Genomic DNA, 144179 nt, shown 5'->3' on the forward strand with positions numbered 1-144179 from the left:
AAGACTCCACACGGAGCTGTCACTCACCCAGACCAACAGAAAGGAGGAGATCTTTAAGATCTTACAGAACAAAGAAGCAAAAAGCGAGCAAATGACTATGACAACAGACATAGAATGAGAGATTAAGAGATGGAAATAAGAGAAAGATAAAGCTGACGAGGTAAAGCTTGTACAGAACGAATGAATGGGATGACAGATATTACTCAACTCAGATGGGATGAGTATCGAGGAAGTCGGGCAAAGGGAGGATCAAGACGAACAGGATAGAAAGGACAGGGAACGAGAAAAGAGTTTGAAAGAGGATGAGCACAAGAGAAAAAGCAGACAGAGGCGAGAACAGCTGTATCGGGAAGAACAGCAAAAGAAGGAAGAAAGATCGGAGGAACAAAGAAAGTATGACAACAGGCAGAGAATAATTTAAGAACGAGATAGACAAGAAAGGAAGAGAGAAGAGTAGGAAGCACAGAAATTAAGGGATAAAAGAATCCAGAGACCAAGGGAAGAGGAAGAGCGAAGAGCTAATGAAAGAAGAGAGTAGAAAAGACAAGAAGAGTAAAGAGTTAGATGGGACGCAAAAAAGAGAAGCGAATTAGACGAAGAAATGGAACGAAAAAGGAGACAGCGGCAACGATATTGATCCCATTCAGAAGGAGTTAATGGAACCAAGTCCAGTAATATCGTGGGGCAATATAGAGGATTTTTTTCCGTTAAAGGATGCAATGCCAGGGCCATCTAGAGTAGCCCTAGAAGAGAATTTTGACATAGGAAGCATTGGGATAGGATCGATAAGGCCTATCAAGACTTAAGAGAAGGTAGTAAATTGGGAAGCTGAGGGAAGGAAGATCGATCCTTGATCTTCCAATCAGGAAGTGAAGAAAAAGACCATTTAATCTTGAACATAGAGCCTTGTCTTTAGACAGGCTGACTTTAGATAAGGGTGAAGGGGGTGAGAGCCATACCAGTTGGGGCTAGACACGTCAGACGAGGAGCGATAAACCTTCCATGGGGAGGAGGGAGAAAGTGTATACAGTCCGAGGGATGTCTGCAGACAGACAAGGAAGTAAGATGGTCTAATCTAGAGAAATCTAAGGATAGGACGCCAGATCCTGTAGTATATCCTGGCGTCCCAGAGGACTATCGCATAGTGAGAAGGGAGAGTCACCGCCATATGTAAGCAGGCTCAGATCATTACCAGGTAGAAGGTGATCAGGAAACATTGTCCCCACTATGGATAGGCAGACAATGGGAGCTGACTGCGGATTGGGGTTCACGCAATTCCCTTTATTGGAGAAAGGAAGGGCCAGACCACAGTATATTCCTTGGCTACAGATGGATAAGGATAACATAAGATGTAAACTTAATAGTTTAACTGCGGGTGCAGGGAAATGGATCTATGAGTTTGAGAAAATGACAGGGGAAATACTTTGGCAATAGGGGACATCAAGGGTCTCCTAGCAGCCATTCTTGGGGAATGAGCTGATGACATTTAGACAAGAGCAGGTTATTCGAGTGTCAAGGCACAGAACACAGCGCATGATGGAGCGCCATTTAATAATTGTAGAGCAGATGTCTGGAGAGCTCTTAGGGTGCAGTATCCTTATCCCTAAGGGGGTGCTCTTTGTCCCCCTTCGAAGCAGTATGGCGACAAAACAGCACTGGAAAGCCAGTGATGCCAGTAGCATTATTAAAGGTAGCGCTTGAACAGCTGCACTACCCTGCGCATATAACTAGGGAAAGCCCTGCAGCAGCTATTGCGGAGGACTGGTTCGTACCAAACCTGTTAGAACACGTTGCATTTTATGTAGTAAAGTGCATCATATGTCAAAGTTTACCACTGGGAATACACTGCGAATTAATAGCGGAGTGATTCCTCGATCAAATGGTCCTTTTCAGCATTCACATATTGACTATGTGGACATGCTGCAAGTATGTAGTGGATACAGGTATAAGATAGTAGTGGTGTGTCCCTTTTCCAGGTAGATCGACGCAGGTCCTTGTACACACCCTGATGCCACTTGTGTAGCAAAGTTTTTAGTATGAGAAGTCTTTCCAAGATGGGGAGTGTGTGAGGTGCTAAGATCCGATAATGGGCCCCATTTTGTTAATGAAGTATTTGAACAGATTAGTCTATTATTGAATATTAAGCACAAGTTTTCTTCTACTTACACCCGCAACGGAACAGAATATATGAGAGGCTCAACGGTCTTCTTAAAGAGAGAATCGCTAAGCTCAAATTGACACTGAAGAAGGGATGGCTATATTGCCTACCCCTAGCCTTATATGAATTAAGGAATCAGCCTGGGTTTGACCACCACCTCACACCCCTCGACTTAGTGACAGGGAGGCAAATGAGAATGCCTCTGGCTCCTCCATCAAGGAGCAGAAGTGATGCCCAGAGACTGCACAAATGTTAGGAAATGTGTTGCATGCTTATTTGACATGTATGTATCTCTGTCATTTTAAATCAACTCAAATGCCAGGGGGGGGGTCATTCTCAGAAAAGAGTTGAAGACCATTCAGCAACCATAATTTCAGAATTAATATCTGTACCTAGACTTTTTTCTGGAGATGCAGTGCTAATTTGTAATTTCACCAGAAGTGGCATAAGCCACGCTTTGTTGGACCATGCATTATAGAAGACGTTACTCCCTCGGCAGTAAAGGTCCAAGGAAGAAGAGCTTGGATACACCTTAACGACGTGAAACAGTATGCTGGCGAGGCCGATGCACCCCTAACAGTCGGTTCAGACGCAAGACAAGGAGAAGAAGTTCAGCATGTGCAGAGCCGATCGATGACGAGGAAGAAGGAAGCTAAAGTTGCTAATTAAAGAAATGCAAGTGTGCATTTGTATTGTATTTGCATTGTAGATATGAGACTACCAAATGGTGGGGCATGAACGCCACATAACACCAACCATTGACAAACTTGTCGTAAATCAAACAGGAGCCACAGTGTTCAGGAAACTGCACCTACGTTCTGGGTATCACTGGATATGCCAAGTCCGTGAATTAAGATACATAACAACGTTTTTGTCCCATCTTAGCCTCCGGAGGTACCGCAAATTGAACTTCAGTATATACTCGGCGGCCGAGGTATTCCAGAATGAAATCCGGAGAGTGCTACGTGATTTGGCAGGCACGACCAATTTCAGGGATGACATCTTAGTCTACAGAAGGACGCCACAAGAAAACACCGCTCAGCTAGGAGCCATATTACAACGACTGGAAGAATCACATCTAACACTGCATGCCGAGAAGTGCGAGTTTGGAAAAAGCAAGCTCGCCTGCTTTGAATAAATATTCAATGCCGAAAGAGTGTCGCCCGACCCTGACAAAGTCGCAGATATTAAAGGAGCTCGAGCCCCTACATCAGCCTCAGAAGCTTCATGGGTATGGCCACGTACTGTGCTTGGTTCCTTCCAGATCTGGCCACGATCGCGGCCCCGCTATGAGAACTAACCCGGAAAGAAGTGCTGCTGTGGGAGTGGGGCAAAGAGCAAGAAAAGGCTTTTCAGCAGATCAAAGACTCACTAACAGGAAAAGAAAAGATGGCTTTTTTCAACACAGCACGGAACACCAAACTGTTGTTGGACGCCAACCCAGCAGGTTTGGGGGCTGTTCTAACTAAACAGACCCAGAAGGCACCATATTCCCCATCGCGTTCACCAACAGGGCGCTCACCAAAACTAAACGCATATTGCAAAGGAAGCTTTGGCCATACTATGGGGGTGCCTGCATTTTCAGGTGTACCTCCTTGGTCAGCCAGCCAAAATATTCACTGACCACAAACCTTTGATCCAGATATTCAAAGGATTAGCACTGCACACACCAGCCCACCTGGAAAAGTGGATACTACAACTGCAGCCATTTGTCATAGTAGTCATATACCGGGCGGTAGTAGATAACCCTGCAGACTACTTGTCCTGGCACCCACAACCAAAAACACAGCAAAAACGTGAACATGCGCAAGCGACTGAAGAACATGTGTACCATGTAGTATGTGTGCCTGCCCAAAAGCACGACCCCACCAGAAATAGTGCAAGAAATGGAGAAAGGCTTGTGCCTGCAGCGAATGAAATCAGCAATACAGCCAGGGGACTGGAAGAACTTCCTGTCAGCCATACCTCACCGCACTCCAGCAGTGCAGGAAACGCAAGGCCTTTTCGGGATTCAAAATGAATTGACCATCTCTGCTGAAGGCATTGTTCTGAAAGGACACTGCATTGTACTACCTGAAGTGCTAGAAGAACGAGCACTTAGGCTGACACATGAAGGACATCAGGGGTAATGAAAACCGAGATGTACCTAAAATCCCGAATCTGGATGCCCAACATCTAACGAAGAGTCCTAGCTCTCATTGAAGCCTGTGTAGCTTGTCAATCTTCCCAACAGCAGATAGCCCCAGAACCCATCGCCAGCACCCCCAGGAGCCAGAAAAGATGGGAGTCAATCAGTGTAGACTTTTGCACGGTGGCAAATGAGTTCTATCTACTAGTAGCTGTAGATGAATTCAGCTGTTACCCAGCGGTAGAGCCTGTGAAGTCCACAGATGCATCCTCTGTGATAACAGCCATGGAGAAAATGTTTGCAGTTCACGGCCTGCTAGGGAAGATAAAGAGTGCCAATTGCCCCCATTTACCAGTAGGGAACTGTGCAACTTTCTAGAGAGCCTCAACATACGTCACCAGAGAATCACTGCATGCTGGCACAAGCTAATGGAAATTCAAAGAGGTTTATGGGATCATTGATCAAGGTAATACAAATTGCAAAGGACCAGAGTCAGCTGTGGTTACCAGCGGAGTATCGCTTCCTACGGTCCTACCGGCAGACCCATCACATGGCCACTCGAATAAGTACCACAGCACTGATGTTTGGAGGGCCCATTCAGGCAGAACTACCACTCCACACAAATTGGGTGTTGCCAGCGATGGACATGGAACAAGTAGCGAGCACCAGGAGACCGCACAATGAGAAGCAGATTCGTGCCAATCGGGCACAGCACCGAGAGCTCCAAACAGGAGTCACTGTGGTAGTAAGATTATCAAAATACAAGTGAACGGGTCAGTACAAATAGCATACCCCTTATCGCTAATTTTCAATTCACAGCGATTGAAGTACCGCACCTGAATTGTTGTAATACTTCTTTTTAAGATTAGCAGCATATACTTGCTTAATGATTTTGGTATAGTCCTGAACACCATTAGTAACATATAAAGCAACATAGATTTGCACAATAAACAGAAGCAAGTTAAATTCCTTGCACATACATATATACAGTTAACATAGTACAGATTTAACTGTCGATATATAGAGAAATGACAGGGGTCATGTCACATGGACAAATGCAAAGGGTACATATAATTAATGACAATAAGATACAGTGGAAACATTTGTAACACTGATTTGAAAGAAAGCGTCTACACCAAAGTGTTCCGGCCTTATGCGGGGGCTATATGAGCCATTTTCTTCTTGGGGCCTTCGTCAGGACAAGGAAGACTGTCGTCTTGGTGTTCAGAAAGTGCTGTGAAAAATGAATGAGGTACAGTAAGGGAGGTGCTGAGGGCATGAATGGTAAAACGTGATTGTATCACCCTATGCGCCCTGGGAGACAGGTGAACACGGTTTACCTGTGGGAGGTTAATGGAGCCACCGGCGCAAACAAAGAGTCCAGAGACCTGCAGTGTCTCATTGCTCGTGGCCAAAATGGACGCCCATTGAGAAAGGAGGAATAGAAAGGGAGAGCTTATTGTATCCCATCTCTATTAAAAGAAGCATCGTTTGTCGTGCAGCAAGGGAAAGGAAAGCGCTTGCCTAATCATAGGTAGCCACAAGATCACAGCCGCATCATGTTGTGCAGTTGGACTGGCTCCAGGATGTCCCCTGGAAGAAGGGGCACAAAGTGAATAAATGCACACTATCGCTAGCGTTCAACGTGCTATGTCCGGTGAAAAAAAGAGAAGAAAATACCTCTGAGGCGCTAATGGCTGTGCCAGGGGTAGGAGCGTTGAAGTGCTCACAAGGAATCCTGTAATCAATCAGGATGCGCAGGGCGATGTATCACAGCTCGCGGGTGTGGTGATCTGGCGATGCAGACGCTGTTGCTATGGGCAACGAGTTATAAATAGTGGCGGCCATCTTGGAATGGTATTTCCAGTGCTCAGACTAGCATGTGGTCTATCTGTGCGCTGTGTGCAATGCAGCAATCGTGAATTAGTTACTCTTACTCCTGACTACAAATGTGTAATTATGATGTAGAAAAAAGCATGTGTGTACAGCTGTTGCAATGGTAACCGGGTCGCTAAAGGGGGGCCTATGTGATCCACAAGGATCATATAATTACTCTTGAAAGCGCAGCTAGATGGAAATAATGCATGTTTGATGCCTGTATAAAGGGGAGGAACATCTCATTGGACACTGGATCCAGAGTGTTGTAGCCCCGGAAAATCCACACATCAAAGCAGGTGGCGTTAGCAAGAAATCGGTCTATGCCCAAGAAAATGTTCACGTCTATGAATCACACCCATGGACCATTGTGTAGGCTGACCATAGCATGTTAACGGCAGCCCAGCAGACGCGAGACTGCCACCCGAAACATATCCCATTTCCGCAAGGTACCACTGACGATGTCGAAGGAGAGAGTGGCTGAAACTCCAAGGAGTGATGAGCTACAAACTTGTCGAGAGGACGTCTCGGCGGAGAAGTAGTCAGCATGGACAATACTCTGACACACAAAACCTCTGGCCCTAGTGCCCCACGAGCTGAGGAGGCTTGTGGCACTGCCCCTTTTACAGGGACGCGCACATGGCGGCGTGACATTGCACGCCGCCGCGTGCAGCATAAATAAAGGGGGCATTCCCGGACGTGGGCAGAGCGACCGGGAAGCCCGAACAGCAAGCACATGTGTGTGTGTGGTCCTTGCCAGGTTGGGGGCTTACGGCATCGCATGGGGGGTCTGGACAAACCCCCAACAGTGGCGACGGGTGGATGATGATGCCTGGGCCCGGCAGTGACGAAGTTGATCATTTTTCCCTGAAACGGAATCAACGGACATTTTGTTTCGTGCCGTGGCCGTGCATCGCACACGCGGCTGGCGGCCATTTTGTCAATGAGGCCGTGGAACTTCACTGTGCTCCGGTTTGGGCGGTGAGTGGCATCCAGGCCTAATTTTTGGACACACTGCTAGCAGACAGTTATACCTGCATTCTGATGCCCGATTTCTGATTTTTCTTCAAGATTTGGGTCTCCTACGTCGAGTGTAAGCAAGGAGAGGGGCTATAATGGCTGGGCCTGCATAGCCCAGCTCTCTTTCTTTGGCTCAATTTTTGGGAATCCTACACCCACTGGGTGCTACTGCAGCTGGGGTCAACGTGCTTCTTCATCCCCTTCATCATCAGGCTGCTGAGGCTTCTTTCTTCATCCTCTTCATCATCAGTGAGGATTGCTGCAGTGGTGGACCCTGCATTTTAGTTTCTTCTTCTGGTTCTTCGTCAGGTCCAGTTTGCTATGTGGGCGCATGAGGCGGCCTGGAGTCGGAGGCATTACACCATCATCATACTCCCCCAGGTTGGACTTTTCATTTTCCTGGGTGGGGCATCAGAACTGTGCTGTGGTGGTGGGCGATTGAGTTGCGGCCCCCAAGGTCCAAGGTGGGGGTGCCTGTGCGCTCAGGCCCATGAGTGATTCTGAAGACGGTGGGCTCCCAGCAGCCCAACAGCTCCCCCAAGACGGTGGACAAGCAGTGGCTCAACAACAAGTCCCTCTAGCTCCAGCAAGGGGTCAGGTCCCCGTGCCTTGGGTGCAGCCACAGATAGCAGCTCCACAGCAACTCCCTTAAGTTCAAGCAGGTGGGCAAGCTCCTTTGCCTCAGGCGCTGCCAGCGGTGCAGCAGATTGCTCAGCAAGGGCTTCCCATCATGGCCCAGGTACGTGCCCAGGCGGCCCTACAGCCCATCCGTGAGTTCGACGTATCGTGCCCGCCATCCAGCATTGGGCCCAGATGGAAGAGGGGGGTCAACTGCCTCGACATGTATTTTAGAGCTGCACAAGTGACAGAGGATGACAGCAGGCTAGCAACGATGCTGTATTCGGCGGGGACTTCGGTCCAAGAGATTTTTGAGGCGCATCCACCGGGAGATGGCTCCTATGACACAGCTAAGACTGCCCTCCAGGCTCATTTTCTGTCTCTCGCCAACTCGGACTATGAAAGGTTTGTGATGCTGTCGACGAAACAAAAGGAAGATGAGACGCTGGATACCTTTTATGGACACCTGCGTCGCCTCTCGCTGGCATGTGCATGGGAAGACGCAGAGGATATGATACGAACTATGCTGATCCAGGCGTGCTCCTCGGGCAAACTCAGAAGACAGGTCCTGAGGGAGCCGGGATTCATTCTCCCCCACATCCTTGAGCTGGGCCGGTGCCATGAGGTGGCGGAGGCTCGGGCAGCCAGGATGGAGGCGGGGTCCCGCTCAGTCAAGTCTGAGGAGGTGTGTGCCATGTGGCGAGGTGGCAGAGGAGTCAGAAGTCCAGGGGCAGGCCCCCGTGATAGAGCAGGAAGAGCGGGTGAATCGTGCCAGAAGTGTGGGTATGATCTTCCTCACCCAACTGAGTGTCCGGGGCGGGGGAGGACATGTGGTAGGTGCGGATTGCCTGACCATTTCTCGAGGGTGTGCAAGGTAGCCCTGCCCATAATGGTGCCGAGAGGCCGGGCCCGGTCCGGGTTCAAGCACCACAGCCACCCGCTAAATGTAGCTCAGGTGGACCAGGGTGAGGAGGATGCCCAGGTGGAGGAGGCAGAGGAGGAAGAGGAAGAGAACGTTTTCTTTGTCTCCAGCGTGGGAATCCTGAGAGGAAAGAACCAGAGACAACCGAGGTGTGTGGTGGAGGTCAAAAACTCGCCAGTCCCGGTCCTGGTAGATACGGGGGCATCGGTCAATGTGATGGCCCTGGGACATTATGATGCCATGGACTCGCCCCCCAAGCTACTAACACTGAAGGCCCGCATATTTGCGTTTGGGGGACTGGAACCGATCCCATTGGATGGGGCCTTTGTGGCGAAGGTGGAGCATGAGGGCTTGCAGATCAAAGCCCGATTCTATGTGACGCCAGTAAGCAACAACACTCTGCCGAGCTGTGCCGCCGCTGAGGCTCTTGGAATTGTTAGCTTTGCGTACTAGGTATACCTCGAGGACATCAACGACCTGCTCGAGAAGTATGCCGCTCTTTTCAACGGGATTGGGCGGATGACTGGCGACCCCGTGAGGTTGCATATTGATGAATCTGTGCAGCCCATCACCCTGAAAGACCGCAGGGTGCCGTTCCATCTCCGAGAACATGTGGACAAGGAACTGGACAACCTGGTGGACCTCCACATCATTGAGAAAGTAGAGGGCCCGACCCCCTGGGTGTCCCCGATTGTCATGGCTAGAAAGCCCAAGCAACCTGACTCTGTCCGCATTTGTGTAGATATGGGGCTGCCGAACAAGGCCATCAAGAGGGAGAGGCATCTTACCCCTACTATCGATGACATTATTGCGGAAGTGCAGGGGGCTCACTTCTTTTCCAAGCTGGACCTCCGGGCGGGCTACCATCAGGTGGTCCTCCATCCTGAATCGAGGTACATCACCACATTCACCACCCACCGGGGACTATACCGCTACAAAAGACTGAGCTTCGGAGTGTCCTCGGCAGCAGACGTCTTTCAGAATATAATCAGAGGCGCCCTCGCAGATCTGGAGGGCGTACTAAACATCAGTGATGATATCTTGGTGTTTGCAAAGACTGAGGTGGATCATCTGAGGAAGCTGGCGAGGACGTTTGAGAGACTGCAGTCACTGGGACTCACCCTTCACAGGGATAAGTGCGAATTCCTGCGCCCCTCCATTGAGGTCTTCGTATTCGTATTCAAAGAGGGAGGGGTATCGCCGGACCCCAAGAAGGTTCAGGACATTAAGGAGGCGCAGCCGCCCGAGCCAGTGTCCGATGTCAGGAGCTTCCTCGGCATGGTCATTTACTGTGGGCGGTTCATTCAAAACCTTGCCTCCAGATCTGTGTCTCTCAGGGCACTAACAAAGAAGGAATCCATCTGGCACTGGGGCCCACTTGAACAGGCGGTGTTCGAGGGCACAAAGAGTGCGCTGGCGGCTGAGGACACGATGGCTTTTTTCGATCCTGCATTGCCATCGGAGATCATCGTGGATGCCACTCCGTTTGGCCTGGGCGCCGTACTGACTCAGATAGATCGTGGCAGGGGTGTCCGGCCAGTGGCATAAGTGCGAATTCCTGCGCCCCTCCATTGAGGTCTTCATATTCGTATTCAAAGAGGGAGGGGTATCGCCGGACCCCAAGAAAGTTCAGGACATTAAGGAGGCGCAGCCGCCCGAGACAGTGTCCGATGTCAGGAGCTTCCTCGGCATGGTCACTTACTGTGGGCGGTTCATTCAAAACCTTGCCTCCAGATCTGAGTCTCTCAGGGCACTAACAAAGAAGGAATCCACCTGGCACTGGGGTGCCACTTGAACAGGCGGCGTTCGAGGGCACAAAGGGTGCGCTGGCGGCTGAGGACACGATGGCGTTTTTCGATCCTGCATTGCCATCGGAGATCATCGTGGATGCCACTCCGTTTGGCCTGGGCGCCGTACTGACTCAGATAGATCGTGACAGGGGTGTCCGGCCAGTGGCATACGCCAGCAAGGCGCTGTCCGAGACTGAGCATTGGTATTCACAGATTGAGGGCGAGGCAATGGCGGCTCTCTGGGGCTGCAGGCACTTCCAGCTCTATGTCCTGGGGTGGCCGGTGACGGTCGTGACTGAACATAAACCCCTGCTTCCTATGTTGGCAGGGTCATCATCGAAACCACTGGCGAGGATCGAGAGGTGGTTGCTCGCCCTACTGGAGTATGGAGTCACCTTGGTGTACAGACCTGGGGCCAACAACGCAACAGACTATCTCTCCCGGCACCCGGGAGTGCGTTGGGGAGTGGAATGAATATGACACCTGTTCGGAGGAGGCTGACGATCATATCCAAATGGTGGTGGAGGCGGCCACTCCCAACGCCATGCCCCTGGCAGAGCTGGAAGCGGCAGCTGCCGAAGATGAATGCTTTTGAATCCTAAAGCAGTCCGTGCAACATGGGTCGTGGAAGTCAGTGCTAGAATCTTTGGCAGGGCGGACCCAGGAAGCCAAGACCAGACTGGAGCAGCTGTGGAAGGTCAGGTAGGAACTGTCATTCTCGGCGTCAGGCCTTCTGCTCCGAGGTGACAGGATAGTAGTCCCCCAGTCGAAGGTGAAGGACGTGATCAGTCTAGCTCACCATGGACACCAGGGCACTGCGAAGACCAAGGCCAGGCTGCGGCTGAAGGTTTGGGTCCCGGAACTCGAGCGGAAGGTCGACGACTTTGCAGTGGCCCGTGTGTGGTGTCAAGCGGCATCCCCATTACAGAGGGAGCTTGCCATTGAGGCGATACCCCGGGGCACGCGACCTTGGGAGGTGGTCCATGCGGACTTTGGATCAACGACCATGGGCACCCACTTCCTGGTAATGGTCGACGAGTACTCGAGATATCCAGAAGTGGAGTTTGTGGAGTCTGTGGCGTTCGAACATGTGGTGGTCGGCGTGGAGAAAATGTTTGCGGCCCGCGGGTTCCCCCACACGTCTGCTCCGATAACGGGGCGCCATTCCAGAGTGAAACGTTCTCGGAGCTGATGGAGAGCTGCGGAGTGCAACACCAGAAGATAACCCCGTTGTGGCCCAGGGCGAATGGAGAGGTGGAAAAGCTAATGCGGACACTCAACAAGACCTTCAGGATCGCCCAAGGACAGGGACAGTCCCTCCAGAGAGCTCTTTATCAGTTTCTGCGGGTGTACCGCACCACCCCACATGCTTCCACGGGCGTGGCTCCGGCAGAGGCGTTGTTCAGGCGCTGCCTGCGGGGTCTGCTTCCCCAGGTTGGGGAGAAGGAGCCGGGGGTGACTGACAACCAAGAGGTCGAGGCGGACCGGCGGGTTAGGATTGAGCAAGGGAACTTGCGAAGGGGGCTTCGTCCGCAGAGGCTGGAGCCCGGGGACAAAGTGCTCATCCGCAATCGTCACCCCCACGGGAAACTCTCCCTCCCCTATGAGCCAGAGCCGTTGGACGTTGTGGCCATCAAGGGGTCCATGGTAGCTGCCTCTGACGGAAGGTCTGCCATCACCGTTTCTTTAAGAAGCTGGGGGATTCCAGAACTGAACCACCTCTGGAACCTGACTTGGTGGAGATACCGGACGATGGAGGAGGCCCTCCCAGCACTCCAGAATCCCCTGTCCAGGGGGCGTCGTCGGAAAGACTACCCGTGCCGCAGGTAAGCGGGAGGTACCCCCAGAGGGCTGGGCGAGGGAAACCCGTTTACCTCAGCGATTACGTGCTGGGAAAATTGTCAGATCAACCCGAGTAAGGGAACCCGGGTGGTTCATAATAAAGGGGCCAGTGGGGAAACTGTATTGATCGGTTGTGTTAATAATTTTGTGTGGTTTGCAGTGTGTTTTATTCTAGTATTTTGTTTGTCCTCCCGAAAAAGGAGGAGTGTGGCGCTGCCACTTTTGCAGGGAAGCGCACGCGGCGGCGTGACGTTGCACGCTGCCGCGTGCAGCATAAATAAAGGGGGCGTTCCCAGACACGGGCAGAGTGACCGGGTAGCCCGAACAGCAAGGACGTGTGTGTGTGTGTTGTCCTTGCCAGGTGGGGGGCTTACAGGCATTGCATGGGGGGTCTGGACAAACCCCCAACAAGGCTGATCCCCCAGAAAGAGGGCAAGGATCTCGCTATGCGCTGAGAGAACGGCCTGAGCCATTATCGCTCCTGCGAGGGTATGTACTTAATGGGGTGTACCGCCTGGGAGGGGGTGCCACCGTGAAGGTCATGTCTGGGACCCCTTATCATGCGTCACAGAACTGTAAAGTGACTATACTACCGAACTGCAGAGTTGTTCCACGTTTGTTGAATAAATGCAAGTTTAGGAGGAATGTGGTGTTGTGACCCTCCACACAGCACGTGATAGAAGGGGGAGCCTCCCCCACATGGTGGGAGGAAGGGGAGGAGATAGAAATAATAAAATATGCACGCGTACCAGAAAAGGGACAGTGCGAGTAAGCTACTCTACCAGAGTGTCTGCGTGGTTTATATGTGGCCAACCATTACGGCCGTTGATCCCTGCTCGTGTCGGAGTACACAGGTGAGGGATATCACACCACAGTTCTATTCAGCAGGCCTCAAGCATAACAAGGCACAACACACACCTTCTCAATATGAAGGCCTCAGAGCTCCCTGAAAAAAGAAATTGAATTTCTGATTATATACTCACACTGTCCCACAAATGTCATATCACTTCCAGTTATGTAACTTACTATTACATCACTTCCGGTTATGTCACTTACTATTACATCACTTCCGGTCATGTCACTTACTATGACATCACTACATGGACAAATTAGACGAGGACGGTCTGCACTTCCTTTTCGCTTGGGCCACACAAATCCTAACCCAACCTTAGGGGAAAAGGGTGTGTGATGTGTTGGTGCAATGACGCAGGGGTTTGGTACTGTTCTGGAATATTGTTTTTTATTGAACTCATATAGTGCTTTCGCAAAAGCGCTGCACAATAACGCCACTGAACAAATCAAATTATACAATAATGAAACATTTGAAAAACGAAAAGCAAGAATAAAATGCGCTTTAATACGAGAGCGGTGTAGGGCAGAGAGATCCTGCTATGGAAGGGAATTGTTTGGGAGCAGGACAGTTGGTGGCTAAGCAGTCAGAGGCTGTGTTGCGGGCTGTTACCAGGCTCGGGCTGGCTAATAGGGCAACAAGCCCATGGCCGAAGCAAAAACGCAAAATGCTTGTGTGGGGCAGTTTTTTGGGTCAAAGTGGGCCACTTTTTTTTGCCAATGTGAGCCAGTTTGATGAGTTATTTCACTATGCGGCTAATAGTTTTGACCAGTGTTCAAATATTCTTTAAAAAGTACAATTTGCATCACATTGTATCAAAGGCCTTCCTCTTGGTTACTACCCAAACAGCGTCACAAAAGGAATGAATTCCCATTTGAAACGTAGAATGGTTGCCACTTAGGCTGCATGCATGGTTCCACTCTTGATGTGATGTATCCTTCTTTGCTACTGTATGACTTACCAAACCTGTAACCATTTACTTATGTATCCTACTAAGCTTGCACTGCTAGCGGCATGCTCACTGTAACCATAAGCAAAGTAATCTTCCTGTAACTAAGACACTTTCCTGCAACAGCGCCTCGATGCCTATGGGCTGCTAGTGCGCTTTACAAATCCAAATAAATAAAATAAACTGGGGGCTACTTTTTTTATTGGTGCCCGAGACAATAGGATGCTCCAGTCTAACGCTGGCTGCTGCAGGGAGCAAGTGTATTCTAAATAAATGTCACTGCTACTCACCCAAGAGGAGACCCCACCCCGGTACTTCAAGCGGAAACAGAAAAAAGAAGAAAAGAGACCTCATGGAGAATGTTAGTTGGTCTGCTGTTTCAGAGCAAGGGACGAGAAACTGGGAGAATGGGAGTCCAGGGCCATGGACACATTTAAATATTAGAGAGAGAAAGTGAACAGGGCGACGATGCTAGAAGGAAAAGAAAACGCTTGGAAATAAGAGCTTGCAATATTGAGGCTTGAGAAAAGAGAGGCAGCAAAGTGTCCTAATACCAGAGTTGGATGACAATGTGCTCTATGTCCAATACATTATCAGTGAGTTAACTGTAAGACAGAGGAAGAGCTGACATTTAGGGTCGAAACACGTGTTGGCATCAATCAATTAAAGAGAATTGTGGTGACAAAAAACTTTGGAAGACTGTTTCTGTTTTACAGACTCACTGTTAATTTATAGGTCCTGGCGTCATCCGTTACATTTTGATTACTGCTCTGCTCTTCTTCCCAGGCCTCATGTGTACCACCTGCCCCCTTCTGGGGGTCAATCTACAACTCTGCTAATAATTTTACTTACACTATGCGAGTACATATAGCCCTCCGAGCAGGGCTATATGTAAGCACTGCAGCGAGTAGATGAAATAGAAAGGGGCCTAGAGCCGGAAAGAACGCGAACGGTCTGAGCGGGAGCCATCCTACCCAAGGGGTAACCAAGGTCTAATTTTTCTTAAACAATCTGGATTGATTGGTTTACTAAAAAGGAACAAGCTTAGGCAGCCGTACAAGGGGAAATAAGAGGCCAACACAAGATGTTGGGCTGCAAATAACTACGAGCCAGCTATGTGCCGGCAAATAGCGGGGGAATGGTTTTTGCAGCATTAACGCACCCCGTTAAGGATAAAACCAGGTAATGACAAAACCCTCACAGGGGCCAGTACCAGGCACGGTCAAGGGGTGAGCCCCAATTATTGGGAACAGACAATTCAACTATGGGAAAAGACAAACAACAACTTTTGGGGGAACCTGGACAGCCGGTAACCCATCCAGGTCATGGCGGCACGGGCCAGAGGGGGTAACCTCGGGACCCGATGCACAAAAGTACACCATAATATGGTTACTGTAATTATGATTATGTTATGACCATAACTGTGCAATAAAATCCCACAGCCTTTTATTGCCAACACTCACCCAATGCTCTTGTGTACTACCTGGGGGGAGGGGGGGGCCGCAATGGGCTTTTTTTGTCACCCAGGTTATGTTACCACTCTGCCTGCATTTGGGTCCACTGGTTTGGGACGCTGCAGGCACCTGGCGAGGCCTGGTAACCTGTGCCCCATGGCAGCCAGGCAGGGGAGAGGGGCGAGCAACAGCCCAACAAATAGGCCAGTGCTTCCCCCTCTCCCCACCACAACTACAAGCCGACGCGCAGTTGCCGACCCGGGAAGCAAAGAAGAAAGGGCGAGGTTTTAATCAACCTTGCCTTTCCTACCGCAGAGATGCGAAGCACCAGGGCCCGGAAAAACAGGAAGTAGGCAAGGAGCAATTGTTTAGGCACCATAAGGTGCAATCGTTGTTGGCATCAGCCGGCCGGGGGGACTGGCACCACCAGGGGCGTTGCTAGGGGGGGCTGAGGGGGCTATAGCCCCTGATCTTTTGGTTGTAGCCCCGGATAGAATCTCAGGAGCTACAGCCAAAAGACTAGCTAGCCCCCAGTCCCAACAGTTCCGACATCAACGTAGCCCCGGGTCTTTTCCAGACCTAGCAACTCCCCTGGGCACCACAGACCCCACACAGACACAGCAAGGACCCAGGGGAGAGCCCCTGGGTCCTATATAAGGAGCTGCTTTTGCAGCAGAAAACAGAATCAGTTTGGGTCCCTGCACGTTGACCCAAGTGAACAAATTTGTGGTCCCTGCACAGGGAACCAAAACAAAGAGTACTTTGTGTACACAGAGTCTCTCTTCATTTTCCCAGAACCCTCTGACCCTAGAAAAAGGGTGAGAAGAAAGAGAAAGAAGACAGGTCACTGTACAGTGACCACCCTGTCGTGGGACAAAGAATGGCGGCACGGGCCAGAGGGGGTAACCTCGGCAGCTGATGCCCAAAGTACAGCATATTATGGTTACTGTAATTATGATTATGTTTTGTTAAGACCAAAACTGGGAAATAAAATCTCACAGCCTTTTATTGCCATCACTTAACAAATGTTTTCACGTACTACCTGGGGGGAGGGAGGGCATGGGGCGTTTTTTGTCACCCAGATTATGTACCACTCTGCCTGTATATAGGTCCACTGGTTACCTTCTTTCCAACTTCCGACCTAGCTCTGTACTTCTATTTTGTTTCTAAACTTCCTGAAAGAGTCATACACGGTATCCTCCTCTCTCAACTCTCGCTCTCTTCTCCCTACCTTGCAATATGGTTTCGGTCCCTCACACAGAGAGTTTGCCCTTCTTCAGGACATCTACTCTCTTCTCCCCATGATAAACTTTCTTCTATACCCCTTCTTCTTCTCGACAGGTCTGCGGCCTTGGACCTATGGATCAGCCTAGCTGCTATCTACACTTCCCTCACAATTCGCCTAGGTGTCTTCTCTTCCATCTTCCTCCTCGTTCTTCTATCACCCCTCCCTGATCCTCCCATTTTGACTCCCGTCTCCTCTTTTACTTCCTCTGCATTGTTTTTAAATGTCTACATGGTGTCGCCCCCTCCAGTTTGTCTTTTTTATTCCCCTCCTCACTCTCTCCACTCCCCATTTCTACCCCCCTCCTTACTGTTCCTTACTGTTCCTCAGCCTCCCTGTGCCTCTTTGTTCCCTCTTGGCCCCTGAATATTGGAACTTCCGGCTACTATCTGCCCTTCTTCCGTTTTTCATGCTTTTCCCTTTTCGCTGTAAACCCCCGTCTTCTCTGTCCAGCTCTTGAATCATCTGTCATTTCATTTTGACGTCATTACACTCATTTGTACCGTTGGTATTGTCATCCTCTTGAAAAGTGCTTTTGGCGAAAGAGCTCAATAAATGACGTATTCAAATACCAAGGAAAATAGATGCCATCCAAGACTGTGCTGGGAACACCTTCTACCTGGCATGAGACAACGTTAATGTTCTGGCACTTACGCCCTACTGGTTACATGCAGGTTTCTGCAGCGGGTGCATTAGCCCACCGAGCTATCATATCTGCGAGGTTCCTTTACTCGACTCTTTCTTTTAATCTATAACAAATGCAGCCGAAAAAAAGGAGCCTGCCTGCTTGGAATTTGCCCCCAGTATGCCACCCCCATCCCACAATCTGTGCCTTTGTGGGACAAGGCGCCGGGGGCTTCCTAACAAAGCCCTCTTGTGGGAGGGCTGGGGCCGCCGCGAGGAATGCGGCCCGGGCAGTTGCCGTAGCTACGGAGAGGGTGTGGTCACGGGAAAGGTAGGGCAAGTGCAGTCAGCCGACAGGAATGAGATGTCAATGTGCAGCGTCTGCCTGCAACCCTCGGCGGGCCTGCATCCCCGGGGGCTGGGCTGTGAGGCAGCCTCCAGCTGGGCTACTTTCACTCTCTGACACCAACAGCCTGGGACACACAGGAAGCGGAGGGTAGCGGCGTGCCAGTGCAGTGCACATGCCACACCCCGCCCAGTACTGCTAAACAGCACAGCCGCACCGCCTGTGGGCACCTGGCGGGTGCAGATAGTGCAGCTCTGTAGCACCCGTGGGAGAGCAGCACATCAAACCTGTGTGTTATTTCCACCCGCTGGACACCAGGTACCCCCTCACCCCCTCCGCTCCTCCCAATCTTCTAGCGTTGGGTCTGTGGCACAGCACAGCAGCGCCTCTGTTACTTTCTCGCGTTTGTTTCCATGGAGTTACATCACAGCAGAACACCTGTGTGACATTTTTTTTGTTGTAATCACCCTCGTGTTACCAAGGCGTTTTTAGCTTGTGCGAAGGCCGGGCCCTCTGGGGGCAGGGCAGTGACGCGGCACAGCTGCACCCTGGCCAGTGTCACTCTACAGTCGAGTTGGAGTGTATCTGCCATCCACAGTGGCAGGGTTGGTGCCAGCTGTTCACCCCGTCGCCGCAGGTAACTCATTGGTGGTAGTGGTACCCCCACCCCTCGATTGGTGGAACAGCACAGCAGCACCATTTCGTTGCTACATGGAGTGACTCTCTTCAAGTGAAAGTGCCTGTAGGCCGGCGAGGAAGCACCTGTTTAGTTTTCAACCTCCTACACGCTGGACTAGTCTGCTTCCCTGGGCAGGCCAGTGGCACAGCACAGCGGCACCACTTGACAGCTGCAAGCGGGAGGTGCCCTGTTTTCCTCTCCAGGGAGGGCAGATCCCTGGCACGGGGCAGCCTTACCTGCGCGAGTTTCGCTCTTGCAGGAAGGAGGCCGGGTGTTCCCTGGCCCTCCTCCCCCCCTCCTCTCTGGGACAGCCCAACCTGTTCCACCGGTGCCAGTGCCCGCCTCTAGCACAGCCAGTGACTGCAGGATGCCCTGCTAGAGCCAGCGAGGATCGGAGCACCCCAGCACCGGCCAGGGCACCCCCACCCTCTAGCGCCATGAAGAAGAGCAGCTCCAAGCCCGGGACCCTAACCAGGCTCTTCGGCAAGAAACACGGAAACTCCGACAACCTCTTCGCCGACAACCCGCCCTGGATCCTCCCGCAGACCTCCAGCACAGGCGGCAAGAGCGCCCACGGTGAGTACAGAGCGGAAGGGGCGAATTGCACTGTTTCTAGGCGCTTCATCCAGGTGAAGGTCAGCAAAACTAGAGCCCTCAGAAAGCAGTTTTCGTTATACTAAAGCCAACGAGTAGCAACATAATGCCCGTGTCATTAAGTCCTCTTGTTGCCTGATCAAAGAACACCCTTTTGTGCCCAAACCCCGATCAAAATACCATTAATTGTTTTATTGGTTTCAAATGATTTCTTCTTTAACATGTTTGGTCAGCTGAGCTGTGTTTTGCCAGATCGCCCATGTTTCCCAATGTGCGTGCTGTTTCTCTCTTTGAATTTTGGGATTTGTAGTCCTAAATGTATCATGGAAAGGGGACACTTGAGAGCTCTCGCTGTGTAGGCACATCTCGTTGCTCCATGTACCGGTCATAAGTAATGAGTTCACAACCAACCGGGCAAGCCACTTTCCTTTGTGGAACTGTGCGGGCACATCCACTGGGTGAAGGAGGCGCGGGTAGTGATCTGCTGTAGATCTCGTTTAATCCTGTGCAAGCCTCTATTTACAGTATCGGTCGAGCCACCGACCGGTCCAGCCCTTAGCTTTCTTTGCACAAATCATTGGCATCAGCACTTTAGGGCCTAGTTTCTCTGCAGAAATTCAGACTACATCTCCCAGAATGCTTTAGTTTGTTGAATACATCTATATTTGTCATGTCTCTTTGTAATCCGGCTAGGCTCTTTTTGTAGAGCTTGCATTAGGATATTGTGGGCCTTAGTTGTTTGTCGCACAAAGTTCGGGTTTCTCTCTAAGGGAGCGATTATTTTCCTCAAATGTTGTTCGTTAGCTGCTATTTCATGAAATGGGTTTTGTCCAAGGGTGCTAACAGGGGTCAAACGGTGCCGCAAGCTCTAAATTCTAAAGAAGCAGAACACTGACAGGTAAAAAAAAAAAACAACCAAACTAAATAAGGGATTGGCTAGAAAAGCTATTTTATAGTTTTGCAATTATTCCCGTCAAGAGGGCTAGCTGCAAAATGGCGTATTTTCTATTTATTTAGTATTTTAAAGCGGAGACTTTTTAGAATAGAGTAATGAGAAAATGGACACTGAAAGCCCCTGAGCCTGCAGTGTTGTTGGCTAAAACGCCAGGTCTGACCGGCTGCTGGAAGGTAAGGTGTGTTATGATGTCTTTGTGCTACTCCGGTCACCACTGTAGCTGGTCACCACTGTGGCCTAGTCGAGAAATTGCCACTGTAGTTGTGCTCCTAGTCCTACCGTGACTTAGTTGAAAAATCACCACTGTAGTAGTGGTCCTAGTCCTACCGTGGCCTGGTCGAGAAATCGCCACTGTAGTAGTGGTCCTAGTCCTACCCTGGCCTGAATGAGAAATCGCCACTGTAGTAGTGATCCTAGTCCTACCGTGGCCTGAATGAGAAATCGCCACTCTAGTAGTGATCCTAGTCCTACCGTGGCCTGAATGAGAAATCGCCACTCTAGTAGTGGTCCTAGTCCTACCGTGGCCTGAATGAGAAATCGCCACTGTAGTAGTGGTCCTAGTCCTACCGTGGCCTGAATGAGAAATCGCCACTGTAGTAGTGGTCCTAGTCCTACCGTGGCCTGAATGAGAAATCGCCACTGTAGTAGTGATCCTAGTTCTACCGAGGCCTGGTCGAGAAATCGCCACTGTAGTAGTGGTCCTAGTCCTACCGTGGCCTGGTCGAGAAATCGCCACTGTAGTAGTGGTCCTAGTTCTACTGTGGCCTGGTCGAGAAATTGCCACTGTAGTAGTGGTCCTAGTCCTACCGTGGCCTGGTCGAGAAACTGACGATTGTGCCTCCACTCGGGGTGAACCAGGCCGTAGTCTGTGGTGGGATTTAGAAAAAAAGGCTAGCCGGACGATGGGAAGTGGGAAAGAGAAGCCGGAAAAGGGAACACGATGGGGCGACGTAGAGGGAAGAAGTTTGCATAAGTGGGAGCGTTTGTGTCATGATATTCACATGGTGGAAGTCTTTACTGAATTGCTGTGGAGTTTTGCATTTTGTTTGTTTACAAATGCTAGTACTAGGCCAACTAGTGTGCTTTTCTAGTGTGAGTAGCTCAGAGAATGCAACTTGGGGCAAGTCATCGGTCCCTTAATGCTGCCCTTACCTTTTGGCCAACAGCACTTTGCATCATGGGACTAGTAGGCTCATACTTGTAATTGAAAAAGAGGAATTGCATATTTCAATAGGCAAATCATTATCGGCTGAAATGCTGTATTTTTCTGTTGTTAAGTGGGTAGAAGTTTGTAACAACCGCACACTTCAAACTATGTTGAGTCTCCCACAGGCTTCAGCTCTGCTAACAACTTCCCAACCTGAACTGTTTTGAACTACAACTCCCATGATCCTTCACCATTGACTATGTTGGCTAGGGCTGGTGGGAGTTGAAGTCCAAACACACTACCTGCCACATAATGAGTATAATAAAAATGAATGCAATTCAGACTCTCTGCTCCCACCCTGTCAACTTCCATGCCTACTATTTAAGACACCAACACTGATAGGGCCTGTAGGCCCAAGGATGTGTAAACAACACCGCTACCACTCGTACACTTCTATTGGCAGTTGATGAGGTTCATGGACCTGGGTGAATATCAATTTCTGCTGGATAATTGTTGCGTTTCAACAAAACTTGAGTTTCATAAAACCATTTCTGGTATATGTTTAGTGAAGTGCCCTTCATAAATGGGATACATCCCATGCGCCAGTTCTCCTTAGACGGACAGAATTGCCTGTCTGCCATTTAAACACTGTATTTGCTAATACAGTTTTGTTGAAACGCAACAATTATCCAGCATCAATATTTGAAAGCAAGATGGATTAACAATCAACATGTTTGGAAGCAGAAACTGACATTCACACAGGTCCATGAACCTCATCAACTGCCAATAGAAGTGTATGATTTGGACCAACATCAGGCCTTGATAACGACCAGGGGTCGAAACACGTGTCGGCTGCTTTTCTTGTTGGAGAATAAAATTATCATATCGTATATGATTTGGAACATTTGTTTGATCTACTTTAACGCTCCATTAGGGAAGACTGACCTTGAGCGCGAGATACTTCCCCGAAGTTCAAATCTTATTCTAACAAAGAAACAGCTATAGTTTTCCCCAGGAGGCCATCTAAGACAAACGGAGAACAGGCATGATCTCCCAATTAATCAAAACAAATCTATGCTTTGTTTTTTTAAAATAAAAGACCAAAATATTCCTAGTAATATAACTAAGCAAGAAACCTCTATAGGTGTAGGATTTGAACACAGACCCCAACTATGTAAGCAAGACGCTTCCACGGAGTCCATGATGGCAGCACAGTTTTCTTTCACGCATGACACAGCAGACAGGTACAACATTGTTTACCTTTTAAAACCTTGTGTTAAATTCTACTGAGGTGTGTATGATACAGACCAGCATAGCTGCAGGAACTGTTTGTTGATTTTGTAGAAGTTAGGTCCTTGAAGAGGGTCAAGAGACCGAAATGCACTGGAAAACTGCGAACTGCTTGTGTCTTTAGAAATGTATATTTTTTTTCATCAAATTTTTCGGACGATGTCGAGAAGAATTTAGATGAACAAAGACTACGAACTGTTGTTATGAACCTTTTATGTAATATTTGTAAAATTATCAAATCATGCATGTTTTAATACACACTCCGCCCAACTTCCTAGCCCCTTCCACCTGGGATCCACTCCTCCACCTGGGATCCACTCCTCCACCTGGGATCCATTCTTCCACTTATATTACCCTACCTCGTAGTGCATGGGAGGCTTCTTGGTACAGGAACCACCTTATTTCATTGAAAAATCTTATTTAAAACTACATATATTTTCTAACACATAAGCGGTGCCCACTCACTACATTTCTCTCCGCTTTTATTGATGCCACATGAAGTAGAAATGCATGAGAGGATGGAATTGGGACACAAAAGCCAAGTAAAAAGCAGCACAATTCTTACCTGTGTGGGATTCAACTAATTTACATCGAATTAGCACGTTTTCACCGCCACATTCTACATCGCTGGCAAATTGCCACATGAAACCTGGATTCCTCTGCTTCAACCCATCATGTTTTTTTCAACTATCAACTTCCTGCAAGCAAGGGCTTGTGGGCCCATCTTTACATTGTTTAGGATAAATGTGCAAGTCCCATGTTGGAAGGTACTGTTACTTTAAAAGCCAGCACATGGCATGAGGCAATTTGGTAGCTCTGTTGTTTTGTCTTTGGACTTTGCACCCCTGCTACTCCTTGAGGGGAAGGTGCAGAGTTTACATAACTCTTAATCTTTTAGACCTGTAATGCATTCTCTGTGTAAATGCGTGTGCACATTGAACCCTCCAACCTTGGTTACTATTTATTTATTTATTTATCTGTATAGCACTGTTACAAGAACTTCTACAATCAACACACGCATAAATCTACCAATACATCATATTTACACAGTACATACACAATTAACTTATCACTTACACAATAGTGATTCCAATCACCAATTTCTTATCTCATTACATCTCATAATTACACATCAACGCACGAAAAATGTTTTAATTACACAATCATTTTTCAATGACAGACATTGCTAATTCATTTAAAATTCCTTCAGGATGCTTAATGACAATACTGAAAATACCTCTGTATTAATCATGGAGATATATAAAAACCCTTCTCCTTACAGAATGAGCAGAACTCTTCAGACTTTAACGAGTTAAACTCATGAACACGTGTTTGCAACGTCGTCGTACGTAGCGGGCCCATACGCGGGCATTCCGTAAGGACGTGTTTGGTAGTTTCAGGGTGAGTTATAATTTTGCACATCCTACAGAATCTGTTCTCTTTGGAAAGATTCCATGTTGCTCTGCAAACCTCCCGGGCGGCTAACTGATATGTGTGCATTTCCAAATGAAAACTGTCCACTGCTGTGTCAGGGCAGAGTAACAGATATAGTTCAGGGTTTCGATAGCGATGAACCACCTGGGCCACACATTCTGATATGAGAGGGGCACATAATTGCGATGCCAGTCCCATTTTGCCAGGCGTCTACTAAACGCTCCTTTCAGTGTGAGATGGTCTGAACACTGCTTAAAATCAGGGACCCAGGCAATAGTGACACACAATTAATTAAAGCATTTTACAAAAGGCTCTGAAACGCCGTGGGCCAACTTCTAAGCCATCACTCTCGCCTAACTTGGCCAGTAAGGGCCCACTAGGAGCTGCAATTGCCTTTAGCACCAGTGCACTCCTGCGAGTCCGCAATTGTGATTTTAAAGAGAGTAACCCTAATCCAGTCGCACATATTGATTATAGGTAGACCCAGGTAACTCCCAATACGTTTCTCCAGAAATGGGCCTCGGGACACATCTAGCCATTTCAAGTTCTTCAGAACTAGTGCTTCTAACCCATACAAAGTGTTAGTACCCCGCTAAGTGAGAACCCTGCATGTTCCCTGGCACATTTTTTTTCATCAAAGAGGTAATTTGACTTGCCCTTCTTTATTTAGTTTCAATGATATCCCCACACCCTTGGGTAGAACTGAGTCCCAAATACTTGAGACAGTGTAATCTACAGAGCCAACGTTTGCAACAATCTTGCATCTGTTTTCCTTACAGACACTAGCATTATTTTAGTGTTATTCAAATTAATCGAAAGCTGGTTACTGATTATGTGACCCCCCCACTCCCTCCACCTGATGTTTTGAACTTCAATTTCTATAAACCTTCACCATTGACTATAATGGCTAGGGCTGATGGGAGCTGAAGGCCCATACATGCGGCCCGCCACTTGATGAGTACATGTATGTGTCGCCAGAAGAGTCTGTAATTTGTTGTAATCCCAGTCGGCTACTCTGGCTTCAATCACAAAAAACTGTGAGGGCCCGCAATGATACACAAGCCATCTACCACTGCACCCCACCAGGCCGTAAAGATTGCTAGGTGCACTCTATACACCATGTCACCAGTTCTGGATGCCCCATTGTAATCATTCGGTAATTCTGTCACCTGGTTAAATGTAGGTAACCCAGGGCCACTATCCTAGAATTCCTTATCTTGCGAAATTAAAGCCCGTTGCTGGAAACCTGGCTCCTGATTAGTTGAAGGCGTCTCGGCGCCTTATACTCGAACCCAGTTCCCCAGTCCAGATCTTGTTCCCCCCGCCTTCTTTCTCTCTTGCAAACTCTTTTATAAGAGGATCCTTTGGCTGGCGTGTTCAGCTGCTTTGTAAAGTGCCTTTCTTAAAGTACAGACCGATTCTAAAACGCCCAGAAACACCTCAGGGCTGGACCACTGTGGTGACGACCACCTCAGTGAGGTTGGGGGGGGGGGGGGGAGGGAGCTGAGGGGGGTGGAGGGTTGTTGGGACGACGAAATGCATTTTAAACTGTACTGGCTGGAAAAGCAGACTTCGATTGATCCGCTTTGGACTGGGACCAACACTTATTTTTAAGCCCCATATTGGTAGGTTAACCCGAGTGCCCAGTTTGAGGAGTTTACAATGAGGGTACCGTTCAGGTATATTCAGTAGTTTCTATAATAATATACATGTTTAAAAAATAAATTAAAAAACGACTTCAAAACATGATCTTGAACCTAGCGCGCGCGTGTGTATTTTTTACTTTCATTTGGTAGTGAATTTAGTGTCCTGGTAACACAAGAGCCACCAACTATCCACTGTGCCCACGAGAGGTACCCTTTATGTTGGTGGTTTTGGCATGTGTACTTGCTCTGCCAGTGCGCACACGTCTTCAGCAGGAAGTCCCACCGCCTGATTCCTGACTTTCATGCCAGCCCACCCCACTTTCCTGCAGTGCGCCAATTCTTTGTCCCACCACTAGCTCCCAGAGGCTATGCACTCGGCTGTCCATCATCTGCCAGGGAAACCCCCTTTGAGGCACACAAAGATCAGTTCTTGTGAACCGCTATGATGAATCGGATCCCTTTAGATCAGGTTGCCGAGTAACCTTCATTGAATGTAACTATGACTCTTACTGTTTCTGCTTCACACATTATTCCTACTGTAATATTTGCTTAATTAAAACGACAACAGTAGTAGATGGTTTATTTGTTCTTTTTTTTTTCTCCATATCTTAGCTAACTTTTACAAAACAAGGTAGTGGTTGTTGTTGACCTGTCGTTGAAGTCACTTCAAACAGTGGATGGTCATTTTGGAAAACATAATTTGCACCCTGTAGAACCTAGGGTCTGCAAACTTACCCATCCACTCTAGCAAGCATAGTTGATGGCCTGGTATCCTGGGAGTCGTAGTCCAAAACGGTTAGTGTTCGCCAAATGTTGCAGACCAGTGCTGTAAACTAACTTCAGGACATTGCAGTCAGAAGTTTATTGAGCCGAGTAATCTCATGGGAGGAAAAGATCCTCAAAATACAGGGCTCAAGGCTGTGGAGCCCATGAGACCCCACTGAAATCCTAAAAATCAAAGGATATCGAAAGCCTTTCATGTTGTATAATCCTTTGGCGAAGAGTAGACCTTTGGAGCTAGACATGCCCGTCTATGGTTATGGCCACTGTATCAGAATGTTTCCAATGAACAGCGAGTGCCGTGCAGAGGGCATCTGTGTGTGCGTAGTGTATCTTTGAACAAAGGATTTCCAGAATCGCCCTGTCCCGTTGTAAAAAAAAAAAATTATGCTACTTGGAAGCCTCCCCTACAGAAAGTGGTGCGGCAGTCCTTTTACGTGCCAAAAGTAGCCATTTGGATTTATATCGAAGCAGTACAAAATAAAATAGGCCCTTTTGAATTGGTTAATTGCAACACTTGTTGCAAGGACCTAATGGCAGTACAGTTTGCCATAAGGAATTTGTGAAGCACAATGTTCACTGTTTGCACAGGTTTGTGGACCTGACCGCTGCCTAGAATATACATGTTACGCACAAACATAAGTTGATGAATATTTGCCATTTTGCATGTTTCCAGGGTTGAAGTCACCTTCCAATTTCCGTCCTCTTATGAGGATCAGTTTCGAAACGACTGGTATGGTAAATCTCAGCTTGAGCGATGATCTCATCTGGGTGGTGCCGGCGTCTGTGATCGGGTTTAGATCTGCTGGGATATGCTTGGGTTCTTCCCCACGGAAGAATTTCCCACGAAGAGTAAATTGAAGTTGAGTGCGTTGTATTTTAATAGAGGATTTTTCATGGAGTCGCTTGTCTTCAAGACAGTGTAATGATGTGTTGGGGGGTGGGGGTGAAATGGCTTATCTGGACGGGCATATCCTTCGGGTGAGGTTGAAAATGAGGTTCACGTAGCATGCAGAACTTCCCATTTCACGGCAGTGATTTCTGGCCCTGAACCAGTTGTTCTGGATGGGAGCCAGTGATGCGGTGGAAGAAGGATATAGAAGTCCCTGCCCTGGTGCACTGAAGCGTCCAAAACCAACGTGGATTTGTTTGCGCAGATCTTTCTCAGTTTACTTGGTTATGTCACAGGGTTGAGTAGCTCAACATCAGAAGCTGCTAGGCTCACAGAGAATGCCGCACTGGCAAGCCCCGGCCTAGCCCGCCTTCAATCCATGTTGCGTAACACACTTTTCATTTCTATTCTCTAACCTGGTAATAGCTATGGCTCGACTACAAAGTCACTGAAAGTAACTCAGAGAATTGTCAACCAATCAAGTCTTCTGGTCTTATTTTATTGTTTGAAGCGCAGACCTAGCTCGAGAGCAGCGGAGTGCTGTACAGAGTGTAGGTAGCCAGATTTTGGCCTGGAATCTTTAAAAAGCGCAGTACTGTGAGGTCTGTGTGTCGGTATGTTCGTCCATTGGAATTAGTCGTTGGTCAGGTGTTGTTGAAAGAACCATGTTTTGAGAGATTTACGAAATTGGAGAATTGTGGTGGCATTCCGAGCCATCACCGGGATCGAGTTTCAGAGGGTGAGGGCATGACATGAGAAGCATTGTTTGCGGGTCCTCTCTTTGCAGACGAGTTGTGAGTCATGTCGGTTGATCGATTTGCTGCATGTGTAGCGTGTTCCACCAAATACGCTGGTGTGCTACTCGCGACTGCTTTGTAGATACACACAGTTTTGAACACTATCCTGGCTTGGAGTGGAAGCCACTGTAGTTCTACCAAAGCAGAGTTTTTGTGATGCACTGACCTCAATGTGCCTGCTACACGGGAGAGACTTTGAGCAGAGTCGTAGCCAGGAGTGTCTAACAAGTGGGGCCTGAAGCTAATGTAATTGGGTGCAACGCAGTGACATTAACATCTGTAAATGCCCCCACAGAGCTGCTGAGCGGGCATTTACAGATCGTGGGTGGGCCTTGCATACTCGGGACCTGCACTCTCTATGCCTCTGCCTTTGAGTGGGATTTTAAAAGGGAGGAAGAAAATAAGTCTTGAGTTGGTGGGAGTGAAAATCCTGGTGCCACAGTATGACCCTTTAGGGAATACTGTGAAGAATCCTTACTCTGGGGGTGGTGTACTGCGGGAGGAACATATGAAAGAGACAAGGCCCAGGGTGGTGAAGAGATCCAATGGAATGGGACACATGTGTTCCTCCCGCTCCTGTAACAGAGTGTCTTTTTGGATCACCAAAACAGGTACTGGCATATTGCCATTATAATGTCCCTGACTCACATATAAGACATGTGACCCGGGGTACAAGCTATGTTAAATTGGAGCAAGTCTTGTTAACAGAAAGATCCTTTAGAATAAATACACTCCTTACTACCTAAGGTATTATATAAAAGGGTCTCGAGAAAATGCCTTAAATCCAATGTGTTCCTCTGTAACAACTAATTCTGACAGTCCATCTTTTTATTTTAATAATTTTTATTAAGGTATATAGAATACATTTGTAACGTCATAATATCCAAAACATAATGCAGTTAACCATTACATGTAATTAAGAATAATCTATGATTGGGACAGTCCATCTTTTAATGAGTTTAAGGGAAGTGAGTTTAAGGGAGGTAAATCTATCCTTAAAATTAACTCAATTGTTGGAAGAAACACCTTTGTTGAATGGATCTACAAGTCCCAGAATCCCAAAAGTACAGTGTCGAGGAAGAGGGCTAAAGAGGCAGGCTGCAGCAATAGTCAGGCAATTAAGCCTAACAGCCCACACATGAAGGAACCTGGGAGGCATAAAAGGCCCCCTCAGGTGCGGGCAATAGGAGAAGGAGCTGGAACTGTGGAATGTGAGTTGTAGTAGTGGAAGAAAGAAGGCATGAGGTTGGCAAACCAAGCAGAAGTGGGAGAATAAGAGATACGCTCGAACGTCGAGACAGCAGATTTCACCTGTTTGTTCTAAGAGGGGCTTGATCCCCAAACTCTGAAGTGCAGGTGCTGTGCAGCGGAAGGCGTGCACAGGAGCTCTTTCCCCATTTGAGTCTGATTGCAGTGGTTGCTGTGCAGATAACGTGCTGGAGAACGAGGTGAGGAGAAGTTGTCAAATAGTGGGTCTCTGGGGTGAGAGGGGCTTCAGAAACATGTGGCTGGACAGGAGACAACCTTTGCAGAGGAAGGGTGTGGGTCTCTTAAGAAGCCAGAAGCAGTTGTGGCAGAAGTCGGCAAAGCAGTGCGACCTGCAGAGTAAGCATCAAAGAAGCCAGTGAGTGAAGCACGGCTTTCGAATACCTTGGGTGAGCATTGCCGGCAACAGTATCCAGCTCCCTGTTAACTCACGTAAGAGTTAAAGAGAGTAGAAGTGGTTCGGTGAAACTGAATATCTGAACAATGGAAATGTAGCACTTGATAATACCGTGAAAGGTCTTTTACTCGTGCGATAAGCTAATGTTGCTTAAACCCATTGTTCACACTTTAAAAGACTGTTACTGCTTGAAGGAGTGGTTGCGTGTTCCAAAATTGAGAGGGAATGCTGTGAAGACCATTACCGAATACCTAACATTGATAATACAACTATTGAAACCTTTAACTTGTGAAAACTCCATCAAAGAGTGGTCATGTGCACCTAATTTTGATTCCCAAAGGAGGACTGAACTCTATCCTTCACTTTCACACATGGAAGCAATTCAATACAAGTGTTTAGACCTTAAAAGTGGTTGTGTGTGCCTAATTGTGATTACTAAGGAAAGCATGAACTCTATTCATTACTTTAACGCAGCATACCTTTCATTTCTAAGAAGTTAGTGTATAAACTTGTGGAGAATAGAACAAGCAATGCCCAATCCAAGAGTCTCCCCAAATTAATTGTTTAACCAACCTTTCTCAGAGTTGAAAAGCAATCTAACTGGACTGTAAAGTTAACAGTTCATTGGCCTAGGATAGGAATAGTGCAAGCAGTACCTGAAGCTAAGAGAGTGGCACCAAGGCTTCTAGGTAATGACCTGAGCTGATAACTGGCAGAAAGGTGCAGGTGAAGTTGTGGGAAGGGATATTGGCTGCTTTTAAAGATTATTCAGAAGTTGACACAACCTGTAATGCCAGAGATTGTGGAACACCAAGAGAAGTGACTCTTGAAGGCAAACCCAGGTTGCTATTGTGGCAGACAGATGTTTGAAGAGAGTTCTTCAAAGGAAGAGTGCCTTACCTACTTGTAGTTGTTGAAGTACTTTAAAGTATGTCTTGTTGAGGCCTGTTTAGAAGTTCAAATCACTGAAGCTGTGGCAGTAGTCCAAAGTACTGAAGCTCTGGTGGTATATCTAAGTGTCAGTAGATGCAACATTGTAGCTGTCTAAACAAAGTGAAGTACTGTGAGAGAAAGGTGACTGTTCTCATAGTGAATCAAGTAGAAGTGAAGTTGTCGAAGTAGCACCACTGAGAAGTCATCCTGACAAATATACCATCTAAAAGTGTAACCATGAACTGGATATTGCATTTCTTTTTTAACTGTGGCAAGTCTTCTTGAAGAGGTGATACAAGCATTCTGGCTGGGATTACAGTTGGTGCTATTTGGTGGAAGTGCAAATTGAATATTTCACCAAGTAGTAGATATTTGCTATCATTGCAACTTTGGTTGACAAACTTTTATATTGACTTTGAAACATCAACAACTGATTTGAGACACTTCTTTCTTTGAACTTTGGCAGAATTGACCTTGAATCCCGGAGATGGTAAATCACCCAGGACTTTAGAAGGTTATTCAGACACTGTGAATGGTGTTATGTTGTATTGTATATTTTCTTGGTGTATTTGTTGCTTAGTGCGAGGGCCAGTTATCCTGTGTTAGTGTTTCAACTGAGCTAGGGAGAGTGAGGCATTTTGATGATATTTTCTTTAATGACATGGCATGTGTTGATAAATCATCAAACAGTTGTCCACCTCACATTACTGACCCCTCACAATACCCAAGAGAAGAGTTATAACCAGTTTTTCTTCTTAAGTTAGATAAAATATAGAAGGTAATGCTAGTGAGAAAAAAAACTGCAAGACACATGGCCAAAGAGGGGAGTGCTTACTTAACACAACCTATTTTCGAGCAAGCTGTTTTAATTACATCTAGGCCTGTCTGGTTTGCCACATGTGCTTCTCGTACATCGACGGGTAGAAACAGGAAGGGGATGGATACCTTGCAGGCAGCAGCAAAAAGTGAGTGGGGCGTGGGTGAGGTTTCATAAGTGGGAGGACACTGGGGTGCACTCGCTGGACACACTGAGCAGGGCCAACTGGGAAATCGGGGGCTACGGTGATGCCGCTGCCAAGAAGAAGGGTGGGGGAGGTAAGTGCCTGATGGGTGAAGGCTGCGTGGGTGCCCACCACCCCCACCGCTACACAAAATAGGAGGGTTGGTAGGAGAGCAGGACAACGGGTCACAGTAAAAAAAATGCCTTGCACGGAATTGTCTTTGAAGTTGAGAAAGAATTGGCCAGCTCTAGTGTTTTTAGATCAAATGTATAAACTGGGTGCTTGAACTTTGTGGCCGCCTTCTTTGATGTGTTTAAGGGAAACCTACCCCCGACCTTTGATTTCAACTTCTATGAACCCGTGCACGTGGACAGAGAATTTTGCCACTTTTAATTGGTGCCTTTCTGGATTAGGATCAGTTTTCACCTCTTGCCTTTATAAATGATGCCTGTTCCTGATTTGGCCCTCGGATTTGATGCTGATTTGAGATGGACTAGCCAGAGAACCATGCAAAATACAGCGGAATGAGTGCATCACTTTAATGGTCAAATCTGTATATACCGTCTCATCTAACCCTGCCGCAATTTAGCCATGATTTTCTTTTCTTCCTCAAATGAGCAGTGCAAGTATTCTTGGGTACCACTACCATGTTTTGCTAGGAGTTTCTGGGTTGCTCTGGTAAAAGATTGGGGATTACTTCGGGCATTGAAAAGAAACACATGATATCCGGATCTTTAGGAACGGGCCAATATTTCCCATCTCTGGTTACCCTTCTTGTCCTTGGCTCAGTCTATGCAGTGGACCAGTGGTCGGCAACCCGCGGCTTCCCAAATGTTTTGGGCTACAACTCCCATTATGATCCCACATCATTGAATATGCTGAGCCTATGAGATTAGGAGTCCAAAACATCTGGAGGGGCAAATGTTGCGAACCTCTGAATTAGGTTTTTCCCATTGCCTGCCATTGCTTGTTTACTTTTATGGTTGAAGGCATAATTCTGGCAGTGCCATGTCTTCTCACCGGGATCGCTGCAGAGATTGGGGTATTCCGATTAACCTCCCCATGCAGGCATTTCTTCAGTGTCCTTTTGGGAATTTTCTCCAGAGTACTCAGTCACTGGTTTACTCCCTCTTCCTTTAGCTAGATGGTCATTCTCTGTCCTCCCCCTCCATGATCCGCGGTGACCTGGGAGTAAGATTCCTGCATTGCTTTCCATATCGGTTGGAGATCTGCCACTAGGACGACCATCTGGCCACTCGCAGGACTGTTACTCTACCTTCCTCTCTCGTTGGTCAAGAAGAACCAATCCTGCACAGTTTATGCTCCTCCTGGCTACCTTCTTACTTTCCCGGAAAATTCTGTATGCTAAGCCATGGCTCTCCCTGTTAGATGGACTCGATTCCCTGGATATATCGGAACCACTTTATTTTCTTGCTTGCCGTTGTCCATTCCAAGCTTGTGGACCCTTTGTGTAGCTTGGCTGACTTCCTGACAGGTTTTGCCGGATCTTTGTACTTGGTTGTGTGGCAGTCACTTTACAGTATCTCTGTGAACAGGAATGTCTTGTCTGTTGCTATACCTCTCGCCTTTACTTTCTTTTTTTTTTAATTTGAATTTATTAAGATTTCAAAGGTATAAAGAAAGGCAATACAAAACAGTATGTAGGAGCAGTCAGAATGAGTTAAATACATAGAAAACATTTCTACCCCTCAAATGAAAGTTTGTACCCTTTATTCAAATCCGGTTTTCTCCCCCCACCCTCCCCGGAACAGTCCTTCCTTACTCATTTACTAATGTATGCAATGTAAAAACATATAATAATCACACTAAGCTAGATCGTCTCTACATGAGGCCCTCAGGGCCGTAATATACGTCCTTTGCAACATAATAAATCCGACCATTTTCCTCAGGAGGATAGGCACAGTCTTTCATAAACATTCCCCGCTCTAATTATGAATTCCTGGCATATACATTGAAGCAGTCACCCCAGAGTATGTCACATTGTGCAGATTTTCCATGCAGCATCGAGGTTCTTTTCTCCATAACACCAATATTCAGGGCCACATTTATGCATTCACCCTTACTTTCGCCTTTACTTTCTAACCGTTTTTGTGAGGTCTCCTGTCCAGATCTGCTTTTATTGTCTCAGTAACGGGTGTAGATGTCAAAAAAGACAAAAGTTAAGTACTGAGCTGGATAGCTCAGCAAGTTGTGCTGTCAGGCGGATTTAGGGGAGTAGGAAAGGTGTTGCACTTATATGGATTCTTTGGGTTATGAACTGTATTGCACCTGGCTGTATTCTGGGTGCATGAAACGTATCATACTTAGATGCATTTGGGGGTTGAAGATATTGGGTAACACATGTGTTGCCCTTAGAAGAACTTGTGTCGATGAGCCGATGTGAACTGTGAAGGGTGGCACGTGCATTGCTCATAGAATGAAATTCGGTAGGTTAGCTTGGAACACACGGTCAAGGATAGCACATATACGGCAATTAAAAGAACTTTGTGTAGGTAAGCAATTGTGTTGCATGTGAAGACCCCTGAAGACTAGCACATGTACTGCTCTGGCAGGAATTGGGAAGGTAGCAGGAGGGTGGGCACTGTCGCTGCACCCAGACATTTAAGGTGGGAATTGTATTGCACTGCAAGGACCTGGGCATGGGCAATGTATCACTATAAGATCCACACAGAGGCTAGGTATGCTATGTCACTTAGATCATATGTGACATTAACTATTGCTCTTTGCACCTAGATGCACTCCAGGGGGTAAACCATGTTGAATGTATAGCTACCCACTTTATTCCTTTCACACTCTGCACCTTCGGAACATAGCTGAAGGCACAGCCTCGCCCCCGTACACACATCGGCTTTCACATTTAACTCAAAACACTTTGCACAACACCCCTGCCTTAAAAATGCAGCTACCTTTTGCGACAAACATTCAAACTGTAGCCACACACACACACACCTGTCTATCCTTCCACCCACCCTTCTGCTTAGCTCGTAGTATATCCTTTCCACCCAACCACGCGTCATTCCGACATGGGTGACTAGCAGGGTCTTGGCCACCCTAGCATAACTTTAATGGCCACAATGCCCACACGCATAATGGCACCTCCCAATTTTCCCATACTTTGCACGTTGGTCCTTCCCAGGCCGTTCAACCACCAGCGTGTTGGGACCATAATTATAGTGAAAGGCGCTATAGAAATGACGGACATGAATGAATGATTGTCACCTTTGATGACTCTGTTACAGCTTTGAATCCCGGCATGGTTGACGCAGCCATTCATCCTTATAATTTTGTTAAATTGAATGCCACATCTTGGCCAATAACTGCTATCGTTACAGCACGGAGGAAAAACAAAAACCTGACTTATTTTCTATTCAAGTGGCAACATATGGGATGTTATATATTTCCTCTCAATTCCAGCCACTGGCATCCTATGCATTCCCAATGACCACACACATAGCACACCAGACTCCCATTTTTGTTCTGCTCAAACTTTCATGCTCCTAGTTCGCCGACTCTACTATTACTCCCATTTATTTTTTCCTTTCTGTACTGTCACGCCAAAAGGTGGTACTAAGAACTCAAGGCTCCACTATTGAGGTTCTAGACCATTTCATTTCGAATACTGAGCAAGGGTAATTCTGCCTAGGGCCTCCAACATCAATTGAACGGGCCTCTTTGGCTGTACAGTAGGAGGCAACATCCAGGAAAACTGGGCATGCATCAACAAGTAAAGGGGGTCGCCCTATGTTTTCAGAGGATTATGTGTGAATGATATGATAGGTTTATTTATAACGTGCTTAATACCCAGAGGTTTCTAAGCACGGACCCGGGGATCGAACCTGTGTTGCTCCGCGCCGTCTTGCTTCCAAGCCGAGCACATTGGCCCTGAGCAATCCTACCGAGAATCACCTGGCTCTTTCGGCCTCTCTTCTACTGTCATGGGAGGCGTTGGAGGGACTCTAAGAAGGTTGGGAAGAAAAACAAGAGTGTTTCTAAGGCAACAGTGAGAGGCAAACCGGCCAAAGGAAACTCTGTAGAGTGTCTGTTCTTAAGAGGACCTGGTGTTCTGGGCCTAATCCCTGTTCTAGACCTGAAATTCCTCACCGTCCGCCTGTACCAGTCTTGGCAGCGTTTGGTGGGTCCATTTTAACATTAGCCATGTGATTAGCACTGGCTAAAACTGCGCCTTCCTCCTCGCCACGTTCACTTGGGCGACGACCGCAGCATCCACTAACCACAATTGCAATCCATAGAGTGCGAGGCCGAGTCTGTTGACCACACACTGATATAGCTATTGATAATGTGAATTCGGCATTAAGATGCATGCTGGTTGGTCGTCCTCTTCATGAAGCCACCCCAAAGGGAAGAAGGTTTTGTGGGTCAACGTTTTATCTGCTACCAATCCAGGAGGAACTTTTTGTCTTTGTACATTTTTATAGTGGAGCAAAAAAACAATTTGTGTTTTGTTTGTTTATTGAATTTATATAGCGCAGTCTGACACTGAGGTATCTGGGTGCTCTTAAAACATAAAGATGGTCACAGACATAAGAATACAGTCATAAAGTCCAGTCAAGGTACAGTAGTAAATACATGTGGATACGCATAGAAAGATTGTCATGTACAAATAAGGTGCAGTCATACACTTACAAAGATAGGAGTAAAATACTGGTTAGATAGGCGTTAGAGATGATGTCATGTGCTCAAAGGTCACTTATGATACTGTTGTCAAGTTCTTACTGAGTAACCAGGTAGTGACATTTCTTCTGAATTCGGGGAATGCCTGAATAGATTTGATGGCATGTGGGAGGGTGTTCCACAATTGGGCCGCCATGACTGGGAAGCTAGAACCTGCAGATCTTTTTAGGTTGTAACAAGGGATCACCAAGCTAGATGTGTTAGATGATCTAGTAATTCTAGAGGAGGATCTCATTGTGAATTTTTCGGTGAGGTAAGAAGGGGCTGTCGCGTTCAGTGCTTTAAATGTAAGACGACACAAGGTTTTAAGTTCAATCTTTTCTTTTATAGAAAGCCATTTGTGGTGTTTTCTGGTAGCTGAGATATGCTCTTTTCTTGATATATTTAAAGCGGCTCTAAGTGCATTGTTTTGCATGACTTGGAGTTTATTATGCACGGTTTTGTCAGCTCCTAGGTAGAGGTCATTACAGTGGATGGAAGCTGCTTGTTTCTCCCGGTGTTGGGGATATTGGAAGGTCCTCAGTTGTTTGTTTGGTTGGTTGGTTTGTTGCGTTCTTCAGATGGTCTTTTTCCATCGGCTTGGCAAGGTACTGTGGTGCTGTTAAATCCCAGTGTCATTTTTGGAGCTTGAAGTATAAATATAAGTGGGACAGACTCAACAAACCTTGTTAAGGTGCACCCCATCTTCCACTGACTCGGCAAACATTCTCTTGTAACTTACTTTTGACGAGTGAAAATACAAAATGTTAAATCTCAAAAACATTTGACAAATTTTAGGTGTCTTTAGAAATAGTCGTCCAACAGTTTAAAAGTTGTAGAGCATTGAGGGCGGAAAAAAATGGTGTTTACCTTTTTTTAAAATTTCTTTTTAAAATTTTTTCTCCCACTGAAAAGACACACAGCCTAAATCGTCTGACAGATTTACGTCAAATTCTGAATAGGCTGGGCACAAGGCGGTGCAGGCGTGCCTTTTGTTGGTTGCCGCCAATCTGTTGAGGTTTATTTTTAAAATTTGGTAGAGAGGGGGGTGCCCCTGGCTATAGCGCATGCAAGCACTTGAAATTCAGTAAAAAAAATACTTGTAATACTTTTAGTTAACAGTTAAGTTGAAATACTTGCACAGCCACATCGCAGATTACATCAATAATGATCTCATGTATGCCCACCCCGGGGAAGGGGGATCAGAGTGAAGGTGGCGTTGATGCCAAACGTTCCGAATTTCAATGGTTTTCTTCAATTGAAGTGTTTGAACCTAAAGCATGTCTCCTAACTATGGGTCGGTTGACTATGTACATATGTCTTTTGTGTCTGGTGGTGATCTGAGTCCATTAGATGCAAGTCAGGGTTGATGTCTTATTGAGCAGAGGGGAGACCTTTTTACTTTTGGCTCTGGGTGGTGCTAAAGCGCCATCTATAAGCCGAAACTATTGCATTACAGTACAGCTACGGAGAAATGGCAAATGAGGAGCGGCACGCAGCTTGTAGGTGTTGTTGTTTGGTGATATTTGCCCACCCATAGACTGCCCATGGTCATGCTAATCTGTATGGCCACTCCCACCCACTTGCTGCCCATCCCCGCCCAAAACACATCCTCCTGGGATCTCCGTGAGCAAGCTTTGTCAAGCTTTACCATCAATGCAGTCTTCTGAGAGTTAATGACTGACTTGAAGCTGTAAATGCACCACTGATGTAAAACATGTCTTAACCAGGTCTGCCTTCAGCCACTACATCATAAGCACTTTGCTTGTCCTTCGCTGAGGTCCTGTTGAAAACAACAGTTTTGCCTTTTGTATAAGTATTAGACATGTCCCAGGCACTGCTATTAAATGCCCAGGTACTTGCACCATTTTGCACCTGCTACCATCGATGGCCAGTTAACACCACTATGGCAGTGCCTGGCAAGTGCCGTTCCCATGCCTACACTAAACCCAAACTGTTGGGATTGCCAATGCTTGTTTGGTGAGAGTTCTGAGAGTTTCACCGGACAGATGTTGTAAAGCCGACATTATGTCAGAGGTTTTCATGAAACAAATGCATGCAAATTCCTTTGAGTGGCGCACTTCGGAAGCTTGAGGGGTGACCTGTATTCTTGTGCGCGCTGATGATTTACTTGCAGGAATACAAAAGTTTGATGCATTGGTGTCAAAGAACCGCAGTCTCTGCTTAACTGCCAAGTTTCGGTCTCACGAAAAACTTCCTAGACTTGGAGAATTGACCAATGAAAGGTGTTTTAGGTTTCTGAAGAGCTACAAACAGTCGATTTTTCACAGCTTCGTCTCATTCTATCGTCCTGGAGTAGGATGGAACTGTATAAACTAGGCCTGAATGTTGAGGCCTCCTGCTGTAGGCCAGGCATATAAATTCTGATTATCTACGTCTATTTTTCTGGGATCCAAAACTGGTGGAAACCATCGCCAGCTTTTTATGGCCTTTTTGACCAAAAGAATGCTCCATCCTCTTGCTGATTTGAGGAAAGGTGCCCCTGATGTGTATTGTTTCTGCCCCACACATTTCTTGGTATAGCCGAGTGATTGCACCAGTATAAGGCATTGCCTGGTTAAACAGAGCGGACTGCACAATTAACTGCAATTGTCCCATGGCCTCTTGTAGTCAATTGTCAACCTTGTCTTGGCTCCAGTGGAGGTCATAGTCATAACATTGGCACTCATTGGGAGGACCTGACATGGCTGTGCTGTTGTACCGCTATCAGAAATTCGAGCAGCGGTAGCGAGAAAGGCGTGCCTTCCTTCACACATACTTACACGCCCTGTTTGTGGAATTGAGCTGCCCTGTTGCTGAGGGAAGACTCTTCTCCTTGCCACATGTGAAATTGCTTGCACTCCCAAATGCTACTACCGTAGTTCCTCATTTACCCCTCCACCCCCCCCAACCCACACTCACTGGACCGATTGTAATGTTACCAGTAAACTACGAGCGGAGGAGTTATTGAAGGTCGGGTGTTTTCACATTCATGGGCCTTATAGAAAGAATGTGTGGCCGCTGTGGTGAGCCTGAAGGAAGACCTGGACTCTCAGGGGACGTGACGTACATTCTTTTATTAAAGTAAAAGTATAAGGCCCAACTTTCCTTATGACTATGGGTGATCCCTACCTACGTTACTAAGGTTCTCGTTTGTCGTGAATATCCGAAGAAATGAGTCCTCTGCCCAAAAACGACCCTAACTGACACTACCACAAAGAGAAAACTAACTTGTGTCGGGAGAATGACTCCCTTCTCCTGGCGATACAGCTAGTACCAGTCTTTGATATTGAACCCACAGTCTCTTGCGACTTTGTTTATTAATCTCTTTAGTTCCTCAAGGGGGGTGTTAAACTTTCTATCTTCGCTTTGGATACCTTTTTGAGGTGATTTGTTTTTGATGTGATCTTTCACGTTTTGGTTATCACAGTTCCAATCCCTTGGTATCACTTGACTTTGCAACCTTCTTCTATTTATAAGTTCAGGGCTATTTCTTTCACTCTCTTTACTCAAATTGTCTTTGCGCAGGATAATATGATATGATAGGTTATTTATAACGCGCTTAATACCCAGAGGTTTCTAAGCGCGGACCCAGAGATCGAACCTGTGTTGCTCCGTGTCGTCTTGTTTCCAAGTCGAGCACACTGCCGCGGATAGTGAGTTATTGTTCCGCTTTCCAAAGGTATGTTCCTACAATGATTCCCTTTCAATTTGCCCAGATTCCTATACAGCTTCTCTCATGGTTTGGAAGCTTCATATCTATCCGGTTTCAACATTAATGTGTTGAGTTAATTGTTCGATATCATAATTGGCACTGGCTCTGCAATCTTCATATCTATTTGGCTTTAGAGATAATTCTACTTCAAATCCTCTACTGTGATGAGTTAACTGTGCGGGATAACGATTGCCTTGACCTTCCCATACCGCTCGGTTACCTTCTTTACTGAAAGAGGGTGTATTCCAGAGGTTTCTCTCTCTCAAATTCACTCTCTTCATGTGCCGCCATCTTCCCTCTGGCATTCGGTTCTTCGTTCTTTCTCCTTGTCTGTGGGAATCCTGGTGCTCGACTGCAGGCCTGGTTGCCGTGAAACCTTCCATTGCTGGTTTTATCAGCAACATTTTTCGGACCGTCTGTCCACCACAAATTTTCCCCCATGGTCTTGCCAACACCTCCTGTTGGGCTCCTACCTAGCCGCTTTCTCCAGGTTCGGAGTCACCACAAGTCTGGTGTCCCATGTTCCCCCGGCGAGGGAGTTTGAATCTCGCTGGATTCCGGGATCTTGTACTTGTCAGCCGTCACTCAGTGGAGCGCCTCCCCCAGCTTATGTCTGCAATCCCCCCTCTCTTCTCCTGCAGTTCTCTAGATTTTCGTCTTTTAACGTTCTCGTACCAGTATCTTGGATGTAATGATTTAAAGGGATATGATCCTTTGCTACAGGATAATGAAATTTATGTTGTAACACATCACATGTAGGCCATAATGTGTTTAGCCTGAGGGAGTTCCTCACAGGAATTGGAGTCCTTATATCCACAGGTGGAGTCTCTTCCAGTGAGGTCCCACTTGCCTCTACCACTAGGGAGGGTATTGCAGAGTGGACTCACCTACCTAGCCTCACAGGAAGGGGCTCCTGCCTGGGGAGAAGTGACTAATTCCCTCGATTCGTCACACCACATGGTGGTGGATCAGGAGAGAAGTTATGCTGGTTAGACTCCTAGGGAACCAGTTACCTTGGTGTTTCCTTAGCACTCAGTTACCGTTGTAATCCAGCCCCTTCATTGACCAGTTTGCATCCAGCATCAGGCTCCTGTTGGCCACTTGGATGCAGGACACTGGTGGAAGGAAACTAGCCTGATCACAATTTAGAAATGGGTTATCCCAAGTATGGCTGAGAGCTCCTTGACCCCGCTTTACAAATTCTTCTCATATAATGAAAACCTCTCAATTTATTTTCCTTGGCCTGGCTACTTAAGCATTCGCTAAGTACTCGGGTGCGGACTTGGCTGTATTTCTCTGTTGTGACTTTGGCTGGCATTGGCACACGTGATTTTTGATTTGCTTATCCACATATCTATCGGAACAGGACAATTTGTCCTTGTCAAATTTCCTCAGTTGCCAGCTTCCCGCCCATATTCTAGGCTGAATATTGTTTTCCTTTTTTTTTTGTCCTGGAACTTTTCCCACCTCCATACCTAAAATCTATAGTAGGATTCTGAAATCGACAAAATGTATCATGAGGAGCGCGGGTCAACGCAGGAAAAGAACCCAACGAACGAGGAAGATGTCACAAATAAAAGATATATGGAGTGGAGCTCGGCTGTAGATGTTTATTGACATTTACCATGAGTCGTGGCACAGAGGTGACGAATACATGGATAAGCTAAAGTGTTCTTTAATAAGTAGTACTATCCGCCCACCCTCCATTCCCACTCCGAATCCCTTTATTCCAAATTCCCGATCTATACTTGAGTCTGGCAGCGAATCTGGTGTTTTTGTACGTTGCTGGGTCTTTGCCCAAGAAACCTTGTGGTAACCTATTCACCTAAATTCTTGGAGCAGCTGAACTGACCTTGTTTACATCTTAAGCAGCATGTTCTTTGAAGATGAAACCTAGGAAGTGGTTAATGGAACCTAGAGTAATTGTGCAGTTGAACTGCTCCTATGTTTTACTGAGGCGCACAAAGTCTGCCATGCATATTGCTCAGAGGAGAATCGGGTCACAAATGCCACCCATATTGAGGGTTACATGGTAGACCAGATTTTCTGTACCGCTGAAAGTCTCCTCATTTAGTTCCTCACTGATTCTTCTTCGAGGTTCTGGTGGTAATGTGTTGGTGTGTCACACCTGTGGGTACCAAAACCTGGGTGCCAAAAATTGGATGCAACCTGTGGATTCAGGGGTGTGTCATCTTGGACCAGATTACCAAAGCTTTGCACTGGTGCAAAAGTGTTCAGCAATGATTTTACTGCTTAGATAATTGGGAATGGAGCAAACAGATTTAACCCCAATTCGTATTATCTGAACATGTTTGCACACGTGTAAAAAGGAAACCGACTGTTCTATTTACTGTGTGTGATGGGTAACGTGAAACGAAATGTATCAAACAGATTTCTTTTTATGTTATGCAGCACACATAGTACAAAACAACGGTATGAAGTATTTTTGCCCCAGTGCAAGTGTTTTTTGATAATACGGATTGTGACAAAGCCTGTTTGCTCCATTCTACATTGTCACAAGCATTTGCTCACTTTTTAGAACTTGTGCAAACGTTAGATAATCATGCCCCCTGGATGTTAACTTTCACAACGGTGCACCGATCGCTATGGTGAACCGAAATTACATTTCCTCTCCCTTGCCTCTAACTTTGGGAGCCTGAATATTAATCAGTTCTCGCTTTCCATTCTGTTATTCATATCTCACTCGCTCAATCATTTACAAACAATAGAAAGTTATATTTTCTATGTTTTCCTTTACTTTAAATACAATTAATGTATTTTAAAGAACTTTTCTATTCTTCAATTGTTCTAGTATTCACTCTAAAACATTCATCCAATGTTTTCTTTAAAAAAAATACTGTAAAGGTCTTAGCTGGATGGTATTTATAACGCACAATGGCAATATGCAAGCAGTAGATCACTGGGCATGGCAGAATAACCACGGAGTTACAAGTAGGGTGAAGGGTAGTAGATGTGCTGGGATGGGTGTGGTGGGGGTAGAGCTCAGAAAGGGAGAATTGGGGTTAAGTGGAGCAATTGGCGATTCATCTTAAACCCTACCCAACATGTTTCAACTGTGGGAGAATAGATGTAAGCATGCCTTCTTCACGGTTTTCGGGTTTTGAGACGAGGGAGGGGAGGGTTTGCTCTCACCAGCCTCTACATGCATATGTAGCCTGGTGCTCTTCTGGTCTACCTGATGAAACTTTCTCATTGTGCCTTTTGCATGACTTGTTGCCACCCGCAACGACGACTCTCCAAGGCTAATCAATAGCTCTTTAAATTTAATTTTTGTGTGAAATTTGACATGATATTGATGTTAAAAGGTGTTTGTTTCAGTGGCGTGTCCAGGGAGGGGCCTCGGGTGGCACGTGCCACCCCTGGAATCTGATTGGCCACCCAAGGTGCCACCCCATTATCTTAAACTATGATCATAATGTTAAGGATGTGGTTTATGGCATCACTTCTGCGCTTATCGTTTGGGTATATTGTGGTGGTTGGGGTATCACATCACGGGGTAAACTAAGGTCGCTCCATACCTTATTTGTTTAAAACATTTCAAAGTATATCATCCATGGTGTGATTGCCTGCCCATTTGAATAATATTTAATAACTCAACTTCAGTTGGTAGTATGTCTCTTCAATAGAGTTTTATTTGTATTGCCCCCATGTTGTATGGACGTAAACAGAGCTTTTCCATCCATTGTTATATCTGTAGCCAGTTTCCCAAGTTGAGAGATTATCAAAGAAAGAGATAAATAAGTACTGGGAGAAAATTTCAATGAAGAATTAAATTGAGAATGAAAAGATACCAAGAGGGTTACGGCTTCGGATCTTCACAGACTTCAATAATCCAGAAGATGGTGATCTAGGAGGGTATTAGCATACTTGATCGTGGCCCAATTGACCTTTTCCGAAATGACCAAATTATTTTGTTAGAATTCTTTAGGAATGTAGGTTCATTTTAATTAAATATAGATGTGGGGTGGGGTAAGGGAATAGGTTCAGGTGGGGGAATTTTTGAACAAAAAATGAACAAAAAAAAGTGGTCATATCGGCAAAGGTCAATTTTCTTGGAACAAATAGACCTAAACCATCTAGGAGAGCAATGGGAGGCCAATTTAAACAAAGCATCCTAGGTCATGATGGAGCTCTTAGTAGAACATGCAATTAGAGAACATGACCGGATCACTGAACGAATTGAAGTAGTGAAGAAAGAGATTGCTGACATGAATGTCTTAGAGACAACTAAGACTAAGAATTTTCCGACCATGTATGAGATCCTTATGGAATGATGTGGAACTGCAGGAAATCCTTTCGAGATGATAAAGATTATCAAGAAGATTGTGTGTACTGTGAGAAACCCGAGATTGTTCTCATGGATACATCCCGAGGATCTTTTGTTCAGGTGGCATTGGAAACAGACCCTGGGGGTAGACCAGTGCGGGAGGATCACCTGTACCAGGGGGTCCTTGGGGACTGCGGGAGGAATGCCCTCAGGAGAGACGCGGTCCCCCCCCCCTCTCCGACACACCGCTACCTGACATCCCCTCCGTCTACATAGGATATGTAAAGCCAATTTTCCCCATAATTACAGAAAACACTGTCTTCCCAACCCCCCCTCCCTTTTCTATATAAACACTGAGACGAAAAAGAGAGGGATCGAGAGAATGAAGATCACTGAGACGAAACGCACTCGGACACAGAAGAATCTTCCCTTTTAACAGACTGTCCCCTTAACAAGGACGGGCAAGGTCAGGCCTTCCTTGACAATCAGTCTCACCTTTGACCTATTAAGCCTCCCCTTACTATAAAAGGTAGAGCACAACGGCACACTCTGAGCGAGCTGGGGATGCTTGATGGTGCATGGAAGCCAGAGGGAGAAATCTTGAGCTGGAGAGACCCTAGAAGATCTTGAGGAAGAAGGGCTGCCCACACCAGACCTCCTCCCCTGGGCAAAACAGGCAAGCCCAGGCCTTTGGCAGGTGGCGAGACCCTGACCTCAACAAGAATCCCCAAGTAGCCAACTCGACGGTCTCTGTGAAAGTTTCCTGGTTTGGAGCAATAAAAGTGAATGAACTGTAAAGGCGAATGTGAACAAAGTTAACCCCGAGAGAAGAGAAGAGAAGAGGAAAAGCTGAACATGGAATTCTGAGTCAAAGTGGTCATGTGGTGGTCTGTAAAGAAACCACGCACATTAGAAAGTCTTTGACATCTGAAAAGCTGTCTGAGCCTGACTGAGGGAAACCCAAAGTTTAAAAAGCTTGGGGAAGGGAGCACCGGCAAGTGCTGTTGAACTGTGATGGGTATGAGCCTGGCAGAGGGGGACCTACATGAGGTCTGAGCCTGACTGAGGGAGACCTACCTGAATTTTGTGTTTCGGAATGGTGCGAGCCCAACTGAGGGAGACCAGTGTGAACCTTTTGTTGAACTATATATATTGAAGCTTGAAAGAGAGACTTTAGCGTGGAAAGCCAGGCGGTCCTCAATCCACGTTAGGAACTACCTTTTTAATTGTGAAGAACCTGAGCAGGAGTGTGTCATCCTGCCTACGGGGGCTGCCTTTCCCTGTGCCGTCCAACATGGACGAGAGCTGACTCGGCCACATTGATTCTTTATAGTTTTTCACATTATTTGTTTTGCATACACATTCTGTTACATTAGAGTAAGGGCTGGCATTGGGTTTGGCCATCTTGTTCTGATAGACACCACTAAGACTGTTGTTCATTATTTGACGGTCAAGCGTGCTCCCATCCTAGACTTAGGGCAAGATAGGCGTTCTTCCAACCCCTTTTTCGAGAACAATAACAATTTTCCAAACATATCTTTTGTGTCTTTCTTGCTTTTGATGCTTCCCTTACAGTACACATTTTAGGGAAAAATATCAAGAGTCACGTAAAGGACATGCCAGAGAAAGTGCACCAGGAGCTTCACTGTGGATCTCGGGTGTAGATTCTGAGCCAGATGGTGAAATGGCTTTTGCAGGTAATGCTACAAGTGACAAATCAAAGGTGGCTCCTCTAGAAATTTTTGACACCAAATCAAAAGATTCAAAAAAGGCATTCGGGGTACCCCTGTCAAGCAAGTGTGGTTCCAGGTCCCCGTAATTTCTGGTACTTCAACACAGACCAGAGGAGGAGAGGCAAGAAGAGGAGCAGATCCAAACGCACAAGGAGATCCAACAAGGAGAGTGACTAGAGCTGGAAGACCACGAGATAGAATATTTGGCTATCAATTTATCAAGAAGAACGCTGACTCCTGCTGAAAGCACAGTATTGAATAAAGGCCTGTCATTCGCTCCATCTGCAAAAAGTGATCTTATTGATCTGCAAGAAGCCTTGTTTAAGTTTACCTGAAAATTAAAACTTAAACAATGTTTTGCTAACAAATCAATACAGGTGGAAGAGCGTAAGGAATTCTTACCGTCAAGTGATCTTTATATCAGAGATATTGAGAAGACTAATCTATTGCCAATAATGGGAGAAGAGGCAAATGCCACGATGGGACACTGAATATAAGACCCAGGAATTTAGAAATTCATGAACAAAGACAAAATTCTCGCTTTATTCCACCAGTCCCATTGGATAATGTAATAGATATATTTCAGGAAGTGGTTACTGAGGATATTTAATAAATTGATTGACAAATCGAGTGACGGGAAGAGTGGAGTTTTGAATAACTTAAAAAGAACAGAATATCAGGCCTTTCATGAACTAAGGACGGATAAATCGGTTGTAATAAAGGAGGCAAACAAAGGGGAGAACATTGTAATTGTGGATCAAGATGATTATTTTTAAATGGCTAACACATTCACAAACCCCCTGGCTGCTACTGGATCCTGAATCCGAAACAGGAATCGGTGAATGATTTGAAAGACCGGATTATAAAAATGGCACAGATGGGGTGTTGCCTATTGACAGACCAAGAGAAAACATACTTGACAGTGAGGGAGCCCACCTTGCCCACAATGTATGTCCTACCCAAAATACATAAGGCATTTGAAGGAATTCCAGAAGCAAGACCAATAATGAGCGGGATGGGGTGGGAAACCAAAAACCGGTCTGAATATCTGGACAATGTTATCTGCCCGTTCGTGTCCACCTTGTGATCTTAATTACGAGACACTACGCAAGTATTCATTTCCTTGAAAGAACTAACTTGAGAAAATGACTACAGATTAGTAACAATGAACATCAAAGCTCTGTATACGTCCATACGACATGGGGGCACTACACATAACTCTACTGAAGAGACCCACTACCAATTGAAGTCGAGTTATTCAAGTGGGCAGGCGCTCACCATGGATAATATACTTTGGAATATTTTAAATAAATAAGATATGGGGATAGCTTAGTTCACTCCGTGATGAGACAGCCCAGCTACCACGATATACCTGAACGATAAGTGCAGAAGAGACGACATGAACCCCATCATTAACTAATTTATTCTCTGAACTTGGGAAACTGACTACAGATTAGTAACGATGGACATAAAAGCTCTGTATATATCCACACGACATAGGGGCAATACAGATAAAACTCCACTGAAGAGTCCTACTACCAGTTGAAGTCGAGTTATTAAATATTATTCAAGTGGGCAGGTGGTCACTAGGGATGATGTACTTTGCTATGATCAATATGTGTGTGTGTGTGCGTGCGTGCTCGCCCTTCATGCCACCCCTGCATAAGTCAGTGCCCCACTTGGGCCACGTCAGTCAAGAGTCTGTACACACCACTGGTTTGTTTGGCTATGGAAGGCGCCATTGGTAGCGGCCCAACACTGCAGAGGTCTCTCCAGAAAGTGGCAAATTGTGCCCCCGACACTGGAAAAGAGCACCCAAGGAGATTGCAAGGGATGGGGATGTTTTATAATGGGGCATGTTATTGAACGCAGACCTAGCTTAGGGGGCAACTAGACAGTGAGGAAAGCAGACCACAAGTGATCAATGCAAGGCAGTGGGAGTGCGGGCAAGTACAAACTAAACCTGAAATATTTGTGAAGGTATGAGAGGGATTGGGACCTAGGGCATGGGGCTTGTGATATTTTGCATGAGCTATACAAGCATAGTGCTGGGCGGGAGAAGGGCTAGTGCATAACGCTCAGAAAAGACTTTCAATGTCAATGGAGCGATTGGTTGATAAACTAGCACCTGCCCGACCATGTAGCCGCTGACCCACTTCAGAGCAAGGTTGAACTTGAGATGCCAAGACCATCGCTAACCGATCTTGCTGTCCATTCATATGGAAGATCTGTGGTTGCCAATGGGAAGGGGGGTTGTAAGTAATGGCTGATGTGATTGTCTTGTCTGTCTGGTTCGATGTGTCTTGTCTGGTTCAGTGCATGCAATGAGCATTGCCATGTCACTGCCTGGTGGGGTGGCGGACAAGCTAGCTGTGTATCTATGGATTTGACTTTCCTGGACATTATTTAAAGGCTTAGGCAAAAGAAACCTAGAGGTGAACGGAGCATGGACGTATTTGTTTTTTGGAATCCTCTATTGAAAGTGGAAATGCTTAGTCAAGTTGCAGCGAACAGAGGCATGTTGATGGATGAGGCAATCCCATTTCTGGGTGCAGCCGCTGAAACTGTAAATGAGGGCAGAACAAGGCAGTTATTAAGTTCATCTTCGTAAATTACAGATCTAGTCAAATATGCCATGCATTGGTGTTGGCATTTCGTGGTCATTCGCATTGCACTTTAATACTTTTGGGGCAATGGGAGTTTTGGTCAACGCAGAATTAGTTTAATTTTTGTTGGCCGAGTTTGGCCATAAATATATGTGGTTGTTGGGTAATAATCGTGATTAAATATAGGGGTTAGTCTGGGGGGCTGTGGGTGTCTCCCCGTCACTCCCCCGCTCATATTTGCACCCAAATTGAAAAAAGAAAAAAACAAAAAACAAATTCAATGAAAAAATACTTGGCCAAATCGCCTAGACCCACTTTGGACACCACCTGTCGGAGAAAGTGGTGTGTAATGGGCAAGCTTGAAGCCGGCCACTGCTGAAACGCCCTTACTTTCTAGTCTGAGCCTGGTCATCCAGTTCTAAGGCCGAAGATGCAAAATCTAGAAACCGCGTAGAGCCAACTGGGGATGGCTTGGAATCGCAGCGTCCGACATGTGAGGGGTGGGAGATTGATTCAGGGAGGTGAGAGGTGGGATACACAATGGATGGATACACACAAACTGACCCAGCCTCCTGGGGATAAATTTGAGCTGATTGCTTTGATAAAGATGACGGTAAGAGTAGACGGGTGCCGAGGAGGTTATGCCTGGAATCTGTAGCAGTGGAGATGACTAGGTGCTGAGTTGTAGGTACCTAGCTACCTTACCCTATCCCCAAGGTATGCAATCTATGGTTACTTTTCGGCAATTGGAGAGGGGAAATCTAAGAAACAGGAGATGGGAGGTGGCACCGTGGGATGGGTGAAAGATCCCTGCAATAAAAGAGGGTTTAAGACTCAGAAAAGTCTGTGCTGTCCAGGGATGGGTCGCACATACTGATGTGTGAGGATAGTTCGGGGAAGGAGGAGAAGAAAAGTGACGATTATCGGCACACAATTACATACAAAAATACTATGCAGAATGATTCCAAATAAGTAAAACGCTGTCCCTGGGGGTGTGGAAAGAAAAGTTCCCAGCTCTGCCCAACATCTTCCTCATGCATAGAGCAAAACTCAACCAATCGAGTTTTTTTCAGCCTAACACTAAATTGATCAAACAGTCCTGGCTTTAAGATATTTTAAGGGAACAATTCAGCCAGGAAGGGCATACGCAAGTCATTGTCGAAACAGAGAACCCTGCGTTGAAACATTCTATTATTAAACCTGTTTTTAGGACTTCTTTTAATGTGGTATTTTCAACTTTAAAAAACGTATTTGTTTCATGCATGATTGCAATAAGGTGTTTCAAGATGTATTGCAGGGTAGTAAAGAGGGGTATTTTCACTCTACATGGCCGGCTTACATTTTGGCTTTTTAGTTTTTCTGCTACCACTTCATCAGTACACTGTTCTTTTTGTCTGTACTATTAAACTATTAGTCAAGGCTGTTGTTACAGACATTCATGGAAGAGATGTGCGGTTCTCATGCTGTACCCCTTTGGCATTTGTGTATGCGTTTGTTCGATCAAGGAGACCAGACCTGGAATATTTTGTGGTAAAGCAAAATCTTCCAGCTACATTGTTTTCCCATTATTCCAATATCTCAACTACCAACATATCAGATTTCCATTGATTTTCTGATAATGTGCATGACTAATCAACAATCAGCTTTTATGTCCCCTCTCTATCGGTTGTGCTCCACCTGGCCTGGAAATTGAAGGGTCTGCTGGTTCTTCAACCCGTTGTTTGCTAATTTTGTCCTCCACATGTTGTTTGTACGTCCTCGCTGCTTGTGCAGTCGAAAGAAAGGATGTGCCATGTGTTGATATAGACTTCTATATTACGCACCCTGCAGGTTCCTGCAATACATTATTTTTCTTCAGAGTATTATATATTTCAATTAGATCCAACAACTGGCTCTCCACGAAAGATAAAATTCTTCTCAAAACAGCCCCGCTGACCCACAATGCCGCCCCACAATATCTCAGAGCCAGATTCACGAGACAATCCTCCAACCGCCCCACAAGATCCACCAATGCCAACTTCCTAACGGTGCCCAGATTTAAACGTACTAAGACTGGTGGAAGCGGTTTCCCGGTAAAAGCTGCCCAATATTGGAACTCCCTCCCACCGCCCCTGAGGGAAGATCTACCCTACCTTCGCTTTAGGTCCAACCTCATCCACTGGATCAAGGAAAATGACCTTTGACCTTCCCTTTACACATATCATGTAATTCCTGCTCCATCTGTACATATTGTGTATATTGTATACTGTACATATCGTGTATATTACAAATATTGTGTAATCACGCAATTTGCCTGCCTTCTTAGTCCTACTTTGCCTTACTGTGTAAGGGTGCAATTTGAATTACTCTTGCACTGACTCTTTATCCTTACACTTATGTACCGATGCCCCTCCTTTGATTTGTCTTCACAATCTGTAATGTTGTATTGCTCTTGTAATTTTGTATATGATCTTGTTATTGTTTAACCTTGTAACCATGTGATCTTAACTGTATAACTCTGTAACTTTGCAAACCTAAAGTATTCTTATCCTTCGCGCCCTGATACCCGTGGGTCTGGGGCACATTACAAATAAATAAATAAACAAACAATTAAGTGTGAACCTTGCTGAAGTGGCAAACGTAGCACATACCGTTTTCAAAACAATGCAGTGCAAAATATAAAAAAGGAAAATTACAATAAAACTCCTTTTTCTACAATAAAATAAATTAAACCTAAATATCCCTTCCAAAAGATTAATTTGCAGAAAAAGGGCTTTATTTAAAAGAATCGAGGAATGGCACATGAGGAAAAAGCCCAATTCACAGATTTCCTAACTCAAGGGATATCCAGACAAGCTAATAATTTCCTTTTGAGTCTATCACAGACCATCTGAAATAATCAATTTATTTGAAAGATACTTTGGTTGCTACAATTGTACCACTTTACAACCAATGCGTCAAAGTTTAAAATGCAGTCGATGCTCAAAAGGGAAGGAATAATCTGATCATATCTCTTTACACCAATGACTGACTGAGCGTCTCTATGGAAAGAAGAATTTGAAAGGTCTAGGAACAGATTTGGAAATGCCCATAAGAAGGATATTGCCCTGTCCATATACGACAAAGCTTGCAGTAAACTTGGTTACAGAATTGTCCTTACCATGGAATACTGCATTGAAAGTGATACTTTGGGGGCCATGGGTGTCTACATGACAAGTAATTGTTTTCTGGCTTCAAGACACTTTCAATATGTAAGATGCTCCTATCCGTGTAGCTTGGTGAGGTACTGACAATCCTATACAAGTGCGCATTATCTGTAGGGTATGAAGGTCTTTTGCAAGACTCTTTTTATTTGAAGCTATGATAGACCTGTCTGATTAGTGTGAGTCACCAGTCCCAGAATAGAATCCTCTGCCCTGATACTTGTATTGTTCCGGTGACCTCATATGAGAAATGACTTGGTAAGGAATGGAAGGTAGACTTCGAGTCCACGCCTTGGGTTGAGGAGCTACTTGTTTTGGGTGGAGTAGTGAACACCTAATGTTTGACACGTGTGCAGCTGTGAAACTGGTGATGTGTAGGTTATGCGATATGGGGCGCCAACGGTATAGTTGCATTTGATGGTGACAACACGGACCTTTTGAGAAAGAAGGGCTGTTCTTACCTTCAGCCTATTGGTAAAACTTGAATCTTCTGCATAGCTATTAAGTGGATAAGCAAATCAATCGACCATTGAAATCTGATTGATTTAATTCAGAATATTGTAAATAAAAGACACACTAAATTGCACAAACTAAAAAAGCAACAATACACTGATAAAATAGCTAAAACCCACAAAGATATTAGCAGTCCTAACTGCTGCAGCGCTGTAAACTAGTGAAACCATTTTAATAGGTGTTAAACGAATCTTCACGAGATCGTGAGTTACCTCTGCTTCCTGTAGACCGTGGAGTTGAGGTTGCCAGTATGTCGATGTATGATGGCCGATGAATGGGTAACGCGAGAAATTAGCCCAATCCCCTCCTGGCGATATAACACAGGATGGCACTGAACCAACTCCCAACGCCACGGGTGGCACTTCTCAGAATTTGCGTGACGTCGGGACAGTGTTTCCACTGGCTGAGAAGGCTTGATGAAATCACTGATGATAACAGGGCTGAACTCAGGAACTTCCAAAAGGCAGTAAGGCACAGGTACCGGCAGGGCACAAGACAGACAAAGGAAGGCAAACTGCAAGAAGGGCAGAACTGACAGGAGGGTCCCTACTACAACTAGGAATCCAGACAGAACCTACTCTACCCTAAACCAGGGGCAAGGTATCAGAAGTAAGGCGCAGAAAGAGTAGGAGGACCAGGAAGCAAGACTGGAATAAGGAAATGAGGCAGGACTAGGCAGAAAAGGTTAGAACAGGAAACTGGAGGGCTGAACAACAAGCGCCAGGACTCCAGCAGCGCATACACAGTAACAACCGCGTTGAGACGCGTTGTCCCTGTGCATGCGGTGCTCTTTTATGGCCCGGGGTCAAAGCGAGGCTTGGAACGCATGTTCCGACACTGCGCATGCGCGGGACGTCGAAACACTGACGATCCGCGCATGCGCAGATCCTCGCAAGATGGCGGCGTCCACGGTGCCCATCCGAACCGCGGGTCGGCGTGAGGAGAGACGCCACCGCGGATACAGTCTCCATGAAGGAGGAGACCGCTGCGGCCGTGGGCCAGGGACCCCAGGACAGGTAAGTGGCGCCCGCAAGCGAGCGCGCAGCGTGACACCATACCCCCTCCCAGACAACCCCGGAGCACCGGGTTTCCAAGGGTAGCGGAGATAGAAGTCCCGAACCAGGCGCGGTGCATGCACGAAGGAGCGCGGTTCCCAAGTACGGTCACAAGCAGGATAACCCTTCCAGCTGACCAGAAGCTGCAAAGCACCCCGCCAAATCCGTGAATCACATATCTCCTGCACCTCAAATTCAGGGACCCCCCGAACCAAGACCGGGGCAGGACGGGAACAGGTCCGACCCATAACATCGGGCACGTAGGGCTTCAAAAGAGAAACATGAAAGACAGGATGGATCCTCCAAGAGCGGGGCAAAGATAAACGAAAGGCAACAGGCGAAATACGCCCTGTGATGCGAAAGGGACCAAAAAAGCGAGGGGCTAGTTTCACAGGTAAGTTGCGTACCGGTAGATTCTTGGAGGATAGCCAAACCATGTCCCCAACATGAAGGACAGGCTCAGGGCTCCGTCTCTTGTCAGCCTGCTCCTTCATATGTGCTTGTGCCGCTGCCAAGGTACCAGCCGCCAGACGATGTTGATCGCGGATCAGGGACACCAGGGCATCTGCAGATGGAGCGGCACTGGAAGATGTAGGATGAACTGGCAGCAGTCTAGGATGAAGACCGGTAGAGCAATAGAAAGGGCTGAGTCCGGTAGCGGAATGAACAGCGTTGTTGTAAGCTGCTTCCGCGGTGTCCAACCATTCCGACCAATTGTCTTGGGTAGCATTGGCATAACAACGTAGGTATTGCTCAAGGGTCTGATTGGTACGTTCCGTCTGTCCATTAGTCTGCGGATGATAGCCGGAACTCAGTGCTCGCTGAATGTCCAAATGCCGACACAGTTGGCCCCAAAAGGAAGAGATGTATTGAGACCCCCGGTCTGACAAAATCTTCTCCGGAAGACCATGAAGACGATACACCTCGTGTAGAAAACATCGTGCCATCTGGGATGCAGTGGGCATCTTAGGAAAGGGCAAGAAATGAGCTGTCTTGGTGAAACAATCCACCACCACCATTATACACGTGAAACCACCAGACAGGGGCAGGTCAACTATGAAATCCGTGGCGATGGTATGCCAAGGGTACGGAGGCGTTGGCGTGGGTTTTAGAAGACCAATGGGTCTTTTGCGAGGAATCTTGGTCTGGGCACATACTGGGCAAGAATTCACGTAGTGCTTTACCAATGTAGCCCATCCCGGCCACCAGTACTGTCGTGCAACCAGTTCTTGTGTTGTACGTACTCCACGGTGACCGCAAACGACGGAATCATGACAATTCTGTAAAATGATTTTCTGGAGTTCCAATGTAGGAACGTACAGACGATCCTTGAAGAACAACAAGCCATCACGTTCCCTGATGTCAGCACGTTGTAGTAACTGTGTTCTTGAGGGATCCGTTCGTGTGGCCTCAGTCAACTGTTGGAGCTGGGGAGTCACCATCGATAGGAAATGTTTGGACGCTATCAGAGGTTCCGGTTCCTTGACACCTTCAACGTTGTTTTCCAGAGACCGAGACAAGGCATCAGCCTTAATGTTCTGGGAACAAGGAATGTACGTGACGGTGAAATCGAACTGTGAAAAGAAAAAGGCCCAACGAGCATGACGAGAGGTTCTGCATTGTAAAGAGCGCAGGAACTGTAGATTACGGTGATCCGTGCGAACCACCACCGGGTACCTCCCACCCAGCAAGTGATGTCGCCATTCCTCGAAGGCAGCCTTTATCGCCAGTAATTCTTTTTCTATCACTGCATAGTTTCTCTCACTCACTGACAATTTCCTCGAGTAATACGCCACCGGGTGCTCTATTCCCGTGACTGCATCTTGCTGTAGTAGGACCGCCCCAATTGCGTAGTCCGAGGCGTCTGTTTCAACCACAAATGGTTTTACCTCTTCTGGATGTCTAAGAACAGGAGCCGACAAGAATGATCTTTTTAATTCCTGGAATGCCTCCTCGGCCTGCGTGTCCCAGAGAAACGGCACCTTGGTACTGGTCAGATGGGTTAGACTGTTGGCCAGTTGAGAGAAGCGTGGAATGAAACGCCGATAAAAGTTGGCAAAGCCCAAGAACCTCTGAAGTGACTTCACGCCATGTGGCGATTTCCATTCTTGAATAGCTTGCAGTTTTGCGGGATCCATCTGTACTCCTGTGTTGCTGATCACGTAACCCAGAAACTCCATGCTCTCCTTATGAAATTGGCATTTTTCAATTTTGGCATACAGGCCATTGTGTATCAATCTACGGAGGACTTTCTGTACATGTGCCACGTGTGCAGTATGAGTGTCAGAAAAAAACAGAATGTCGTCAAGGTAAACCCAGACAGATATTCCAATAAGATCAGAAAAGACATCGTCCATGAACCGTTGGAAGACTGCCGGGGCGTTGCAGAGGCCAAACGGCATCACCCTGTATTCGAAGTGACCAATAGGTGTTTTGAAGGCCGTCTTCCACTCATCTCCTTTCTTAATCCGCACCAAGTGATAGGCCCCTCTTAGATCCAGCTTGGTGAAGATCTGTGCTGATTTCAGGGATTCGATGATGTCCCGGATGAGTGGTAACGGGTACCTGTCCTTTCTCGTGATCTCGTTTAATTGACGGTAGTCGATACAAGGACGCAAAGTGCCCTCTTTCTTCTTGACGAAGAACAACGGGAATCCTGCAGGGTATTTGGACGGCACTATGTAGCCCTTGTTGAGGCAATCCGTAATGTACTCCTGTAGTATGCCCTTCTCGAGGTGAGTCAACGAATAGATCTTGCCGTGGGGAATGATCGCACCAGGCAGGACGTCAATGGAACAATCAAAGTGCCGATGGGGTGGTAGCGGTATGTCCTCAGGCTTGGAGAACGCCTTGTGGTATCCGGCATATTCATGAGGAACCGATTGAGTGGCACATAAACGAGCAGATAAATCAGCCGGATTGAGGGACTCCAAGATTGCAGGAAAGGTTTTGTGAATTACACAGTCACGAGGACAATGTGTCGAAGAGAACACCAGGGAGCGAGCGGTCCAGTCGACCTGGGGATTGTGATACAACAGCCATGGTAAACCCAACACCACTGGCAAATGAAGGAGACTTGATGACGTCCAATGAGATACGTTCGAGATGCCCTTCCACAGAGAGCCACAAGGGATCGGAGTGTTGGCAAACCGGACCAGAAGACAAAGTAGAACCATCGATCACCTCAACCACCGTTGGTCGTTCCTTGTTATGTAAACGGATCCCATTGGCAATCGCGAACGATGCATCGATGTAGTTGCCAGATGCTCCGCAGTCCAAAAGGGCCCAGGTCTTCACACACTTTCCAAGCCAAGCAACACCGACTTTCAGGATTAACAAGGGCACTGAGTTCATGGGGGGAAGGACGGATTCAGAAGGGCGGCCCGCTGCTGCCTTCGCCTCAAACAACGGGCCTGTTAGTTTTCCTGTTTCTTCAGAGGACGTAACGGACAGGTGCCTAGAAAATGGCCAGAACCACCGCAATACATGCATAAGTTCTTCTGTCGTCTTCTTTTCTTTTCAGTCTCGGATAACAGACCTCTGACGGCACCCAACTGCATGGGTTCTGAACCTACATCGATAGAAACAGCCGGTCCAGGGTTCTGTACTGGAAGAATTGGTTGATACCTGTCAGATCTGCGGCGTTCACACCGTCGTTCGGTTAACCTGTGGTCAATGCGTAAGACTTGTTCCACCAATGCAGGCAACGTTTCTGGCTCCGGAATATGCAGCAATTCGTCTTTGTACTCCTCTCGTAGTCCCCGACGAAACAAGGTTTTTTGAGTGATTTCGGGCCATTGTGAATCAGTTGCTAATTGTCGAAACCGACTGATGTAGTGGATTATGTCACCTGACCCTTGCTTGATCTCCATTAATTGATTCTGGGCCATGGCTGCCAAATTGGGCGGTTTGAAGACATCCAAAAAGGTTTTCTCGAAGGCAGCGAAATCACCCAACAGAGGACTGTTGGTAGAGACCAAAGGTGCGGCCCAAGCGAGTGCATTGCCAGTTAAATTTCCAAGGATATACCCAATCTTAGCCTTGTCTTGAGAAAAATGTGTAGACCTGAATTGGAAATGGATCCGACAGTGAGTACAGAACTCTGCCACTCGACGCGGATCACCATCATACTTCATCGGAGTAGTGTAAGCCATGGAGTTCTCAGGCGTTGTGACAGGTTGTGCGGGATTAGCCAAACACCGATCCAATGCTTGTCTGAGAGTGTTGTTTTCCTGGCGGAGAGTGGTCATTTCAAGACGCATGGCACGCATTTCTTCACGTAGTTCCTGCATGTCGTCCATGTCGGGACTGAGGGATAGGCGTCTCAATCTGTTAAACGAATCTTCACGAGATCGTGAGTTACCTCTGCTTCCTGTAGACCGTGGAGTTGAGGTTGCCAGTATGTCGATGTATGATGGCCGATGAATGGGTAACGCGAGAAATTAGCCCAATCCCCTCCTGGCGATATAACACAGGACGGCACTGAACCAACTCCCAACGCCACGGGTGGCACTTCTCAGAATTTGCGTGACGTCGGGACAGTGTTTCCACTGGCTGAGAAGGCTTGATGAAATCACCGATGATAACAGGGCTGAACTCAGGAACTTCCAAAAGGCAGTAAGGCACAGGTACCGGCAGGGCACAAGACAGACAAAGGAAGGCAAACTGCAAGAAGGGCAGAACTGACAGGAGGGTCCCTACTACAACTAGGAATCCAGACAGAACCTACTCTACCCTAAACCAGGGGCAAGGTATCAGAAGTAAGGAGCAGAAAGAGTAGGAGGACCAGGAAGCAAGACTGGAATAAGGAAATGAGGCAGGACTAGGCAGAAAAGGTTAGAACAGGAAACTGGAGGGCTGAACAACAAGCGCCAGGACTCCAGCAGCGCATACACAGTAACAACCGCGTTGAGACGCGTTGTCCCTGTGCATGCGGTGCTCTTTTATGGCCCGGGGTCAAAGCGAGGCTTGGAACGCATGTTCCGACACTGCGCATGCGCGGGACGTCGAAACACTGACGATCCGCGCATGCGCAGATCCTCGCAAGATGGCAGCGTCCACGGTGCCCATACGAACCGCGGGTCGGTGTGAGGAGAGACGCCACCGCGGGTACAGTCTCCATGAAGGAGGAGACCGCTGCGGCCGTGGGCCAGGGACCCCAGGACAGGTAAGTGGCGCCCGCAAGCGAGCGCGCGGCGTGACAATAGGAAGGGTTCTCCATTTTTTTTTAAATTGTCAGTATTACACACTTATGTGGTCGCAGCGCAATTTTATGGCCATACTTGTAATTGTATATAAATAGTAATCTTTGAGTGTGAATCGCATGTTAACACCAGAGTCCCTTTAAATCGTGTGCTTGGGTGTGCAATATTGGGGGAATTGCTAAAGAGTTTCTTAGTTAAAGAATTGGGCCCATCACATTTTCTACCTAATTTCGTTATTTGAAAGACTTGACACCCAGCGCCTCGTGTACATACCGTGAATGTGTATAGAGACTCAAGCGATGGGTATTGATGTAAATCTTACTGGCCTCTTTTCCTTACAGCTCTTTCTCCTATGCAAAGCTAATGTCTATCTAGGTCTTTGTTTCCAATACCATGTGGATGATTGTAAGAAGTTCCCTAGTACATTGAAGTGGTCCTGAGGCCGAGTAGCTTGACCATGCCACCCCTAGATGGGGCCTACTTACAGGTGCCCTAACGTTTCAGTAAATTTGCACCGTATATAAATCAATCCTACATCAATAAAATTGGTGGCGTCCCCATCCTTTACTAGTAAATGCCACAAAGGCAAGGTAGTTGACCTAAAACAAGGTTAGTGAGGGACTGGGTATGCTTGTTAGCTGGTCGTGGAAATTGAGGATGAGTGTCCATAATAAAGCAGCCAGAAGATGGGAGATTGAGATTGGTGAAGTGGAAACAATGACGTTGTCCAGGGGTAAAATGAAGTTCAAGAGCGGCCTGGTGACTAAGTCGGGCAAGGGTAGGAACGACGTGGAATAAGAATTTGAGGTTAATTGCACATGAAGGGTTTTCCAGGGACAGAGTAGGCAACAAGTGGAGATAGGCACACAAAGAGTAGAGAAGCGATTCTTCTGATCAAAGACTGAAGACGAGGCTAGCAACAGGAGTGGTTCCTCTGATCAAATATGGAAGACGAGGCTCGCAACTGGAGCGGTTCCTCTCATCAAAGATGGAAGACGAGACTCGCAAGTGGAGCGATTCCTCTCATCAAAGAGGGAAGACGAGACTCGCAAGTGGAGCGATTCCTCTCATCAAAGAGGGAAGATGAGTCCTGCAACTGGAGTCGGTATATCTATGGGCATTGTGGTGGTCTCGTGCTCTCAACTGCTGATCTGCCGCAGGACCGCACATTTCAGGCAAACTTCCTTCTTGCTACATGAAAGTGTGAGGAAGTGATCTCTGGTTTGTGTGTTGAATCCTCACCTGGAAGGACACTAATTTACTAATTCTAAACCTTGGCTGTCCCTGTTGAAATGTGACTTAAACGTCACTAATAAAATACTAAATGGCTTTTAAAGAGGCATACCAAAATACAACTGAAACATTTCGCAGTAGTCCATTCCTTGCAGATGCCACAAGGAAATATCCTGCAAACATGCATTTCGCTTCTGTCCAAATGCCTGTATTTTTAACTGTTTGTATAAAGTGTTAACATGCAGGTCCAGCTTAAGATCTGTATTTTTGATAAGGAGGTGTTAAACGTCAGGGAAGACTTGTGTATCATTTTCTAAATATCAGTAGAGGGCCACCACATGTGTGCTTTTCTGCAGCAACTTTCACCTGCTCTGCAGGAATGAACCATGATGGCATGTGCATGCCTTCTGCGGCCTGTATGCCACTAGCGATGAACCATTCTGCGTCTCTATGCCATATTGTATGGGCATGCAGACCGTTTCCCATAAGTTGTAAGGGAATTATTTTATTTTATTTGTTTTTTCTTATAACACGCCTAATACCGTCCCTGAGTTTGGTTTCTAAGCGGGATTCGAACCTCTGTTGCTCTGCATGGTCTAGCTTCCAAGACCACTGTGTTGCCCATGTACTATCCTCCTTTGAAGGTTCTCTATGGATGATACAGCATTGGCATTCTGTAGTGGCGTTGATGCTCAGGAACTCTAGACACAAGTGGGCGCAGGGGGTTGGGGGTGATGGAAACGAGATGCTTAAAGGATAACCTTTAGCCGTCCTTCAGTTGGCAAATGCTCTCCATTGAGCTTTAATGTCAGTCCACAGGCCAGCTCACTGGAAATCCAATGGTTCCCCATTGTAGCGTGCATTTCTGGTTCTTGGGCCATTTAGTTGGATAACGTTTCCACGCTACAAAGAACTGGCTTTAAAGACGTTTGCAAGTCCAAATAGATTTTTTTTTGTGTTGGGTTGGTGGTTCTTAGAAAACAAATGTTGGGGGTTGGGAATCAAAATTAACTTGGGTTGGGGGCATGGAACTGATCATCTACAATTTGATGTGAGTCTGCTAATAGGTTTGTTGGCAGCTTGGATTTGACTGAACTCTATTTGTTGCTGTGCTTTGGGAGGACCCTAGTGTTTTTAGCCCCTTGGGCCAGATGTTTGTCTCCCCCCAGGCTACTATGTGTTCTAAGCACACTGGTCTCTACTGCTGCTCTCGAATTTCGGTGAAGTTGTGCCGTTGCATACATGTGACTGTCTCTGGCATCTGAGTGGATGGGCTTGGCTGAACAAGTGAATCAGGTCTTGAGAAATTGCAGTAACGGAGCAGAACCGTGGGGGACTCCTCAAGATTTCTGCCAAAAGCAGTTTGTGGTGCCCAAATGTATGTTGTCTGAACAGTCGACGAGAGAGGATTTGGTCCATGAATGAGCAATTCCTGTAAAGAGCATGTGCTGCTTGATATAGATGGAATGCTCAGAGGTGGAACATCAGTACAGAGATTTAGTAACATTCGCTCTGAGCGTGTATATCCAGATCTACGAGCAGACCTACTCTGTAGGTCATTGTCTCCTGTTTGCATCGGAAAAGCTTGTCTTGATTGCCGGGGAGTGATAGGTTTTTGTTTCCTTTCCCGGAACACTTACAGAACTACCTCTCCTCCCACTCGTCTGGATCTTCTCCACTTCCTGTTTCTCTAGACCAACACTTTCCCTGTCTCGCTATCGGTTATTCCCAGAAGGTCGTCGGCTGCCTAAGGGAATGAGTAGCCGAGCCATAACACTCATTATTGATGCGCTATGAGGGGCTTCCTATCCAATTCTTCTTCCAATTTCTAAGCGCGGAGTCTCCTTTCTCGACCACTCGTGGTCATCAGCCTTGAGAGAATGAAGGATTAAGTCAGGCCGACCGGCAAATAGAACTTACGTGGCACGACAAGGCAAGTTGGTTGCTCTTGAACTCTTCCCCTAAACTCCCCTCCCCCTGACGCCAATGCCCCGGGATTGTGTCTATGTTCTGGGGTAGAACCCAGATGCTTGGGATGTCATCTGGAGTTTTCTCTAGACCTCCGTGAGGAATCCTTTTGCTAAGCAAAACTTTTTTTTTTCTTTTGCATTTGTGTTCACTTTTCTACCCAACCTCATTCAGAGTGCTTATGCATCCTCGTTTTTCAGGATCTCAAAGCGCTAGCTGGGTATTCTAAAAGGAGACGGGTTGTGTGGCTAAGGCCCTACTGCCTTCTTAGTCAGCACTTTTGTACTGGTGCCCCCTTCAGCTTGCTTCCATTGGTAATGTCTTGCTTGTTGAGTGCATAATTAGTTTCAAACAAGCACTGTAGGTACGCCACCTGTTTCTAGGCGTTTCTCCGGAAGTGCACCATACACTTTCTAGCAAACGAGTACACGACTCCTCGTATGGCTTGGACTCTTACTGCGTTTTACTGTTCTGTTCTCTGCTGTGGGAATTTTGGCAGAATAGGTCTAATGTTCCTCTTACTCTTACCTCGCATATGGCTTTCATGTTTGATCTCCCCTGCAAGGAGTTGCAGGATCCCTACTTCCATATAAGGTCTTGCTCGCCCGCCTTGCAAGATTCCTAACTCCTTTCTAAATTCACTTGAGGACGACTGGCAATCTCTCTTCTTAGAGGGAGAGAGGGAAAGAGAGAGAGAGAGATCGAGAGAGAGAGAGAGAGAGAGAGATCAATCGATCATTAGCCCTTGTTGGGTCGATTGCTCTGCATCCTGGGTGCTTTGGTAGGGGTAGTCCCTTCCATGGCGGCCATCTTTTTTGTTACACTTTTTTTCAAATGGCTGACATGGAAAGGGAGAAGGGACTACATGTAGTTCCTTCTCCTCGATCCCTGGCAGACATTTATTAAACCATTTCTCAACTAAAGAAAATACTATTAGTACCTGGGTATGACATGCCGCGATCACAATAGCAGTAGAACCCTTAGAGGGGGGGCATTACCATTGGGATAATGTCCCTGAGGCTACGTTAAACCCCTCACTTCTATCTGGCTTCTAACTATCACCCGAACACACACTGTCTAATTCCGCTGAATTTCCGCTCCTGACTCAATCTATGACCTTGTACAAAGCACTAAAGCCTCAATTTGCCCGAGAACCAACCAATGTTGCCTCGTGCCGTGTGTACTTTACAAAACAGTCCGGTGGTGGACTGTAGGAGGACGTATCTAAAGTTATGTCTGCTTAGTGCTTGAGGGAATGTTTGCTCGAACCGGTAGAGTGAAGCCCAACCCTTTTTATGACTTCTGCCACTGAATGATTGTGAAAGCTACCTTGCTGTGTTTGCGGCAGCTGAAGGGCTGATTGCCCAAGTCATCACATGTTTTTTCCATTTGGCTAAAGTTTTCTGCCTGCTCACAATACCAATGCTCCCCATCACCCCCCACTTGCTTGCTTACACCGGCTCCAAGAGTACATTGAGGTTTTTCAGCCTAGGGAGAGGAGTTGAACATGAACTGCAGAGTTAATAAGCACAATTTTTCCTTAGAAGTTCCCAAGACGCAGCGAGGTGCTTGTGTTTTTATTTTTCCATACCATAATAGAAATCTCGCATTATGTGCGGCCATTGCTTCTCCGTAAGGTCAATTGTTAGTTTAGACAATCTGTTCTAAGAACAAAATGCCATTTGGATGAACTTTGATCCAGGCACATTTGCATACTTTTATATATTTCTTTAAGTGACGATAAATGTGGCAGCAAGTGTTATGTAAAATACTAGTTAATGGGGGCGGGGTTCCCTGCAGTTTTTCTTAATCTCCTTGCCAGATTTATTTCCCCTGCCTTCAACTAATTATTATAATTATTTGGTGTTTCATATAATGCTTCATAGCAGATTCTTCCAGTTTCTTTAGCGCTGCAATAACCCATTTTCCGGTTATAACTGCTCTGAGGCTCCATTTTGTGACCTCAGCATAATGAAGGACTGAGTCAGCCTGACCAGCAATTGAAACCAGCGTCGCATTGGCATCGATCTGTTCCACGGCAAGCACATAGTGCTTAAACTTTCTCGATTACCCCCCCAAGCCCCTCGCTCGCCTAGGCTTTTTGCTTCTTCGTATCCCTGCTGGGACAAAGGTGCTTTAGGATCCAACCCGTGCCTTGGTTGCTTCTGACTTCTGCAGTGAAGCATTGTCCCCGCGCGCCTAGCCCCCGCTGTCCCCGCGCGCCTAGCCCCCGCTGCCCCCGCGCGCCTAGCCCCCGCTGCCCCCGCGCGCCTAGCCCCCGCTGCCCCCGCGCGCCTAGCCCCCGCTGTCCCCGCGCGCCTAGCCCCCGCTGTCCCCGCGCGCCTAGCCCCCGCTGTCCCCGCGCGCCTAGCCCCCTCTGTCCCCGCGCGCCTAGCCCCCTCTGTCCACAACAGTATATCTTTGGAGATGTCTGTTTTCGCCGATTCTTTCAGTGCTCTGCAACCATTTGCCAGACGCTTTGCATTACATCTACCACCAGACTTAGCTAGCACAGGCGATGATGTAGAATGATTGCAGCCATGCTCCAAAACATCTGAAGAGCCACAGGTTGCAGACCCTTGCACTATTATAATGAACATTAGTTATGACGACGAAAATAACGCCAACCTCGGCCACTTTCAAAATGGACAAACACTGAACCCAAAGAACAGACCACACGACAGACCATAAGATATCGTGGGAAATAGCCTCAAAAGGAGGTCTCCAGAGACTGATCACATACTCGGACCCAGACAAAAGCCCTAAATGACCCATCCACTCCCCCGGACGCACCATATCCAAACCGGCAGATGCTTTTAGATAGAATCTGAGAGGAGTCCACTACACCAGCCCCAGCACCCAAGGAGGAGAATAGACACCCAACCCACATTAATCAATCCATCAGCATTAGAACACCTACAGAGCTGGCTAGAATAGAACGGCGAGGAGCAATCAGAACACTTACAGAGCGCGTTAGAACAGCACTGGGAGCGCCCACACAAACCGAACCCTGCCAGACGTAACCCCTTTGCCCACCCTGATGAGATAGGGAGGACTGGCGAGTGCCACACACGGACAGATTTCTGAACTTCTGTTAAACTTCATACAACCGAGTAACAAAAAACTCAGCATTTCTGCAGACTTATCTCACTCAAAAATCTCACACAACCATCTCTCGCACAACAACCCGCACGCACTTTACAACACCGCAACAACAGATAAGCAACACCAACAGCACACGAGGACTGACATCGATCCAATGCTTCCACCGAAGCTGAGCACCCGCTGTATACCGAGTTGAAGCTGCCAACAGAACACCACTCCTCTCACTATCCTACTCCCGCTTCACCTACTAAACCATCCCACCTTCTCATTTGCAGATCCGCCAGAGCGCCTGGAGAACAACTCCATTGGTGACGGTGCGTGGTACAAATACCTTTAACATTTAACATAATTTTTATTTAGTTTTCATAATTTATTTTTAACTCTGAAATAACTTGTGCTGGGTGTAGGATACAGGCCTTACTATCGTGTTGTATTTTTAGTTGGGGGAAGTGGAGGCAGGGGATTATTTTTTTTTTATTTTGTTCGTTTTAAATTGAGGTGTGCAAATCTTCCCAATTAATGTGCACAAGTTTTGTGACGCAGCCGCAACAATCCAAGCGGGGATCATGGGGTTATAACACTAAGAAATCTTTCTAGACGTTGGGTTAGAATTGAGCATTTTTAAGCCCACTTTCTTGCAAAAAACTTGGGTAAAAAGCCACACAATTTACAGTCTGTTTGTATGGGGAGGTTGGGGAGAAGCTTTCGGTCATCTGACCTATGACTTGGGATTGGTTGTACGTGGCACTATGCACATCAGCATAAATGTGAACCATACCCCCCAACCCCCCAGACCTGGGACGTCATTTGGGGGTTGTTTTTGTACGACAGACCTATGCCAGAGCAAGAGTCTGCAATGGTTTCCCAGATGTTTTAGACCACAACTCCTCTAACAGACCTAATCACCGTTGTCACGGTGAGGGATCATGGGAATTGTAGTCCGACATATCAGAAGAACCTCTATTGCAAATCTCTTTGCTAGAGATTACCTTGATACAATCGAAAATAAAATACCTACTGCCAAATGACCACATTTTTTGGGTCTTTTAGGGGGTGGGAATATTGCATGGCGAGTCCCCCCCCCTCCCGCAAGCCTCCCCCTACCTTAACCTATACTCTTACCCCACCCCCATCTATTTGTTACGAACAATGTACAGAACTCACTAACAAATTCGACCAAAACAATTTGGTCACTTAGCAGTAGGTATTTTTGAATTTGATCATTTCTGTAGATACCCTGCGGCTAGAGGGTAGTTCAGCTTCTCCACCATCTTGTTTTGCATCCTGTCGTTTTCGATCATTTTAAAGCTCTCTTGTAAAGGGGACACTGTGTGTCGTAGTCCATTTTTGAAATGAGTATTTGGCATTGAGAATACTGTTTCTCTTGGTTAACTTGCAAAAATATGTCCGGAATCCATTGCAATATGAGCTGAAATGCCCTCCAGCAGGTCACGGACTGCAAAAGATTTGAGATACTCCTGAGCTGGTCAGAGAGCTACAATAGCCTTTGTTCATGTTTGATATAGCATTTATCACACCATGTATGGCTGAGTCTGTAACCTATAGCTTCCCATGGTGTTTTGGACTACAACTTCCACTGGTCCTAGCCAGCATAGGGAATGGTGAAGACTGTAGGGAGTTGTAGTGAATCAGCTGTAGAGCCAAAGGTTGAAGACCAATGCCTGGCTAAATGCACTCCCTCTGTTCCTCGTCTGCATTGTAGGCAGATCCCACATCAACATTCTGTGCTTTATGCAATTAGGCCTCTGGTCTGCCAAAGGTTTACTGCAGTGCTGCCAAATATTGCAACCATGTATCGGAAAACTCCCACAGCAAGGAAACGAGACTTCCTCTGCTGGAAACTGACACAAACATGGGATGGTTAAATGTAAGGTGAGCAAATGGCTCCAAGTCAAGAGGGCACCATGTTAAGGGTCTTCCAGCAAGACGACGCAGAGCAACACAGGTTCGATCCCCGGTCCGCACTTAGAAACCTCTGGGTATTAGGCGCATTATAAATAACCAATTACTTACTAGACAAAACGAATGCATTCTGGAATTAGCATCTTGATTCCCAATAAAATTTACTTAACATTGATCACGAGAGCTCAATGCTTTCTGAGAAGCAGGAGCTTGAAACGTGGCGCCCCGGTGACATGAAACATTTGCACCATACTCATGAAGTGAATGGGGTCTTCAGGGATTGCAGAAAAGGAACTCGCATTGCACTGACTCGAAAATGCAGGTTTTGCTTTCCAGAACACGTGGACGTTGCCACTAAATGCTGACGTGAAGTCCAATATAGGTGGGTGTTTCTACCATCGGATGCCCTTTTAATTTGCTTGTCCAACTGTGCCTTCTTTCCAGTAGTGGCTGGAGTCCAGGCTGTGGAGATTAGCAGTAATCCTAATCCATATTGGCCAATCAAATAACCAGGCTTGGCCTATGGTGCTTACATATTGGTGCGTTCTCATTAACCAAAGTCTTATTATTTTTTTTTTTGGTTTTGTTTTTTTCTTGTGTTGGCCTCTTAGTGAAAGTTTGTGTCAGTTATGCTTCCATTCAAACTTGCAAACTGCGGAACAGCCCACTGAGCGATCATGTAGTACAAATCTAAGACCGCTTCACACAGTTTGTATAGAACATTGTTGACCCTCCCCTCCGGGGAAACCTCCATTTACTTTTCTCCTTCAAACCGGCGTGGTCTGTTCTAAACCGGTAAAATCCGGTCGACATGTTGACGGACCAACTCATGCCTTTAGGGTGCCCATCTTGTGGCATTCACAGCAACTCTTGGTTGCTGGTCAGATTTCCGACTAGTTCCTTATTGTTCCCTCTTACTCTGTTAAAATGCGGGTAGCTTTTCCTACCGGACATGGCGACGGCGCTTCTTATTAAAAGGAGCGCAATCCTCCATGGTTTAGAAGCTCCTTGCATGCACCCTCAATCTGAGAGTCTTGTCGACGATTATACTTCAAAAGTAACAGTAGTTGATCAAAGCTGGCCCTCTACTCTCTGCATTTTATATATAGTGAGTTTCAAGTCCAAAGGTCCACATTTGAATCGGACGCTGCCAATTATTAGAAGACTGCTTAAGTCCACTTACTCGTAACTATTAAGACTATACAATTGAAAAAAATGCAGATACCTGAAGGTCGATAAATTCTGTAAACAATATTTCCCTGTTGGTCCCTTTTTTCATCCCCTACTGTTTATACATCTCTTCTTCCCCCCAGCCTCTTATGCCATCCCTATATTTTACCCTGACACACTCACTGTTTCTAGTAGTGGTTGACATTTGACTATTAGTAACTTTTTGGTAGGTTCAATTTGGGATGGACAATTTACACGCAATTCCACTTTGGCAATCTCTCATTTGGTGGTTGGTTTTTTTACCCATTACCGTAGAGGTGTATATTCCTTCCGTGAGAAGGGGTGTGTTTATCTTTATTCAAATGTAGTTTAACCAGAAAACCAAAATGGTTGACACGCAACTGCCCTGGGGTTGAACCCAGCCTGCGTTTCATCAGATAAGTTCAGGGTTCACTATATTATTTTGCTTTCGAGGACGCGACTGCCACATTTGTGGCCAATGTTATTGTCTGTTCAAACTTTACCCAAAGATGGGAAAACTGTAACTGGCGGGAGGTCTTACGGGTTAAACATAGCCACGAACCCATGTAATGAGGGTTGCATCAGCAACTCCTGTTTAGGCGGTATTCGCCATGCTCTAACTTGTAGGTGCATAAAGATATGGAATACCTCAAAACTATAGGTCCTAGAATCAAGGTGCCGTTGACTAAAAAGCTAGGATGGGCTGACGGGGGACCTTCATGAGTTGCTCATCTTGTGCTATGCTGGCCTCTTGCACATCTGTTGCTATGCTGGCCTCTTCCACATCTGTTGCTATGCTAGTCTCTTGCACGTTTGGTGCTATTCTGGCCTCTTCTGTTTAGATTTAGGAGCAAGACTGGTGATCTGTTGAAATCTGAATGACTATTTGCTTAAAATGAAACATCATAGCAAAATCAGCATGGTGGGGTCAGAGTAACTTCTTTGTAGATCAGATAACCCTCTCCAGGTTTAAGCCAAAGTTACATCAGAATCACTCAGTTACTTTTTAAGGGGGGGCATCGACCCCAAAATCTTCAGCATTTAGAAAGAAATTTGCAGCGTTTCCCAAGTGTATGTCTGTGGGAGATGCCGGCTCAGTGTGGCAAGACTTTAAAAAATAATATAAATACAGACTCATTAGAGGGCTCTATTTCACTGTATATGTCTCTACAGAGAAGTGCCTGATTTGTGCCTCCATGTTATGTGCAGAATATTTACATTGGACAATGATCGCGTCCCAGCAGCAGTGCCAACAGATTTTTAAATTAAATGTTAAAACTTGGCCAGTGATTAAATATGAGCAAATTGGCCCAGAGGACGTATACGGGAGGAATCTAATTTATAGCAGAAAGCGTTGTTCCGTTTTGTTGACTGATTGCTATATTTTGTTTTGGTCCCACAGATGGAGGCCTCCCCTCGTTCTCCTACGGAGACGATTCTGGAACTGCGACGCTCAAAGCGCGACCAAGGGTCCGACCTTTTTTGCCATTTTCATCCAACGTAAGTATAGAGTCTTCTATAAATCAAGTGTCATGAGGTTCTAGAATTCTGAAAATGCTGCTTTCCTGCTGCTTCTTTCTAAACCTCCTGATGTTCTAAGAAATGCTGGCCCCAGGAGGTAGGTGTGATGGATGCAGTACAGGTGGACCACATCACCACCTCACGGGACACCACTAGCTAGCCCTGCAAGCCTTTCCAGTTAGTCATTTCGTCCCAAAGCTTGCGTCCACTGTGTCAAATTGAGGCAGAGACGTCCCCTTCCCAGAATGCAAGAAAGCCATGGTTTGACAAAGGGTGGCAGAGACGCAGTCACCTACATGACGATGTTTCTGGGAGAGGGTGACTGGAGGGACACACCAACTTAGTATTAATGTTTTTATCTTCTGCCCTTTACCCCGTCTGACACAGTGCCCAAACACTGTTTTCAGTTTTTATCATAAATATAGTATTACAAAAACAGACAATTGGGGCCAGCAATCTAGGTGGGTTGCTGTACATCTTTCCCTGACCATTTGAGGGGCTCCCACATTCCTAACCCAGTCACCATTCTCCAAAAGGTCTCATTGCACTGCCAATTCACTACAAGGAGGGTACTCCGACTGTCTGGTCTATCCCTGAACTAGGGGCACTTTTAAGACCATGGCCTCCTCTCTGCCTCCCTCGGGGACTTCTTGGGGGACATAGCGTGGTAGTCTAAATGTCCTAGCACCTTTTTACCTACCAGTTGAGTCTGTCAACATTTTCCACTCTCTCCCTCGCTCTCTCCTCCATCGCTCTGTCCTCGCTCTCTCCTCCATCGCTCTGTCCTCCCTCTCTCTATCTCTCTCCTCGCTCTCTCCTCATCTCTCTCTCATCTCTCTCTCCTCATCTCTCTCTCCTCATCTCTCTCTCTCTCGCTCTCTCCTCGCTCTCTCCTCGCTCCTTATGAGTAGGAGGGTGAGCTTGTTTCCAATATAAAGTTATGCGAGCCCTGGCCAACAAAAACAAGTTGGCCTTTAGGTGGGATACTTTAGTGCAAGACTCTCCATCATACATATTCATGCATGTAATGCTTTTACACCTGTGAACGTTACTCTACTGTACAATTAAGTCTCTGCAATGTAACCATATTCTTAAGTTCAAGCGTCCAGATGCCCGAGTGTTAGGCACGCTACATAAATGTAATAAATAAATAAATCATGCAATCCAAAGAGAAATAATAAGGGAGCTAAGGACGTCTCAAGACCGTCCACCGCTTTCACCCAAGCCAACACCTCTTTCCAAATGGTCTGGATTGTGGGGCAGTCCCACCAGACATGCCAATAGTGCCACACCCCCTCCAACAAAGAGGGCCAATACATGGGAACATCTTGAAAAGCCTGTCCGGCGAGTTCCGCCATTGCTACAACAATCTATATCAATGCATCTTATATTGCATGGCCATTACGATTGACTATGAATGTCGGCACATCAACAGCCAAGGATCCCTGCCCTCCAAAAAGGGAATGTCAAGGTGCCCCATGCCTTCGAACCTTATGCAGTTTCGTGTCCCAGTTCGTCTGCCCCAGCAGGGCAGAGTAAGGTTTTGAAACCAAGCCCCTTGAGCCCACCTGTGAGTTTAGCACTGCTCAAAAGTCATCAAAGGGTGACTCAAAACAGCATTCCAGGTACGATCTGTGAGTACACCCCTTAATTGTAAATACATAAAGTTGGGCACTAGGACACATCCCCCACCCCAAATCTCATCAAGAACAGGCTTAGTGAGAAAAGAACCATCCTTATGTAGTTACCCTGCTCGTATCAGACCCTTCTCATAACGGGACTGGAATCAAAGAGGTTTGTGGATCTTGTTTGTTAGCGGGGAAGCCCAGAGACACTTGCAGGGGACGGGGGTTGAGGGGGAGGGGGGTTAGGGCAAGTCGTTCTATCCTGCAACAATATACATTTCCTCCATAACCCCCATAAAGATGCTAATACTGGATGCATCCTGACTCTCTTCGGGAGACGGTTAACGGGTACTGTGAAGGCATCATGAAGCAAGATACAGTCAACCGATTCACTTTTATTGACAAGAGGATTTATTTAATTGTCTGGCTAGACTAAGGCCTAACTTGCCCTAAGCCAAGGTGGGATTTCCCTATCTAAAGGAACTAAACTCAAAAGTCTGTTTGTGTCCAAAACCTATACTTGCCCTCACATCTAAAGATATACATTGTGTGGGGATGTCCGCACCAAAAGAAACTGTGTTCAAAATAAAGTTATGAGCTTCATCCAGCTCTGGCTTGTTTCAGCTTCCCCAAGTTCAAAATAGTTCCAAAAAGGTCTTGAATTTCCCTTCCCCAAGTTGAACACAGTTCCAGATATCTTGGGGAGTCCCTTCCCCAAGGAGGTAGCTCCTCCAACAGAAAAGTCGATGCAAGTCTTTTAACTTTCAAGGATACTTCCAGTATACCTTGGTAATTCTTCAAGCCCTTTAGTAGTTAACACAGATCAGTTCTTTCACTTCAGCACTTACACTACACAGCCTTGTATCTTGGCTCTCCTTGATTCTTGTCCACGTAGGAGCTACTCTGTCTAGGCGCAGTTGTCCCACCACACGGTCCACCCATTACAGGTCACGCAACCGATGACTTGTGATACTTGTTTACCAACTTGTGTATCTCTGCCAACCTGTATCAAAATGCCAACACTCAATGCCACTTTTCTTGGGTTCATTCAAAAATACTGAATAAAAATCACTGAATGCGTGATTTGGCCAAATTTCGGCTGTTAGAAAATTCCAAACGGCCAAAAAGTTTGACCAAATCACACATTCGGTGCTGGGGGATGGGGGGTGTCCCCACACCTTTGCTCCCTATATTGTGAGCAATGGTAGCCCCCACAGCTTTCCCGAAAAAAAAAAAATTACAAAAAATAAAAAAAGGAAAGAATCCTGCAGCGCCAGTTCCTGATCACGGAAGTGAAGGGAACAGGCGTTGCAGGGACACAAGGTAAGTAGGGGGCTCGGGGTGTGTTGGGGGTGGGGGTGTGGGCAGGGGTTTGGCTAAGTCAGATAAGTTCAGGGGAGAAAATACCGAAGGTTATTTCCAAAATATTGACTTCAGTCTGTTCTCCCTCGAACATTTTAAATTCGGTCTTTCGACCCTGATCCCTTTTCTTGAACAGTTGCCTGGTTTCGCCACTGCCTGTTTATTCCTTGGATATCTCTGTACTCACATTTGGTTCAGACTTTCTTTGATACACTTTGTAATTCGAGCACTCTGTCGGGCCTTTTTTCAATACAGGCTCCCTCTCTGAACCTGCCAGTAATCACCATTTGCTGTAGTGTCCTCCTTAGCAGTCATTTGGCTTTTCCACAACTTGTATTCAATTCATTCTGTGGTGATCATCCTTTTCCGCCACCATGCTTTCACATTGTTCATCAAAATTCATGAACCTGCCTTTCACAGCTTGCTTTATTCTTAATTCATAAGTGCTCATTACGGGCTTTCACTTAGTCCATAAATGCACATCATTGGGCCTCATTACGAATCAGGCGTTAAGGGGTTAACGGCGCCGTAAACGGCACCGACCCTTAACGCCTGATTCCGAGTTCCCTTAGCGCCATGGTGAGTTTAACGCCTGCATTTTGCAGGCATTAAAATCCATGGCGCTAAGGGACCATGGTGCTAATTACGCCACTGTAATTTACGGTGGCATAATTAGCGCCTTCCCCACTCCCATTATGCCCGATGGGGCAAGAATGGGGAAGGGTAAAATGGGAAATGGGGATTTACCGCCCCACTCACCTTGGAATGGGGCGGTAAATCCGCCATCCACCATGGTGTAAACGTAGTTTACACCATGGTGGTAAGGGTACGACCCAGGCGGTAACTTACCGCCTGGGTCGTAATGAGGCCCATTCACTTTTCACTCGTGCTGTATTTGCATATAATTTCCATATCGTCTCTTTAGTTCGGTATTCAATAAATGTTATTGCATTTTACAAAATACTTGTCCATTTGTGGTTATTCAATATTCTTTCATTTGGTCTCCAGACCCCTTTCTTAGAAGTTTCAATTCGATCGGAAATAGCAGATGTCCAATTCGCGCCCCTCGAGTGCCCCGCTATGAGTGTTACCTTTTTCACACTCAACGCTTCTCAGCAGCTCCTCCGGGCATCTTTCTTCTGTTTTCTGGCTTCCACTTACTTAACGGCTACACGTCAGGAGTTCCAGCGAGAAGAGCTTGCCACCCGTGAACCTTGCTGCAGCGGCCCAGGGCTCTTCTGAGTCTTCTCGGTTCCCCAGCTCCAGCTTGGAACACGCAGCATAGGAGATTGCAAGGGCTCTGACTGTCTCACGGCACGGGTGGGGGACAGTGCCTCTCTCAACCCACTGCAATACACAGTGTCCTCTCCACCAGCCCCTGTGGCCTCTTAATTGTCTGCAGGTGCAAGTCCTTTACCTGGCCACAGTTATTAAGGGGACATGCCTGAACCTCGCAATGGTTTTCCACCATAGTACTCTTCCTCATCTCAGTACCAAGTGGTGAAATTGACTAGAAGTGTGCATTACTACTAGTTGCCACTTCCTCATCCCAGTCTCGAAGGCATATGATTGTGGGGCAGTTGGTGTGTATGGAAGGGAAAAGGACTGCACGACAGGGTGCATCATTACTGGTTGTTTACTTCTTGGTTTGGCCTGGGTTTGATGTTAACCATGGCTATATAAAGAGCGGATCTCCTAGTTGCTCCCTTTCTTGTCTTTTTATAGCAATGGTACTCCCGAGCATCCTTTTGAAAGAAAAGAAAAGAAAAGAAAAGGAAAGGGGAGCGGTTGACAGTACCCTATGAAAGCTTCTGGGACTGAGGGTTCATTATGAAAAGGGAATGGGGAATACCGTGTCTCACCTAAGAACACCCTCCCTCCATTCCCCAAATCTCCTCCACCCAGGTGATCATCCCTCGTATGTCCAGCCACAGGGTTGGGATCCAAAAGCAATGGCCTTTCCCGGGCCACCTGAGCAGCGGATATCTGGGAGAAGGAAGTGAGAACGCCCTCAGGTTTCTCACAGTGCCCGCAACCATCCCCCCACGGTGACCGGGGCCATCAAGTCATTTTCAACAGTGACCCACTTCTCAGCATTGCTGACTCAAAGATGGTCCAACAGGACTCTTAATTGTACTCCCATAAATCCGGGAAGTCTATTTTACCGTTTTTGGTTGAATCAATATACTTTAGGCTCTCTCTCTTTCTCTCTCTTTCTCTCTTTCTCTTTCTCTCTCTTTCTCTCTCAATCTCTCTCTCTCTTTCTCTTCCTCTCTCCCCGGCTCCCTTGATCTCTCTTTCTCCTCCCCCCCCACCCCTTGGCTCCCTTTTTCTCTCCCCGGCTCCCTTGTTCTCCCCCCCCCCCTCACTCCCTGGCTCCCTTTTTCTCTCCCCGGGTTCCTTGTTCTCTTTTTCTCTCCCCGGGTTCCTTGTTCTCTTTTTCTCTCCCCGGGTTCCTTGTTCTCTTTTTCTCTCCCCGGCTCCCTTGTTCTCTTTTTCTCTCCCCGGCTCCCTTGTTCTCTTTTTCTCTCCCCGGCTCCATTGTTCTCTCTTTTTCTCTTCCTGGCTCCCTCGTTCTCTTTCTCTCCCTCTCTCCCTTGTTCTCTTTCACTCGCTCTCTCCCCGGCTCCCTTGTTCTCGCTCCCTCTCCCAGGCTCTCTTGTTCTTGATGCATGTCTCTCTCCTGCTCCCTTGTTCTCTCACTCTCTCCCCTTCTCCCTTGCTCTCTCTGTCCTCCACTCTTTCTTTCTCTCCCCCCTCCCTCCAACCCACTGCTGCCTTTCTCTCTCTCTCTCCTACTCCCTGTAGTTATTGCTCATAGGCACCCGTGTGATAGCAAGTAAACCCACTCCACAATCAAAATATACGAAACTGATTGGCAGAAATCCAACCAGACGTTGGTCATCCATGAGGCGAGGTGGAGTAAACAGCCAGCCTCCCTCCAGTGATGATACGCTGTGTGATGACCACTTCCGCCACGTGTCAGGGAACGCCCGCATGTGCTGAGCGGTGACGGGCCACCCGTGGAAGACCTTCGACCGCCATCCTCATTAGTGTCAAGTGTTGAGTTACTCCTTCAGAGAACGTGGAGTGATGAGTGCATTATCCGGGCGAGTGCATGGCCTGCAATGCGCTCGCTGTGCTGGAGCGACCTGCTGCTTCCGCTGCCAGGGCCTGCCCATCCGTCATGCGCTGGGCCTCTCTCCCGTCTTACTCACGACGTCCCCGCCCTTTCCAAGTTTCAGTGCGCCTTGCTTTCTGGCTCTCCCTTTTTCTCGTCGTCATCCTCCTCCTCTTTAAATTGTCATTTTAAATGTGTAATTGTAAATAGGCCTGAGTTCAAACGGGACCCGGAAGGGGGGGGGGGGGATACCAGGGGACCTGCAGAGTACTCTGTTATGTGTCTGTCCGTTTTGGTGACTTCTATCCCTGTTAAAGGATCATTGCAAAGCTATGGTTACTGGTGGTTTCTTAGAGGGTGGAAATGGGAGGGGGGTTGGGGGGGCGTTGTAATCAGAAATGTGGACTTCGTTTCAACCTCCTAATTCGGTAAAAGGTGGCCTGCGCCTCTTCTGAATTAAATCAACAATATGACAAGTAGCAGGAGCAACCGACAAACCGTAAACAAAAGGGCCAATCTTTTGGGTCTCTCGCCCCCAATTTTTTCTCTCTGTCCTTGATGCTTTAAACAAAGCGTTTACTGCACATCACAAGAAGCAGAAGGAAAGTGATGCTTTGTTGGAAATGTGGTGGTTAATCAGGATCCGCTGTGCCTTTCTGACGGCCAGGATCTGCTGTGCCTTTCTGACGGCCGGGTAAGGATCCGCTGTGCCTTTCTGCAGGCCGGGTAAGGATCCGCTGTGCCTCTATCTGTCGGCCGGGTAAGGATCCGCTGTGCCTTTCTGATGGCTGGGTAAGGATCTGCTGTGCCTTTCTGACGGCCGGGTAAGGATCTGCTGTGCCTTTCTGCCGGCCGGGTAAGGATCTGCTGTGCCTTTCTGCCGGCCGGGTAAGGATCCGCTGTGCCTTTCTGACGGCTGGGTAAGGATCCGCTGTGCCTTTCTGACGGCTGGGTAAGGATCCGCTGTGCCTTTCTGACGGCTGGGTAAGGATCCGCTGTGCCTTTCTGACGGCCGGGTAAGGATCTGCTGTGCCTTTCTTCCAGCTGGGTAAGGATCTGCTGTGCCTTTCTGACGGCCGGGTAAGGATCTGCTGTGCCTTTCTGACGGCCGGGTAAGGATCTGCTGTGGCTGTCTGCCAGCTGGGTAAGGATCCACTGTGCCTTTCTGCCAGATGGGCAAGGATCTGCTGTGCCTGTCTGCCAGCTGGGTAAGGATCCTCTGACTTTCTGCCAGCCAGGTAAGGATTCTCCTGCTGACTTTAGATGTGCACGTTTCTTCTTTTCGTCAATAATTGATTTGACTTTTATGAATCAATTGGTTTTCTTTTCTAAAAATAGATTTTGATTTTTCAAGAATACATACATAGATTTCCCAATTTTAATTATTGGGGCAAATTAGTAGGGGATTTGAAATATGGTGCCTGGTGAATTTGATGGCGTACCGCCAAATCAATGTTTCCCAATCTCGCCCTCTGCCTTTCATTATTTTGAATGCATTTATCCATCATTTCTACTCTCGCAGAAGAGGTAAACCTCCTTTAACACAGTCATTTTTGATGCCCATTTCCAAACACTTTTCTATTTTTATTTTTCTGTTCTTGGGGCGTACTGTCAAATTATTATTTTCTATGTAAATTTCGGAAATTCATGCATTTTTGTGAAACTGATCATATTTTTCCCCTTAATCTCGTGATAAAAAATCCCAGTTGCGCGCTTTAGATGAAACCAAGAGTTTGACAGCATTTCGTCGTAGACATCCCGCACGACTCGTACTGTACCCTCATTACCACAATCTTTATATCATTTGTGGCGTTGATGGCCACAAAAATAACTTTTCATATAGTGCTTTGCCGATTTTGCTTTTGATGGCACTGTAAACAAAACGAGTGTGAACTTTTTCTTTCCAAACGTAAATGTTTCTCAGTTGAGCAAACGGAGAAGGCTAGAAGCAGGGCTCTAAGTAAGATATCGAAGTGGGAGCCTTTTACTCCCTATTTTTTTCTTTTTTCATTGGGAGTGAAATCATTTTTATGGGCGTTTATAAAAAAAACACACAAAAAAACAAGTAATTCCCATTCAATATCATGGTATACCCTTCTCCCAATTGTCACTATTGCTCCTCTAACTTGGTTACTTTTCTTTCATTTTCTCCTTGGGTGATCATGAAAGGCCACCCTAGCAAACATTTTGAACAGTACACATAATGCTGGCAAATATGAGATGAAGGATTATCTTAAGTAATGCAGTGACATGTCAGTTACCAACAGTGGTGATTCGTCCTGGGACGATAGCTCGGGGGCAACGCGCTCGCCTTGGAAGCAAGACGACGCGTAGCAACACGGGCTCGATCCCCGGGTCCGCGCTTAGAAACCTCTGGATATTAAGCGCATTATAAATAACCAATTACAAAATAAATGGTATAGAGGTTGATTTGGGGATTAAAAAGACCTGGCAAATATGTGTTTAGTTATCTAGAGACCGAAGCGGCCTTCAGCATTCCACTAAGTCAGCAAAAGCATAGATTGGTTAGCACTGGCACCCTTTATCTCCTATGACGTTGTGTTGTTCCTGTGCTTATTGCAACATATGCAAACACCCCCCTCTGCCCTTTTTTGTAAAAGATGTAATCGCTCCAGGGCTTGGTTGCAATTCTCCGAAGGCAAATATGATTCAACAGTGTGTGTTTAAACCTCAAACTGGAGGATCAGGAGTTCCACTGTAGTGTGTACACGCCTAGCCAGGGTGCATAAGGACCACAGAAAGAATGTGTTTCTCTGCAGGAGGGCGGAGGCACCGAGAAGAGGCGCTTCCAGTCTTTGTGTCTGCAGGTGTGTGCAAACATCCCTCTTGTAAATTGAGCCCTTTGTTGGTTTAAAGCAAATTGATTTCCTTGAATGATGGAATTTGCATTTGAACTTGACTTGGTTGAAAGGCCTTCATAATTAATCATGTGCTGTGGATACTGGATTTCTGAGCCCGGTGTAATGAGGATACTAGTCTTTTAATGTTCAGCTTGTAGTCCTCCCCTCAACAAAGATCCTTTCAGGATTTTAGGACAACTTCCTTTTCACTGTTTAGAAGAATTTGGCGTGGCAGAAACTGGGCCCGCGCAATATTTCGAAGTGTCCAGGAACTTATTTTGTTTTGTTGCAATACAAAAACCTTCACCATGTCAGCTTCTAAACTTCCAGCAGCCACCTACACCCACCCCCTAAACAGGATTTATAAAGAGGGAAAAAAAAAACCCATGCTGGCGCAAATTGTATCCAAAAAGCTGATTTCATGCGGTCTTGGATGGTCCTGGGAAAGGTCCCTTTCTCCATTTCAGGAACGGTTGGCGCAAAGTCCTTTTTCTGTTTTTGTATTAGTCTGTCTTTGTCATCCTGAGCGACTTCTGTACCTGATCATGTGACAAGAGTCTTTTCGAAGTGTGCAGACGCTGCAGTAAACCTTGGGACGTACCTGCTGCCCTCCTACTCTGCAACCATGCTGGGTAGTCGGCTTTCCACTGTTGCACGTCACTACACAATGCCCTGTTGTTCCTGAGTCCAAGCCCTGTGCAGCTTCCCATTGCTAGAGGCCTGCTGTGTAGTCAGCCGTTCATCGTGACGATAGCCCTACCAACTGTTACTCCACTGCCCATAACTATCAGCCTTAAGGGATGAGCAGTGCAGTGGCCCAGGTCACCAAGTGCCCTGTGCAAGATTTTTGCGTGTGCCCACCGGGCGACCCTGGGTCTGGCACGGTCTATAACACCTCCCCTCCCCCACATAGCAAGTTTTACTTACCTATTCTGTCTTCGTCTGGAAGGCCTCCACTCTGTCTCCTGCGTCCCAGCAAACTCCCGCTTCCACAATGCAGACAAGAAACCAGGAAGCGGAGAGCGTTTCCTGTAATGCGCAGTGGGGCTGGAGCTGGAATGAAAGTAATGTTCTAGTTGCAGCGCGGCACGCGCCTCAACTAGAAAAATGCTTTCTGAAGTCAGCGCATGCACTCCAACTTCAGAAAGCTTGTAGGAGAAGTTTAAGGGGCGATGGAGTGCGCTTGGTGCCCCTGTGCGGCCGCACCACTCGATCGCCTGCTGAGCCGTCCCTGGGGATGAGGTCTTGTGTAAATGTACCAACTGCCCTAATCGCTGTGGCCCCAATTTCACTTGCTTGTATTTATCCATACCTATGTTAACAGAATGTCCACAAACACCCAGAAAGAAGAAACATAGTGGAATACTTAGACTACCGATCTAGACCCACAAAGCAATAGAATGGAATGAATTTTCCACATTTGGAGAAACTGACTTAACTTTATTTTTGAGTTCAGCTTCGTCTGCACAGCATGCATCCACGTGGTTGCTTCAGTGCACAAGGTGTGCACCTTCCGATGGGGCCGATTGCTGGAAGTGCATGCAAAGCAGCCATGGCCTTTCAATACACCTGCAACAAGAATGCAGTTTTCCCTTTTCCTAAAGGTGAAGCAATGGATAATTATGTGCGGTGGGATGAAGCCAAGCGTGGGAGAGAGGGTTCCTTCTCGTGGAAACCTGGGGGAGTCACTTCACACCCGGCTACTACCAACATTTCCTGGGTTTCTTTGTTGCCATTAAAAGGGAATCTTGGTGCGTGGTTTGTGTAGCTTACTGAGCAGAGGACGGAGGCTATTTTATGGAATCAATCATTTATTTCACTGACCTCCATTTCTTTGAGGCCTTCCTCTTGTTCATCTCCTACAATATATTTTCCTGGGTTCTCGAGTATTTGGGTGGGTGGGTGGTCAGCAAAGTACCCCTTCTCCAATTTGCAATTGGGGCTTGATCAGCTGTATGCAAAGATTACTCTGGACCTCGGCAAAGTGGATCCTGGGGTCTTTTCTATAGGACTAACCCTTGACCTTTAGCAGCCCTGGTTTGTCAGACCAAACGGCTTTTCCAAAGTGAATCCTTGGACGTTGGATCTTCACAACGTGAAACCCAGGGCGCTTGATGCGGGCCCGTCACCCTGCCAGATCCATGATGTGAACGGCGCCTTTACTCATGGTTTGTGAGGTGCCTGTGTGAAGAGCAATTATTCATTTTAAAAAAGGGAAGGAGGCGAGAACTCTGCCCGGGCATAAACCAAAGATTGAAAACACGCTTGGTAGTCGGGAGAAAACCGGTTACTATCGTCTTGTAAAATGTCCATGTTGCTGAGCTACACAGACCTCTCTGCTGATCAAATACTTGATCCAGCAGGTGAACCAAAAAACGTCAAGGATAGAGCAGAACGCGGTAATGGAAATGGCTGAAATTAGGTGACCTAGTGGTTAAGATATCCTGGGGCTGCAAATTGCGTCAATATCCAGGTTTTTCATTTTCAGTTCAATTTCCACGGATTTCTCTTGAACTTAGCCAGGCTTTCACCTTCCTTTTGCTCCTTCCTTACCTCGTTTACAATTAGTTTGCTTTGATACAACTCTTTTATGTTCCTTCCATTTGAGGATTTGACTTAAGAAAGCTGTAATTGAGATACAAGGGATTTTCCTTTGTTTAGTAACAAGTTATCTTAATTCGAATGAAACCATGTCCTGGACTTCTGTAGGAAATTATCCAGCTTAAGAACGGGCTTGGCAAGCCCGTTGCCCCTGGTGTCCTGGATATGGGTTACAGAGAACCAGACCTGAACTTATCTGTGTTGGTAGGTGCTAGGGGTAGGCCCCAGGGCTAGTCCTGGGTCTCACATGAGGTTTATCCAATGAATGCTTTAATCAGCCTTTGTTGTGCCAGGTGGGTGGTGTCCTGCTCATCACATCTTGTTCCAGTTCACACAGGATAGTTGCCAACTCCCTGCTTAAGTTTCTTACTTGGCTGGTATGCAGAACTCCAATTCTTTAACAATGCTATTTGCAAGTTCAACAATTCATTTTCTGGACTATGAAAACATTTCACACTGGGGGCAGCTAGATCTTCACATGACGCATATATTTGATCTGCACACTCGGGGAAGATTTACTCACTGACTGATTGGTTATTTCTAACAGGCTAAATACCCAGAGGTTTCTAAGCGCGGATCCGGGGATCGAACCTGTGTTGCTCCGCGTCGTCTTGCTTCCAAGGCAAGCGCGTTGCCCCTGAGCTATCCTACCGAGACAACCTTGAATGAGATCGTCCATAAAAGGTTGAATCAGGATGTGATATGTCATTGTGATTTATACCATGCACCGCTGCCGTTTTGGTCTCCAGGTGCTTCGGCAGATCCGAAAAGTAAAGAGTACTGGGAAGGCTTAGTTAGTGGGATTGAGAGGAGAAAAGTGCAAGAGAGCTTTGATGTGCTGTTATTGGCTTGAGTTTGGGAAAAACGGTCACACTGTGCTGGTTTGTTTTACTTGGTGTTTGGAGTATGAGTGTGTATGGGGTGATTTGTGTGTGTTTGGTTTAGTTTCTAGTTGGGTGTTGCATAGGGTGTGCAGTTTTGGTGGTCTTAGGTTCTTGCTGCGGTAGAAGTATCAGTGCGGTTTGTTCTGTGATTGAGGGTGAGTATTGAGGATATTGGAGTTTTGAGCACGCGGCATCTAACTTCAGTTAAATTGAAAACAATGGCTATAGTAAAAAATCTAGCAAAATTCAATACAATGACTATACTCCAATTCAGAAAAATTCAATACAATGACTATACTTGAATAAGCAGCTACATTTAACCCACTGGATGTACTTACCAAGCACCCTAAGTTCAATGGTGAGGCTAACTTTGGTCAACTTTGTGGTGCAGCTACTTTCAACACACTGGCAATTGAGTGGTAGTAATAGTAAGGTAATGGCAGGATTTCAGAAGCATGGCACGGGCTGTGCTCCCATTTCTTACCTGGTTGTAGCAGTAGACTGCTTTTTAGGGCACCCAGGTGCAAACAGGGGATGGAGGTACCCTTAGCCGTGGCTCTTAGCCGGCTGCCTGGGAAGGCTGCCCTGGGGGAGCTGTTAACGTGGAGGCTCCTGGGGCAGCTGGCCCAGAATGTGCCCAATCTTTGTGCGGGGGAGGGGCAGGAAGGAGGGCTGGCCAGTGTGAAAGCCTGGAAATGAACACCAAAGCATTTGGCGATATGGTGAGGGGAAAAGAGGCTTGTGGGTGGTGATGAACAACAGTGTTCATTCAGCAGGCAGGGCTGTCGGAAGATGTGGTGAGGCCCGGGGCAAAACATTTGGTGAGGCCCCCTTACAATTTTTTGCACTCGGCCAGCGGCGGCACCTACGCAAACAGGCGACTCGAGTAATTTCCCCTTGAGTTTGTGTGCAGGATCCCAAATATGGTTTATTACTACAACTCCAAATCAACTACAGCAAAGTTAGATTCCTCTACTGAAGAAAGGTTTATGCCAGACTAACTTTTGTATCATATGCAGAAATATATATAGGATGGCATGAGCTCTCCACTGCGCCACTTCCAACTCTCTGAGGGTCAGTCACTTTTCCAAGCAAAGAGTTGAGGGCAGATCGCTTTCTGCGGCTGGGGCCTCCCTCTGGAAACATCCTGCCTGCCACTCTGAAACTTGAACAGAACCATCACCGGTTCTGGAAGCAACTCAAGACCTGTCTCTTTGCTTCTGCCTTTTCTCTTTCTCTCCCTTGCTGATCACCTGCCTGATCCATGCACTGGTCACCTGGTCAAGCTCTGAATTCGGGCCCAGGTCCCTGCCTGTCCTGTTGCAATCACCCACTGCCTCTTGGCTCCGCTGCACTTGTGGTCTGTATCTGTAAACCTTCAGTCCCCTCTCTTGCACTTATTCTCCACCCATTGGCTGCACTTACCCACACTTGCCACCCGTTGGCTGCACTCTTGTTTCTCCTTTGTTCCTGCACTTCTGCATCCTACCCCACACTCAGCACTTCTCCCCTGCCCCCTTCCCTGCTCTTGCGCGATCTGAATTACACAAGGCCTAGTAAGATCTGTGTTTTGTACTACTCTTTTGTTTCTCCATCCTTTCCTTGTCGCACCTAGAAACACTTGTGTACAGGCACGTTATAAATGCCATATCATATCATTAAGGAGCACCCTGCCCCCGTGTGCACATTAAAACACACATCATACACAGTGACAAATGATGTATATTGGAGGCTGGTACATTTCTGAACTGAAGAGGCTTAAATGTGTGTGCCAAATAAGCAGGATCAACAGAGCACAGTGAGGGAGGCCAAACCAAACAAGGGTTGCTTGAGGGGGGGTTCTCACTCCCAAGAAAATGTTTGAAACATTGGGTTAAAAGTATGCATTTTACTGCACTTTCTTTGCAAAACTGGGTAGAAATCCATACAGTTTGCAATTGGTTTTGTATGGAAACACATGGAAAATCCCATAGTTGCAAATCACAAACCGTGCGTAGGAACATTTTCCAATAAATTTCATGCCACCTTTCCACGTGAGATATGCTAGTATAAAAATATATTCATGCTGGTTGTTCTAATTATGTCCATACAGGCTGCATCAATATATGCCATTATTACCATGTTCAGACTGCCAGCTAGTAAAAATGCCATGCCACAGAAAGTATATCCAGGCTGACAGTGTACCATAAGTGTTATTACTGGCTAGATTGGCCTGCATTCAATTTAGCCAAGTATTATGTTTGCTTTGACCTTGATGCATAGTCCTGTGCATCAAGGGTAAACCAAAAAGAGCACTGGCAATGCTAATAGGTTGGGCATTCGTGTAGACATGGGAAAGTCACATCTGTATTGGTATTAGCTGGCCATTGATAGTGCCAGTGCAAAATGGTTTGAGTACCTGAGCAGGTAATAGCTGTGTCTGTCAAATGCCTAAAACTTATACACAAGCCAAAACTGTTAGCTTTGCCAATGCTTGTCTTTAACAGAACTTCAGCGAAAGACACGCAGGGTGTTTTTAAATCGAGTGGCCAAAGGCAGACCTGATTAAGACATTTTTATTACACCAGTTCCGTGTTTACAACTCCAATGAAGTCATGAACTCTCAGAAGACTCCTTTGAGGAAACACTTGCAGGCACATTGAGGGCAAAGTTTGATGGCAAGGCGTGTTTAAAGCTAGCTCAAAGAGTTCCAGTGAGGAGGTGTTTTGGGTGAGCAGTGCAGGAACTGGGTGAGAATTGCCATAGGGATTAGCATGGCCATGAGAAGAAGGGAAGTGGTGACATGAGACATCTCATTCTCACAGCAGTCCGTCCTTAAGTGTGACGTTTCAGAAATGAAAGCAAGAGGTAGATGCTTGTAACATTGAAGCTTCACCAGAATAGTCTCATTCAAATGTGGAAAGATGTTAGGTGCCCCCACACAAGGAAGTTTGCCCCTCCCTCACAGCCTCTGATGTTAGCGCCTCTCCCAACATTTTATTTGTTAGTCCCCTCCTCCCTCCTGACATTTTTGCCTAGGTGCACCTCTGATGCCATGAACCAACCTTTTAATGAAGTGGCCCCCAGGGCAGCTAAACTTGGGGGTTGGGCTGAACACACACTCGCATAAAACACTTTCCCCCCCCATGCATTCATCCACCATTTACACAACTCCATACATTCGTGCATACATAAAACCAAACACAGCATTGACACAATCACCAACATGCATTCATACATACACATACTAATTTCATTTAATACACATACTAATTTCATTTAAATACACATGTATACACTTTTAATTTAAAATAAAAAACACCTTACCTCCATGCACTCCGACACGTGGACATGCTGTCTGACAGGAGAGAACTCGTCGCCTATCAGTCAGCTTGTTCACACTGACTGACAGGAGAGGAGTCCTCTCTTGTCAGTCAGCATGTCCACGTTGTCAGCTGAATAACGGGAGGCAGCAGAGCTCACTTCTGAGCCCTGATGACTCCCATTATTTTGCTGTTTGTTGCGGAGCCAAACGGCTTTGCAACAAACAGCAAAATCGGGGGCAGAGAGGAGACAGCACAGTCCCCCATGTGAATAATGGACACGGGTGGACTGTGCTGCTTTCTACTTAGGAGAGGGGGCCGCGAGGCCCCCCGCAAGTGCGAGGCCCAGGGCAGTTTGCCCCCCCTGCATCCCCTTCGTGACGGCCCTGTCAGCAGGGCAGCACCTTCCCATGGCGGATTGCTTTTTGAATGTCTGAGAGATGAAGCAGCGGTCTCAGACTGCCGAGTGTATTCAATACCTACTCTTGATGGAATCTAAGCTGCCACCCTCCTGAAAATTGGCCGGTTCTCTGATAACTGTGTATGGGGAAGGAAGAGATCTACACAAGCCAACTGTCTGACCCTCCCTACATTTAAGCGACAGAAAGCTGGCGGCTTTAGCAAACCCTGTTCTAACAAACAAACTTTGGAACACTCTGCCTCACACACTCGGGTCCGAACCCTCCCCTTTTGCCTTCAAATGCAATACCAAATTGTGGCTCCAGAACAGTGACAACTAGCACCGCTTCCTGTCCCATGTCTGCACTGCTAACTTAGCCACCCTGCATATGACGTATATATACTCACCTCTGTAAATATTGTAAATAGATACTATACGTTCCTATATGATTATATGATGTACAATGCCGCCATTTATATGTCTGCTGTAACCCCAAAATATGCGCCCAGATGCCCGAGAGCAAGGCACGCTTTACAAATAAAGAAATTCAAATTCAAGAGTCTGGTTGAGGTTGTCCATGCCTTGAACATCTCTAGATAACTCGGGCTCCTTGTACCCCTCAGTTTTCTCTTGTTTCGCAGAGCTCATGAGGAGCAATGCGTGCAGCAAAGAGGGGGAGCAATGCATCTTTATGCATTTACAGGTATAGACTTACTTTGTTGTTGGGGCAAAGATAAAATGAGGAAAACTGATGTAAATACAAAGAAGCAAATGCATAAGCGTTGCAATTGCACAGATGCTAAGGCCTATATCCTCTGCACAGGGCTACTAGCCAGCTCCTCCTACACCAGCTCACATATCCAATGATATTGTTTGTCTGTTCCCAAGAGGTTCGCTGTGGTGAATGGGTGTTGCTCTTTCTCTAACCCCCCATGTCCCCTACTCCATAACTGAACAGTGAGGAGGAAGAGATGAGCAAGGATGTGGGTGCCTTGGCGCTCATGCACACACTATTACCACTGTTGAGGTTTCTCCAAATAAGGGGAGCCTGCTTCATTCGAGGCCGGACCCTCTCCGGGGCTTATGTATTGGCCTCACCCCTTCAATCTACCAGGGAGGGTGCTGGTGGGACCCCATGCTATTCCTGGTCAAAGTTTGGGGTTCATCGGCTCCGTAGTGGGGGCAGAGGGCACAGACGTCGCTCCCATCTTGTGCAACACCTGGGTGGCGTCTTTGTCCAGGTCGCTGCATTCCTTCATTGGGAGACGCCACTGATAGCCATCATCGAGGCTGTTACGCAAGTGGCTGTAAAGGTGAGTTGTACAGCTCACGAGCACACTCTAAAACAATGCCCCCCTGTCCCAGGGAGCCTGGAAAGCAGCCGCCTGTGACGCGTGACTCAAGTGTATGCTATCGAGAACCCCTTTGATGTTTATTTTTTTTTATTTTTCTCTTCTCTTTCAGAACTCCCATGAGGTCCACGGATTGGCTGTGCCGACACCGTCGGTTCCTTTCGGCTTCGTGGACAACAGCTCAACAGGTAAACTGGGAGCGGTCTCTGGGCCTTTCTTTTGTAAGGCGGGGGTGAGGGGGGGAATATCTGAAGCAAGGCCGAGGCGTTCAAAGAGTACAGCTATCAAGAGAATAACAAAATGGCCGCTCCGTGTTGGTGTGGCAACTGGGCATTGCCAGTTTGCTCGGTAATGGGCATCAAAGTTCCTGTATTTATTGTGTTATTTGCACCTTCCACTTGGGCTTTTGATCGGGTATGCATGGGGAGCTGTGAAGGCAGGGGTGGACTAGGCTCCTACGGAACGCTGGAGATGTCCGGCGGTCCTCTTTTGTGTGGTATTTCCAAATGTTCCCATAGAAAAAGGGTTGGGCTTGCTGAAAATGTGTAACATGGCGCCACTTTGAAAATTATTTCCAGGGCCTCTTCTGCTTCCCAGTCCCCCCCCTGTGTGAAGGGTCTTTGTGGGTTGGTTACTTTAGTGATTGTGATTTTGCATTCCTCCTGATCGCGTAGGTTGCCTCCAAGTAGGGCGTAACTAAACCAGTTGCAGGCTGGAGCTGAGAGTAGAAGCATTTGAAAGAAAGATATTTGAAGATTTTGGATCAAGTCAACCCTATTGCACGCTGCCCACCAGAGCTACCATCCTCTCCTCTACCTCCCCCGCTACCCCAACGCTCTACTACTAGTACCCCACGCCCCTGCATGTGCCCCCTGCATCCATCACTTCCAGCTAGATCTGTGCTTCATAAATCCCAAGTCAACCAGATTTTCCATTAATTATCATATACTCTGTGGGTGTGAGACTTGCGCCCAGTTTTTGAGATTTAGGGGGGTATGCCCACATGCTTCAATGCTATATCGACGACAGTTGCCCATGTTGGACCCTTCTCTGCATATTGCCTACGCATGTTTATGTGGGGGTAGCCTGCCTGATCACCTGCCCTGCCCATACCCCTTACTCCTCCACCTCTATAACCACCCATAAAACTACCACAGTAAAATGTGGTGAAATGTCCCTTTCCAAAATGTGGTAAAATGGCAGCGGGGGTCTGGGGGGTGGAATACCATCGTGCACATCCTTGATTGTGGTACATTTCTGCTGGAAGTGATATGGCTACCAACTCCTTTTAAAAGCCATCATCATTGCCAAAGCCCGCTGTGTTGGCTTCTGTGTAGGCATGCGATGGCATTTGCCAGGCAGGGCCATAAATGGTTGTGCTTGGCCTTAAAATGGCAACAGCTGGAGAAGTGTGTATCTCAGCATATGATAGGTTATTTATAACCCGCTTAATACCCAGAGGCGGACCCGGGGATCGAACCTGTGTTGCTCTGCGGCGTCTTGCTTCCAAGACGAGCGCGTTCCCCCTGAGCTATCCTCCCGAGGTTAAATATGTTGGCCGTGCCTGGAAAACTGTCTATACGCGAGCCAAACCTGTCATCTTTGTCGGTGCTTGTTTTCAACAAGAGTTCAGTGCAAGGAAAACATATAAATGCAAGTAGCTGAAGGCACACTTGGTTAAGACATTTTTATTACACCACTAGTGCTTTTATAACGGCAAATGAGGCATCACATGTCAGCTGACTGCTTAGAAATAACACTGACATGCCAACGTTTGATGTTACTGCTGGATGAAGATGGCTGGGTAAATATCCAAACACCCACGGGATGTGTGTCCCTCCTCACATGACATGCGCCTCATAACTGCACGCCAATGCAATATTTTTGGTTCATAGGCGAGCACCTATCAGCCAATAGAAGAGGTTTTTGGAAGGTTGCCTCCTCACCCCCACCGCATTGTATATGAATATGGTGCTATACAGCCAGAGACAACACTTCTGCAAACATAGGCCGTTTCGTGGTGTTGCAGGGTTTCTTTCCAGGCTGGGCCCGTACATAGTACATTGAGGTCCCAGGGCAGGGGCCAAAGAGCTAAAGTAGATGTGGTTAATTAATTTATCAGTGACATTTCTTCAGCGTGCAACCTATGAACAGACGCAAACCCATCAAATGCCCACTTTATGTTAGCCCGAAAACATCTCCTGGCATTTCCCACTGTACTTTCAAGGAGCCCAACAAGAGAGAATGCGTGATAAGGTCACCTGCTTGTAATCATTGCTTGACAGGACCATGCAGGTTGTGCTGTGTTTCGCAGAAAGACTTGAAGTGTAGAAATAAAGCAAACCGTGACTGGAGAGCGTGTACTATAGAAATAAACTAAGCATTTAAACAGGAAGGCGGTTTATTGTGTGATTCAGTGTCTTGTCGTGAAAGACACGTTCTGGGGTTCAGGTGGAGAATGCGATAGAAAGGGACCCAATTTGTTATTTTTCATCACACTGGGTGTGTCATCCAGAGGACAGTGAACGTGATGGGGCACATCATGTAAGCAGCCCCTGGTATTACGATGCAAGCAGTGCCATTTTCTAATGAAATGAGAGAATATATATACATAGGGTTCCAGAGAGGGGGGGGGGGGGGGGGCCTTAAGAACCAGTCAGAGAAACACACGGGAAAGATGCAAATGTGGACACGGAGATTCTTGAAACATCACAGAAGGCAAAAAAGGGAATTGTCAATCACGAATAGAGTGGGACATTGCATAGTTTTAGTTGTTTAAGTCGCCCTGTGTGATATGATAGGTTATTTATAACGCGCTTTTCCCAGAGGTTTCTAAGCGCGGAACCGGGGTTTGAACCTGTGTTGCTCCGTGTCATCTTGCTTCCAAGGGGAGCACGTTGCCGCTGAGCTATCCTCCCGAGACATGGAAGCGATCCTGCTATAATCCTGTTGGAGCCATCCATTGACTGATGTGTCAATTACCAAAGGGAAAGGAGGTCAACCACAGGGTCAAACTGCTCCAGTAGGTAACAGCCTGCGTGTCACAGGTCTACGCATCAGAGGCGGCTCAACGCCAAGCTGTAAAGGTCAAGTTTGTTCATTAAACAGAAAACTTCGAATCTGAGGAATTCTGCAGAGGGATTCAACCAAAAAGTTCCAATTAGCTTCTTCAGAAGACCGTCATCCCGCCTCTGCTTTTTATTAGCGGAAAAGAGTGTCACTCAATATTTGTGAGGATTTAAGTGCCCCACGCATCTTTATGGATTTGGGCAGAAGCTTGCTGTCTTTTCTAAAAGTAGCTCTTCACCTTGGGAAACATCAAGCCCGCCCTTGGTGCCTGCATCATCTAGAGGGGGGGGGGGGGGGGGGAAGGTCACCAGCCATGACCAGTACCCTCTGGCTTAGCTCCTTTCCTAAATAAATAAATAAATAAAATAACCAATCATATCTACCGTACCCGTCTCTTTCCAGTCCTCCCCTCTTGTGTACTGGTTTGTAACCCCTCTTCTCCTTGCTGCGCCTCCACTGTTTCTTGGGCCTCTCTTGTCCATTCTTTCGCTTCCCCATCAGCATTGCTCCTACTCACCCAGAGCAGACTGGGGGTTGCCAAGGTGTCCCCCTCCCCTTGCACTTAAAGGGGAACCTTGGTGGGCGGAGAGGTGTCTCCAGCACAGAGGGCCTTTCGATGAGGCCACCTGTGTATGGTTGCAACTGTGACGATTCAACTTGCGGGTAACCAGTGGTCCAGGGATGAATATCGGTTTCTAAACCATCAATCAGCCACACACCTCTAGTGCACTAGAAAGGATCCGAACAGATTGGAATACAAGTAAATTAGAAGACCTCCTTGTCCAATTTTGGCAACATGGACGGAACGGCAGGCTTCATCTCTACAAGGTCGTGGATCGTTGTACAACACACCAAAAATACAATTATTACCCAATGATAAAAGGGGTTGTCCAGTCATAGTTGTATAAAAATGTCTACTTTATTATTACTACACCAGACAGTTCTAGCACACTACAATTACAACCCCTACTGTAAAGGAACACCGAGGACAGACAGTTTCACAAAGGAAAGGGATGCACTCTCGATTCTGACAGGAGGGTAGTTGCTAAAGCAACCAGTCTTATAGCTCAAGATTATTTGGTTTCAACACCAAAGGGGCAAAGGATCGTAACTGTTTCTAGGGGCCTTCGGATAAGGACTAGGGAGGCAGAACCACAATGTACCTGGTACTGAAGAAGTTCTTGGTGCTCGACAGCGGCGAGGCCATTCCAGGCTGCTTCACACCCCATGTTCCAGAGTTAGTGGCGGGAGACAGCTGTGGGTACCAGGCGGAAGGCAGTTTGGCAAGCGAGGCTGGACGGATGTCTGCAGCCTGCCTGGCGCGGTGGCTCAGGGCCAAGAATCGTAGTCTCTGTGCTGGGTGGCAGATCTCGAATGCTGGTCGCGGCATCTCGGACGGCTCTGGCGACTGTGGCCTGACAACAGTCAGCGGTGCAGCCAGATGTGGTTCGAAGACTCGACTGTCTCAAAATTGTCCTTAAAAAGATGGACGCTGGATGATGCTTCTGTGGCACTCTTAGCTTCTTCGCAGGGCTCGTGTCCTTTCAAGGCAGACGGGCCAAAGCTCAGGAGGGTGTCAGCAGGCAACAGTCTGGTCCTTTGTCCAGAGACTCTCCGCAAATTCCCACCTAGGACGCTTGCTGTCAGAACCTAGCAGGGCATGGTGTGTGTTGGGTGGGTACCGGTTCTGGAGGTGCTGGACGGGTCCTCCCTCTGTTTCCTGGGGGATGTTTAGGGGAGGGATCTTGCTTCCCTCTTGGAACTCCTGGCATTCCTTCACTGGCAGAAGATGTAAGGTAGACTTCAGCTTGGGTCCAAAAGAGTCCTTCTTCTTACTCCTTGAAAAGTCTTCAGATAATCTGATCAGTGAGGGGTTCAGCCCTCTTTTAAAGCCAAATGGGCACCAACGATTGGTGTAGGCTAAGCCCACCTTACTGGACCAATCCTGGGTCCCCACCAACAATCTAAAGTGATGCTTCAGGTCAGAACCAGGGCACTTGGCAACAGGGGGGAAGGATGACAACATATACTTCAACGTCCCACCCATCTTCCTGTCTGCTGTACATCAAAGTGTCTCCCTAATTAACTGAGCGCTATGCAGCGCTTGATCACAACATGGCCCTCCTTTGAAGTAGGGGGTTGCAGGCAGACTTTTGTCTCCTACAATTCATATACTTCCCTGCTTTGAAAGGAGTGGTTCTAGACAGGACATTCACTGCCCTTTCATACCAAGGAGGGGTGTTAGTACCAAGTTGACACACTGCATTACAAAGAGGTGTCTGGCGTTTGGTCTCCATTGTCACTCCCTGCATCCAGGCCTTCCTTAGGGCCTGCTAATTAACATTCTTCAGTATTCGCCGCCACCAGCAAGGTTTCACAATGGAGATGCAAATCCATGGGGCCTTGAAATTCTAATCAGGCTGCCCATGGCCAAAGGCTTTTGATGTACCTACGGCTGTCTGTCAGGTGTAAGCTACACATGGCATGGGAGGGCGGTGCTGGTAAGCTGTGTCCTCCCAGAGTACATGACTATTTTTCTGCTGTGCGGTGAGCGTGGAAAATGTGCGTGGGAATGGCCCATCATTCATTCTTTTTAAAAAAACAAAAAAGGCCCGGCGAGCGCACTTTTCCCGTGCGGATCGTCTTAATTCCTCACAGCAACAGAACGGAAGGCCTGGGAAACCTGGGGTCAACAAACTGACCATCTGACCATACATCATGGAAACACCAGTTGAAGCGTACTTATTCACTTGGCCAACCCATGGGAGGGAATGCTGGTGAATAAAAGGAGGCCTCCTCTGGGCTCTGTATCATAGAATATGTAGTGATACCTAGACCACAAGTTCACCCCAGTCCTCATCCAGCCTCTGTCGTGGGGCTCCATCACAACAGCCACTAGGGTCACCAGAGGATTTCAGATGAAAAACAAATGCTTCATACTGGTTTGATTAAAACAGAACCCCCTCCATTATCTAACTTCAGTGCCAGAGCAGATTTGTGCTGTGAACATGGTGTACAATTCAGCTGCCTTTTAGAACCTTTCGGTCAATAACCCTTTACTATCTCTTTGATTAAAGGTTGTGATTTGAAGCTTTAGCTACATTGGATCTCTACATAGAGCTCTGTTGTGCTATTTTTGTGATCGCCTAACCCTTGAGTAAGATATTTTGGAATGGCTTCTTTAAAATCTCATCTTGTACTTGTTTGATTTTATGATTGATTCTCCAGTGACCTTGCTCTGTTGTCTTACCCTTCTTTGTTTACATTTTACACAGGTTATGGCCAAAAGGTCAATGGAAACTATAGAATGTATAGTTCTGTGGGAGACTTGAGGTCAAGTCATTACTCGGATGAATACCTAGATGATGAAGAGTTTATCCCACCACCGCCATCAATGCCACCGCCTCCACCACCCAGCATGGCACCTCCTGCACCTCAAGTTCAAGAGAAACCACTTTCACCCTTCATCACTTCGCCTTCTTCACCAAGTCCACCTGATTTTATACCACCAACACCAGTTTCAGGTCCATCAGGAACTCCACCAAAGCCTCCTACTGTGGCTCCACCGGCACCTCCCCCGATGGCTCCACCGGCACCTCCCCCGATGGCTCCACCGGCACCTCCCCCGATGGCTCCACCGGCACCTCCCCCGATGGCTCCACCGGCACCGCCCCCGATGGCTCCACCGGCACCGCCCACGATGGCTCCACCAGCACCGCCCACGATGGCTCCACCAGCACCGCCCCCAATGGCTCCACCAGCACCGCCCCCAATGGCTCCTCCTCCACCTTCATTTATGGTTTCACAAGAGCATTCAGAGAAGGGCACTCCCGCAACACAACTAGTCAACCCGCCAAATCCTCCGTCCTTTGCTCCACCAGAATCACCAATGATTTTACCTTTTAAAAAGTTTATGCATGCTAAAATACAACCACAAAATGTCTCCAAATGGAAATCAGAAACCGGATTAGATATGTTGCAATCAAAGGCACCGACCAATGTAGTGAACCCGGTTTCTCCAAATGCTGTGCCTCCGTGTCCACCACTTAAACCGAAATTAAATCCAGATCCCCATGCAACGCTGCCAAGGTCATTCAAAGTTCCTCCCCCCGCTCCCACTAGAACATCATCGATCGCAGCAGAGCAAAGGAAGGACCATTCCTATGACAAGCCGGACAGCGAGCCACAGAAAGCACTGACTCGATCGCCAATTCCGTCGAGTTTTAACCCGAAAGCAGAAGCAAAACTTTTTTTCCCATCTGTCACAGACCACATCTCTTTCATTGAAGCGTTGAACAAAAGAAGATCTATGATTATGATGGAGGAGCCCACAAGCCCTACCAGTCTGAGCCCGAGCACCCCACCAAAGCCTGAGATAAAGAACCCTGTATCCACCTTGGATGCGATTCAGCAGAACCAGCAGCAGAACCAGAATGTAACCGTAAATTCAATTTCCACTGATACAAGGACACAAGCTACTGTGGAACCTCAAAATGTTGATGAAACAGAAGTTTCCAACCCAAATTCTTATCAGGGACCAACAGTGGAAACAAACCAGAAGCAGTCCAGTGGGGTTGATGCACTCAAGAAAGACCTTGAGAACCGGATGTTCAATAAAGGTGAATCGCTACAAGTGCCCCCAGGGCCAACTCTGTTCCCAAAAACTTCTGAGCATGTGAGCAGTGATGTGCCGACACCTGATGGTTTTAAATCTTCCAAGTTAATAGAAAAACCTCTCCCACCATTGCCTGCTCCGGATCGCAACATACAGACATTGCCTGATCTCACCCCCAATCCATTGAAGGATAAAATCTTGGACCCTGTAGTGGCCAGTCCACCTGATCAGTTTAAGGACAGCAATAAAAAGTACCAGGAGAATTCAACTCAATTCAAAAATAATCTTAGCAATGTCCTGTCTAGTCCCCAAAAACATGACAAATTAACAGAAGGGTTGATGCGTAGATTTATCATAAATGGAAATAAAGCGCCGGGCAACTCTGATTACGGCCTGGGAAACCGAGGAGATCCGAAAGTAGTAAAGCCTACGGTAAAGATAGCTCCCGTACTGCCATTATCCAGAGATACTGACAACAAAGGTGGTGTTTCCTTAACGGGGGACTCTATGCCTAGTAATACTGTAGATGATCTCATCCTCCCGCCTCCAGACTATTCACCTTCTAGTAGCACCCCAGCTTCACCTAGCCCAACGTTTAAGCCAAAGAGTCAGTTTTCTTCCACAGTGTCCTTGCCTGCTCCCACTGCCGTAGCTACTTCGAAAGATCTCACTCAAAATTCAAATGCGACTAACTTACAGCAATATAAGCCCCACCATGGAAGGCAAGCATCTATTAGCAGCATGGCGTCTGTAACCTCTCTTGCATCAACGCAAAGTGAACCAGCAAGTCCAAGTAAGTCCTGGGACAGCGTTTCTGCTTCTTCCAATGGTCCTCCTTCTCCTTCCTCCTACTCTGTCTCGGAGAAGAGTCAACCAGAAAGCACTGATCTGATGCATCCAGTCACTGGTGAGAAGGTCGAATCTGGATCCCCTATAGCCCTGCTCCTGGCTGCCAAAGAAAGGGCACAGAAAGCAAAGCTCTCCAAAAACATGGAGCACAGAAAACTGTCTGAAAGCTCTAGCACTGGCAAGCTCGAGAAAAGGACCTCCATAATTCCTTATAGCGGCTCTAAAGCAAACTCTTTTGTGGTTGTGCCAAAATTACTTCCAGACATGCCAGATGACAAAGGGAACACTGTTTCCACTGCATACAATGATAGGACATCAGTTTCAGTGGAACAGCAGCTTGCCGACGGTAAGCCAGCTGGGTTAACCAGCCCATCGGAAAAACTTTTGAACAGACTGAGTTGGCGGAATGAAGAAGCACGTCAAAAGGCTGATGGCGCACAGGCAGTAGAAGGCCTCGCGCAGTTGGCAAAAGAGAATACTGCAAATATTGGTCACGTGCATCCCAATAATGCATCAAATGTTCAGGTGTCCTCTTTCACCTCTCCTGCACGATTTACGGTGGAGGGCCACAACGGTAGGGGTAACGAGCATCCAGCGCTGGGTGTGACGAGTCCATATCAGAGCCTACTATCCTCTCGAGATGTGCTTACCAACAAAACATCAGACTTACAAATCTCCTCTTTTGCTTCCCCCACCCCATGTTCAGTCGTTCGTGATGATGACAAACAAGACTTCGACATTGCGATGATCCCACCACCTCCCGAATTTAGCAATGACCATGAATCGCCATCCTATATGGGCTCAGAAGAAAAACAGAGGGACTTTTACCCCAAGAGTCACTTCCCAGTTCGTGTCCAAACCTTTACCATCAAGCCAGACTCGAACGGTCCAAGGTATGACCACAACCACAGTTATGTACCCCAAGCCGCACCACTTTCACAAACAAGTTCAAGCCAAAGGATGAGCAATTATTATGCTAGCGATAATTCCCACAGCCTTTCCAGTGAACTCCAAAGCCGGTCTCTAATTAAGAAGCGTTTGTACATGCCTGAGCCCCAGGGCTATGGCCGGGCTCCTGGGGCAAGTCGATTCCAAATGTCGAGCGGCCCATATAACTCGAACATGGGACAGTACGGCTCTGCACACGAAACAGACTCACGCCGGTATAACACTGCATCGAGGAGTGCCATGCAGAGGCGGACGTCGATGGAGATTCCAGGCCGGTCCACGCTGCCTAGTTCGGTTGTCAAAGAGGTCACCCAAATTGCTCAGAAGCGGGATTATAGCTATGGCCAATCGGGAGCAAGGTATGTTTGTTGAGTAATGCTAAAATTTGTACTTGAAACTAATTGTAGTACTTGGTCTGATATCATGAAAATAACAATTGGAACACAATAAGTGCCACAAGGTGAATCTTCCACTGTCTACCAGTTGGTGTCGAACACGCATGGAAGAGCCCTTAACTCTTACATAAATGCCTGTACCGTGAAGCAACATTCTACTCCAGGCGAAATAGCTGGTCCAAATCATCCCTCGATTCTTCTCTTCCCCTTGTTGAGACCTTCTTTTCTGAAGTTGGCATTGATGTTATCTTTTCTAGGCTCTCCGTTATGGAACACATTGTGACTGTAAAGTTGCAGGAAGAACATACGTTGGTACCCGACGAGGGACAATCCGATTGTTACAAGCGATCTGATTGGCCCTCACCGGGTCGTTACCTGGCTGGGAAAGACTTACCTGAAGCGCTGCGTTCAGAGCACTGAGTCCCAGAGTTCCTTCCCTTTCTTCCCCAGCTGCCATGAAAATGGAGAAGGGACTGCATGTAGTCCCTTCTCCATGATCAGTGGCAGCCATTTTTTTTCTCCCCTCGAGTTGAGCAACTGGTTCACTACCGTTTCTCACCTTGACAAAAAATACAATTAGTACCCCGGTACGACGTGCCGGGGTACTAATAGCAATAGAACCCTTAGAGGGAAGCATTACCGGTCTGGTTATGCCCCCGGGCTACATTAAAGCCCTTGCTTCACTCTGGCTTTTAACTATCGCCCTGTGGGCATTACCAGAGCGGTAAACCCCTCCTCCACCCCTCCACCCCCTCTGGTTCTATTGCTTTAAGCCTAGCTCCTTTAAAATTCAATTAACCTGCGCTATGAGTGTCCTCGTGGGGCGCTTTATTTGTAATGTGTGCAGTATGGAAAAATAAAGCTTTGAAGGGTTTGCAATAGTGGGAACGAGGTTTGAAAATGTACATAGATTTTTTAAAGTTTTATGTAGTTGAAAGTCCTAAAGAAAGATGAGGGTCGTCCAGATTTTCAGTCCATCATTTCGTTAGATTTGTGATTTTCAGAAACCTTATTCGAAGCCCAAATCTTCAGGCACAAAATTCTGAAATATTAATCTTGAATTGGCAATTATTTTTCATCTAAAAAGAAATGTGCAAAAAATATATGGCTAAACTGAGGATTTCTAGTATATATGAAGCAGAACTTGACTCCTCAGTCCTGGTATATCCCAGGAACTGTTCTTTTGCTTAGATTGCTGGTCCAAAATCCCACCATAGTTCCTTGTCACATCAGTTCTTCGCCAGTGGGAACCAATGTATAAAGAACTTTGGGCACACTCGTTGCCGAAGCTGTATGGTTTGGAAGTTGCTCTTAGATATTGGATGGCCACTGTGGAACTGAACGGTTTGTGGACTTCCTGATACAGTTTACATAGCTATATGAAAATACTCTGGGCTAGTGCAGGGATTCTTTAATGCTAGATGCTGCACAAGGCTTACACAGTTCTTTTGAATAATGGTTCACTTGTTCAGAGGAAAAACAGATCACTGGTTTGATCAAAGGCAGCAGCTGGAGAAGGGGTTTTGGAGGTGGCACTAGTGCCATCCATCTCCCTTGGGGTCTTCCTCCCGAACCGAGGCCTCCGTAGCTCCCACTTAGTTCTACTGAACGTTAACCCACTACTGTCTAATAGCTGCCTTCAGCTAGGGATTCTTCTTCATGGCAGGCTCAACGACTCTTTCTGGGACTTTCTAACTTTCCCTACTCTATCCATTTGTTTGTGTGCTCTCCTGCCCTGCCTGCAGCACCAGCCTCTCCAGTGTGCTCTCCTCCCACGGCATGCTTTGGATCACATGCAGCCCTCACACCAAGCGCAACACTAGGTAAGGCCCTCCTGGCTTTATTTGTACTTTACTATCACTGATGGTGTTGCGCACCGACGTTTGGACACTGGAAGTCTCCCTGGGTGCATTTTTCCATTGGCACCGCGTGTTAACCCTTCATGTGTCTTCCCTTGTGCTTGGGGTGCCTCGTGGCCTAGGAGGCCTGGCATTGCTGTGATGCCCTCACCCTCTGATCATGGCCGCCACATTTTCGTTTTTCATCTGGCACCGTAGTGCATCTTTGCTTTCTGCTGCTGCCTTGGCCCTGATTGGCTACCAGACCCCATCTATGGGCCAATTGGGTGCCAGCAGGCTGGAAAGCCGGCCCACTGAACAAAGGCCCATGAGCAAAAGGCCCTGCTGCTCCTGTCCGCACTGGTACACTGCCATGCTGCTCCCACCCCACTCTTGCCCCCCTGATGGTTGTGTGACCCCCACCCTCTTTTGCCACCATGATGGTTGTGCTGTGCCCCCACCCCCTCTTTCCCCTCTGCAACTATTTTCGCTGTCCCCTCTGCTTCTCTGCCCTTATCGCTGATTTATTCTCTGTTCTCATCTCCTCTTCCTTCCCCTTTTCTCTGCCTCTCCTCCATCCTCTTTCTTTTTCTATGTAACTGGTTCCTGGACCTATTATGATAGTAACTTGTTTGTCTCCCCCCACCCTCTCTTACCTGTTATTTCCCTTCCTCCCCCTCCAGCACTATCTGAAATGTCGTCAGGCCTAGTACGGTAGTCGCCTGTCTGTTTCCCATTTACTTCCTATGTGTGTCTTAGCACTTCCACGATCTGAAATGTTGCTAGGCTGAGTACGATCGTTTTTTTCCTTCACATTCTTGTTGTTCATGACCTGTAAGAATGTTTTGTATTTTTCCTTGTTCCCTCCCTTGTCGTGAAGCGCTTTGAAACACATTGTGTATAGGCGCTATATAAATAAAGCATCATATCCTATTATATCATACCATATCAAGGAATAGGAACCAGTGGCTTCATTTGCTCAGTTGAATTTGGCTAAGTTCACTCACGCCCATGTTTACCACTTTGCTCTTACTCTTTCTATCTACCCCTACTCTTGCTCCTCATCCACTCCTCTGTCCCTCTGATATTTCACTCCTCGTCTCGACCTTTTCATGTTCCTTCTCACACTCCCACTTGCTCCTCCTCCCACACACTCATCCTCTGCTCATTCTGTTCCTATTCCCCCCTCTCACCATTATTCCCCTCAGCTTATCAGTACTACTACTCTTGTTTCCTCTACTACTCTCTTCTCACAGTACTCCTCATGCACTCCTGCTCGTCCCACCCCACACTACTACTACTCCCACTACCAGACCCTTACTACTCCACATGATACTCCTCCTCTCTCACGCTCCTGCTCCCACACTACACCTCCTACTACCCTATGTAAGGAACTCATGGGGGCAACAGTAAAGAAAGACACAACTGATCCCAGTTAAAGGGTGTTTAGGCCTTTATCTCACCCATTATAAAGTTCAATAATCTAAAACTAAATTTAAGATGGGAGCAAGATACAACCATGAAATTATAAGGCAGTCCTTGTGGGGTCTTGTTAAAAAAAAAAAAAAAGGGCCTATAGTAAAAAAAAACGAATGCTAATACTTCCTACTAAATTACAAAAGGAGTGTGGGATATTGTTCACCAGAAAAGAAAGAAGTGTTCACAAAATAAGTCAGGATGGTATGGCTGGGTCGCCCTTGCCCACTTTTGAAGCACGGGACAAGGCGGGACTCTTGAGTACAGCACACTTGTTGGCCTCGTCAGCACGGGTTCACAGTCCCAGTTCGACATCAAAAACCTTCAGAGGCTAAGTCTCTTTCCTGCTTAAAGTGTCTGGTCTTAGAAGGCTTGCTGATTCAAACTAATAAACAAAAGTACTGTGTTCTTGCACCTTGGGCGATTGCTCTTGGCCCCTCGGACCTCCCTCCGGCAGGCTCGGAAGCTCATTGCAACCATGGCTTTTCTCCATCGCGTTTACTACGTCCTTTCTTTTACACATTTCATGTATTAGTCATTCTCATCAGAAAGCAGGGTTTTCCTTCTCCCAGGTTTCTTTCGGCATCCCTCCGCCGGGTTCACACTTGCCTTATTCCACAGTTCACAATCTTATCAGAAAGCAGAGTTCCCTTCCCCTAGCTTTCCTCTGGCAACGGGTGAGAGGCTTTCGATTGTACAAAGGATTTGACTTGACCCTTTTTTGACCACTGTGACGCTGCCCGCCACCCTTTTCTAGGGCCTTCTCGTTCTTGTAATTTGTAAAATTAATCTAAAATGCTTAATAAAATGTTTGATTGAAAAAACAAACAGGCCCCAGTCAGTCTTTCGAATGAGTGCCCATGTGACGCTGGACCTCTCGGCACCTGCACCTCAACTGGCTTTCTTTAAAGTTCAAATGCACACATGTTTCTTCTCTTGCGTTCAAAATGTTGCTACTTGCAACCTTGGATTCAACACAGTTCAGTCTATCGGGTTCCTCTGACTGCCCAGCTGTGCTGAACCCATTGGCTTCTTTGATCTCTGGAGTCATGGATAGTACCACAGTAACCAGCTTGCCTCTCCGCCTGCATTATCAATGTGGGAGGACCCTGTGTACCATTGTCGTCTGCTGCTTCACAGGCCAGCTGTAACTCCAGGTCTTGTGAGTTCCTTTTCGGAGGCTTCACGAGTTTGAGTTGAAAAAGGCAAAAGTAACTCCCCCTTCATCGTCCTTCGAGGTCTCCCCGCCTTTCTTCTCCGTTTCAACAGCCAATATGGTGTAACGGCCTCCTCGTGTGTTCAGCCGTGTTTGAAGCGTGCTTCCGCGCTCCGCCTTTTATCCCTGTGGGGAAGGTAAAGGACTGTCAGGTGTGCGTGGTCATTTTCAATTGCCTTAATCTACCTGACCCGTGTGTTGGGACATGTCGGAAAAATGGCTCTGGTATTAGTCCATTCTCTGTTATAGTGTGAGAAAGTGTTTGTACAGGAAAGGGGGGGAGGGGTCAGGGTGTTGGAGCTTCTAAATATCCTACCGGGTAGGATGGGGAAAAGGTGTTACAGGGAAGGGGATACCATTTCTCAACCCTCGGTGTCCCACTGCCCAAATACACCTCACCCAGGATATCCTACACACACTGATCCACCCCCAGGAACTGGATCCAATAGAGATGGCCATGTCCTGGCCATCTGGACAACAGATCTCCGGGGACTTGTGGGCAAGACATCTTTTGGATTTCTCACACCTACTACCACTTTCTACAACTGTATTGTCCTTCCCCTCACCCAGCCATTTCCCAAACACTTCTTACACAAAAAAGAACCCCCACTTGCTTCACATTCACGCTGCCTTACACCACAGTACCCTAGCAATGGCTAAACCAAGAGCTTACCTTTTGATACAATTGCCTCCGCACTCCACCTCTTCCTCCTTATTCCTGATGGTCTCTCGGTTCTCCTCCTCCTCTCCAGTGACAGCTCGTGAATTTCTTAACTGGAGGGGCATAAACATTTGTTCCAGATATTCCAGAGCAACCGAGCATAGCAAAGGAGCCCACACCACCAAAGAGGTGTTCGGGGGGGGGGTTCTCCCCCGTGACATTATTTTTAAAAATGGGTGAAAATGGTGCATTTTAGAGCACATTTCTTACAAAAATTGGATAAAAAAGCTGAATAGTTTGCAATTGGGATTTGTAGGGTAACTCATGAACAAAATCAAATAGATGCAAGCCACCAGCAGTGCACAGGAGCATTTCTCCAATACATTTTCAAGATTCCTTTTACCACAAAATGTGCCAGTATAAAACATTTTCACACTGGCTGAGCCTGTACATTTACATGTGACTGCAACATTATACCCCATTATTCCCTTATAAGAACATACTCCTTTGTGCATAATGCCAGTAATGGTACTATAGGAAAACATGTCCATCTTTGTTCTGCCAATATATGGCAGTATCCCCACATAAGAACCTACTCCGTTTGACTTTACCATTAAAAATGCATGCCACAATAAGAAGTGGCTAGACTGGCTGCATTAAAATGCAAGTCTAGCTACATAATAACACTTATCATGCTTGCATTATCAGCTATGCAAAGTAACCAATTCCATGCCTGTTCCATGGTGTGCCAGTGGCTTGCAGTCAGACATAATCACATTAATGATGACATTGATTGGGGGGCCCAGGGTAAAGTCATGGCATTTTGTATTGGGCATATAGGCCAAGGTAAAACAGCCATTCCCACTCCCTAGCGCCTCACAGGCACACATTAATTGTGTGCTTGCAAGGTGCTGGCGGGCCCAGCCATGGTATTTTGTTTACTGAGCATCTATCAGATGCCCAATAATAAATGCCATTTCTTCCCCCGTTGCCCTCCAGCGCCTCACATGCACAGATAATCAGTTGTGTGTACATGTGAGGCACTGGGGGGCTTGGGGGTTAGCCTTGACATTGAAATCCCAGCAGACTGGGCTAGTATTCTTTACTGGACATACCCAGTAAAAAATGCCATGCTTGCCCCTGGATCCCAGTGCCTCACATGCACACAATGAATGTGATTGTGTGTATACCAGGTACTGAGGGGCACTCGGGTAAGGCATGTTTTTTTTAACTGACATCTATCATAGATGGCCAGTAAAAAAAATAAATGACATGCCTGTCTCCATGGTCCTGAGTTCCTCACACACACAGTCAATGTGGTTTGTGTGTATGGCACTGGAGGTCCAAGGGGCGGGGGTGGTATTTTTTACTGGACATCAATCATAGATGCTCAGTAAAAAAAAATACAATACATGTCCCCTAGGCCCCACAGCGCCAAACGCACACAAAGTGATTGTGTGTATACAAGTCACTGGGGGGGACGAGGGGGTAGCTGTGGTATTTTTATACTCCACATCTATCATAGATGTTCAGTAAAAAAAATACCATCCCTGTCCCCTGGCACCCACAGCACCTCAGATGGAGTTGATTTTGGTGGGTGCGAAGGGGAGAGGCGTGGGTGCGGGGGGGTTGTGCAACAAAGGCATTTTTAAAATGCCTTTGTTGTACAAACCTCCTACCCCCACTCGCCAAAATCATCACACACACACCCTCGTTGTTTCATTCACAGCAGTCACTCATAACACAAGCATACATGCATCCATACACATATTTAAATAATAAATAAATGAACATACAAACACTCATGTACACAACATGCACGCAGCAATCACGCTCTCATGCACACATGCATCCATCATAAAACATTCATTCACCTAACACAAGCATGCACACATCCATACACATAATTTAAATTAAAAAAAAAAACAGAACATAAACGTACCTTCTGCCATGGGCCTTTAGCTTCCTGGTTTCTGCTCACGCGTATAGGGCCTGAGCGTGGGTGACGAGACGCCCCACTCCAGCCTGCTCTGTATGTGCGAGGAGGTGCAGGAGCACCCCCTTGAACTACAGACATGCAGTTTCCCAGCCAGCATTTCCAATGAGCCATGCGAGGCTGGGGAAGCAAACGCCCCAAGCCTTGCCTGTCTCATTGAGCTTGCACGGCTATTGAACTTTAACTGTTAAAGGGAAACCGTGTTTCCCTCTGACATTTAAGAACACTCCCTCAGCTGAAAAGAACAGCTGAGGGAGTGCTCGTATTTTACTTGGCTGGCTCCTCCATATTGGGAGGGGGGGGGGCTAAGATCCAGTGGGTGATGCCCCCTCGCCCATTATGCGGACTAGCTATGCCTGCTCCTCTCACCTCCCCCGCCCCCCCCAAACAACCCACACTTCCTGCTTGCTTCCTGTTTAAATATCCCTCCCCTTGTGCTGATTGGCCAGCTATTCTTATCAATTTGGACCCTGTCTTCCCCTCTTTCATAGCCCAGAGATTGGTCCACTGGCCCTGTCCAATGCTTCCCTCTTTTTTACCCAAGGGTGTGTATATGCAAGAGAAAAGCATAAAGTGGGGGCTAAGCTCCACCCACTTATTCCACGCATTACGGAATGGCCAGGGCAGCGCTGGTGGGCTAGAGTCCAAGGCAATATGAGGGGGGCTGGCTTCATTTGCCACTAACGGTACCCCACTGGACTAACCATGCCCCAGTCTCCTGCCCATGTCCCTGGTTGGCTAGGGTGGACCCAAAGCCTCTGGCTGCGTACTGCAGGAGTTACTGCAGCAAAGTAATTGCACAGGCCCTCCAGCGCCGCTACCTCCTTCCCGGGCTCTTATTGTGGTTTCCACAGGATGCGTTGTTCACTCCATCCTGCTGGGTTATTCTTCTTTATGGGAGTACTGGTTTCAAATAATGTTGGCTGGTGGAACGGCGCTACTGGTCTCTCGCATTCACCTGGCTGTCTGTTGCTCTGTAAGGAACAGAAAAATACTGGTGAGCATTATTGGCAAGAGGCATGGTCTGAGACAAAGGTGTACTGCTGTAAAGCATATGATATGATATGACAGTGTTTCAAGGCGTGACGAGGCAAGGGAGGGGGAACAGAGGGAAGACGGACAACGATCCTACTAGGCCAGGTGTCATTCAGATCGCGCAAGTGCATAGGAAGGGGAAGGTGCAGTGCATGGGATAATAAAATACCCATGCAGGCACATGGGAAGGGGTACAAACTGGGTCCCTTTGTCCCTCGGAGCCGAGAGGGGCTCAGGGTACTGGCCTTATCATACTTGAAGATTCCTTGTGAACTGGATGTTCTACAAATAAACCCTGGACACAGGCATGAGAACATAGATTGAGTGCAGCTCATACTGTAAAAGCTTTGCTTGATAGTGTAATCTGTTTGTGTGAAGCGGAGGGGGTCCTCGTCAATACAGCTGGGTATGGGGTCTCTGAGAAATCTCACAAGTGTAAAGTGTTCAAACAAGGTGGAGAAAACAAAAAATTGACGGAAAGCAAATAATCTAAGAATCATGCGACCCACATCCCTTTCTGGATGGAGAAATCTGGATACGTCTTTCTAGAGTTTTACAATGGAGTGTTTGGGGCTTTCTGGTAGGCTGTCCTTGAAGAAGTTTTTTGTGTCCCAGATGATGGACACTATACATGGGAAAACCCTTTTTGACACCTTACTGAGCTGATGTTGAACCATTTGTTTAGTTTGTACAATTTGAGACCGAAGATTTAGTTGTCTTAAGCGGATTAGGAAAAATTCTCTAGTGCAAATTGATGAAGCCAATTCAGTTCACTTTCAGCCTAAGGATTTGTAAACACAAATTGACAAGTACATTCAGTTCTTTTACAGCAAACGCGTGCTTCGAGCCTTCAAGGATACACAACTATTTGCGTAACACTAGATACATTAATAGTCCTCTTCCTTTCCTAAGTTTTCACACAACAATGGGGAATTGATGGGGATATCGCGTAAGCATTGACACGTACTAGTGTTGGATAAGGATCTTCATCCATTTCTCCAAGACCAACCAAATCTAATCTACAAGCCAACATAAACTAAGAACGTTCCCAGACTCACTCAAGAAAAGCACCCGCGGGCAGTTTCATGTGCGTGTCGATATCCAACCTCCTCCTGTTCTCTACTTCTGCCACCTCTTCAACTTCCTCCGTCTCTCCAGTTTGTTCCAGTCTCCCACCACTGCCAAACTCAAGCTTCTGGATCCTCTATCCACATTGGCATCTCTGCTTTTTTAGTCCTGCCCTCCCCTCCCTGAATTGGGCTTCTGCTGAGGGTATGCACCTGTGTCTCGTCCATTGGGTAGGGTTGGAACTGGCTGAAACTCTTAACTGCACCGAGCATTACTTTTGGTCCCGGTGGTGGGGACTGGGCTCTGCCTTAATTTACCCTGTCTGCCACCCTGGATTAAAAATGTACCCTTTCCAAAATGTACTCTTGCCACCAGAAACCCACTCTTCCTGTGCAGGACCTCGATGAACTGTTCCCTTATCGTGTGATTTGTGTGTTAGAGAGGCTTCTAGTAGGGTGTATACGCTAACTGAGTGTCTGCACAATGTGAGTTTATGGTGAATTGGCAACATGCTATCCTCATCAAGGGAACGCTCTTCAGGGGACAAAGAATTGTAGGCCCATGCAGTTAAGTATCTGGCCAGAATACGTCAGCTTGCAATATTGCTTCAAGCATCGGTCTCCGTATCTCACACAAGGAGAAAGCCTGGTGAAAAACCTTCAACCATGTATCAAGTGTGGGTCTCATGAGCCCTTTGTGAGTCTCCCTGGGGCTTGGTAAGGCTTCTCAAGCATCCTGCTCTGAGTTGCAATTGCATCTGAACGGATGTCCATTAAAAAAATGCAAAAATGACCACCTTATTTATTTATTTTCTGGTAAAAATGCAGGGGGAGAATCTCTGCCCACCCCCACTGTACCGCTCACCTTAAATATTTCTCTTGCCCCACCCCTATATTTCCTAAAAAAATTATATTCCCCAAAATTTGAAAAATAGTCGCAAAAAAGATGCGGTCATTTTTGCATTCTGTGTTTTTTCTCGCGATTATTTCTACGGATGCCCATCGGAACATATACGCTGGTGGTAGCTGGTGAATGAAATTGACTCTGGCGAAAGGGAAGCATTTGCTCTTCCCTTCTAAGACTTTAAACGTTCCTAAAGGGGTCGCATAAGGCTTTCTTTGCATGGGAGAACCATGGTTATTCCGGCTGCCCTGAACCAAACTGCTAGTGGCCTGTGACGGGTCAGAGCATCCCAGTTTGTCCTATACTCGCATACAGAGTACAGGGAACGATCAAGGCTACTCTGCTTGTACTCTTCCCTGTGACTGGGACCAAAGCTGGGTGACCAGAGGTCCAACGCCTGGCCCCCTGATTCACCACCTTAGTGGTCCCCGGTAAGGCAGCGGACCTTCTCACAGCTCGAAAACCAAACACAATAAATCCTTTCACATCAATGTAAAGGCTGTGTGGTTCCATTCCCAGCTTCGGCGACCTCCATTTGTTCTCTACTGTAGCAAGCGCATTGACTATTTCACAATTATGCAATGGCAGTAGGTGCAATACTCCTTTTGCTGCAAGCCTCTTGGTTCAGTTACAGCTGACCTAACAGTGACCAGACTAGACTTTGGGGTATGCAAAAGAAATCACACCACCAAGGCTAAACACCTGAACCCACTCCCCTTCCCCAGTCGGGTTAATTTAAAAATGTCTGCCATATGTACAAATCTTTTTTTGGGGTCCACCAGAAAAAGAATGGTCTATGTTTATCACAGCACAAGTTTGGCACAGTTCAGCTTTTTTAAAGTTAATATAGGGGGTGGGGGGGTATGGAGTGCATAATGAGGGATTAAGTAAAGTAATTCTCTGAACACCCCCTACCCGGACCGTTCTCCCCTGTGTTGCTGTCTGCTGATTCGGGAGACTGGGTCGCTCAGCAGGTGTTCGCCATGCACAGGTTTTCGCTTGAATACCATTACACTCTGTGTCTCCTGCAACGGGAAGCTACTGGATTTAGTCATGTGCCTTCCCAGAATGCATTTCCTTCTTCTCAGCAGAAGATGTTTGCGTGCGGCGACACCATGCACCATCTAGCTCAAGCAGGTGCTGGAAGGCTCATTCCCAGCGCTGCCAAGTGTCGGAAGCACATCAAACCCTTGGCAGCCTTGTTGCCAATCCTGCCAACCACATGGGAAACATTGAATAACGTATAGCTTTGTTGCCATGTGCTAGGTGGATCTCGGCCAGTCTCGCTGATTGCCAGAAGCACATGACACCCTGGAAGGCTCTTTGCTAGGAGTTGAAGGTCGCGCTTCGCGTACCCATGACTGGTAAGCACATTGTATCCTTGGCGGCCTCGCTGTAGTTTGCCGAATCTCTCTCTATCTCCTAGCCTTTCAAACAATAGGCAACCACTTTATCCTTTCTGGCACCGTTTTGGTGTACTGGAATAGATTGTGCTCTGTAGTCAACCCAACAAACCCATGGTGCCACCTGCTGGCAGACTCTTCATCCACCAACTATCAGAAGCAGCAAGTCCAATCCATGGCAGTTTTCTTGCTATGTAGGCATTCAAGCTCCACACCCTTATTTGAGCAAGAGTCGGCCATCTTCCTCATTGATAACGGATCCTAGTTTTATGAAGACACACATCCTGAATTGTATGTTATGTTACTTGGCATTTATATAGCGCTCTATATATCATTGGTATGACCTCAAATCGCTGGTTGGTTGAACGCCCTCAGGAACCTCAGGTCAGTAGAGAGAGATGGTGTCGTAGGGTGCGTGGGTGCACCAGTTATGTGTGCAGCTGATGTAGTTGTCGGATGGCAGCTGCATTCTAGCGTTAGGTGTGGTGTTCGAGATAAAAGTTGGATGTGTTTGCAGTCAGGTGGTTGGACATCAAGACTGGGTTTGGCTGCGTTAGGTCTGAAGGACGCTTATGTGAGCAGCTATGCCGGAGTGTCATGGGATAGCTGCGGTTTATTAGGGTGATAAGGTGTTCATGGGGTAGCGTTTGTATGTGAGCAGCTAGACCGAATTAATCCGGGGTATAGCTGTGTTCTAGTTGAGTGATGGGGTATAGAAGAGAGTAAGCGTAGTGATGTGTAAGAGTGATGGTTCATCTGTAAGGCGCCCAAGACCAGGCACGTGAACAGGGTGGCAGGGAACACATTGAGACACGGACACATGGTGACAGTGGCTTGGTCTTATGGTGACAGGAGGGGGCATATGGATATGTGACAGCGGGGGGATAAGAAAGCAGAGTACAACATTGACACATGGGCATGGTGTGCACATAGGCGACAAGCGGGTTGGGTGATACATTGGGATACATAGCGACATCACAGGACCAGGGGGCCGGGAGCGCACCAACACATGGACACACAGTGAGAGTGGGGTGGGATTACAGCGATAGGGTAGGACATGGGGATGTACAGCAACCGCATGGGGAATAGGAAAGCAGGGTACACAGAGATGCAGGGGTTAGGGAGTAGGGACATTTCATCCATTCTGTCCATTCAATCACTCTATCCATCCATTTCTTTTATTTCTTCAGCAATTAATTCCAGCAACCATCCTTTCCAGCGATGCATTAATCAATTTCTTTCTTTTCTTCTTTTGTTCATTCAATTTATCAGAGCATCCATCGGTTTCTTCCATTTCTTCACTCATTCCATCCATTTGCTCCATCAATGACTTCTATCGCTACCATGAATTCTATCTCTTCCAGTGTATCCATCCCATTCATCTATTCCATCCATTCCGTTCATTCCGTCCATTAATCCATCAATTCCACATGCATCCATCCATTAGTTCTGCATGCATCCATGCCCTCCGTTCCATCCATTTATTCCATATGCATCCATCCATTCCATCGTTTCCATTGATTCCATCCATTTCGCCCATCCATTCCATTTCATCCAATTCTTCCATTATATCCATTTCATCTATTCCATCCATGCATCCCTTCCATTGATTCATTGCATCCATCCGTTGCATCAATTAAATCCATTCTATCCATTTCATCCATTCCATCTATTGTATCCATTCTATCTGTTTCATCCATCTATTCCATTCATTCAGTCCATTCCGTCTACTCCATGCATTCCATCCATCGATTCCATATGTATATATTCCATCCACTCCAACACCATTCATCCATTCTATTAATTCATCCATTTCATTAATTCATCATCCTATTCGTCCATTCTGTCCATTCCATCCATCCATTCGGTGTGTCCATCTACATGCATCCATCTAATAGAATTCCATCCACACATCCATTCCATCCATGCTATCTATAAATTCCATATACATATATTCTGTGCATTCCATCCATTGCATTAATTAATTCCCGATACATACCTTCCAATCGTTCCACATGCATCCACGCCATCTATTCCATCCATTCGTTCCACATGCGTCCATCCATTCCATCTATCCCTTCTATTCATCCGTCTATTTTTATCTATTCTATCCATCATCCATTCCATCTATCGCTTCATCCATCCTTCTATTCCATCTATCATTCCATTCATCCATCAGTCTATTCATACATTCCATCCACCCATCCATTCCATCCATCCGTTCTATTTCATCAATTCTCTTTATTTCATCCATTCCATAAACATACCTTCCATTCATTCCACATGCATCCGTGCCACTATCCGGTGGTGGTAGTGCGCAGTACAAATGTCCTTTAACATTAACATCCATTCATTTCACATGCGGTCATCCGTTCTTCATTCCATCCTTTCCAGCTATTCCATCTGTTCATTCCATCCGCCGTTCCATACTTCCATCGCTTCTATATTTCCACACCATCCATTTCATTGATCCATTTAGTCAGTCCATTCCCTCCATCATTACATCCATCCATTCCCACCATCCATTCCCACCATCCGTTCCTTCGATGCTATCCTGTGGGTAGGATCAGAGGTCATTATTCAGTGTTCAGAAACGGTTGTCTATAGCGGAATCAGAGGGTGTATTCATTGAAGACATGGTACAGTGTCCCATTGTGAATTTAGTCGTTGGGTTGTTGGAAGTTCAGACATATCTAAGGTTTTTGTTGGTGTTATGGGCATGTTTTTAGTAATTTTGCGGAATGTCATATAGTCTTGGGTGTGTCTGATGTTTGGTGGAAGCGAGTTCCGCAGAGTCTGGGCCAATGCTGAGAAAGAGGATCCTCTGATCCTGACCGAGTTAGTGGTTGGGATTGCTAAAAGGAGGGCAAAGCTTGATCTTAGGGTGCAGGGTGGGAGGTAAGTTTTTAACTTATCTTGCAGGTATAGAGGGCCGGTCTTGTGCACTGCACGATGAGTGATGCACAGGGTCTTGAAAGTGGTCCTTTGTCCGACTGGGAGCCAGTGGAGGGTACTGAGAGCTGGAGAGGTGTGGTCTCTTGGACCCAGGGCGAGAAGCATTTTAGCAGCAGCGATTTGCGCTCTTTGCAGTTCATGATCTCTTTTTTGTGTTTATTTTCCTTGGAAGAGCGTCAAGGGGGGGAGGAGGGGTGGGGCGGTGTCATTTTTTTAAGGCCAAAACTTTGATTTTAAAGGGGAAAAAATGATGTACAGTACCGTGCACTTCAGAAGTCTGTGCTATAAAATCTGTACACTGTTACAAAGGAGACTGGGATCACTGATGCAGCCGAAACCAAAATTCAGTTTAAGCTACTTTAAAAAACAGATTTTAAGCAAGCTATGGGAGCCCCTCACTGAGAACGAACATGAGTCAAATACTCTGTTCTATGGAATTTATTCCACTCGGGAGGGGGGGCAGGAGGGGTGTTAGGAGAAATATAAACTTGCATATTAGTCTGGACCCACCCACTTGAGCAGTCCAGCACCGAAATGCCAGGCCATGCTCCTCTGAACAAGAGTGCCATCAGCAACCCCAGACACATGTTTCGGCCTTGTTGGGCCTCCTCAGTGAGGTGAAGCTGGGGCAAACTGGCATTTATTTTCAATCCCTTAAATTTGAAAGCTGTAAATTGAAAAAAAGATAATGGTCGTACTTTACTCTGCGTAAAGTAGCCGGGCAGCAGCATACTCAGTACTGCTGTGGCCAGCTACCTTCGGGTTTGGAGCGCATTATAAGTGAATAAAACAAACAACCTTTTCTTTAGTAGACTAAAAGGTTTAAAAATTTGAACGATCTTGAATAACAACATTTTTTGACTGAATTTGACTCAGAGCTTTACCTAGGACTGTTCGTGAACGTCATTTCAATGGGACATGCTTTTCTGAATGTTCTCTTGCTTACCAACGTCTGGTCATATTTTCATGGTCTCTTTCATTTTCTTCTAGAACATCACCACATGGCAACTCGTCGTACCAAGGCATGACCTTCACTGTCCGGCCCGGTACCAGGCAGCCAATTTCATACACACAGCAAGGGGGGTCTCGCTAACATGCCCTTGAGGAGACCCTGCCCACTCTGCACTTGTGTGGAACCAAGACAGCCTTCTAAAGAAGTTTTGGGTCCTTTAGCGGCCACCAAGGTCCATCGTGCAAGACCATTCAAAGACCGGAGCAGTGTTCGAGACTCTGTGTCTCTAAAATTCCAAAGGATACTGCTTTCCATGCCTCGATCCAATCGATCATGGTTACCTATGATGGTGTGCAACGCCTGGGGGTAGAATCTTAACAGGAGACATATGCTGTTCACCATAACATGGCATCGCTTCTTTGTCCTTTGTTTATTTCCTATTCTGTACATCTTATTGCCTATCCCGTCAACTGTATCAAGGATACCAAGGTATTTACAGCACTCCAAAAAAAAAAAAAAAAAAAAAATGAAAAGCCACCATTTGAAGACGACGCACACACATGTCAGAATCAAATTGCTCCCTCCCGTCGTGTAGTTTTACAGCAGATGCAAATTGTCTCTCAACTTAGCATCATTTTAAACGTGCTTGTAAGCTTTGGTACTTGGGATAAAGGAAAATAATGAGTTCCTCCTTGCTGATGCCGACTGAGTAGATCTTATGAAATTACCAACTTTGTTCTTTCAACAGCGTCATTGATGCTTGGGATGCCAGAGGAAGATGAGCATTCGTCGGACATCGAAGGAACGTTTTTCACACGTTGACATTTTTCAACTACTTACCGCTGCTCCAATAACTTTGCCACTTATTTATACACTTAAACCAGCACAATAATCTTAACTGGGCAGTCTAAGTATTGGCAGCTCTCCTGAAGGCTCCGAAATGAACCACATCAAAAAACACTTTAAAAGTCTGCGATGGAATCTTGGCATGACATCAAGTAGTGTTGTACACTTGGATTGGACTGTAGGATCAGACCTAGCACCGGTGTCTCTCCCGAAATGTGAGTAGGCAGCGGCTGATGAGGATCCTGGATACACTCAGCCTGCAGGTGCGTTAGAAGGTATTAGACTTTCTCGCTACAAGGGAAGGGTACTGGGTCAAGTCCTAAAAAGTTAGAACTTATAACGCAGACCCCACAAATCTCCAAGTTGACCGGTGTCTCCAATTCTTTTTGTACAAAAGTGTCAACAAATGTTTTTTAATTATTTTTATACCAACGCTAAAGAACCTGAATCCTTCTCCTTCACTGAAAATGCAGAACGTTGTCGCTCTGACAACACTAGAATGCATAATTGCCGGCTGGGAAAGAGCTGAATTTTTGATATGACAAAACCGGTTTGCTCGCTCTGTAAATGTCAATGCTTGCTCTGTCATGAGAAGGCTTTTGGCAAAATGCGTTGGAACCTGCCTCTCCTCCCAGATCACCTGTGTAAACACTCCCAACTCTTCTCTCTATAAGCCTAATAGCTCTCAATGACGTCTTCAACACTCCAAAATGCACACACAGCTTTACTCATTACAGTTGAATTCATTATCTTCAGCGTACTACAGAAATACCCCACCGTAAAGAGAATGTAAAAGTGGAAAATATGGAAAATGTTTTTTTTTTTTAATGAAGTGTACTTCCTCCAAACAAGCCTGTTTTTTTGTTTGTTGTTGTTGTATGTATGGAATCGTGCAGCGAGCACTTTGTGGTTTAGCGTATTATATATATATCCAAAGCACTTTTTTAAATGTTTTAAAAACTTAAAAAGAAACTATAAAATATTTGGCAAATTGTACATATTGTAACAATTATTATTTAAGGGGAAAGTGGGCACTGCTGCTTAACTGGGTGTTTAGTCTTCAAGTAGTCAATGGCTTTAAAGGTAGACAAAATTCGAATTGTGTGCCATTACTTGTGGTCTTGGCAAGATTGTTCTGTAAAGATTTGTGGTAAAGTTTTGGGAATCCTTTTGTTACTGGAGTTAGAATTCTAGGAATGGGTATTGAAGTTCTGTCTCAGTAGTTTGACATTGAGAAATTTGGATAACAAATTCACATTGCTATTGTAGCATCAAATTTCTGTATTTGTATATAAGGAAGACTGAGAGACAGCCTCGTGGTAGGCATTAGATGCTTTTATAAGGTCAGTAATGCCTAATCCAGCGAGGGGATTTTGAGCTACAAGAGCATAATGAATTCACTTTATAAGTGGAATATGTATATATTTTTCCCAATGGTATATTCATATCATTAATGGAACCATATGTAAGTGTCGGCAATATGCAAGTTCGTCAGAGATTGTGGATAACCGCTTTCTGAAGGAAATCTCCCCAGCAAAATCAACCGTGCACGCATATCTCTATTGTACTTGCTAAATGTTTGTGACTTCCTTGTATTTGCCTCTCCTCGGTACCTAAAAATAGCCCCCTCACTGAACACCATTGAAGACGTATTGCTGGTTTTACCTGCAAATCTACCAAACCGGAGTTTTCAAATGTCAAAGAGCCGGTCGAAGAGTGCGATCAACGGGCTGGAAGACGGTGCTCGTCAAATATGCATCCTCATAACAAAAGGTCCCTTAAGGCATTTTTGGTCTTAAGAGCGCTAGTATGACCTCCTGGTTTAATGTAAGCCCCACCTACCAACGATGGTGGGAGATTTCCTTACAGGCTGGTGTTGATCACAGCTCAGAGTTTGTTCCAGCCCAACTATAATTGTTGAAGAATCTTCTGTTTGGGGAATGTCCCCATTTCTAAGGGCCAAAGGCGTTCTGAATCGGGGAACCATAGGTCTTTAAGAGCAAGAGTGGTATTTAAGAAAACATGCACTGTTTGGTGATCCTCTTACTGTATTTGTGGCACAGAGATTAGCCTGCTTAGATGGAGCTCGCTAGTGGATGAACCTCAGGACCCAGTTTGCCAGTGGTTTCTTGCACAGAGTGTGGTCTTATTGTAGCTGTTCCTATGGATGATTTGTGATGTCGCTGTAGAAAGACCCAAGCAAAGGAGATGTCTACTTGATGTCTCCACCCAAGGGTAACCTGGTAGAATACTCATCCAGGTCTTAATGAGGAACGAAGGCCGGTGTGCAGTGAACATTCATTCTCATAATCATGCCCTCGTAGACCTGTTCATCGTTTCAATGGTGCTTTATTGATTTAAATATGGCAGGTACACAATAGGTGACATTTTCTGATTAACCGTAATCAGAACCGGGCAATGCATAGAATTTAATCAAACTTTAGACATGACGCTGGGCTTAAATAAATAAAAACCTGCATGACCGAAAGCTTAAAACGAAATAATAATAATTTCCCCCTGAAAGGGACCGGAAAGGCTAGTGAAACTAAGATGGATAGTATCCTTAGTACTTTTCCCTGAACCGCCTATTCAACCTGGTGCGGCTCTGGAGAATGATGCCATATATTGAGAGGAACCAGTTCCTAAAAGAGTTTCTTGAGCACTTCCTTAGCCCATTATCCCAGCCCACACTTGGCATGTCTACGCACGGGTGTGTACTCCCAATTTATATGGTCATAGGACCTCATGAGCGAAGACTATATTGCAATAACACTTAAATTAGGGAGAGTGCATTTCACGGTATAGCTGCATGGGGTTTTGTTGGTTTATCGTAGAGCATACACTCTCTGCAATCTGTGTGACATTAGCACAGAAATCCACCTACTAGATTCACGCGCATATTTTGTTGATTTACACACTTTTATACATTGGTGTTTAGTAATCCTGAAAACTGATTTTTGGCGGTCTCTTAGGGTAGTCTGGTACCATCCAGGATCAATATGGTATAAGCACTGTCATGCACCTTGGTTTATTGTTATATTTCGAAAGAAAGTTGCGCCCCGGTCTGAAACGCCTCTTGCGCTTCACTCTATTGTTGAAGGTTGTTTAGCTGCGTGGTCACGGTTAAGTGCAGGTGCTGCCCACACCTCCTTTTGTGAAATAGAAAACTGTTTGGTCCTGGATACCTTGCACAAGATGTCCTGGATACCTTGCACAAGGTATACGGGACCAACTGTTTCTTGTTTCCTTGGTCATTAATGTGCATGCGTGTTGCCCAACAACGCAGTGGCGACTGCTTTTAAATGCAGGTGCTTGAGATTACTCCTACTTGTTGTGGAGAAGAGGAAACAAAGGCACAACACAACTCCAACATGGGTGTACAATATGGAATCTTTTATTTTTTAACTGTGTTACAAGCTTTTGTACCTTTATGCAAAAAACATAATACATGTACACTAGGCTCTATATTTTAGAAAGAAAATGCTTTGAAAAAAATGTAATTTATAAAATGTGCAAGCAACTAAAATACAACACAATGTGTATATTGTAATAAACATGTTTATGTATTCTGCTACGATTTTCCAGTGTGTATTTCATTTTCATGGTGTGTGGTTCTTAATTTCCAGAAATGGCGCCAGAGGGACATTGAAACAGGCAGTAGAATAGTCACTCTTTTTAGCCTCTGCCGCCTGAGTGTAGAAAGCACCACCACAGCCTCCTGCTCCCTGGCATTCTCCGGGACATGAGGGTTTTCGGGTGATAACCATAGCAATGTATGGATCCGGTTAAATGTCTGCCTGTTTTGGTAAGTCTCTGAAAACCCTGACATCCATTAGGTGGGAAGAGACAACTTTGACCACTTGTGTGCATTTTGGTTGGCTGTAGTGGTTATATTATAGCCATTGCCAGATAAGGGGCCACTACATTACATTTCATGGACGGGAGAGGTATCCGACCGGAGCCTCCAGGGTCACGCTTTTCCCTCCTTTTTTTATCTCTACAGCGTGGCAATCATTTTAGGCACAGTGTTCCTGAATTCAATGGAGGATGCCTAACCTATCTCTGAAGTGGCCCAGAACTCTCCACTGTGTTCATTTAATTATTACAGTGTGCCACATGTGTGTGTAACATATTTCGGAGCACATTAATGGAATGTGGGTGTAGGAAAAGTGGACATGTATGACAAAGGCTTTACAAATGTTCCAGGTTCGCCAATTCCATTCTGGGTATCCAGACATATTGCATGTAATTATTGGAGGTAAGTGCAGGAGTGTCTATTAAGAAAACAAAGTGCATGATCATGGCACTTACCTCTGGGGCAGGTGGATCGGGTGAACGCCTTTTTAAATGGCATTTTGTTTGTGATCATCTCGAAGGTTGCCCTGGAAAAGACCTGGGGGCTTGGGGAATATTGGAATGTGTGTCACCTGTGAGGTAGATGGAGTTCCACGAGAAGTCCATGGCGAGCTGTGCTGATGGATGCAGGATGGCTGGGGGCTGCACTTACATATCTTGGCAACAATAGACTGATGTGCTGCAGTCCGACGGTGTAAGGTGTCTTTATTTCAGTTCTCAGGGCTCTCCTGAACTTCGGATGATTGCGCTCCAGTTTTTACAGCATTGGTTATTGTGGGGGTCAGAAATAAAAGACTGACAAAAAGTTGTAGTGTTCTCAACCTTTGCCATGTTCATTAAAACAAAAAGGGTGGGATAAATGTGTATCTGTCGCTATCTGAATGAGAATGTCCCTACTTATGAAACTAAAGCTGAAGCAAATTGAACTTGCATCCAAATTGTATCTGACCCTCGTACTAACATATACAAAACTGCAAGGTAAATGTCTCTAGTTCCAATCCAACAAAAAAGTTCAAATTAGGGATTCTAGTAAAGCAATCCTTGTGTTCGGGAGTTGGCTCCCTTCCCTGAACTAATTTAGGAAGCATATTCGAAATAGGTTCTTCCAACAATGTTCTGTTCAAATGAATGAAAAGGTCTCTTTGGTTTTAGGAAAGCAAAAATGCCTCATCCATACACTACTTGTCCGAATAGCCAAAAGCATGTCTTTTCTGCAAAAACACTTTTCTGAGGAAGGCAAAACAAAAATGTCTCTTGCATAGAACACTGTTTTCAGAATGGCAAGGTTTCTCTCTTACACAACTGTTAAGTCTCCTGGAATACTCCCCTGCCAGGAATTTCTCAACTTAATCCTTCAATATCCAGGTTTCCTCTCCTGAGAGGAATATCTTTTTAACTACAAAGAAAACTTTTGATATCCTGGTTTACTCTCCTGCCAGGATTATCCCCTACTTGAATAACACAGACCTCCTGGTCTACTCTCCTGCCAGGTGTCTTCTTCCTTAAAGTCTTACTGCCTGATAGATCTTCCTTCTACTTTAGATATTATGCAATTATAATTCTTTAGTGATGCATCTTGTTGACTCCAGTGACTACTTGCACCAACCCCCTTGCAGACTTTTGATATATGAGGGATTGTTCAAGCGCTGTCTGTCAACCTTTCTTCCAATTTCTCTTGGCTCTTGACAATGTTTGCTTCAGATCACCCACAACTTACAACTCATGCCAGGAAAGATGCCAAACGTTTTCCTTCTTGTCTCTCTCCTAATGTCGCTTGGCTTATGGTAATGTTGGTTCCCGGTTTTCCCCAACAGACATTTCATATTCGGAAAATTGTACAATGGTTGCCTTCTTATCTTACTTAGATTCGAGTGGCATCAAAAGTATTCTTGAAACACACTTTTTCACATCCTGAGGCCCCTCCCACTCTCAGGCTGACTCAATGGTGTACCGTGCTGTGGCTGCGTGAGTCTTCCACAGAGCTGGATGCCCCGCTTTTGCAGAGGTTCCTGCATCAGAGTTTGCTTCCTTTTCTGCCGGGACCTGCGGCTCTTCACAGGGCCTCTTCTCTGCTGACCTTGCTGCACATCAGTCACCTCCTTGTTGCCAGAGTTTCTCTTCACCGGTCTGAAACTCTGCTGACCCCCTGTAGGCAGACGTTCTCTCCTTCTCCCAGGGCTCTTCGCTTCTGAACTGCTCTGCTGCTGGTTTCGCTTCCTGCTGCGTACTCTGCAGCCCCTCTGCTTGCCTCTCCCTCAAACCTCCAACTGTAGAAAATCTTTGAGTTTAAACGTCCTGCATAGTTGATTAGGTTTTAAACAACTAGGCTGCACCCCATACTTGAAGTCACATTTCCTCCCTATTGACTCCTTGGTCATCTTCCTCATCTCAGTATCCCAGTTATTAACGGACCTGGAGTTCATATACATTTTAGACTTCGCAAGGCGACATTGTTTTAAACACTTGTTGGAATTGAGTTTGTCAGAATCAGGAGAGATTATGTGAACACTATGTGGGGTGAGGGGCTCAAGGCACCTATCCAAATACAACTCTTTATAATCAAGGGATGTTGAGTGTAAACCATGCGTACCTGAGGAGTAAATCTTAATCCGCTGGGGAGGTTTCTCACCCACAGTGGTTTGGGTTTTAACATGGGATAGATTGGTAAAATGACAACATGCCATCAGGTATTTAGGGACTACGGGTTTTCCTCGTCATATAGAGAAAAATACTGCATGTCTCCTACAGAAGTCATCACATCTCCCTGACCGACACCTCCTCCCATGTGATAATCCTTCATAATACCACCCCCGGGTCAGGATCAGGTAGCAGCTGACTTCCCCTGGCCACATGGGAGGCAACCTTAGGCTGGGGATCAGTGATGACTTTGCAGGATTCACCACATACCCTTCCCCCTAAAGATCCGGCCTCCCGCTCCAGGGTCATTGGTTTGGTCAAAACCAATAGCCTCACCCATATAGGAAGGGGGGTTTCTGGGTTTGGTTTTCCCAATCCCAGACAGGGTCTATTGAGGGAAGTCCTACTTTTTCCCATGAATCAACTCGGGAATAAGAAAAGGGTGCTTTATTAGCATTTGTTTGAAGTCTTTCAAAATTAGGGAAATCCTTACCAAGAATAGTCTCCTCAGGAAGTCCTGGAATGATAGCGTCATTCATTTCTGTAGCCTCCCTTGAATTCCATTAGTGACTGGGGTTCTGTGATCTTTGTCTCTGTGTACGCAATTAACTTTAATGGTGTGCCCTTTCTTTTCGCCTCTGGGAGATAGTAAACTAGGTTTGTTTACTTCCAGAATCAAGCAAGGGTTTGACTGGAACCCCATTGACTATTGCTGAATTGTAGGTTTTAAAGGATCTGCTAGCAAGGAATAGATTACTTGTAACCTCTACCTCTGCTTCTTCTTCCTCCTAATCCTGTCCCATCATATAACCAATCTCCTTTGGTTCATCTGTTTTGTTAGAAGGACAATGTTGGGCCAAATGTCCAGATTGACCACAAGAAAAACACAATACTGACATAGGTCTTTGAACTTGTCCTTCTGTTTTTAACTCTTTCTACTGGGTCCTTCTCTTCTTCCCTGAAGCACACTCTTGAGCGCCCACTCCTTAAAGCCTTCTGCAGACTCCACGTGTCCGGCTAACCATCGCCTCATCTCTATCGCCCCCTTCCTTGGGAAACTACTGGAGACATTGATCCTCCCACAACTGACTCGTGATGCTAAGCTGGTTGGTTGCCTACATCACCATTAGTATGGATTCTGAGCATCCAGAGGCATGGCAACTGCTCTTATGAACACCTGTGAAGAACTGCTTGCATCTCTAGATTCTAACTCTCCTGCTGGACTCATTTTACTCAATCTCTCCTCTGTATTTGATATGGTCAACCATGCCATGCTCCTCAAAAGACTCCATGATACCCTTGGTATCTCGGAGCGGGCACTGTACTAGATGACCTCTTTCCTCACAGAGTCCCTCCCAGGTGATCCTGGGTGCTTTCTCCTCTCCCACCTCCATCCCTACCTGTGACATCCCCAGGGTTCCAACCTCTCACTCTACCTCTTTAACGTCTATCTCGCCCCACTTGCTCACCTTATCTCTACTTTCTCCCCCACCTCCAGTGTTATACTGATGATGCCCAACTCTTTGTCAAATGGCCCTCTGACCCTCTTGCTACCCCCTCTACCAGTCCTAACCGCCTTTCTGCTATCCAGTCGTGGTGTGCTTCTAACAACCTCTGCCTCAATGACAGCAAGACTGAGATCCTTCCCATTGGGACTCCTGCTCTCACCTTCCTCCCTTCTCTCTGGCCATCCTCTATAGGTTCCCTCACACCTCCTTCTATTGAAGCTAGAAACCTGTCATCTTCAACTCCTCTTTCTTTCCTCCCTCAGATCCTGGACCTTGCCCCAAGAAGGCCCATTTCCAACTCCACCTCCTTGGGGGCATTCTTACTTTCCTCACCTTTCCCCAGAAGCTCAATGTCTCTAGAGCCCTGATACTCTCTAGGCTTGATTATTGCAAAAGCCTCTTTCTTAGTGTACCCTCTTCCTCTCTTCCCCCCCCCCTCCAGCTTATCCAGAACAGGGCTGCAAGACTTATCGTTGGCCTCAAGCAAAGGAACTCTATCTCTCCAGCCCTAAAATCCCTCCACTGGCTCCCGGTTGCTGCTAGGATCAAATTAAAATCCCTCTGCACATCATCCATAAGGCTGTCTGGGCCAGGGACCACGCTATCGACGATATGCTCTCACCAAATACTCTCCCTCTAGATCCTTATGTTCTTCCGGCTCCAACTCTTGTGTGTCCAGCGCTTTTCTAAGCAGCGAGCTGATGGCTGATCTCTTTTCTCGGCTGGCTCCCTCCTCTAGAACAGCCTCTCCCTCCCTCTCCGTCTTGAGCAGGATCTCTTCAAATTCCAGAAATGATTCAACACTTTCCTCTTCACCTCCTCCCCCCCCTCCTGTGCTAATCTCCTCTATCGCTCAGATTGGTGGCCTTGGCCCTTATGTGTCCTCCTGGGTCATTGCTGTCCTCCCAATTGCCTGCAGCCCCTCCCACTCCCAGCACTTGCTCTTGGGCACCCACTGACCTGTGTCCCCCACAGGAATGCACTTTATATCGGCAGATGACCATTCTCTATGCGACCTCTGCCTAGGACTTAACTGATAATCGGCAAGCTACTAACTGGCAGCACCCCCTCCCTGTCTCTCCCACCCCCTCCCCCCGGGGAATCTCCTTAGCACTTACCCCCACAGCCCCTGCCCCTTGCACGATCCGAATGCTCACAAGGCATAGTTGGACCACCACTATCCTGTTCATTATTGTATTCTATTGCCTTTAGTCCCATGTTCCCTCCCCTTGCCCTGTGGGTGCTTTGAAACACAATGTCTTGCTGTGTAAGCTCCTGCACAATATATACAATAAAAATAACTCTGTTCTTTCTTTAGTCAATCCTGATTTTCTTTCCCCGTTAAAAGCTTCTCTCATTAATAATTTATGGGAATTATCTTGATGTCTGTTTAACTACTGAAGGGGGAGAATAAAGGGACCCTTTTGGCTCTTTTGATGACTTCTCACATGAGTAATGACTTCTACTAAATTCTGAGCTATCTCAGCAACCAAAGACAAATTGGGTTTATTCAATTAAAGACCAGCTATTTGTAGATCCGGGGGTCACTGAATGAATAAACTGTTCCATGGTTAAAGTCTCTAAAATTTCTGGCACTGATTTCTTTCCGAACCATAAAGACAAGGTATTTTGTATCCTACCGGATAATTCTGCTGGTGCTTCATCTGGATTTAATCTGACATTTCTATGTTTTTGTTTTGTAAATGTTTTCAGTTAGGGCCACTTTTTTCAATAAACCCTTCTTGATTACATCAAAATGTTGTGCCGTCAGGATTTAATAAATGATGGGAAATTCAGAAATTCCCCCCTCAGTAGGGTGGCTAAATGACAATTCCTCCCCCCAACAAAGCTGTCGAACCAAATATTCAAAACCAATAAAAACATTTCCCCAGGTCTTCCCCTTCTCTATAAGCTGTACAATTCCTTGGGGTAATATGGGTCTCTGTGAGGTTGACACAATTTTCTCTAGCCCAGCCGCGAATCTTTGTTCTGCCCGAACATCCCTTGATTATGAGTTGCATTTAGATGGGAGCATTGAGTACAACATCACTCCACATAGTGTTCACATAACCTCTCCCGATTCTAACAAACTCTATTCCAACAAGGAGTCAATGGGGAGGAAATGTGACTTCAAGTGTATGGTACAGTCCAGTTGTTTAAAAGCTAAGCAGTTGGCTGGGGCATTTAAACCTGAAGGTTTTCTACAGTTGGAAGTTCGAGGAAGAGGCAAGGAGAGGGGCTACAGAGTACATGGAGCGATAAGCGAGACCGGCAGCAGAAGTTGGGAAAAGTATCAAACCAATGCATAAAAGGGAAGAATTATACTGTCATGATCCCTGCTTCCAAGGGGTCAGGACTTGCCCCACGACCTTGGAAGCAGGCCCATAACTCTGATCCCAGGAACCAGCCAGTCCCGATTGGGACCTTTTGGACCTTGTCCTGGCGTCAGTGGCGCCAGGCTCATGATGGTGACCGGTCCCGGCACTGGAAGCGCCGGGCTCATATCTCATATTAGGTAAGAGTGCTTGGTGGACCTACCTGTAGCAGACCATGCTGCTTACTTACCAGCTAACTGGTCTCCTGATCCTTCTCTGCCTGGGACTACTTTTCTGTCTGGGTGGAGCAGGAGCCACTCCCTGGAAGCAGAACACAGGAACTCTTCTAGAAATCTGGAACTCTTTTCTTACCTGGGTGGGGCCGTGGAAGGAGACGCCTAAGCACTACAAAAGGCTATTTAAATCACACCCGATTGGTTTCACGTGCTTCGGGTTATTCTGCAGCAGGACGCTCACCGTGTCAGCTCCAGGAAACCTCCAGCTCCAGATCCTGTGAATACGAAATGACCTGCTGGGATCCAACCTTCAGTCTTCTGCAGCTCCTGCAAGACAAGGGCACAGGTTAGGCTAAAGCAAAGGCAGCGAATCTACTTACCTAATCCAACGGCAGCATCCGAAGCGCCTTTTTCTGCCTTTCTCTTCCGGCATCCGACATCTGCAAAGAGAAAGAACATCGGTCAGTAATATTTAACTACAGAGCCTGCTTACCTGTGTTACGCCCATACCAACTCAGCTCGCGCTGCATTCCGGCACCTGCTACGTTTGCTTCCAATCTGTTCGCGCGGCTCCTCGGCACCTGCAAAGACAAAAGAGACATTACGGTGCATTCTACAGCGCTAGAACAGTCTTTCTACTTACGTGCCATTAGAAGGATAATCTTCATCGCCACAGCATCTGAAAAGGGAAAAGACATAGACTTTAAAGACTTAAGACTTTTGAAAGAGAAGAGAACAATCTAAAAGGAACTTTATTACTTACAAGGCACGCTCGTGCATTAACGGCGTCTTCGCTCTCAGCAAATCCTCTGCTATCAAGAGGCAGAGCTCGCATCCAGTGAAGCAACTGGACCCAGCGCCCCTGCACAAGACGCAGGATGGAGAGCCCGGCAATTACCTATATAAGGTAAGCGCAATATCAACCCAGTTCCACGGGGAAAGAAAGGGCGAGAGGGGCAAGGAACTTTCCAAATCTTCCAAACACTAATACCTTGGTTTACCCTTGCAGACATCTCACTCTTCAGCTTAAACTGTCGGTGGGAAGGGGGCCCAGTCCGGGAGCAAAACGAACCCTGCACCTAACACTGAAGACAGTATCCTCGCCAGATCAAGACCTGCGCCTCCGGGGGAACCAGGTGAGCGTTACATATACCTCTTTTGGGAATCAGTGAGAAAGGAGTAAATACCCTGGCAGGAGAGTACACCAGGGACATAAAGCGAAGCAATCAGTGGAGAATGGTAGAGCGGTGTCCAGTCATAACTTCGAATGAAAAGTTTCGAAAGACAAAGTCGAATTTAAAAATGTCGGAAAAAAAAATGTTGAATTATTTTTTTTTTGATATTTTTTTTGGCTCTAGTTTATATAAAAAATAGGTAAAAAAAAGGAGGGATTAGGGGGGGAACCCCCCCCCATTTCGAAAAAAGTCATAAAAAAAGCGCGACTTTTTTTTCGACTTTCGAGATTTTTGTATTTGAAATTATGTCTATAAATCTGGTAGAGCGATACCCCCAGAAAGCAAGTGGAAAATACAGTGTGACAAACTGGAACAGTTAAAAGGAATTGTGTATTTAAAGGGAGATGCAAGGCAAAGCCAATCCCCTTGAAATTGTGAAGTAAAGAGCACTATATTACATGTCCTTCATTACGCCTCAATCCCGGAGGGCTGCAGTACGCTCTATAAATATAAAAATAAATAAATATATCTGAAAAGGAAACTCATGGAAAGATTCATATAATTTAATATGTGAATACTTAAAGTAAGGCATTTAAGGTTGAAGGAATGCAAGCAAGGGGAAAGAGAAATGATTCCTTAAAAAGCGTGAAGGCCTAAAGACAGATAGAGAAGCTCATGGGAGAAGTCGTTCTTGTTGAATTTGTAAAGGAAAGAGAAACACAGGGAAGGAGACCCACTTTTGTTGAATAATGAAACTTTGTGGAACTTTAGACAGAGGCACCAGATAGACAGAAGGGGGGTCCTGGAGGGAAAGCACAAGCGTATCCTGGGGTGATTTTGGGTGCTGCACTGGTACATAGAGTGTTTGTTTTTAGGGGTATTTAAAGGAGGCAGGGAAGGTTCGGGAGCAGGTGACGGGTAGGATTTAGGGTTTGTCCCAGTCACTGCTCCAGAGCCTTCCCTGCTGTGGCCTTGGTGGGTGGCATGGCCTTGGTTGTGCATCAGTATTGGGTAGGACTTCAGATTAGGAGCAGGTTTGTTGGGTGGGTATATATATAAAAAAAATATATACACATTTTATAAGTAAACAAGGAGATTATCCATGTTAGCAGGGGTTGCTGTAGATAAAGCACCGCCCAGCCCTACCTGTTTCCGATGTGGAGATCTGCCTCCGAGCATTTCTGTGGGACTTTTCTTTTCCGCTTCGATTCCAAGGGGTGTTTTTTTTGGCCGGCGCCTTGCTGGTGGGCTAAAGTCACCCCGCAGTGTTGTTGCACATGTCCAAGGTTGGGAGGGTGCAAGTGCTAGTTTCTGGGGAGGGTAGGAGAATATTGCCGGCCTGATCTTTTTAGCACCGGAGCTCAGGCAGTTAGTGTGGTGTCGGTTCTACGCCATCAGGGGGCAGGGAGGGGAATTTAAAGGGGCAGCCTCAGTTAGGCTTAGCGTTGGGGGAAGGAGCTCCGTTGCTAACAGGCAGCTACGGAGAGTGCGGTGTGGCAGTGTGCAGCACAGTTTTCAGCCCCGCCCAGGGAGGAGCCTTTTTGGGCTGCAGGCACACGTTTATCAGGAACTGCTTGTCAGCCACTGGCAAAGTGGGGAGGAAACTGTATAACACAGTTTAGTGTCCTGTACTGGGGGTGAATAGTAGGTAGGCGGGGCAGCATATACATTTATCGCGGTTGGGAGGGAAACAGTAGGAGTTTGTCTGCCTACAAATGGGGGGAAGACCCTTACTGCAATCAAGTGTATCAACTGAAGATTACGTTTTAATAGCAATTATTTGAGTGTCGGGTATTTCGTATAATACAATTATTATAAGTGCAGGGAGACCTATATAACCCACCTCAGGAGGATATTTATTGTGCTGTGGTGCGGCGGGGTCAGTTTTCAATAGCTTAAGCTAATTCTGACAGTGAGGCAGGATGGCAGTACAGGTTGCAAGGTCTTGGGGTCTGGTGGATGCCCTGGCATTGAGGGAGGCTCTGAGTATTATTAGCAGGGCATCTAAAGCTCAGATGGAAGGGGCAGTAATGGAAGTTAGTCGTAAAGGGCGCAGGGGAGGGGAGACCACAGCCCAGAGTGGCATCAGATGGGGCCCTCGCAGCGGTGGTGGCTTGAGGCCTGTTGGCGGGAAGGGGGGAGGTATGGGACAGAGGGACCAGAATGGGTAATGGGGAGGTACCTAGGAGAGCAACCAGGAGTTGGGGAGCAGACAGTGAAGGGCCGGGTAGTGGGACGGGAACTAAGGAGCTGGGGGAGGCCACTAGCGGAGCAAGAACAGGGGTAGAGGTGGGAACAGGACAACGTAGGGTGTGGTTAGGGTCAGCTCATACCCAAGAGGGGTGACTGTGCAGAGGGGTAGAGCAGTGAAATACCCGCAAAAGAGTGCAGGTGGGCGGAGGAGGGCCCTATCCCCATCGGTTAATGTAGAAAGGGGAAGGTGCTGAACGACCTCCCCCCCTAGTAGGGTGGCATGCAGAGGGTGTAGTACAGCGCTTGTGGTTCGTGATGAAGTGGAAGGAGAGGGCTTGGGGGTGGCTCCTCAGGAAGGCAGTACAGAACGGACTAGAGGGTGCAGTACAGCCCCTAGCATGGCTGAGCACAAGGTGGAGGAGAGAACCCCTCGCCCAAGAAGAGTGGAATAGGAAGGGGTTGGCGCGATCCACCGAGAAGACATTGCAGGAGCGACGGGGCAGACGCCCAGACTCACCCGAGAAAGAGCTGTCCAGCCCGAGTGTGCACTCTCAACAACAATGGTATTTCACTGGGGGAGGGGGGTGAATGGGAAGAAGAGAATGGTGTGTATTAGGGGGATGAGAAGCAAGGTGGATTGCGGGGGAGTCTAAGGTTTGAAAGGGAAGGTGGAGTTGCGGGAGCAGATGCACAAGAGGACGACTGGGAAATTGGCTGGGGGACTCTGCTGGTGTTTTTTGTCCCTGCAGCAGGAGCCCAGTGAGAAAAGAGAGGAGTGTCGGAGTGGAGGCTAGGATGCAGCGTCTAGGTGAAGGCAGGGCAGAAAGAGGTGAGCAGGAACGGGAGTGGTCAGCGGCATGGGTCAGGTTGGGTACGAGGTGGGGGGCATGCAGGGAGGGAGCTGGGGCCCAGGTGGGGAAATGGAGAGACTGACTGCAGGGGCCTTGGTAAAGGCGAGGGGAAGGAGTGTCTCCTTGGTGGAAGTACAAACTGACAAGGTGGCAGAGCCTGTGGCCCAGGGAATGATTGAGGTTCCTAAGTTTCGGGGGTTTCGCGTGGGTGAGATACAATGAAGAATTTGGGGCAAAGATGGTGGAGGATAGCCAAGGGGTATAGGGAGATATTGACATGGGCCTGTGGCTACAATAGATGGCGCCTACGAATCGAGCACCAACGCTGCATACAGAGAAGGGTTTACCTGTGCCTTACCGGCCTTTTCATGGTTGCCCCGCCTCATAGGGGGCTGGGGGATGAGGTCAGGGTCAGCCATCAGCAGCATGTTTGGCATTCAATAAAGAAAGCTGCACTAGAACAGTGTGCAAATTTAGGCAGGAGTGTAGCAGATGCACAGGACGGCATCCGGTTACACAATGTTTTCAAACAGGGGACAGAGGGTGGGAGGGAGGGGGCGGGGAGCGGGACGAGGAGTTGTGGGGAAAGGCCTATACTCCAGTTAAAGGTGCGGTTTTGGAAGTGTGGCTCCGTTTTTACCCAGACGGGGAAGGGGCCAAGATTTCGGTTAAAGGTTTTCGCAAGGGGTTTAGGTTGGGTTATCAGGGTCCAAGGTTGCAGCAGTGGGTGAAAAATTTAAAGTCGGCAGGGGAGAAGGTGGAAGTGGCGAGGGCAAAGCTGCACAAGGAGGTGGCAGCAGGGAGAGTGGTAGGGCAGTTTACGGATTTGCCGGGAGACTTGGTGGTGTCCACGTTGGGGGTCGTGCCTAAGAAGGTCGCGGGAGAATTCGGGCTAATTCACCATTTGTCATGGCCGGAGGGCATGTCCGTGAATGATTTTATTTTGCCGTAGGATTGCAAGGTGTCCTATGCCAGTGTGGACCAGGCAGTGAGTTTGGTGAGGAAGGAAGGTTGTGGGGCTTTCATGGCCCAGTGCGACATCAAGGCAGTGTTTTGTTTGTTACTGGTGCATGCAAAAGATTTTTGGCTGCTGGGGATGCTGTAAGGCTGTACAATTCCTTGGGTAAATATGGGTGTCTGTAAGGTTGACACAATTTGCTCTAGCCCAGCCAGGAATCTTTCTTCTGCCCGAGCATCCCTTGATTATAAAGAGCTGCATTTGGATATGAGCATTGAGCACAACATCACTCCACATAGTGTTCACATAATCTCTCCCGATTCTGACAAACTCTTTTCCAAAGCTAAGCAGCTGTGTGGGACATTTAAACCCTAAGGTTTTCTACAGCTGGAAGTTCGAGGAAGAGGAAAGGAAAGGGGCTACAGAGTACATGGAGTGGAAAGCGAGGCCAGCAGCAGAAGTTGGGAAAAGTATCAAACCAATATATAAAAGGGAAGAATTATACCTCTTTTTGGAATTGGTGAGAAAGGAGTAAATACCCTGGCAGGAGAGTACACCAGGGACACAAAGAGAAGCAATCAGTAGAGAATGGTAGAGCGATACCCCCAGATAGCAAGTAGAAAATACAGTGTGAGAAAAACTGGAACAGTTAAAAGGAATTGTGTATTTAAAGGGAGATGCAAGGAGATGCCAGAGGGCATGTCAGTGAATGACTTTATTTCGCTGTAAGATTGCGGGTGGCCCTATGCCAGTGTGGACCAGGCAGTGGGTTTGGTGAGGAAGGAAGGTTGTGGGGCTTTCATGGCCAGGTGCGACATCAAGGCAGCGTTGTTTGTTACCAGTGCATGCAGAAGATTTTTGGCTGCTGGGGATGCAATTTGAAGGCCACATTTATGTAGACAAACCTGTAACTATGGGCTGTGCAATTTCATGTGCATTGTTTGAGCATTCTTTCTGCAGTGGGTTTTTACTTACATTCCGGGTTGTGAAGGAGTGTTGAATTATTTGGATGATTTTCTTTTCATTAGTGGGGCGGGCAAAAGAACAGGAATGTCGGGGATGCTGCAGACTTTTCAGACATTGATGCAGGAGTTGGGAGTGCAATTGGCGGAGGATGAAACCGAGGGGCCGGCGGTGGTGTTGACCTTTCTACAGATAGAGTTGGATTTGGTGACCACGACCTCACGCTTGCCGCACGACAAGGTTAGTAAGTGTAATGAATCATGCCCCTGGTCCTCCTGGCCAAACTAGCCTTTTGGTTTGGGCCAGGTTACAGGTTTCCATTGTGGCCTCAAGGGCCACAAAACACCATCAAGGACTCTCTTGGAGCCAGTCCCGGTGCCTTTGGTGCCAGGCTCATACTGTTATGTGAAGGACAACATTTGGATTGGGACTTCAGTTAACATGGAGGCACTCACATAGCTCAGCTCCAAAGAACTGAGCTACGCGGTCTAGTGTTTCGGGCGTGGCTGGCCCTGGGACTTCTTTACCTGGAACTACTTTACTTGGGCTATATAAGCCACACCCAAACAGCAGCACATGCTTTGCATTATTCTGCAATTAGCAGTATAACGCTCACCGCGTCCAGTTCTGATCTCCAGTGTTTCTTGCATCCTGCCACGTGCTGAATCCTGCATCTGGAAGCAGAACACCACCATTATTCAGCAATTACCTCTAAGTAGCAGCTTGGCTTTGGTCTTGAATCTTCCATCTTCAAACTACCACCACCAGCTGCTCACCTGAATACACGCAATCCGGGGATTCTTCATCACGATGCTGCATCCATCTTTGGAATGCTGCAGCAACCTGAAAAAGACAAAAAGAGACATTATTAGTGAGCGCTCGCTCGTGGCCACGCAAGGACAACGAAAACCACTTACCAAGTGTAGTCTCTCCTTGATCTCGGAACATCACAGCGGCCCGGGAACATCAGAATGACCTGCAAAGGAAGCGGCACAGGCACAGATCAGCAAAAAGAAAAGGCAAGAAAGTGCTGCGCACCACGCATTCATTTACCTTGCTGGGATTCTCATCCTATACAGCACAGCAACGCCAAAACACTCCAACTCATCTGAGGGAAAGAAACTAGAGACCTTAATAACAACAAAAAGGTAAAAGAGGAAAAGGGCATGATAAAAGACTGTAAAACAGTAGTACCTACCTCATCAAGCAATTCAGAGTCACAGCAGGCCTGGACCCGAACACGGGGCAACGCACCAGTGAAGCAACTAGGTCGCAGAACGCCCACACCTCCAAGGCGCCCCTGCACAGAGACGCAGAACGGAGAGCACACCATACCTAATATTAAGGTGAGGAGAGAGTTTAGACTTAAGGGAGGAATTCGAGGCTGAGGGAGGTGGGAATCAATCCAACAGAGACATTTAAGCCTTATATCCAGTTCTCCTGTCTTGCAGGCGCTATCCACATCCAACACACTATCAAGGGAGAGGGTTCGAGAGTGCTAATCTTCCAGCCAGGGCTGAGTGACGTCCCCGTGGATATCAGGTGAGCGTAACAGTAGGTTGATAGGTTTGCTTGAGAAGGCAATAGCGGCTCGCAAAATTACACTAGTTGACATGCAGAGGTTAGTGGGGCATCTCAATTACGCGTTTCGGGTAGTGGCCCCGGGTTGCACCTTTTGTAGAAACATGGCACGGTCTATGGCGGGGTCTTGGCCCTTATGTGTCTTCCTGGGTCATTGCTGTCCTGCCAATCGCCTGCAGCCCCTCCCGCTCCCAGTACTTGCCCCTGGACACCCACTGGCCTGTGTCCCCAACAGGACTGCATGTTATATCAGCAGATTACCATTCTCTATGTGACCTCTACCTAGCACTTATCCGATACCCAGCAACCTACTAACTAGCACTCCCCTCTCCCCCAACCCGGGGGGGGGGAGAATCCCCACCGCTCCTGCCCCTTGCACGATGCAAATGCTCACAATGCCTAGTAGGACCACCTCTATCCTGTTCTTGTCTTGCTGTATAAGCGCCTTACAAATGCACAATAAATAGAATTAAAATAACTCCCTTCTTTCTTTAGTCAATGCTGATTTTTCTTTCCCCGTTAAAAGCTTCTCTCACTAATCATTTATGGGAATTATCTATTCTATTTTTAACTACTAAAGGAGGAGGATGAAGGGACCCTTTGAGCTCTCTTTTTGACTTCCCCGTTTTGAAGACTTCTCGCATTAGATATAACTTCTACAAAATTCTGAGCTGTTTCAACAACCAAAGATAAATTAGGTTTATTCAATTGAAGAATTGCTTTTTGTAGATCGGGGTCACTGAATGTATAAACTGTTCTATGGTTAAAGTCTCTAAGATTTTTGGCAAGGATTTCTTTCCAAACCATAAAGACAAGGTATTTTCGTAGCCTAGCAGATTATTCTACTGGTGCTTCATCTGAATTCAATCTGACAATCTCACCTTGAGAAGTCTAAAATGTATATAAACTCCAGGTGCCATAATACCTGGGATACTGAGATGAAGAAGATGACCAAAGAGTCAATGGGGAGGAAATGTGACTTCAAGTGTGAGGTGCAGTCTAGTTGTTTAGTCTAATCAGCTGTGCGGGACATTTAAACCCAAAGGTTTTTCTACAGCTGGAGGTTCGAGGAAGAGGGAAGGAGAAGGACTACATGGAGTGGATCACGAGATCAGCAGCAGAAGGCGGAAAAGGCATCAAACCAATACAGAAAAGGGAAGAATTATACCGCTTTTTGGAATCTGTGAGAAAGTAGTATATACCCTGTTAGGAGAGTACACCAGGGTCGTAAAGAGAAGCAATCAATGGAGAAGGGTAGAGCGATACCCCCAGAAATCAAGTGGAAAATATAGTTTGTGACAAACTGGAACAATTAAAAGGAATTGTGTATTTAAAGAGAAATGCAATGCAAGGCCAATCTCCTTGAAATTGTGAAGTAAAGAGCACTATATGTGGAAAGGAAACTCATGGAAAGATTCATATCTTTTAAGATTGTGAATATTTAAAGTAAGGCATTGAAGGTTGAAGGACTGCAAGGAGAAAGAGGACTTATTCCTTAAAAAGTGTGAAGGCCTATAGAAAGATGGAGAAGCTCAAAGGAGACTCTTTCTGGTTGAATTTGTAAAGCAAAGCCTTAAAAAGGGAAGAGAAACACAGGGAAGGAGACCCACTTTTGAAGAATAGTGAAACTTTGTGGAACTTTACACAGAGGCACCAGATAGAGACAGAAGGATAAGAAGAAACATAGGGGAAGAGAGGATCCCTTTTCCTGGAGGAATTTTATTTCTTTTCTGCACCTTAAACTTTATATTTTCGGAACTCTGAAAGAAGGCTACAAATGCATAGTCAATAGAAATCCCTTTGTGCACATTATATTAACTTTAGAGTGTAAGGGTCAGATTAAGGTTTTTGTTCGGAGGATGCTCTTTTGTTTAGCATCCTGACGCAGACGTTCCTTTATTTTGTTGAGGCAGGTGAACCCCTCTTGGAGTACCCCAGCCAAGGTTCTCTATATGGTAGCTATGGATGAGCAACCAAGGCTTAAGCTCTCAGGAGGTGATGCAGGCTGGTTCTTAAGTACAGTGAGCCCCCAAACAGAGGAAAAGGCCACACACTGTTATGTGCTAACACAGTTCTTTATATAAAAATAATGTTAAGATAGATTTACACAATTCAAGAACACACTTTGTACTCTGGTAATTATATAATGGCAAATCTATATGTAGTATATGTATATAGTGTATATATAGTACCACACTTGGACTTTAGATTCCTTTAAAATACATCAACTGCTGGCAGTTCTAATAGAGCATACACATCTTTCAGTAAGGTGTATCAACATGGACAATAAGGAAGGAAGGCAGTTTAAGGTTAAACAATGGCAGAATGCTTTCTTTGGATATAAATGTACAATTCTGTGTGAGGATTCACCCCTCCTAGGCAACCTGTAATAGTGTTAACAAGCCCAGTCCATACATGTTCACTAAGCCTTGCTTCTTGGTTAAAAAGTTCAACCACCCCAATGTACCTGACGTGGAAGAGTTTCTTCGACGGTTCATCGACGGGATCCTTCGGGGGTGTACTCCCTTTCAAGCAGAAGCCACTGGGACTCGAGAACCTCGGGGGGAAAGTGGAACACTGGTGCTGTTACAGCAGCTTCAACTTTCTCAGGGCTCTTCGACAATCGATCAGGGAAGTCCTGGGAAGATGAGGCATGCGGTAGACCTCGATGCAAAGTGTTTGGTGCCGCATATAAGACTTGTTATGTAACCAAACTTGTAGAGCACACGTACGCCCCAAGGCATCTTGGCGCTACTAGCGTAATAGACAATTTTGATAATATAGCTGAAATCAGAACAATGCCGTTTTTAGTAGCCGGCGGGAGACAAGATGATCAGCAGTTCCCTGCAAAACCAGGGGAAGAGCATTCCAGGTTTTTGCAGCTGCCACCGAAAAGGTGCACCCTCCAGATCGGGCTACTCTATAACGAGGGACTGCTACCAAAAGAGCTGACTGGGAGCGATGAGAGTGGTTGGGCACATAGCGTAAACATTTTGCTTGCAAGTATTCAGCTCCACAGCCATAGAAGGCTCGATGCACCATACACATGGACTTAAAAAGGATCCGATCTGCGCCGGGAAGCCAGTGCAGCTGCCTTAACAACGGAGACATGTGGGATCCAAAAGAGGGGCGAAGGATAACTCTGGCCGCCGCGTTCTGGAGTAACTGGAGTCACTTAATCAGGTAACCAGGCTGAGCCATGTACAATGAATTGCATTAGTCCAAGGCCTGAGAACCAAGGCTGCATACACCGGATCCTGACATGCTACAGGAATAAAAGGAAGAACCTTTTGCAAAATCCAGTTTAAAGTGGCCGGACTTGCACACCGCAGTAACCTGCTCATCCATGGAAAGAGATGCAGAAAATGTAACCCCCACGTTTCTGACAGACATTACAGGCGTGGGAAGTGGACCAAGAAAAGAGGGCCAGAAATCAATTGTCCAGAATAAGTGGGGAGATGTAGTACCCACAACTAAGACCTCAGTCTTACTACCATTGAGTTTTAGCCAGTTATTCCTCATCCATGTCCCCAAATCCTTGAGACATCTTTTAAGGCGGACAGCAGTGTCGGATTGGGTAAGGTCCAAACAGACCAGGATTTGAGTATCGTCCCCATATGAATAATAGTGGAACCCATGAGACTGAATGAGGAGCAGAAGGCGTCTAATATAGACATTGAACAGGATAGGGGACAGTGTGGATCCCAGAGGGACCACACAGAATAGGGGGACTGCAACAGAATGAAAAGGAGGCTGCGAGAATGATTGAGATTTACTTGGTGATGGATGCAGGCCCGGCAGTGGGCGTCGGGAGTCGCATTCGGCAGTCCTCGGGCCTGACGGTGTTGCAGCCACAGCCCGTACCTCGGGATAACTTCGGCAATCGGGACCCGACCACGGGCTGAACCTCAGATCTTCACTCCGTCAGTGTCCTTGGGACGTCTTTGACGGCGGGAAACCCACTGATGGACTTTCCTCAGTAGCCAGTGGCCTCGACTTTCTCCAAAGTGGTTGATGGTGATGGCAAGGGAGCCCTCTGTCAAATGTTCTTAGTCAAGAGTGGATCTTTCTTGGATCTGGGCATCAAGCAGCACAGTGTCAAGGTGTCTCTGCTTCTGGGCGTCACGATTCAACTGGCTTCCATCGGTCATGGAAATATTCTGAACCCCGGTCGATGTCAATGGACTTCGATGGCCTTGATGTACTAGTGCTTTCTTCAGGATTCTCGGCAGACGTCAGACTCGCGGAACAGGCTTCCAGGGTGCCTCGAGGAAGAGCAGATTTTGCACAATGGTCGCTCAGGGAGAGGTCTCCTAGCTAGGTTCTCTCTCAGATCAGTCCTCTACAGCTTTAAGATTGCTGCTGCATTTCCTTCGAAGTAATTTTCTTCCAGCTGGGCTTCAAGGATGAGCTTCAAGTTTTAACTTCAGCTTCTGAACAAATTGGTAAGTGAGAGGCCCCCAGATATACAAATCTGTCCCTCATTCACTCTGGCTGAGCCAAGCTCAGTCAGCCAATCACACAGAAGGGCATTCATGCAGGCAGGCAGGAAGGCAGACAGGCATTCAGTCCATTCACTTCCACCCAGACACCCATAACAAGGAATGTGGATTGGGCGCAAGCATCCAGCCTTTCAGCACATCACACTGCATTCATGTCAGTTTCAGGCAAGGCAGTCTCATTCATTGTGTCACACACACAGAAACCAGACACCCATAACATAGAATGCATATTGGTCACACACTCTGTTCACGCCGGTGCCATCCCAAGGGTGTACCCACATCATACAGTCACTTGGAAGGCACAAGCCAGTCTGGCCTGGACCTACCCATAATACCATAAATGGTTCTTCCACCCAACAGCCAGTCAGGGGGAAGAGACAGAGTCAGAGATTCCCAGGACTTTGGGAAACAAGCTAAAGGGCAATAGAAACCAAGAGGCTCCAGGGGCCATCTTGCCTTCTACCAGGAATCCACTTATTCCTATGGCAGGGCCTGGGTATCCCAAAATGGAGGATACTCAGAGCACCTGTCGCAACAGCATGAAGCTGCCACCAGTCGATACCCTGCTCTGTGGGCAACACACAGGTGCCCAAAAAATAGACTAGGGGTACACGGTTGTAACCCCCCCCCCCACCAATGCGTGCCATAAGGATATCCTAAGGGTCTCTGTTCACCACAACGAAAAAGAGGAAGAGGTGCACTGCCAGGGGTCCCAACTGGAATCCTGTACAGAAAACAACACAGAACACACATAAGGGAATACAGGGCGAGAACAGGGAGGCCCTGTGCCTCCAATGCATTTCCAGCATCACACCACCAACCCTTGTATTGCTTTGAGACTTAAGTCCCAAGCAAACAACAAACATGCCACTGTGTCAGAGTTTTATTCTTGATTCCTTAGAGGCCTTTGGCTCATATCTCTGAAAAGCTTTTTGAAGGGCTCTAGCCAATACACAGTATTTCCTGGGCTGAGGTATAACGAACTGGTAGTGTGCACGGTCTGATCTTTTGAGTATTCTAAGACATGCCTCCTATGACCCATTGCCTTCGTATGACCAGGAAGAGGCCCCATGCCCACCTTTTACGCAGGTCTGGCCTTACATTGATTCATACTACTGTTTCATACCTGGGAGATTTCTCGCCCACAGGCATCTGTCCTAGGTTAAATGTGGACTCATATGCAGTCATAAGTCCCTTTGTCATCAAAACGCAGCAGCAAATTTGTAAGACACCATGTGGCCATGTACTGCCATGCATGACCTAGGTGAGATTTTGCACCTATCTGTCAAAAATATGGTGGGGGCATGCCAGATGGTGGCAAGTGGCACTGTCTGTGGATGCAGCCACCAAACTAAGGCCAACAAGCCTTGTAGTTGCTGCTCCCTGGGGCTGTGAACTACACTTCCCTGAGGGACGCGAGGGCATGCACGCGCAGCACAGCATCTGTCCACTTCTGCATATTATTGCGGATCACGGCACGGTTGACGTGGCAGAAGTGCAGGGGATTGGCCCTGCATGTCACAGCAGAGCTGAAAAGGACCCGGGCCGAGAGGCAGCGACTCTTTGGAGGCTTCTGATACAACACTGGTTACAGCATCGTCTGGGTTTCCTCACAGGGCTCCCGGACCCCAGATAACTGCATGCGCTGCAGTTCTATATTGTAGCATTTCGGAAAAGCATGTGTGGTGGTTACGACAAAACACGTGTTGGGCATACAGTTTTTTGGGCTTACTGAACTATGCAACCTTATTTGAACTTCGCAACGAGAAGGTTGCAGGGGTGAACCTGTGAAGCTTTAACACGTTTGAAAATTAGAACGGAAAGGTTGTTAGGGAAAAAACTGTGTGAAACATTTCATGTGCTTGTTTGCGTTTCCCTTGTAGATGTAGATGGGCCGCCACAGGTGCCAGGCACTTTGTAAACACCCTGGGTGCCACTTCAGTCTGAAGGGAAGGGCCTTGAATTGGTAGTGTTTTCCCTGTACGACGAAGCGCAGGAACATCAAATGCTTCTCGTGAATGGGGACATGGAAGTAAGCATCCTCTAGATCCAGCGACATCAGGAAGTCTCCTTCCTCCACTTGACCGAGCACTTGCTGCAATGTGACCATCCTGAATTTTTGGGATTTGAGGTATTTGTTTTTAGACGTTGCAGGTTGAGAATGGGCCACCAGCCCCCAGTCTTTTTTACCAAGAGGTATCTGGAGGAGACTCCGCGGCCCCAGAGTCACTTTGGAACCAGCTCTAGCACCTATTTTCTTAGCATGGCCCATACTTCCTGCAGGAGTTGAGGGATGTCCTGCTCCTGCTGAGCCACCGGTGGTATCCGCAGACACTTGGAATTCTAGTGTGTCTATGGGCGAGAGCGTCCAGCACACATCGATCAGTGTAAAACTTTTCCCACTCGCTGACAAAGCCCTCCAGCCCACCAGCCGTTCTCCCACCGGGGTGCAAGGGTGGGGGCGCGGTGACCTGGCCGGTTCAGTCCCGCTTCAGGGCCTGCGTGCCACCTTGGGAGCGATGACGGCAGCAGACTCCTCCGAAAGCCTTGGAACAATCCCTGTAGGCCTCCTGGGTGGTAGAATGGGAGGGCTGGTTGTACGAGCATGATCCCCTGCTGAAACCCTCTGAGGATCTGCGAGATCTTCCTCCTGAGTTACAAAAGGAAGGCTGATGCTGCTGAAGCGTGTCTACGGCCCTGGCCATGGTCTTGATAGCCTGCAACAATACGTTGACCGCCTTCCCAAAGAGATTGTCCCCATCAAAAGGCATGTCCAGGACCCTCGTCTGAACTTCCTGCCGAAAATTGGTGGCTTTCAACCAGCCACGACAACAGAGGCAGACAGTGTTCCCCATCTTTCAGAACCCTGTGTCCGTGATGTCCAGGTTTCACCTTGTCCTCCTGAGAATTTCAAGTGCCTCAACCCGTTTATCGTTGTGCAGAAAGTCCAGCAGTGGGGCCATCTTGTACCACAGTTCCCCGTCTTACCTGGCCAGGATCAAAAGAGCATTCGCTGCCTCGATCGTTGCCGCCGAGTAGATCACTTTTCGACCGATGGCATCCACTTCTTCCCCTCGCTGCCCGAGGGAATGGAGGCCGTAGATGATCGAGTTGAGGACTTCTTCCTTGCAGCCGCCAAGACCACCAAATCCGGGGAGGGCTTGCAGCCGCAGGTACTTTGGTGCACACTCTGCACCCAGTATTTCTTTTCCAGCCTGTCTCTTTTATGCTGAAGCTGGATACCTCATCAGTGCCAGCCCCTCATCCTAAACGTCGTCCGGGAGAGGCACCGCTAGAATGGTTTTCCTCTTAGCCTCCAGTCGCTGGTAAAGGAAACCTTCCTTCTTAGTCTCTTCTGGCGTCAGCTAGAACAACTCAGACGCTCGGGCGACCATGGAGTGGGGCAAACCCACTTCATCCAGGGGAAATGCTATCCGTGGCAGGGAAACACTGTCCTCTGTGTCCATCGTCGCTGTGTCTGTCTCTGTGTCCCTATGGGGGAAGGCACATGCAGCAGTTGATGAGCCATTTCCTCTTCTTCTCCGGGGGACCTGGTGCCGCTGGAGGCCGGCACCGGAAATGCCGTCGGCATCCTATTCTGTATCTCCAACACCAGCCTGTGAAGAGTGGAAAGGATGCCCAGCGATACGTCCCTGGGAGGTGTTGGGGGGTGGGAGGCTTGCTGGGCCCAGTGCCTACGTCGCCAGCTCCGCCCTCATCCCCCTGAGCATTTCTGCCGTTGTCGTCGTCCTCGACGTTTCTGCCGTCGTCATAGTCGTTCTCCAGGTCCGTATGAACAGACACCATGTCCTCTTCATCCAAAGAAGAAGTGTCTGTGCCCTGGTGCATGGTAAAGGCCTCCACACCCCCCCGCTTTTTTTGCATCCTGAGGGGTCAGTCTCGGGCACAGAGACTGCATTCTCTTCTCCTGTGTTCTCCACTGGCTTGGCTGAAGCGTCCCGCCTGCAAAGAAGGGACACTCTGGGTGCTGCAGGTGTCCCCTGGACCGGTTCAGCCCCTTTAGCCTTCCAGAGGTTGACCGCCACAAGCACTATTGTCAAGATTGACTTTTCTTGGACTACCTGGGCCTTCAAGGGTAGGTCAGACCACTTACCCTGTGCCTTGACCTTCTCCGGCTTTTCCTGCAGCTTCCTGGCGTTATCTGACTTCCTCCTCGATGAGGAGCTGCCGTGATGACTTGAGATGGAGGCAGATGCTGAAGCTGAGCGTGCCCTGCTCGTCACGGGACCCACTTGCTTGGCCTGGTCTTGGGTCCCCACGGATGGAGCGCCCTCAAAGGACTTAAAAGCCTGCTCCTTGGACCGGCCGGTGCTGGGCCAGGCATGCCCCTTCTTGCCACACATGGTAGAGTCCTTGGCATTGAGCCACGCCGCCAATCTACTATGCTGATGGTTGATGGTGCATTTGGTGAAACCAGGCAAATTTCGTAATCTGCTTCCTTGTGGTCCAGATGGAGACAGTAGAAGCACTGGGAGTGTTTGTCCTCCACAAACACGTTCCTTAATCCGGAGCTGGAGCAGAGCTTGAAGAGAAAACCTCCGTCCTTCTCCTCCGACATGCTGTGTAGGCCCGATGGCCTTCTGGAATCTTCGAAGAAACTTGACAATTCTTGCCCTTGAGGGGCGATGAAAGACGCCGACAAACGGATCCCCGCTTGCCGGTCAAAGGAGCGAAAGAGCACACAGGCTCTATCTGACAAAAATAGGAACTTTTAATGAAAAAAGTGTGAAAACAGAGAAAAGCTTGGAGCAAAACATGAGGACTCTCAACACTTGAACGTGTGGTAAAAATGGGAAGATGGCTGCCAGAGGAGGGGCTTAGCGAGAGAGCAGTCATAGGCTGGAGCACTATGACCCAGAGCCCAGTGATTGGTTTATAGGAGAAAGACAGTTTGTAAGTGAAAGGGAAACTGTTTTCCTTTTACTGAGGATTCCCGGCCTGGCGACAGGAAATATTCATGAGCATGTGAATCCATGCCAGACCCCATGCTGGAGAACCTATGTTACAACAATTGTTTAGTGACTAGAGAGCAATTGTAGTGGGCTGTAAGTAAATGCTGTGATTGGGCTGTTTAGTCCATAATCTAGTTTATGCAATGTAAGCAGATTTGTTCTGCTGAGGCTCCAGTGGAGAAGAAACAGTAGCTACAACTGCAGTGGTCAAGCTCTTACACCATGCAGGACTGGTCAAACTTAGGTGGTGATAGTAAGGAAATCTACATTAGTATGATTTTAGCTGAAATAAAAACTCATTAATATTCATGAGATCAACTAGCATACAACACGAGTATTTATGAGGATTATCCAGAAAACCTGTCAGGATCCTGGCCCTCGAGTTGGACAACCCTGGTTTAGATGGTACTATGGATTTTAGGTGTATTGTAACTTTTAGCCCAAGCTTCATGGGTCCACTATCCGATGAAAGGAACATCTTTTTTCATATGGCAAACAATGGTACCTTCAAATGTGGGCACTGTAAATTATGCCCCGTTCATAAAACAAGGAATCAAAGCAATCACACTACCAAATGGTGAAATAAATCATATTAATCAAATGATCAATTGCAACTCAACTTTTGTCATCTATGGAATGGAATGTATTTGCAAGAAGTTATATATTGGGAGTACTGTCAAAAAATTGAAAATAAGGATGTTTGAATGGAGTTGTTGGACTTATTTTAACTCATCCCAAAATGGCCGCCGGGTCGTAAATACGTGCGTGATGACGTCATCGCGTCACGTAAAATCACGTGGGCGCGGCGTGATGACGTCATCACAGCACGATCGCGGCATAAATAGTTGGAATCAGCCTAAGTTAGACATCCTTACACTTGGATGCTTATCACGGCAAAGGATCAAAAATATAAAAGAAAACAAGGTAAGCGAATGAGAAGTCTGTACTCTCCCTGGATTAAGCTTTACTAGAACTGGTATTTAAACTACGACCATGTTTTTCTTTTTTTATAGACTATTAACAAGAAGTATTATCTTGTCTTTTTTCTTTTATTCTCCCCCTTATAGCTTTAACCTGGAACTTTTCCTAAAAAATAAAAATTAAATTAGGAAAAATTATCCTGATAAATATTAGCGAGACTCGAGTATAGAAAATTTGGAAAAACAAGCAGGATACATGCTAACAATAAGAAAATTAGAAGGGTGAGTCATTGTAGCAAATATTATATTTACTTCTTTGAAATTTTTTTTTAAGGCATTACTTGAAATGAGAATTTGGCTTTTTCTTTTTAGTACAAACACTTCCTCTCCTGAAGAACCATTGAGAGAGTCAATGGGGAAACAGGTGTCGAGAGAGAGAAACAATTGAATTAGAATATATTGGTGTGAAGCAAAAACAAATGAAAAAAGTGACATCTGAGAGAGAGAAACACTTGAATTAGAATACATTGGTGTGAAGCATAAACAAATGAATAAAAGTGACATCTAAAGAGAAGTGTCTCTTTATCTAGAATGTTTTTTCGAAACCTCTCATGAAAAATAAAAATTATTAGTGTGAAAAAAACACTAATAAAATTTAAAAGACTGTTAAGACTCGCCTGTATACATTTATTTAAGGGGCTAGCGCATTTGAGTCTATTTTCCCAAATTTCTTTTCCTTCTTCAATGTTACATCTGTGCAGCAGCCACACAGTATTGGGAAATTCTCATGCAGATAACCCAACATAACTACTAAGACCTATTTTTTCTACTAAGAGAAAAAGCAGTCGCCAAGGAATTACTTCTTTATCAAAGGCTGTCAAAGATGTTCTTTTAACTTTTAATCTTTGTATATGTTTGTAATTTTTTTCTACTCATTCGGATAAGAGAACTGAGGTAGAGATTGTTTTAAGAATCTTGAAGTGTAATTAATCCTTGTGATCGTTTTTTCCTTTCTTTCCGTTTTCATTTTTAAGAAATGGAATCATTAATTATTGTTTACTCTTATGTAATTTGTGTAAGGCTGGGCATGTACAACTGAATTCATAATTTTAAAAAAATAAGAAAATTCTTATATCCTAGTACTAAGTTTCATCTTTCATCTCAGTTGTTTCGAACAGACATAAATGAAGTTAGACTAAGAAGCCGCATTAAATGAACCTAAGAAGTTGATGGCCTTTTCTCAATAATCAAAAATAAACAAGGAAGGATTACATTTTCTTTTTAAATGTATTCTTCCTTAGCAAATGTTTCAACATATTTCTGTCTCTCATACAAAGTATTTGTCTTGCCTACACTGCTTCATGTTGTGAACCACCCTTGATTCCCTGATGCAGAAAGGGACACTATGTGACGACAGGAAGTGTACTCTGCAGAACCATTACCGTATAAAAAGTGCAAAGTAAACTAGATATGTAGCATACTATAAAAAGTAATTGGCTGTCAAACATTTCAAAAGGGAAAAATTCAATATTTTTTTTTTTGTGTGCACAGAATAATGAGGCCGTATGTGACTCCAAGGACTAATTGGGATTAAACGCGACACTGCAGGAGCGATCCTTGACAATGCAGGTTGCCCCTTAGAAGTGTATACAATACCACTGGGTCAGATTATGCACAAAACCTCAGAGGACCTAACACAATAGATCATAAACGTTTGGATAACCAACAAAGCCTGAAAATACTGTGGCCCTTTAATTCCAGTTTGAATCCAACACTGAAGATTTCAGAGAACTAGTGCCCATCACAGGCGATGGGGATTATGTGATGGAAACAAGGGCCTCAGGAGTCCAGCGTCTGTGTTCTGCACTATACAAAGGCACCCATTATCACATCTCGCAAGAACACCATATCTGATCTTGTTTAGCATACGAACGACTTACTTTAGTACTCAGTCGTCAACAAATTTAAGAATAGATAATACATAATTCATGTTGTGAAAAAGTTGCAAATGTTCTCCTAGATAAAATTCACCTGCACTTGTGGTTTCTGTTAGAAGCACTGCCTTGCACAGCCAGAGGAATCGCAAAACCTACTAGCCCACTCTCATTGGCGAGTAGTTTTTATGAAGGGTGAGTACCATTTGCATTGTGCTCAACCTTGCTGGAGAGTATGGGGATG

The 144179-nt window shown here is 46.7% G+C and overlaps 1 protein-coding gene across 1 annotated transcript; it reads left to right on the forward strand.

Annotated features, from left to right (window-relative positions):
• Positions 1-17904: 17904 nt before the first annotated feature.
• On the forward strand, positions 17905-116908 carry C13H6orf132 (chromosome 13 C6orf132 homolog). The gene is made up of 5 exons (XM_069633295.1): positions 17905-19116; positions 69483-69580; positions 87222-87297; positions 93454-96949; positions 112527-116908. Exons 1-5 carry the CDS (start codon positions 18978-18980, stop codon positions 112627-112629), a joined length of 3912 nt encoding a protein of 1303 aa, XP_069489396.1. The 5' UTR covers positions 17905-18977; the 3' UTR covers positions 112630-116908.
• Positions 116909-144179: the final 27271 nt, after the last annotated feature.

This window comes from Ambystoma mexicanum, chromosome 13 (genome assembly GCF_040938575.1).
Source record: "Ambystoma mexicanum isolate Mex_15411 chromosome 13, UKY_AmexF1_1, whole genome shotgun sequence".
Classification (NCBI taxonomy): Eukaryota; Metazoa; Chordata; class Amphibia; order Caudata; family Ambystomatidae; genus Ambystoma; species Ambystoma mexicanum.

Coding starts and splice junctions, on each gene's coding strand:
- C13H6orf132 (XM_069633295.1), top strand. CDS start 18,978: ATGAAGAAGAGCAGCTCCAAGCCCGGGACCCTAACCAGGCTCTTCGGC. Junction 19,117..69,482: donor AGGCGGCAAGAGCGCCCACG/GTGAGTACAGAG, acceptor TTGGTCCCACAG/ATGGAGGCCTCCCCTCGTTC. Junction 69,581..87,221: donor TTTTGCCATTTTCATCCAAC/GTAAGTATAGAG, acceptor CTTCTCTTTCAG/AACTCCCATGAGGTCCACGG.